We start from the raw sequence: 128,932 nt of genomic DNA on the forward strand, positions 1-128,932 counted from the left end.
TTCTTGTTAATCCAGCCACTGTGTCAGATTTCAAAAAGGCTTTACGGTGAAAGCACACCATGCGATTATCTGAGGACAGCGCCCCGCATACAAAAGCATGAAAAACATATTTCAACCAGGCAGGTGCGCCACGAAAGTCAGAAATAGCGATATAATAAATGCCTTACCTTTGATGATCTTCTTCTGTTGGCACTCCAAAAGGTCCCAGATACATCACAAATGGTCCTTTTGTTCGATAATGTCCTTCTTTATATCCATAAAAACTCAGTTCAGCTGAGAAAAACTTCAGTCAATAATCCACCCAGTTTCCCTCCATCAAAATGCATCAAACTTTTACAAACAAGTCAAACAACGTTTATAATCAAACCTTAGGTACCCTAATACGTAAATAAACAATCAAATTTAAGACGGAGAATCGTTATTGTCTTTAACGAAAAAAATACCAAAGAACGCACTCTCTTCCACGCGCTTGGAAACACTACAGCCAAAATGGGAGCCACCTAGAATAACTACAGTTTCTGGCTCATTTTTTCCTAAAACCAGCATGAAACTCTTTCTAAAGACTGTTGACATTTAGTGGAAGCCCTAGGAACTGCAATCTGGGAGGATTTCGCCTTGTAATAAAAGTGACAACCATTGAAAACAGTGGTAGGCTGGATTATTTTTTGGAGGGATGGTTTGTTCTTGGGGTTTCGCCTGCCATATCAGTTCTGTTATACTCACAGACATAATTTTAACAGTTTTAGAAACTTCAGAGTTTTCTATCCAAATCTACCAATTATATGCATATCCTAGCTTCTGGGCCTGAGTAACAGGCAGTTTACTTTGGTCACGATTTTCATCCGGACGTGAGAATACTGCCCCCTACCCAAGAGAGAATAACAAAGAAAATCACTGAGGTTTGGCTCGGTCCTTCTTCACTCCTTTCACTTGGTGTCGGTCTCTCCCCATTCTCTCTCGCGGTGTGCCACTGTGCTCCTTTTATTTGGCCTCCACGGCTGGTTGGCACTTTCCTCTAATTACCTCCACTTAGAGCTGTCTGTGTCGGGGTGCCCAGCTCCCGTCTTCCCAGCAGAGGGAGCCAACGTCGCCTCACGTACCTCCCCTCTATTACCATCCCCCGGTGTAGACCTCCTGGGATACCACAACGTGTTGCTACTGTTTGGTGTCTTTGTGTGTGTGTTTGTGTATCACACTGTGTGTGTTTGTGTGTCAGGCAGGGCTCAGGTCACTGCAGGCACTGGCCCCAGAGTTGCATCTGGCCTTGGCAATGGAGGGAGAGGATGAGGAGGGTGTGGAGGGAGAGTTGGATGAAGAGTTCTTCAAGGTAAGTGATAGACTGTCATTAGTATCAAAACAGTATATACTAAAGTGATTGGTCTGTTCTCTGTGTTTGACTTTGCTCAAATAAGCAAATATCACATACAATAGGTAAGCATAATAAATGTTTATAATATTTACAACAAAAAACTGTTGACTGTATATTAAAGCAAATCTCTTTGTTTCCCCCTCCCTCCAGAATGACAACGTTTTCGAAGATCCTGGCACCTCTGCCACAAGTACTCCATCCACCACTCACATGCCAGCTGACATAGAGGAGGGCACCACCACTATCTTCATGGAGCCCTTCGTCGAGCCCACAATATCCAGCAACGTGGTCACAGAACAGCCATTGACAGTCAGCGAGAAACCAGAATCAGCTCTCTCATCCTTTGATGTAGTGATGGAACAGCCCACGAGATCTGAGGCCATCCCTCCACCAGAAGACACACCAGCCCCGCCCCAACCAGCCCCAGCCGCATCACCACCAAAAGATCCATCTCCTCCCCAACCAGCACCAGCCGCAAACCCACCAAATGCCACATCCCAGCCTCAACCAGCCCCAGTTGCATCCTCACCAAATGTTGCTTCTCCACCACAGGTGGTTACTCAATCCCCACCTCAAATAGTGTTAGCCCCACCAGAACCAGAGGCACCTCAAATAGTTTTAGAGGCAGCCCCTGCCCCACCTCAACCAGAGCCATTGATGGAGGGAAGAGGAGGTGAAACGTCCACTACACAGCAGGTGTACTACCCACAGTACCCAGTGGACATGCCAATAAACAACGGGTGAGTGGAAAAGGGAGAGAAGAGGATCTGGGTGAAAGGGGTTGAAGAGTCAGAGTGTGTGTGTGTATTCATAAGTGTTCCCTTTCCCTCAACTTCACAGGCATGTGTATCAAGAGCAACCTGTAGCATCCCCTATCCCGTCAGAGTACATGCAGAGTCCTACTCCTAACTTCACCAATGGGAGAGCTGCAGGAGTGCCCTACGCCAATGGAAACGGCATGAATGGGAATGTCTACAATGGCGGTACGAATGGAGGTAGTGTGAATGGAGGTAGCATCACCGGAAGTAGCATGAGTGGCTACACTGGCAACGGTTACAACGGAAATGGATACAATGGAAACGGCTACAACGGAAATGGCAGCAATGGAAACGTCTACAATGGAAACGGTAACGGATTGGAGCAGTATGTCCGGAGACGTGTTCTTCCTCCCACTCCTGCAGGTAATCATCACACGGTCTCAGTCTTTCTCCTCAACACCAGTAGAATCAGTAGAACTAGAAACACCCAGTGATCGTCTTAGTACATTTCCATGTATTTTCCCTTCCAGGTCGCAAGCCGCCCTCCTTTAACATCCAGTGTCTGAGGGCACAGCATAGCGCGGATGACATCCCCATCCCTGGCACGTACGAGAGTAACTCGCCCCCATGCAGATCCAGACTGGTAAGACACAGACACATGCAAAAGAATAGTCAACCAATGCTCACATGAATCAGAGACACATTTTGATTTGGTGCCAAATTTGGAATTGAAAGCATTTGAATGTAATAATAGAAATCAAGATTTTAATCATTGTCCTCCATCCTCCTCCAGACCCTTGACTCCCGCCGCAGCAGTGCCTCCTCTATGTCCTCTGCCTCCTGGGCCAACAACGGAGGAGGACATGCAGGGTTGACGCCAGGAGCAGGGGTGTCGGCAGCATCAGCAGCAGCAGCGAAGAGAGGGCGTCTGCTCTACGCCCCTCTGATGCTGGTGGATGAAGCCAGGGGCACCAAGCAGGTGTGGGGAGACAGGACCCAGGCCACCTCCAGCCTCCCTGCTATTGCAACCAGGCCCAGTGGCTGGTACCCTGGAGCCCCGACACTCCCTGTGCCCACCCCCCAGAACAGGAGCTACACCAATGGCAGGGTGCCCTCCCAGATCAGCCAGAGCCTCATAGAGAAGGGCAGTGCAGACAGCCTGGTGGAGTCGGTAAGTGATGGATGAAATAGTATGTCCTGATGAGAGTAAGATAAAAGTCCCAAGGCTACATACTGCTTAGGATATGCGGTACTTATCAGGGTAATAGTGCATGGAAAAGTCAAGAGCACTCCAAGCCTCAGTAATTCACCTCAAAAATAGCTTTGCTATGAATTTCAATTTACCTACAGTGTAAGTTAGTCTATTTATTTAATAAACACTTGTATGCTGTAGGTAGGAGAGAGAAAGAAAGAGAGAGGGAGATATTTGTGTTCACTGTTTCGCAACTCTCCTTACTCTCTCACAGATCCTGATATCGGAAGGCTTGGGCCTCTATGCAAGAGACCCAAAGTTTGTGAACTTCGCCAAGCGGGAGATCGCGGACGCATGTAACATGACCATTGATGAGATGGAGAACGCAGCCACAGACCTGCTGACCCGTTCGGCGGGCCAGCCAATAGGACGCTTCGAGGAGGAGCTGGCTGACGAGATGAACTGTGTGATTTCCTACTGAGACTAGAGAGAGGAAACAGAGAGGAAGGGAGGGGAGTGGGAGGGAGAGGGAGGGTGGGAGAGTTGGAGGGCAATGAGATAGAGCCTTACCTCTTTGTCTCCATCAACATAGGGGTTAAGAATGGTGAGGCAAGCTATTGATCTTAGCAAACTGTCAATGTCTCTTTGATCAGGGTATTTTTATTTTCCAGATCTTCTCAGGTAATTTGGCTTTGTTGAAAGCATCAGTGTGTCTTGAACAAAAGCCTGAAATAACCATACTACATTTGACAGCATATACATAGAGCAACTATTGAGGTTTGGCCACAATACTCTTAAAAAGTTATTTCCAATGTAAGAGTGCACAGTACTATAGCCTTCCAAACCTGATTACAATTCTTATTCTACTATGTAAGTATTTATCGCTATTTCAAAAGCGGCATTTTTGCCTTGCATTTCCATTTTGTACTGAGCTTGATTTGCTGTCCCTTTACGTAACCCCAAATCATACAATCACCCTGCTAAGACCATAGAAATATATTAAAAGCAGGCATAAATGCAACAACTAAATAGACACCTTGTCTGTTGTGCAAGTGAGCTCCAGTTGTAACTATAGATCATGAAACAGGGTTTGTGTGTGTCATGTCAGTTGCCCAATGAAGCATTAGCTTAGCATTAGACGTTTGAACCATGTCATGTATAATTATATCGACAGAAATGCCACAGAAGATTCTGACAGTCATCTAGTCTTCCTCAGTGAGAAACTTTGAAATAGCATTTATGTACATATATGGTCAAGAGGAAATCAGCTTGTCACCGTAATAATAACAATTGTTCGTTTTGTTTTATTGTGACTGCTAATACTTTGAAATGTCAGGTATTTCTGTGTGTACATGAATAAAGTGTCATGTCTTTTTCTCAAAGTTGTAACGCAGATCCTTTAGTGACACTGGAATTCCGTCATTAAAGATAGTGGAGACAGGACTTGTATTGAATAACTGGTAAGCATGTAGTTATTTGTATTGTGGTAAGCGCTGTATATATCTAAACAACTATAGAGAGTGATCTTAAGGAACAAAACGCACAAAAGGAACACATGAATTCCATAATGACTCATTAGAGCATTGGCAGATGGAGAACATCTGTGTTTCTTTGGCCCACTCCATTCTACATTTAGAAACTCCTCTTTAATTACCATGGCAACACTTGGCTTAGTGGGTGATTTTCAGGTGTTATTGTTTTTCAGAAAGGAAGATAAATAAAGACTTACAAGGCTGGTCATAGTCAGTGCCCACTTAAACTAGGCTACTGGAGATCTTGATTTCTCACATCATGAGCAGCCTGAAAGGTGATAAAAAATACTGTGTTATAAGATCCGTTGTCTGTCATGTTGGTGTATGTGACAATAAAACAAAATGTTAGTAGGTTTAATAGTATCAAACTGTGTGAAATGGTTTACAGATGTATGAGCGTCAAACTGAAGCCCTGAAGCGTAGACTTGTTGGCAGTGCAGCTCGATTTTCTTCTACAATATAATGTTGAAATGTTAAATCTGCCCAGTGCCCACCTCCTAACCAACGTAGTAAAATACGTCATGCACACATTGGTGTAGTCTCTCTGTTATCCCTGTGGCAATCTCTGTAGTCCCCTAGAATAATGCAGCCATATGATTGGCCAGGCTGTCGAGCTCGTCATTACTCTATGTCCAATGACTTCTCTGACGTCTTTACGCTCCAGATGTCCCTGACGAGTTTGTGACGTATTACAGCTATTCCCATCTCTTTACCCTTGTCCCCCGGTGGGCTGTTCAGGATGTAACGCCTCCCTCCCCCCACCCTTCTGATCCTCTTATCTACAAGCAGGCGGCCAAGATGGATGTTGTGAACCAGGTAGGGCTCCGGGATGAAAATCAGCAATATCAAACATTGTTTAAATTTAATTTAAATATCTGATGAAACATCGTTTGGCACTCCTGCAGAATGCGCACTTTGACACTGTAGCGGTTGGTGGTGGTGGGGGGGGGGGGGGGGGACAATAGACCATCATTATAACAGCGCGCTGTAATTGTAAAGCCACGGACCGTTAGTCTGAAATGCAGTGCTTTTAGTGGTCGTCTCATGTGAACGAATTGCCGAGCACTGACCGCAAAACACCGCAATACAGGCGTGATAGATTGCATGTGGTTTAGCCAATTTTGCACCAGCAGTGGACTGGTGCAGTGGAGCGGTTGGCTCATAAATAGACCATGGTCCAAAAGTCCAAAGAATTAAACAAGATACTCTGCGCAATTATTATTTTTAACAGCATTTCAAAACACGCAGACAAATAGGCTCAACACATCCAGGTTATTATTTGAGCTGACAGCTATTGGTAGTAGGATATGCAGAGATAATTGCTCTGCACTACACACAGTCACTGCTATTTAACTAATATAATCGTTGACTGAATGTGTTGTGAGGGGGTTATTTGTCTCGTAGTCTATCTATTAAGCCTATGTGTTGTGTGCAGGGGAGCCTATGTCAGAGGGTGGAAAGGAGAGTGAAAATCAAGAGGAATAGCGACTGACCCTATTTTGTCAATACCGCAATATAAGACGTGATGCGTCTCTAAATGTAGCAAGGTTTATAATAGGCCTATCAATTTATTAGGGGCGGCAGACCGACCGGGGGTTAAAAGTAAAATATTGCGAGGTGAATCGATAGGCTATGGCTTCGGCGTGGCGCTCACAGACGGACACACCGCCTTAATTTGCGACTGATGGGGCGCATTCACCCGCACATGGCAAAGGTTTACAAATTATAGCAAAAACTAAGGGCCCACCCCGGTGACTTGAGCTTTTAGTTCTGTCTCAATTCCTAGTAGAGTGCTTGTCAGTCAAGCATTGGGGAACAGAAAAACGTGTGTGATAAGCAGCTTTGTCTAATTCTAATACTGGCAGTCTATCGCTCTCCCCCCCTCTCTCGCTCTGTCTCTCCTTCCCTCTCCCTCGTCTCCCCTAAACGATGTGTGCTTTGTCACCCGGCCTGTCGCGCCCCAAGTAAAACAATACAATTACTGTAGCGTACTAGCCTTTTGTGATGGCCATGCGAACAAGTGACAGCATGAGAAAGATTATCGTATCACCGCTCCCGAAAGATAAATTGAAAATAATTGACAGGTGCAAACTGTGGGTTAACAACATATATGCTGACAATTCATGTAGGCGACAGTAGGAATACACACTGCAAGCATCCAAACGATCATTCGAGTCTCTCAGATAACCTATGTGTCCTGTTGCTTGATTGTGCGCACGGCTTATGATTGTGAGCACTCATTCGAGTGTTTTATTTTGTATAAAATCTAAGCTTTTCGACAAATTCTGAAGACAATGTTGATTTCTGTGTTGATAGTTGGTGGCCACCGGGCAGTTCACCATAATCAAACAGCCTTTGGGATTTATGAAAATCCTACAATGGGTAAGTTATCCTTTTCATACGTTTCATTATTTGGTTTATGATGGGAGTGAGCGTGTGAGATGTCAAAGTGCGCGCACGTATCCTTTCTGCGTGCATGCGTGGGTATGGAAGTCTACGGAGAGTATTACGTAGGACTATTGCATGCATAAAATCTCACTGTGATGGTTTCAACCAATACACCTAAAAGCTATAAATGATAGGCCAATATATTATACTATAGGTAGGCTCTGTTATAGTGATGTTGTGTCTCTGTACCGTGTCAGAACGTGTCCTTCTGTCACGCAGAGGTCAGAAAAAGCTACGTGAAGCTTTGTGCTCGTGACGACACACAGGCAGCGCGAGGCGGATGACACTGCCCATCCTCCCACTCGCTGCTGCTACTCGGTCACCACCGGCAAGCAGGTCTCTTGAAAGCTCGATGTCGTTTCAGTTATACCATGTTACTGTAATTTGATCATGGTAACTGTTACAAATCTCTGTTCAAATCATCCAGCCCACTGTTTCTGTCTCCTCTCCTGTGGAGTTTGTTGTGTAGGCCTATCTGATCCACCATATGGTTCTCACAGCACCTTAACCTTTTGACCTGTAATCTATCTTGTGACCATATTTCATGCATTTAGGTGTAGTTACTATAGTTGCTTCTTTACGAGTTGTGTAGTTGCTCACTCCTAGGGCTAATCACATAGTGTTACCTTTTATTTTTAAATACAATTTCATGTTTTGGAAGTGGCACATAAAGATTAAGTATAGGCCTACACCTAACTTAAACCTGGGGAGTAGTGGCCATTGACGTTGCTGCAGCATCGCCTGAAACAGGCTCTGTCCACTGTCAGGGGTTCTGAAATGTCAAATCGCAGGTTTTAATTGACCGCTATCCATGGTGCTGAATCTGAATCTCCGCTGTAAGTGCTATTTGCTTACCTTTACAAGTCTGTTTACCTTTACAATTCTTCATGTTACAAAAACACCACAATGCTCTATATTATACATTTTGACTATTCGTTGTATTGTGCTGCAGCATGACAATCTTTGATGGACAATTCATGATGAATCTGTGATAAAAGCATTCCACAGGCCAATATCACAAAATGTACTTCGCATGGACATCAATTCTTGATGTTCTCTTTTTTTTCTTTATTCATTAACACTGGAGGCACAGTGTGCCCCCTCTGCCAAAGTGTTTTGTGCCAAGGGCTAGATGTATTGCTCTATGAAGATAGGCTCTCTCAATTCTACAAAGAAGAGTCTCATTGAATCTCACCGAGTCTCCCTCTCAGAATAATGATGTAAAGCAGGAATTACTGTAATAAGTTGGACAAAATATGAATGTACTGTGTACTATGTACGCAATTTGTAATTAGGAACACCTCTCCAGCACTTTACCACTTCTTTCTCAACTATTTGTAATTACAGCATAAGAACTAGCACACACACGCTAACTCAAAGACATACATGCACACACACACACACACACACACACACACGCTGACGATACACAGCTATTACTCACCACTTACTCACACACACTGTCGCTAAACAGAACAAGTCAATGTATGCCCTCATTGAGGAAGGTAAAAGTAATGACATCGCTTCCTTCCATGTTCCATTTTGACTCACTTTGGTAGAACGCCATGACAATTGGTTGATTGAAAGAATAGGAGAATAAAAGACACATAGACCTACATACACAAAGCAACATCAGGTTATCAGCAGAAGATACCCAAACAATGTTCTACTCTAATTCACAGCAGGACAGAATAACACAGGGCAGCAGAGACTGAGAGGACAAATCTGACAGCATGACTTTGTCTGTAGTCCTTCCCCGGGGGACTGCTAGTGCTTGAACATCACATCGCTGCTTCTCTGGGTCACATGATTAACAATCCTCCATGGATGCAGCAGCACACAGGCAGAAGACCAGAGCATTCTCCCATTTACAAGTCACATGTAGCTCCTAGGTTGCATTACATTCATTTACGATAGGTCTAGCTAAAATCTCGGAAACCCGGAACTAAAATCTTGCGTAGGTGCATCAGATGCTTGATTATGTTCTGGGGGTAGATGTATAGGAAAAGATAAGTTTCCACAACCCCCTAAATTCTCAGCCAACCCCCCCCCCCCCCCCCACACCTTCCAAATACGTTCAAATCATTGCTTGAAATCCCGCCCCACTTTCAGCACCACTGTCACCGAATCCTGACACGTCCAGCTAACCAGTGCCGGAAAACCAAAGCACCGGAACTACTGTGACCTTACCATACTATATATTACGTAGTCTATCCATGACAGATTAGCCTACCTATAATCATGTGTCATGTCAGTTCATTCATATGGCAATACAGTACCTGTACAGTACACACACACCTTGCTGTTCCTGATTTTCTGTGTGTGATGGGATTTGAAGGTCACATGGGTGTTTTTGGTTTGAATTATTAATCTTCTGAAAGCAGACATCCTAGGGTGTTGCCCTCTGTAGTACAGCGAGATAAATGGACTGTCACATTTGCCTAGATTCTTCTTATGTGTAGTACGGAAAATATATGTTTGTGCTTTAGGATCCTCAACCCTGTTTTTGTGTTTCTTTGAGAATGAATCAATGATGAAACATGCCTATGCTTGTAATCAGCTATGTGTGTATGTATGTATGTGTGTATGTGTGTATGTATGTATGTATGTATGTATGTATGTATGTATATGTATGTATGTATGTATGTATGTATGTATGTATGTATGTACTGTAGTTGTATGTATGTAGTATGTATGTATGTAGTGTTGTGTGTGTGTGTGTGTGTGTTGTGTGTGTGTGTGTGTGTTGTGTGTGTGTGTGTGTGTGTGTGTGTGTGTGTGTGTGTGTGTGTGTGTGTGGTGTGTGAGATGAGACAGCGAGTGTGTGTATGGGAGAGAGTGTATGTGTATGTGTGTATTAGTGTGTGTGCGTGTGTATGACTCATTGCTGTTGTACTCTCTCTTGGGAGCTGTGTGCTGACGAAGTCTAGTTTTGATGGATGATGGGAGACACATCGAAATCTCCCCAAACAAACTAAAATCTGTATAGAGAGTGGTTAACCATTGTGTCTACCATAACAACACCCTGCCCCAGGTTATGCTTGTGAAAGAGGGTTATTGTGTCTTAACCTGGGATTTACAGTTAACTGCTCAATTTACATATTTGCTTTAGTGATTCACTCAATGCATCATGTACTGTAAGAACAGTTTTCATACTGTGTGGTCAATACTTTGACAGAGCTGGACTTCAGTTGAACTATCCATTGAATTGATAATAATGTATCCCTCAGATCTGTAACACTCTAGCCAGTATAGAGGAACAGTTCATCAAATGGCTACCTGGACTATTTGCTTTGACCCCCATTTTTTTACACTGCTGCTACTCACTGTTTATTATCTATGTATAGTCACTTTACCCCTACCTATATGTACATATGACCTCAATTACTTAGACTAACCTGAATCCCTGCACATTGACTTGGTATTGGTACCCCCTGTATATAGCTTCGTTATTGTTGTTTTATTGTGTTATTTTATTTTTTTACTTTGGTTTATTTAGCAAATATTTTCTCACTCTGCACTGTTCGTTAAGGGCTTGTAAGTAAGCATTTCATGATAAGGTCTACACCTGTTATATTATGCGCATGTGAGAAATATAATGTGATTTGATTCAAGTATTCTATAAGTGGTTACAGGTGTTGCTCATCAAAGCTGCTGATTGTAGGAGTGTATAGTGTGAGGAGTTTATATGTTAAAGCTTAGCAGACTTATTGCCAGGGCTTTCTGCCCACTCCACTGCCCCTTGCTTAGAGGAGGTGTGATTGGTTGAAGCTGTTAGTTCCATCACACTTTGGGTTCCTGCCAAACTCTGCAGCAGAAATAAGCTTGAGAGCATACATACAGTACTTACATGTTGATGGCTAGACTTGTGGTCCTACAACTTCCATTTATACTCATGTATCAATCAATGTATTAACTTCAGTTATCCATTTACCCATGTTTATTTAGGAATATCTGTGGTTTCAGTCTTGTCTGACTCAGCTATAAAATCTGATGAGCAGGTATTTATAAACGTTGCTGATTCTAACTCAGAGAGTGTGTGTACTCGTGCTTTTTTTTGGGGGGGGGGTCAAATCAAATCAAATTGTATTAGTCACATGCGCCGAATACAACAGGTGTAGATCTTACAATGAAATGCTTACTTACAAGCCCTTAACCAACAATGCAGTTTGAATAAAAAATAAAAAAAATACATAAGATTAAGAAATAAAAGTAACAAGTAATTAAAGAGCAGCAGTAAAATAACAATAGCGAGACTATAAACAGGGGGGTACCGGTACAGAGTCAATGTGCGGGGGCACCGGTTAGTCGAGGTAATTGAGGTAATATGTACATGTAGGTAGAGTTATTAAAGTGACTATGCATAGATGATAACAACAGAGAGTAGCAACAGAGTAGTAGTGTAAATGAGGGGGGGGGCAATGCAAATAGTCTGGGCAGCCATTTGATTAGATGTTCAGGAGTCTTATGGCTTGAGGGTAGAAGCTGTTTAGAAGCCTCTTGGACCTCGACTTGGCGCTCTGGTACTGCTTGCCGTGCGGTAGCAGAGAGAACAGTCTATGACTAGGGTGGCTGGAGTCTTTGACAATCTTTAGGGCCTTCCTCTGACATCGCCTGGTATAGAGGCCCTGGATGGCAGGAAGCTTTGCCCCAGTGATGTACTGGGCCGTATGCACTACCCTCTGTAGGGCCTTGCAGTCAGAGGCGAGCAGTTGCCATACCAGGCAGTGATGCATCCAGTCAGGATGCTCTCGATGGTGCAGCTGAAGAACCTTTTGAGGATCTGAGGACCCATGCCAAATCTTTTCAGTTTCCTGAGGGAGAATAGGTTTTGTCGTGCCCTCCACGACTGTCTTGGTGTGCTTGGACCATGTTAGTTTGTTGGTGATGTGGACACCAAGGAACTTGAAGCTCTCAACCTGCTCCTCTAGAGCCCCATCGATGAGAATGGGGGCGTGCTCGGTCGTCTTTTTCCTGTAGTCCACAATCATCTCCTATGTCTTGATCATGTTGAGGGAGAGGTTGTCCTGGCAGCACACAGCCAGCTCTCTCACCTACCACCTCAGTGGTAGGCAGTCCCGTCGTTGTCGGTGATCAGGCCTACCACTGTTGTGTCATTGGCAAACTTAATGATGGTGTTGGAGTCGTGCCTGGCCGTGCAGTCATAAGTGAACAGGGAGTACAGGAGGGGACCTAGCACGCACCCCTGAGGGGCCCCTGTGTTGAGGATCAGCGTGGTGGATGTGTTGTTACCTTCCCTTACCACCTGGGGGCGGCCCATCAGGAAGTCCAGGATCCAGTTGCAGAGGGAGGTGTTCAGTCCCAGGGTCCTTAGCTTATTAATGAGCTTTGAGGGCACTATGGTGTTGAATGCTGAGCTGTAGTCAATGAATAGCATTCTCACATAGGTGTTCCTTTTGTCCAGGTGGGAAAGGGCAGTGTGGAGTGCAATAGAGATAGCATCATCTGTGGATCTGTTAGGGCGGTAAGCAAATTGGAGTGGGTCTAGAGTTTCTGGGATAATGGTGTTGATGTGAGCCATGACCAGCCTTTCAAAGCACTTCATGGATACAGACGTGAGTGCTATGGGTCGGTAGTCATTTAGTCAGGTTTCCTTAGTGTACTTGGGCACATGGACTATGGTGTTCTGCTTGAAACATGTTGGTATTACAGACTCGGACAGGGAGAGGTTGACCATTTCAGTGAAGACACTTGCATGTTGGTCAGCGCATGCTCGCAGTACACGTCCTGGTCATCCATCTGGCCCTGCGGCCTTGTGAATGTCGACCTTACTCACATCGGCTGCGGACAGCGTGATCACACAGTTTTCCCGGAACCGCTGGTGCTCTCATGCATGTTTCAGTGTTATTTGCCTCGAAGCGAGCATAGAAGTAGTTTAGCTCGTCTGATAGGCTTGTGTCACTGGGCAGCTCTCTGCTGTGCTTCACTTTGTAGTCTGTAATGGTTTGCAAGCCCTGCCACATCCGACAAGCGTTAGAGCCGGTGTAGTACGATTCGATCTTAATTCTGTATTGACGCTTTGCATGTTTGATGGTTTGTCGGAGGGCATAGTGGGATATTATCAGCTTTAATATTGCAGATAGATTGTGGCTTCCATCAATATAATTGTCTGCATAACTTCCAATCCCCCATATATACAGTACCTATAAGGGCACAAGGCGAGACCCATATGCACACACAGGAGGCAGATGGTTGAGCTCTGATATTTATTATAACATAAGGGGTAGGCAAAAGGCAGGTCGGGTACAGGCGAGAGTTCAAAATCCAGGTCAGAGTCCAAACAGTACAGGGCGTTAGACAGGCTCGAGGTCAGGGCAGGAAGAATGGTCGGGCAGGCAGGTTCACTGTCAGGACAGGCAAGGGTCAAAACCAAGAGGACTAAGAAAAACAGACACTGGGAAAAATAGGAGCTAGGAGATAAACGCTGGTTGACTTGGCAAAGAAGACGAACTGGCACAGAGAGACAGAAAACACCGGGATAAATACACTGGGGAGGATGAACGACACCTGGAGGGGGTGGAGACAAGCACAAGGACAGGTGAAACAGATCAGGGCGTGACAGTACCAGTCAAAAGTTTGGACACACCAACTCATTCAAGGGTTTTTCTTTATTTTCACTATTTTCTACATTGTAGAATACTAGCGAAGACATCAAAACTATGAAATAACATACGGAATCATTTAGTAACCAAAAAAGTGTTAAACAAATCAAAATATTTTAGATTTAATTTTAGATTTTAGATTCTTCAAAGTAGCCACCCTTTACATTGATGACAGCTTTGCACACTCTTGACATGCTCTCAACCAGCTTCACCTGGAATGCTTTTCCAACAGTCTTGAAGAAGTTCCCACATATGCTGAGTACTTGTTGACTGATTTTTCATCACTCTGTGGTCCAACTCAAACCTAACCATCTCAATCGGGTTGAGGTCGGGTGGTTGTGGAGGCCAGGTCAACTGATGCAGCACTCCAGCACGCTCCTTCTTGGTCAAATAGCGCTTACACAGCCTGTAGGTGTGTTGGGTCATTGTCCTGTTGAAAAACAAATGATAGTCCCACGAAGTGCAAACCAGATGGGATGGCGTATCGCTGCAGAATGCTGTGGTAGCCATGCTGGTTAAGTGTGTCTTGAATTCTAAATAAATCATAGACAGTGTCCCCAGCAATGCACCCTCACACCATCATACCTCCTCCTCCATGCTTCATGGTGGGAATCCCACTTGCGGAGATCATCCGTTCACCTACTCTGTATCTCACAAAGACACGGCGGTTGGAACCCAAAATCTCAAATTTAGACTCATCAGACCAAAGGACAGATTTCCACCAGTCTAATGTCCATTGATTGTGTTTCTTGGCCCAAGCAAGTCTCTCCTTCTTATTGGTGTCCTTTAGTAGTGGTTTCTTTGCAGCAATTTCACCATGAAGGCCTGATTCACACAATATCCTCTGAACAGTTGATGTTGAGATGTCTGTTACTTGAACTCTGTGAAACATTTATTTGGGGCTGCAATTTTTGAGGCTGGTAACTCTAATGAACTTATCCGCTGCAGCAGAGGTAACTCTGGGTCTTCCTTTCCTGTGGTGGTCCTCATGAGAGCCAGTTTAATCATAGCGCTTGATGGTTTCTGCGACTGCACTTGAAGAAAGTTTAGACATTTTATGGATTGACTGACCTTCATGTCTTAAAGTAATGATAGACTGTAATATGGACTTGGTCTTTTACTAAATGGCCAGCAGCATACCACCCTGCATACCACTGCTGGCTTGCTTCTGAAGCTAAGCAGGGTTGGTCCTGGTCAGTCCCTGGATGGGAGACCAGGTGCTGCTGGAAGTGGTGTTGGAGGGCCAGTAGGAGGCACTCTTTCCTCTGGTCTAAACAAAAGATCCCAATGCCCCAGGGCAGTGATTGGGGACACTGCTCTGTGTAGGGTGCCGTCTTTCGGATGGGACGTTAAACGGGTGTCCTGACTCTCTGAGGTCATTTAAAGATCCCATGGCACTTATCGTAAGAGTAGGGGTGTTAACCCCGGTGTCCTGGCTAAATTCCCAATCTGGCCCTCAACCATCACGGTCACCTAATAATCCCCAGTTTACAATTGGCTCATTCATCCCCCTCCTCTCCCCTGTAACTATTCCCCAGGTCGTTGCTGCAAATGAGAACGTGTTCTCAGTCAACTTACCTGGTAAAATAACGGTAAAAAAATAAAAAAAAGTAGAGCTATCTACTGTATATCACCCCTACCTTGCCACAACACAACTGATTGGCTCAAACACATTGAGAAGGAAAGAAATTTCACAAATTAACTATTAACAAGGCACACCTGTTAATTTAAATGTATTCCAGGTGACTACCTCATGAAGTTGGTTGAGAGAATGCCAAGAGTGTGCAAAGCTGTCATCAAGATAAAGGGTGGCTACTTTGAAGAATCTCAGATATAAAATATATTTTGATTTGTTTAACACTTTTTTTGGTTACTACATGATTCTATATATGTTATTTCATATTTTTGATGTCTTCCCTATTATTCTACAATGTAGAAAATAGTAAAATAAAGAACCCCCCCCCCAAAAAAAAATACTTTTGACAGGGGATAAGGTCATTAAAGTTACCAGACTCAGAAGTTGCAGCCTCAAATAAATGCTTCACAGAGTTCAAGTAACAGACACATCTCAATATCAACTGTTCAGAGGAGACTGTGTGAATCACTATTAAAGGACACCAATAAAGAGAAGTGACTTGCTTGGTCCAAGAAACATGAGCAATGGTCATTAGACCAAAATCTGCAGAGCTGGGATGGTTGTATCCCCATATATATAACATTATATTGTTTGCAAGAATTTTGTATAATCATTTAAATGTAAAAACTCTTACGTTTTGAATACAGTGTCGTTGTGTGTATCAGTTCATAAACCATATGCCATGGAATCGGTACATTGAAAATCTCTACCCAACTTTTTTGCAATCTATACGGCACAGCTGTACATATTTTGATCCTTAAATGAAACTGGTATACTTTTTTATTTATCACAATTGTCTTTAATTTTGGGTATCGTAGACATTTCCATATATTTTGGTTAGCTGCATGTGTGACATACTCGTATTTGTTTTATGCATGTGTGCGTGTGTTTGTGCATGTTTGAATAGTGGTAGTGAATTTATGTGAGCGCACTGCAGCATGTCAGTGGGAACCTCCCTGTGCCCACTCCACCCTCTATGGTCTATGTTGCCAATAGCGTTACCATAGTATCTGACACTGTGTGGAGCCGCCTCTCCGTCTCTCTTTCTTTAACATCTTTCCATTCATTCCTTTGCCTTTTTTAAAAACCTCAACCTCTTGTTAGTGAAACCGTAGTCAAAATGGTAACACTTAACATTAAAGTGTATGTTATAAAGGATTTATAAAGGGTTTACAAGTAGTTACATTAAACACATAACATATTGGTTGAAATGTTGCGCTGCACCGACAATAATAACAGCAATAACAGTGTGGTAATGCTTGTTGCAACCAGCAAATCAGTGTGAACAGATAAAGCATCTTAATTAACCAGGCCTTGAAGTTCTTGTTTGTTGCAGATCAAGGAAAAGGATGATCATCTATGTTACTGTGTATGCTAGACTACAATCTTACAAGAGGATCATTTGGCAAACGTTGTGAATTTAGAGTAACTATGTTGAAGGATGTGGGAGAGCTAAGTAGCCTGGTGCTAGATCTACATGTTCTTCATACAAAACGTATCATCCTCTCCCCTCACACTCCTCTAAAATCATTATTAAAACCTGTTGATAAGGAGAGGAAGTGGAGGAGGTGTGACTGTGTTAGTGCTGTAGATAAAAATGAGACGAGGAAATAAGTTACGTGTACCATCTGTACAGTTTCTTATCAATAGAGAAGTGTGGATGAATCTGTGTATATTTGAAGGCTCGACGGAGCCATGTTGAAATATATTCGGAGTATTTACAGCAATGTATTCCAGACTATGATAGCAGATTGGTATACAGATATGTGCATTTGTTCGTGTCTGTGTATTTTTGCAGCTGCACACACATGCGTCCATGCCTGTGTGTGAGTGTGTGTACAGTAGCCCTGTGCAGCGTCCTTTAGCGACAGATGGAGGAGCACCTCCGTCAGATTAATAGCCGGATTTTCCATCCAATCGGATCTGGCCTGCAGGGAAGGGAGCGTGTGGTAAAAATAGCTGGCTTTCTAATCTCCTATGTGTGAGAGTGTGTCTATGTGCACGCTCCTGTGTGTGTAAGAGAGTAGATAAGCGTTCACGTGCACAAGCGCTGGGTTACAGTACTCTAGTACTGTAGTAATGTAGCCTGATGCCAAGAGTAGATCATAACTTATTTGGTACAACAGATAGTACATCCATATCAACCAAACATGTTATTTTACATTTCTTGTATTTTTTTAATACCTCAAGTGCACAACTTTAGGTGTCGGAGTAACCATCAGGTGTAGCTCTGTAACCTGGCGATATAGCTACATTGATTTGCACTCTGGGTGCCTTTGTCAACAGCCTGCTGTGATTGGTGGAACATTGGAGTGCAGAAGACACAGCAGGTGGTGAAACCACAGTGTCAGCTTCTTCAGTAACAGTAGACCTTTAGCGGGGGTTGCCATTATAATGCATGGACTTTCCTTTCATCAACACCTATTTCAGACCAAACTAGAGTTATGCTAATTCCTAGAATGAGCACAATCTCCAAAGAATCATTCCAGTATTAGTGCAATTTAATAGATGTATTTTGCTTCCCCCCACATTTCTCATTTAATAGATGTATTTTGCTTCTCCCCACATGTCTCATTCTTACAACCCTATTCTTTCCCATTCCTTTGATCTCACTACCACTGTACATTGTTCGGCCCCTTCTCTTTCACTTCCCTTTTACTTCGACGTCCCGTCTCTAACTCTTCTCATCTTCTCTTCCCCCCTCTGTATCTTTCAGATCTTTGCCATCTTTGCTTTCTCGACATGCGGCAGCTACTCTGGGATGTTCAAGATGAGTGTGGAGTGTAAAAACCGGTCAGAGAGTGACCTGAGCATTGAGGTGGAGTTTGAGTATCCATTCAGGTCAGTATGCCTAATCAGTCACACGTAGCCCCCTGAACCCGCACAAATATGGTTTGTCTGTCATTTTTACAGTACCACTGGGCTGCAAACGTCATGGATGGAATATTAATCTATATTACACTATATTAAGCCAATTTGACGTCTCTCTCTCTCTCTCTCTCTCTCTCTGATTCCCATCTTCTCTGTCTTTCTCGGTCCCTTGTCCTTGCCAGGCTACATCAGGTGTACTTCGATGCCCCAACCTGTAAGGGGGAAAGCCCTGAGCGTCTGTTCCTGATCGGAGACTACTCCTCCTCAGCTGAGTTCTTTGTCACCGTCGGTGTCTTCTCCTTCCTCTACTCCATGGCAGCCCTTTCTGTGTATGTTTTCATTCTGGAGAAATACCGTGAAGGCTGCAAGGGAGCCCAGATTGTGAGTTTGTCTTTCGATCTACTTGTATCTAGTAGGCATCTTCCATACCATATTCCACTACCTCTGCTACTATTGCTAATATCCTAGTGATAATAATGATGTTAATGATGATGAGATTGATTATGTTTCTGTTGAGGATTTGAGATTGATGATGATGTATGTTTGCTAATGATTTATAACTTGATGCTCCTCAGGACTTCGTTGTGACGTCTGTGTTCACCTTCTTCTGGCTGGTGGCTTCTTCTGCCTGGGCTAAAGGTTTGTCGGATGTGAAGGCAGCCACCGACCCAGACAAGGTCCTCTTACTGATCGAGGCATGCGACGAACCGGAGAACCGCTGCCGTGAAGTCCACGACCCTGTCGTCTCTGGTCTCAACACATCCGTGGTAAGTTTTTCAGGAATGGTGTATTTAGTAGAAGTGCTGACTGCTGAGGATATGACAGAAATAACCTGTACTACAACATATAGACTTCTTCTTCTTTTTTCAATTCATCCCCCAGGCGTTTGGCTTCCTGAACCTGATCCTGTGGGGAGGAAACCTGTGGTTTGTGTTCAAAGAGACCGGCTGGATGGCAGCCTTCGGAGGCACATATGCACCTTCCCAGGAAAAGGCGCCTGCTCCAGAGTCCTTTGGCCAGGAAGGCTATGGGCAAGAGGGCTACGCACCGCAGGGGGACGCCTATGCCGGCACCCAGGGAGGCTACCAGCCTGACTATGGCCAGGGCGGCTACACTGAGGGAGGTGGAGACTATCAGCAGGGGGGATACGAACAGCAGCCCACCTCCTTCGCCAATCAGATGTGAGCTGGTCCACCCTACAGCATCTGGAAGCTGGTGAGTGTCAGTACATATGTGGAGCAACACCGAGAATACCGAGGTAAACGACTGAGAAATACTATATTAATGTTACTCTTCCAAAGGGAATACAGACTATGTGGCTTTATGTATACATTAGTTGTAATTTATTTATTTCTCTCTCTCTCTCTTTCTCTCTCCTCTCTCTTTCTCCCTCTCTCTCTCTCATTCTCTCTCTCGCTCCAGGGCCACCCTGTGATTTGGGAGTGTGGTGCCTGACCACCATCCACAATTCCATACTCCTCTGTTTGTCTGTTTGTGCATCTGTGAGTTGACAAGAGGAGGGAGGGATGGAAGAAGGTGAGGTTTTGGGAGGGGAATTTAGCAACACCGTGTCCGTTTGGGTTATTTTCGTGAGGGGGAAATGGGTCCTTACAGTAACATGCTGTTTCTTCTGTTGAAGTATTTAACTGTAGAAGACAACAGGGGATTTTCCATTTGATCATGTGAGGAAAAACTTGAATACAATATTAAAAAAAAACACTAAGATCAATCTTATAAGGGAATAACACTTAAATGGACAATAATGGTAGTAGTATTTAACTTGGGAGAATGTATTTGTCTGTGCTGTGTAAATATCAACATATTAATATATAAATATATGTACACAGTTGAATAATTGTGCACTCCATATTAGTTGTTATACAACAAATGTAGAGCACAGAGTTATTCAATTGTATTTACTTCAGTTCTGTTTAGGTCACATAGTTCAACCCTCATCGTGCTTTAATATTTATGTTGTGTGTTTATTTTATTTCTCCATATTCGTTTTTATTTCTCATTTTGATGTTTTTATTTATTCATTTTCAGAATAGAGTTACCTCTTTTCTATTTTCTCATTGTGCTTTTTTATTTGTTCAACATTACTGAGTGAGTTTGTGACTGTGACAGCAGTGGAGAGGTGTTCGCAGCGATGTATGTGTTTAACATAGGTTACATTCATTACAACTTGTGTTCATTGCCATTTATGTTTTTCCATCGAAATATTACTCAAGCAATGATTTAGCTATGTTTGTTCCAGAGAATCTCTTAAAAGCTGAAATGTAAAAAGTCAAAAATGCATCTAGGATAATGAAAAAGTAGTTAGCATGGTAGCACTTGGTATTTTGCTAATATTATGCTGTTCCTAAAACTGCTGTACGTAGTGTTCTATCAACAGTCTTCTTTAGAGATGATTTGAGGTTGTGAATCAGGGAAGCCAACTGATGTTGAGGGGCATCGCTTTTTTATTTCTTTGGATTGTAATGTAGTTTAGAAATCGGCATTGAAAAATTTGGTCCAGAACCCATTCCTGTTTTAATATAGTCTAGGGATGAGTCATCAGACAGAGTTAGTCATCATGTTTAATCACCATTTCTAATGCTCGTCTGATCATAACGCATGCATATATTTACACAGAGCTAAATCAGTATGGCACAATTTTCAAGACCATACACAAGCCATAGGAAATAATGACAATACTTTTAACAGATTAATATAGCCAACTGAGGTGTTCTGAACAGTATCTCATTTCCATGTAAAAACATAAATCCTGCATCCCCCACCCCCACAACACCCCTTTACTCTCAAAACAAAACAGGTTTTGCATGTCTGACTCCTGGACTTAATGCAGCCTGGAACAAAATTGAGGGGGGAATTTCAAGTGGCATATAAGTGTTAGAGCATATTAAGTAATATGATGTATGTTTGGCTCATCATAAGGTGACAGCACAGAGCAGCTCCGTTATATTTCACACAAATCACACAGAGTACATGTGCTACAATAATCAGGTTGGCCTACCCGCTGTACTGCCAATCCTCTGTTTGGAGAGAAGAAAAACGGTATTGCCAAATGGTAACAGGACAGGTGTGTGTGTGTGTATTGAGCGATAGATTTTGCTTCCACAGTTATCATCACAATGGAAACTGATATTGTTTTTCATTCATATTATTACATTATGCAGTTTTGGATTAATTCATTATTTGTATCATTTTCTTTTTGATCAGGCGGTATAGAGACACCTGACTTTCTATCTCTTGTTCTGTGTTCTCTCTCTATCTCTCTCTCTTTCCCTCGCTCTCTCTTTTTCTCTCTCTTTGTAGTTCTTATAAATATGCTCAATGAAATACATGTACTCTGTTGTTAGTGGTGAATGATGTCTTGTGATACTCTTTACGCCTTTGGATAGTGCTGTGTTTATTGTGTATGATGTATTCTTATTAGTATTTATGATAATGACTATGACAATATATCCATTGTATTCTTATTCTATGGAATCCATGTGAAACAAAATCAAATAAACTTGAAATTATTCTGTTGAAGGTTAAATGTCTTGTCTATGTCTCTAATCTTAGTAATCATGTTTATTGTTTATGCTGTGCTATGTTTATTTTTTATTCATTTTTATTGAACCTTTATTTAACTAGGCGGGTCAGTTAAGTACAAATTCTTATTCACAATGACGGCCAACCAAAAGGCAAAACGCCTCCTGCGGGGACGCGGGCTGGGATTAAAAATGAAATATATTTATAATTATAGGAAAAAACACACATCACGACAAGAGAGACAACACAACACTACATGAAGAGAGACCTTAGAAAACAACATAGCAAGACAGCAACACATGACAACACAGCATGGTAGCAACACAACATGGTAGCAGCACAAAACATTATTGGGCACAGACAGCACAAAAGGCAAGAAGGTAGAGACAACAATACATCACGCAAAGCAGTCACAACTGTCAGTAAGAGTGTCCATGATTGAGTCTTTGAATGTAGAGATTGAGATAAAACTGTCCAGTTTGAGTGTTTGTTGCAGCTTGTTCCAGTCGCTAGCTGCAGTGAACTGAAAAGAGGAGCGACCCAGGGATGTGTGTGCCTTGGGGACCTTTAACAGAATGTGACTGGCAGAACAGGTGTTGTATGTGGAGGATGAGGGCTGCAGTAGATATCTCAGAAAGGAGAGAGTGAGGCCTAAGAGGGTCTCATAAATAAGCATCAACCAGTGGGTCTTGCAACGGGTATACAGAGATGACCAGTTTACAGAGGAGTATAGAGTGCAGTGATGTGTCCTATAAGGAGCATTGGTGGCAAATCTGATGCCAAATGGTAAAGATCATCTAGCCTCTCGAGAGCATCCTTACCTGCCGATCAATAAGTTATGACTCTGTAATCTAGCATGGGTAGGATGGTCATTTGAATCAGGGTTAGTTTGGCAGCTGGGGTGAAAGAGGAGCGATTACGATAGAGGAAACCAAGTCTAGATTTAACTTTAGCCTGCAGCTTTGATATGTGTTGAGAGAAGGACAGTGTACCGTCTAGCCATACTCCCAAGTACTTGTATGAGGTGACTACCTCAAGCTCTAAACCCTCAGAGGTAATAATCACACCTGTGGGGAGAGGGGCATTCTTCTTACCAAACCACATGACCTTTGTTTTGGATGTGTTCAGAACAAGGTTAAGGGTAGAGAAAGCTTGTTGGACACTAAGAAAGCTTTGTTGTAGAGCATTTAACACAAAATCCGGGGAGGGGTCAGCTGAGTATAAGACGGGTATCATCTACATATAAATGGATGAGAGAGCTTCCTACTGCCTGTGCTATGTTGTTGATGTAAATTGAGAAGAGTGTGGGGCCTAGGATCGAGCCTTGCGTTACTCCCTTGGTGACAGGCAGTGGCTGAGACAGCAGATTTTCTGACTTTATACACTGCACCTGTCACGCCCTGGCCATAGAGAGGTTTTTATTCTCTATTTTGGTTAGGCCAGGGTGTGACTAGGGTGGGCATTCTAGTTTCTTTATTTCTATGTTTTATATTTCTTTGTTTTTGTCCCGAGTGTGGTTCCCAATCAGAGACAGCTGTCTATCGTTGTCTCTGATTGGGAATCATACTTAGGCAGTCCTTTTTCCCTCCTTCAGTGTGGGATCTTGTCTTTGTTTTGAGTGCATGTAGTTTGCACGACGAAGCTGTTCGGTCGTTGTATTGTTTATTGTTTTTTGGTGTACATTTAAATTAAAGAAGAATGTACGCCTACGACGCTGCACCTTGGTCTCATTCCGACGACAAATGTTACAGCACCCTTTGAGAGAGGTATTTAGCAAACCAGCCCAAAGACCCTCAGCGACACCACTACTCCTTAGCATGGAGTAAGAATGGAATGGTCTACCGTATCAAAAGCTTTGGCCAAGTCAATAAAAATAGCAGCACAACATTGCTTAGAATCAAGGGCAATGGTGACATCATTGAGGACTTTTAAGGTTGCAGTGATACATCCATAACCTGAGCGGAAACCAGATTGCATACCAGAGAGAATACTATAGACATCAAGAAAGACAGTCAGTTGTTTATTGACAAGTTATTCCAACACTTTTGATAAACAGGGAAAAATAGAAACAGGCATATCAAATCAAACTTTATTTGTCACATCACCGAATACAACAAGTGTAGACTTTACCGTGAAATGCTTACTTACAAGCCCTTAACCAACAGTGCAGTACAAGAAGAGTTAAGAAAATATTTACCAAATAGACTAAAGTAAAAAATAATAATAAAAAGTAACACAATAAGAATAACAATAATGAGGCTATATACAGGGGGTACCGGTACCGAGTCAGTGTCCGGGGGTACAGGTTAGTTGAGGTAATTTGCACATGTAGGTAGGGGTGAAGTGACTATGCATAGATAATAAACAGCGAGTTGCAGCAGTGTACAAAAGGGATTGGGGGGGGGTCAATGGAAATAGTCCAGTGGCGATTTTATTAATTGATCAGTAGTCTTATGGCTTTGGGATAGAAGCTGTTGAGGAGCCTTTTGGACTTGGCGCTCCGGTACCGTTTGCCATGCGGAAGCAGAGAAAACAGTCTATAACTTGGGTGACTGGATTCTCTGACAATTTTATGGGCTTTCCTCTGACACCGCCTATTATATAGGTCATGGATGGCAGGAAACATGGCCCCAGTGATGTACTGGGCCGTACGCACTACCCTCAGAGCCGAGCAGTTGCCATACCAGGCGGGGATGCAACCAGTCAGGATGCTTTCGATGGTGCAGCTGTAGAACCTTTTGAGGATCTGGGGACCCATTCCAAATATTTTCAGTCTCCTGAGGGGGCAAAGGTTTTGTCGTGCCCTCCTCACGACTGTCTTGGTATGTTTGGACCATGATAGTTTGATGGTGATGTGAACACCAAGGAACTTGAAACTCTCGACCCGCTCCACTACAGCCCCATCGATGTTAATGGGGGCCTGTTCAGCCCGCCTTTTCCTGTAGTCCACGATCAGCTACAATGCTCACATTGAGGTAGAGGTTGTTGTCCTGGCACCACACTGCCAGTTCTCTGACCTCCTCCCTATAGGCCATCTCATCGCTGTTTGTGATCAGGCCTACCACTGTTGTGTCGTCTGCAAACAATGATGGTATTGGAGTCGTGTTTGTCCACGCAGTCGTGGGTGAACAGGGAGTACAGGAGGGGACTAAGTACACACCCCTGAGGGGCCCCAGTTTAAGGATCAGCGTGGCAGATGTGCTGTTGCTTACTCTTCTACCTGGGGGCGGACCGTCGGGAAGTCCAGGATCCAGTTGTAGAGGGAGGTGTTTATTCCCAGAGTCCTTAGCTTAGTGATGAGCTTCGTAGGCACTATGATGTTGAATGCTGAGCTGTAGTCAATGAACAGCATTCTCACATAGGTGTTCCTTTTGTCCAGGTGGGAAAGGGCAGTGTGGAGTGCGATTGAGATCGCATCAACTATGGATCTGTTGGGGCGGTATGCGAATTGGAGTGGGTCTAGGGTGTCCTGGAGGATGCTATTGATATTAGCCATGACCAGCCTTTCAAAGCACTTCATGGCTACCGACGTGAGTGCTACGGGGCGGTAATCATTTAGGCAGGTTACCTTCGCTATGGGACTATGGGACTATGCTGGTCTGCTTGAAACATATAGGTATTACAGACTCGGTCAGGGAGAGGTTGAAAATGTCAGTGAACTTGACAGTTGGTCCGCGTATTCTTTGAGTACACGTCCTGGTAATCAGTCTGGCCCAGCGGCTTTGTGAATGTTGACCTGTTTAAAGGTTTGTTCACATCGGCTACCAAGAGCATTATCACAGAGTCATCCAGAACAGCTGGTGCTCTCGTGCATGCTTCAGTGTTGCTTGCCTCGAAGTGAGCATAGAAGGCGTTTAGCTCGTCTGGTAGGCTCGCGTCACTGGGCAGCTCGTGTCTGGGTTTCCCTTTGTAGTCCGTAATAGTTTTCAAGCCCTGCCACATCCGACGAGCGTCAGAGCCGGTGTAGTAGGATTAAATCTTAATCCTTTATTGACGCTTTGCTTGTTTGATGGTCCGTCTGAGGGCATAGCGGGATTTCTTATAAGCATCCGGATTAGTCTCCCGCTCCTTGAAAGCGCCAGCTCTAGCCTTTAGCTCGATGTGGATGTTTCCTGTAACCCATGGCTTCTGGTTGGGATATGTACGTACGGTCATTGTGGGGACGACCTCGTCAATGCACTTATTGATGAAGCCGATGACTGAGGTGGTGTACTCCTCAATGCCATTGGATGAATCCCGGAACATTTTCCAGTCTGTGCTAGCAAAACAGTCCTGTAGTGTAGCATCCGCGTAATCTGACCACTTCCGTATTGAGCGAGTCACTGGTTCTTCCTACTTTAGTTTTTGCTTGTAAGTAGGAATCAGGAGGATAGAATTATGGTCAGATTTGCCAAATGGAGGGTGGGGGAGAGCTTTGTATGCATCTCTGTGTGTGGAGTAAAGGTGGTCTAGGATTGTCTTTCCTCTGGTTGCACATGTAACATGCTGGTAAAAATGTGGTAAAACTGATTTAAGTTTGCCTGCATTAAAGTCCCCGGCCACTTGGATCGCCGCATCTATGTGAGCATTTTCTTCTTTGCTAATGGCCTTATAGAGTTGGTTGAGAGCGGTCTTAGTGCCAGCTTCGTTCTGTGGTGGTAAATAGATGGCTACGAATAATATAGATGAGAACTCTCTTGGTAGATAGTGTGGTCTACAGCTTATCATAAGGTACTCTACCTCAGGCGAGCAATACCTCGCACCAGCTGTTATTGACAAATAGACACACAACCCCACCCCTCGTCTTACCAGACGTAGTTTCTCTGTTCTGCCGGTGCATGGAAAATCCCGCCAGCTCTATATTATCCGTATCGTCGTTCAGCCATGTCTCGGTGAAACATAAGATATTACAGTTTTTAATGTCCCGTTGGTAGGATAATCTTAATCGTAGGTCATCAATTTTATTTTCCAATGATTGCACGCTAGCAAGAAGAATGGATTGCAGTGGGAGTTTACTCATTTGCCTACGGATTCTCAGAAGGCAGCCCGATCTGTGACCCCTTTTCCTGCGTCTTTTCTTCAAGCAAATGACGGGGATCTGGGCCTGTTCCAGTGAAAGCAGTATATCCTTCTCGTTGGACTCGTTAAAGGAAAAAGTTTCTTCCAGTCCGCAGTGAGTAATCGCTGTTCTGATGTCCAGAAGTTATTTTCGGTCATAAGTGACGGTAACAGAAATATTATGTACAAAATAAGTAAAGAAATAAGTTACACAAAACTAAAAAAAAATGAACAAAATAGCACCATTAGTTGGGAGAATGTAAAACGTCAGCCATGTTCTTCGGCATCATTCAAATCTAGCAGTTAGGGAGAAGCATCTGGGATAGTCACATTAGAAGGGGCGGGGGATGAGGAAATGTTGGACGGGCAAGGAGGCATTGCTGAGTCAAATAGGAATCCTGACTTAATGAAGTGGTGATTAATGAGCTCAGCCATGTACTTCTTGTCAGTAACAACCACATCATCAACATTAAGAGACATGGGCAGCTGTGAGGAGGAGGGTTTATTCTCCAGGTCTTTAACCGTTTTCCAGAACTTCTTGGGGTTAAACCCACAGAGAGAGAACTGCTCCTTAAAGTAACTAACTTGAGCCTGAGTGCACTTATTTCTCATTTGCCTGAACGAGAGCCAGTCAGCCTGAGTATGCATGTGCCAAGCTTTTCGCCAAATAAAATTCTTGAGGTGGAGTAACTCTGCAAGAACACGGTCAAACCAGGGGCTGAACCTGTTTTTAATTCTAATTTTCTTTATGGGGGCATGTTTGTTAACAATACCACTGAAAAGATTTAAAAAAGACGGTCCAAGCATCTTCAACAGAGGGGATACCATTTTACAGAGGCCAATTTATGAAGGAAGGCTTGCTCAATCAATTTTTTTAGCAAGCGTCTATGACAAATCACGACAGGTCGTTTCACTGAGCAGCCATTACAAACACAGGCTGTAAAACAATGATCACTAGGGTCATTACAGAAAACACCAGACTGATACCTATCAGGATTATTTGTGAGGATAACATCGAGGAGAGTAGCATTTTCTGGGTGTTTGGAGTCATACCTTGTGGGATTTCTAATAATCTGAGAAAGATTTAGGGAGTCCCATTGCTTTAGGACTTAGTCAGGTGGTTTAAGCATGTCCCAGTTTAGGTCACCTAGCAGGACAAATTCAGACTCAGTGTAAGGGGCCAGGAGAGAGCTTAGGGCAGGTAGGGTACAGGCCGGAGCTGATGGAGGACGATAGCACCCAACAACAGTCAACAAAGAGCTATTCGAAAGTTTAATGCTTAAAACCAGCAAATCCAATTGTTTTGGGACAGACTTGGTGGAGACAACCGAGCACTGAAGGTGATCCTTGGTAAAGATTGCCACTCCCCCACCTTCGGAATATCTGTGTTGCCAAAAAAGGTTATAACCAGAAAGGTTAACATCAGTAGTCAAAACACTCTTCCTTAACCATGTCTCAGTAATGACCAACACATCTGGATTGGAGCTGTGAATCCACACTTTCAATTCATCCATTTTAGGTAATAAGCTTATAGTGGTAACGTGCAGAAAACCCAGGCTTTTACGAGAACAGAAATCAGTGAAGCAGATATCAGAGCACAAGTCAGAATTGGGGCTAATGACAGTAGATGGGCCAGGGTGTGAATGCACATTTCCACATATCATCAACAGTAATACAATCAGGGCACGGCATAGGACAGGGAGAGCTCTGCAGTGCTGATTTATGACATCTCAATGTGCATTAGATGGCAACAAGATCATATTGTACAGCAATTTCATCAGGTAACATGAATACAAAGCTGGCGAGAGGTGGCTAGAAAAGGACGGGAGGCCAAAAGTCTGTGTAACCAATAGAGAGTCAGAGTCCCGAGTGTGGGAACAAACTTAGTCTGTCCCACGGTTTGGTAAAGAAAGTTCGTAGTCAACGAAGAATGCTGGAGTCATGAGGCAAATAGCAAAATAGCAAAATGCACAAGAAAATAAATATATATATAACGACTTGGGGCTAGCCATTGTAAGTTCAGAGTCACTCGCACCAACAGTGTGTGTGTGTTGGAGGCGAGCGAAAGCTCGGGAGAGAGGGGTGAGTGTGGTGGGGGTACCTGTACCAGACAGGGGGAGACAGGCCAGGGCAGACGGTGAACAGAACGCCAGGTGGAATCCAAGCAGCAGTTCAACAGGCAACGGGAGTAGGTGTCACACCCACTTGGGAGAAGCTTTTATTTCTTGAGGCAGATTTCTTGTAGAAAATGCCAGTGGTTGGTCTTTGAACAGCGGGAGGGGGCCTCAAATGGGGCTTCAAAGACTCCTGCCACTTGTTGGGCCCGAAGGCCTCGACACCTCTTACCTCTCATTAATGAACAATCAATAAACAACACAGTTGTACTCTATGTGCTGATGTTCAGCAGTGCCCGGAGCTCATTATGAGGTTCACTGAGGGTGTAAGTTAAGCAGGCCTACTACTAGGCTAGTCTACATCACATGGCACACGTCACCACCTTCCATACACATGCAGTTCTGCTACTTCTAAACACATGCAGTTCCGCTGCATTGCCACATGATGGCATGATCTCTGTTTTCCAGAATTCTACAGTTGAAATGCAATGAATGTTTTTTCATAATCAGTGTTGATAAAATATTCAAAGCTATTTTAATATGGTTTTAAAAAATCTCAAATGTTGGGAATAAATACAGGAATGATTCTAAATCGCCCAATACTTGGGTTTAATGAACAATCAATAAACCCAGTTCTACTCTATTCCAATTCTATACTACTCTATTCTGCATAGAGCAAAGCAGGCCTAAGTGAAATAACACATTTGATAAAAGATCATGTGTCATACATCCCTAAGCATAGCGGCAGCTGTTCCCAGTCTTGTTTGCTCTGAAAACAACTGCTCACATCCCCCTGGGTAAGAAAGGTGCGCGCTATAAAGTGGCTTCTCGTATGTGCCCGACACGTACGGGAAGTGACTTTTTGCCCGCAACTTTCAGGCCTACCAGTAGCTTATCAGTAGGCAGTTCTAGTTGTCAAGAACATAGTCGACGCTGTTGCCAAAGCAGAGACTTGTCACACAAAACCCGCATAGGGTAGATAGGTCTACTGCTTTCCGGTTCTACCCACTAGACTTGAAACCAAGTTCGAATGACACGTACTGTTACTTTCAGAAATCCCAAACTAACAGTGAACCAGAGCAACAGCAAAACCACCTCCTGCGCAAACAGCCCCCCCCCCCCCCCTGCGCAAACAGCCCCCCCCCTTTTCTCTAGAAATATGGGTAGGGTTGGCGAGGGGAGGGTGGTTTGTTGCTCTAATTCACTGTTAGTTTGGGATTTCTGAAACTGTTGCTCTAATTTACTGTTACACTGTGGAATTCCTGAAAGTAACGGTAATAAAAAATCAAATAAAAAGACACGGCCCGGTTTGTCATTACCGTTCTCCTAGCAACAGGATGTTGTGCTGGCAGCCATAGGCGGAAATCCCAGGGGGGACGGGGGGGACACGACCCCCCCATCTTGGGAAAAATATGATTTGTCCCCCCCAATATATCACTGTAAACATAACTATGTAATTTCAATAATATTAATAATACGCAATGAAAGCACTTGTGCTGATTATTGACACTTAATAGCGCGTTTTTAAGTTTCAAAAGATTGCGACCCCCCCCGCCCTTTGCCTCACAATGGTTTGATCCACTGCCAGTTCTTTAGCTGGCAAGGTAATAGAGGGTTCGTATCTACTGTCCGAAAGGGACATGTACGTAACTGACGTGAGGTTTAATCCAGTCAATCCACAGCAGGTCCATAGCAATGTTATKTATTTATTTTTATGTTGGCAGGGTTCACACACTAGCTGAATTTGCAGAGCTAGCRCGCAAACTAAAGCAAACAGGCATTATGTCAGCATTGTAGCTATGGGTTAAAGTCACATAAAAAACATCATTTATTACACTAGCTAGTACCTATTCCATTTATGTGGCGTCGTCAAAGATGGAATCTTTGCTATTGTCAGTTTATTCCAAGATCAGCATGCAGTCATACAGTGTACAGTACCATTGTCACCTACTGACCTTTCTTGATATTGCTGGTTGTAAGTACGAATACCTGCATACATACTGGACTGGTAAGGAGCACTGCTATAACTATTATTAGTAGTAGAATAATGATTTAAACATTTGAACAAGTTGGGAAAACCCTTCAGTTAACTACTGTACCTATCAATTATCCAGTTGTAGGAATTATGGTTCCTCAATATACATTTAACATATAACAACGTATGCTATGTGTTACAGCACTACTTTTGGTGTCCCCCTCAGGAATTGCTCTTGAGAAAATTTTATGTAATTGTCCCCTCCAAGGTTGATATCAGATTTTCGCCCCTGCTGGCAGCACGATCACGGATAAGAGTATCCCTGCAAAGACATGCTAAACTTTGGGAATATCAACATCAAAAAATGGCACTCAAATGCAGTACAACTGTTTTTCACAGCACTGCAACCACCTTTGATGGATCATTTAACTTATTTCACTTTTAATATTGTACTATTTATTTGGAAAGTTTACACAAATACTGGTATGTTGAACGATAGTGTGTAGCCTATATTTAAGGAAAAACTTTTAATGAAATAGAAATATGTGTTATTTGAATTACTCAATAGAGTCTGCAAAAAATGTAATGTATGGGTCTCTTATGCTGGGCAACGTGCTGGTGACTCCTTACTCCACCCACTACATTCACTGCAATGCAATCAAATCAAATGTTATTTGTCACATGCACCGAATACAACAGGTGTGGACCTTACAGTGAAATGCTTACTTACAAGCCCTTAACCAACAATGCAGTTAAGAAAAATAAGTTTAAAGTAAAAAAAATATTAATAAAAGTAACTAATAATTAAAGAGCAGCAGTAAAATAATAGTAGCGGGGCTATATACAGGGGTTACTGGTTCAGAGTCAATGTGTGGGGGCACCGGTTAGTCGGGGTAATTAAGGTAATATTTACATGTACACTACCGTTCAAAAGTTTGGTGTCACTTAGAAATGTCCTTGTTTTTGTAAGAAAAGCCATTTTCTTGTCCATTAAAATAACATCAAATTGATCAGAAATACAGTGTAGACATTGTTCATGTTGTAAATGACTATTGTAGTTGGAAACAGCAGATTTTTTATGGAATATATACATAGGCGTACAGCCCATTATCAGTAACCATCACTCCTGTGTTCCAATGGCACGTTGTGTTAGCTAATCCAAGTTTGTCATTTTAAAAGGCTAATTGATTATTAGAAAACTATTTTGCAATTATGTTAGCACAGTTGAAAACTGTTGTTCTGATTTAAGAAGCAATACAACTGGCCTTTTTTTAGGCTAGTTGAGCATCTGGCGCATCAGCATTTGTGGGTTCAGCATTTGTGGGTTCGATTACTTTCTTCTGAAACTTGTCAGTCTATTCTTGTTCCGAGGAGTGAAGGCTATTCCATGCGAGAAATTGCCAAGAAACTGAAGGTCTCGTACAACGCTGTGTACAACTCATCATAGAACAGCACAAACTGGCTGTAACCAGAATAGAAGGAGTGTGAGGCGACAGTGCACAACTGAGCAAGAGGACAAGTACATTAGAGTGTCTAGTTTGAGAAACAGACACCTCACAAGTCCTCAACTGGCAGTTTCATTAAATAGTACCCTCAAAACACCAGTCTCAACGTCAACATTGAAGAGGCGACTCCGGGATGCTGGTCTTCTAGGTATATGGTTAGTTTTGGAGGGGGACTGTGTAGTCCATACCCAGCAGCACTTCATTCTCCACCCCCTCCATAGACCCCAGTGCAATAAACTTTAATAGACTATACATTAAATCAAATCAATTTTTATTGGCCACATACATATATTTAGCAGATTGTATTGTGGGTCTAGTGAAATGCTTGTGTTTCTAGCTCCAACCTTGGAGTATTGGGGAACGAAGTGCTGCTGGGCATGTACTACACAGCCCCCCTCCAAAACTAACCAATTAACCACTAATGAGTATTTTCCATCCCACTTTAGCTGAGACAGGTAGAAATGTTTTCTCTCTACAAGCCAACATGTATCCCATGTACAGTCTAATACAGTGTATTGCATTGGGGTCTATGGAGGGGCTGGAGAACTAAGTGCTACTGGATATGTACAAGACCATTTTTTTGTACCCTTCCCACAATCCTGTCTTGGAGCTCTACCGACACTTCCTTCAACCTCATGGCTTGGTTTTTGCTCTGACATGCCCTGTCAACTGTGGGACCTTACAGTATACAGACAGATGTATGCCTTTCCAAATCATGTCCAATCAATTGATTTGACCACAGGTGAATGCCAATCAAGTTGTAGGAACATCTCAAGGATGATCAATGGAAACAGGATGCACCTGAGCTCAATTTCGAGTCTCATAGCAAACAATCTGAATACTTATGTAAATATATATTTCAGTTTAAATTTGCTATAAATGTGCAAACATTTCTATAAACCTGTTTTTGCTTTGTTATTATGGGGTATTGTGTGTAGATTGATTAGGGGGAAAACTATTTAATCCATAGAAAAAGGCTGTAACGTAACAAAATGTAGAAGCAAGTCAAGGGGTCTGAATACTTTCCTAATGCAATGTATTTGTTTGGTAGAGACCCTACAGAGTATTCCCCACCCACTTTAGCTGAAACAGGTAGACATGTTCTCTCTACAAGACAATATGTGTCCCATCTATTACAATGTATTGCATTGGGGATTCTATTTTGAAGGTTTCCTCAAAGAATACGAAAGTGACATCACTGCTGGCAGAATACTTTTATTTTGTATTTATTTAACTACCCAAGTCAGTTAAGAACAAATTATTATTTACAATGACGGCCTACCAAAGGGCAAAAGGCCGCCTGCGGGGATGGAGGCTAGGATTAAAAATAAACATATAGGACAAAACACACATCACGACAAGAGAGACACCAACACTACATAAGGAGAGATGTAATACAACAACATAGCATGGCAGCAACACATGACAACACAGCATGGTAGCAACACAACATGACAACATGGTAGCAGCACAACATGGTAGCAGCACAAAACATGGTACAACATTATTGGGCACAGACAACAGCACAAAGGGCAAGAAGGTAGAGACAACAATACATTACATGAAGCAGCCACAACAGTCAATCACAGTGTCCATTAGTCCATGAGTGTCCATGGCATGATTGAGTCGGACACGAATGGAGATAAACTGTCCAGTTTTAGTTTTTTTGCAGCTCGTTCTAACTGAAAAAAGGAGCGACCCAGGCATGTGCTTTGTGGACTTTTAACAGAATGTGACTGGCAGAACAAGTGTTGCATGTGGAGGATGAATGTTGCAGTAGGTATCTCAGATAAGGGGGAGTAAGGCCTAAGAGGGTTTAATAAATAAGAATCAACCAGTGGGTCTTCAAATCAAATCAAATGTTATTGGTACAATTAAATCTACCGTTAAACACTTATGGTTTATTTGTTAAACACACGGTAATGGCGGGGGGGGGGGGGGGGGGGGCTGAGCTGGACCCAAGGAAAGAAATAATAAGTATCCAAAAACCCTAAGCTAGTCTTACTTGCTTCAATAACCGCTAGCTAACTAGCCAATAAAATACAGTGGGTGGTCGCCGCCCAGTTCTAACTGGGGTTCTTAGACATGTTCTTAGACAATGCATGCACTACGGGTAGTGTATGCCCATGGGCGACTTGTCTTGGTATCCCCTTCTCCACCAACAAACAAACAGTCAAATCAAATCAAATCAAATTTTATTTGTCACATACACATGGTTGCAGATGTTAATGCAAGTGTAGCGAAATGCTTGTGCTTCTAGTTCCGACAATGCAGTAATAACCAACGAGTAATCTAACCTAACAATTCCACAACTACTACCTTATACACACAAGTGTAAAGGGATAAAGAATATGTACATAAATATATATGAATGAGTGATGGTACAGAACGGCATAGGCAAGATGCAGTAGATGGTATAAAGTACAGTATATACATATGAGATGAGTAATGTAGGGTGTATAACATAAAAGTGGCATAGTTTAAAGTGGCTAGTGATACATGTATTACATAAAGATGGCAAGACGCAGTAGATGATATAGAGTACAGTATATACATATACATATGAGATGAGTAATGTAGGGTATGTAAACATTATATTAAGTGGCATTGTTTAAGGGGGCTAGTGATACATACACTTTAATAATTCCCATTATTAAAGTGCGGAGTTGAGTCAGTATGTTGGCAGCGGCCACTAAATGTTAGTGGTGGCTGTTTAACAGTCTGATGGCCTTGAGATAGAAGCTGTTTTTCAGTCTCTCGGTCCCTGCTTTGATGCACCGTACTGACCTCGCCTTCTGGATGATAGCGGGGTGAACAGGCAGTGGCTCGGGTGGTTGTTGTCCTTGATCATCTTTATGGCCTTCCTGTGACATCGGGTGGTGTAGGTGTCCTGAAGGGCAGGTAGTTTGCCCCCGGTGATGCGTTGTGCAGACTCACTACCTCTGGAGAGCCTTACGGTTGTGGGCGGAGCAGTTGCCGTACCAGGCGGTGATAACGCCTGACAGGATGCTCTTGATTGTGCATCTGTAGAAGTTTGTGAGTGCTTTTGGTGACAAGCCAAATTTCTTCAGCCTCCTGAGGTTGAAGAGGCGCTGCTGCGCCTTCTTCACCACGCTTTCTGTGTAGGTGATCATTTCAGTTTGCCATGATTTGTACTTAAAACTTTCCACCTTCTCCACTACTGTCCCGTCGATTTGGATAGCGGGGTGCTCCCTCTGCTGTTTCCTGAAGTCTCACGATCATCTCCTTTGTCTTGTTGACATTGAGTGTGAGGTTATTTTCCTGACACCACACTCCGAGGGCCCTCACCTCCTCCTTTAGGCCGCCTCGTCGTTGTTGGTAATCAAGCCTACCACTGTATGTCGTCTGCAAAATTGATGATTGAGTTGGAGGCGTGCATGGCCACGCAGTCATGGGTGAACAGGGAGTACAAGAGAGGGCTGAGAACGCACCCTTGTGGGGCCCCAGTGTTGAGGATCAACGGGGTGGAGATGTTGTTTCCTACCCTCAACACCTGGGGGCGGCCCATCAGAATTCAGGACCCAGTTGCACAGGGTGGGTCGAGACCCAGGGTCTCGAGTTGAGGGTACTATGGTGTTACATGCTGAGCTGTAGTCGATGAACAGCATTCTTACATAGGAATTCCTCTTGTCCAGATGGGTTAGGGCAGTGTGCTGTGTGATTGCGATTGCGTCGTCTGTGGACATATTGGGGCGGTAAGCAAATTGGAGTGGGTTCAGGGTGTCAGGTAGGGTGGAGATGATATGATCCTTGACTAGTCTCTCAAAGCACTTCATGAATGAAGAAGTGAGTGCTACGGGGCGATAGTCGTTTAGCTCAGTTACCTTAGCTTTCTTGAGAACAGGAACAATGGTGGCCCTCTTGAAGCATGTGGGAACAGCAGACTGGGATAGGGATTGATTGAATATGTCCGTAAACACCTCAGCCAGCTGGTCTGCACATGCTCTGAGGACGTGGCTAGGGATGCCGTCTGGGCCGGCAGCATTGCGAGGATTAACACATTTAAATGTTTTACTCACGTTGGCTGTGGTGAAGGAGATCCCGCAGGTTTTGTTCTTGCGACGGGTATACTGAGAGGACCAGTTTACAGAGTAGAGTGCAGTGATATGTCCAATATGGAGCATTGGTGGCAAATCTGATGGCCGAATGGTGAAGTCCGTTTGCTCGTGTTTACTTCCTCCTTCAAGGGAGTCATTTCTTTTTTTTCAGTTTAAAGTTTTATTAAGTTTTCTTGTTTTTCAATCAACCAACAAAACACATTCCACATTCACAGATGTGACAAACTTAAAATAAAAAAATACTAATAACATATTTTAAAAAGTGGAGTCATTTCTAAAAGTGCACTTTCCTATTCTGTTGACCTAGTTTTGCTAAATCCAGGAAGTTGAGGTTGCCATTACTTATTGATTCGAAATAGTTCCAACTTGGTGAAAAGACAACCCCGCAGTTAAGAGAGAACATCAGTCCGCTTTTTTCCTACTGAATTTAATTTAGCTACAAAGTTGTGTCTTCGTTGAGTTCTGCAACCTTGCAAAGGGAAATAGAGCCGTTATAATTAGTTGGTAAACTATAACGTTACATTCAAGTTAGTTATGGCTGATATGGATGCGGGCTGCTTTGAAAATCTGAAGGGTTACGTCAAGACCCTAAAAGGAATTATTCTCATCGCAGAAATAGTAAGTTTGTTCCATATCACTGTTATAGCCAGAGACTCACACAAAGAGTGCTGTAAATTAGCCTACATTTACTGCAATAGGAGGGTTATTCTTGGGCTGCGGTAATATTTTTTTTAAATACACTTTTTTTTACAAGAATAAATATATTTTCTGAACACCTCACAACATTAAGTACATATTAAACCTTCAAGAAAACACATAATTTTCTTTACAACCTTTTTTTGAGTAAACATTCCAGTTCTGATTGATAGAAATACATAACATCTATAAAATGCCATTTAAGGCGATATAAATGTCACGTTCTGACCTTTATCTTCCTTTGTTTTGTCTTTAGTTAGTATGGTCAGGGCGTGAGTTGGGGTGGGCGGTTCTATGTTGTCTGTTTCTATGTGGGGTTTTCTAGTTTGGCCTGATATGGTTCTCAATCAGAGGCAGGTGTTTTGTGTTGTCTCTGATTGGGAACCATATTTAGGTAGTCTGTTTTGTATTGTGGGTTGTTGTCTATGTCTATCTGTAAGTTGTCTGTGTCTGCACTTTTCATATATAGCTTCACGTTCGTTTTGTTGTTTTTGTAAGTTTGTTTAGTGTTCTTCGTCTTCATTATAATAAATAGAGAAGATGTATTCAAACCACGCTGCGCTTTGGTCCGATCCTTACTCCTCCTCAGACGAGGAGGATTACGACGAACATGACAATAAATCAACGTTTTCACTGATTATGACAGAAACAACAAACTAGGTATGATTTATTCTATAAATGTCTAGTATACTTTTACAACCTTTGCTTTGAGTAGAAATTCCAGTTTTGATTTGATAGAAATACATAAAATGTCAAATATTGCATTTAAAGATGACTGATTCAGTGATTGTCGCAGAAAAAAGTGAAAATATGCATTTATTTGCAATAACTGTAAAGAAATGTTAATTCTATTTACAATTTGTTCTATATGAAGTTAGACAATGTTTACAATCTTCCATTGTATGCCAAATCAAAGTTTGCATTTTTAGTGCAACAGTTCCACATTTTAAAGTAGTTACAAGGCACAACAGTCATTTATTTATACGTCTCTAATTTAATAGCAACGAGGCCCCTTCCAATCATTTTGTCACGCCCTGACCATAGTTTGTTTCTATGTTTTGTTTGGTCAGGGTGTGATATGAGTGGGCATTCTATGTTGTATGTCTAGTTTGTCTGTTTCTATGTGTTTGGCCTGATTTGGTTCTCAATCAGAGGCAGGTGTTAGTCGTTGTCTCTGATTGGGAGCCATATTTAGGTAGCCTGTTTTGTATTGTGGGTTGTGGGTGATTGTTCCTGTGTTTGTGGGCATGTTACGGGACTGTTTCGTCTTCATTCGTTTGTCGGTTTATTGTTTTGGTTCTTGTTTCAAGTATTCTTATTAAAATGGATACTCACCACGCTGCATCTTGGTCTTCCTCTCTTTCGTCCGACGAAGAACGTTACACATTTTCTCTTTTGGCTTTGCTGAAGTTTTTCTTTGTCATCCTGATAAGGAAATGTGTTTTAATAAATGATTAGAATATTACACTCCTGAAACCATAAGTCTGAAATTGATTAGCCATATGATTGTATGAAATTAATTTGAATCATTAGATTATTATAATGCATTTATGTAAGTGTTAGAATCATTCGATTATTATAATACTGTGGGATGGTTTTAGTCAGGGGAATAATAATATATCCTGGAGTATAGTTCTTAGTCAGAATCAATGTTTTGGGGACAATGTGTCTAGTATTTTGATAACAGACTGTCTGTCTGAGCCAGATTCGGGGCCAACCTTGGCTGGGACACTGAGAACTTCCCAGGTCTCTCCCTATCTTAGGGGAGGGCAGGAAGACACTATTCTCATGGACTCCCCTAAACTTTTTTTCGCGGGCAGATTTGATGGTTTGTGTGGAAGTATGTGTGTCACTATAAATTTAAGGTCTTTGTACTGTGCACGGCAGAACGTTCCGTGAATAAACGTTTAACTATGGTAGGCTGGGCCTCTGTTTTATTTCTATCAGTATCATACAAATCCTGATAGCGCAGACTGAGTAATTAAATTGAATTGGTTAATGAACAGGAGAACTTCATTCTCATATCACATCCCCAGACAAGCTGAATGGTACCATCTCTGGCACACAGCATTCTATCTACAGTATTAAAATATAAAACAGGGTTACGTTTATTTACATGTGAATTACAGTTTTGGAATTCCCAAATTCTGTTACATGATTTTGCTATTAGGAACATTTTCTAATTTAATTGGATTTTTGTTCAATTGCTAAATTGACTTTAAATGACATGCATTTGACCACAACCCTGACAGAAGCACACATAACTGAGGTGTTAATCATCGTTGAGTATTCAGGCAATATAAATCATGTAGTAATAGAGGCATACATTTGCAAAAAACGTATGTGTTGATTTAAAAGGTATCACACATCAGTGTTGTAATATTAAACATTACAATAATGGCAGTCTTTGAAATCCAAATCAGTTTAATCGTCACTTGTGCCTGTCACGTTCTGACCATAGTTCTTATGTGTTTTGCTTGTTTTAGTGTTGGTCAGGACGTGAGCTGGGTGGGCATTCTATGTTGTGTGTCTAGTTTGTCTGTTTCTATGTTTGGCCTAATATGGTTCTCAATCAGAGGCAGGTGTGTTGTGTTGTCTCTGATTGGGAATCATATAGGTGGCTTGTTTTGTGTTGGGGTTTGTGGGTGGTTATCCCTGTCTCTGTGTTTTCTCTGCACCAGATAGGGCTGTATCGGTAAGCCACGTTTGTTATTTTGTAAGTGTTCACTGTTTAATCGTCATTATTAAATCATGTTGAACACGAGCTACGCTGCGTCTTGGTCCGATCCCTGCTACACCTCTTCAGACGAAGAGGAGTAAGGCTGCCGTTACAGTGCCAGACACAACGTGTGTACCTATTACAGTAAATTGCTGTCATAGTATGTATTTAGTATCTCTCATAGTAGAATAATAAAATTGAGTAAATGGCATTTGATGTATTTCTATAAAGTCAAAACTGGAATTTCTCCTCAAATCAAAGGTTGTAAAAGTATGCCAGACATTTATAGAATAAATCATACCTAGTTTAATGTTTCTGTGACAAATGGGGAATTAGTTATTGATTTATATTGTTTTAAATGGCATTTGATAGATTTTATGTATTTCTGTCAAGTCAAAACTGGAATTTTTCCTCAAAACAAAGGTTGTAGAAGTATGCTAGACATTTATAGAATAAACAATATCTATTTTAATGTATTTGTGACACTCAATTCATTCGTTATTGATTTCTACAATTTGAAATGGCTTTTGGCGAATGTCTGTTGAATGTCCAAACGTGTGAATATAAAACCAACTTTACCTGATTTTAAATAAAAAAATGCTTTCAATTCAGAATTTTAACATAAATCTAATCTTCTTGGGATTGTCCTTAATATTTCAGACTGAGCTCAGAAAACATTACATTTATATTTATTCATCTTTGCCATATTATTTAACAAATATTGTCATGTGACGGGGTTGAAACTAGGGTGACAGGGTTGAATACAGTAACGGTGTTGAAGAGACACATCGGTTTCCATATAAACTAGTTTAGTTTACTATCGAAATCCCTCCAAGACTTACCCCGAAACATTGCATTTCATTGTATGCAATGAAATGTAATAAGGACATTTCAAATATTTAGAATAATCTGCCCTACATTTGATAGGCCTATAGCAGTAAATATTGAAACAAATAAAAACACATCAGGCATTAGAGTAATGAATAACATTCAACAGGTTTCATCAGAAAAGTTTGTGTCATCAAACTGTAGGAACATGTTCCAAGGACATTTAGAATGTTAGAACAGCTGTAACTACAGCACTAGTGTCAGCATGACGATCCTTCTCCTCAGGAGCACCATATTCACTCTTTCATGGTTTTCTTCCTGAGAGTCTGGCCCACACGTCTCTCTCAATCTCTACAGTACGTCGCAGGATGTCACACGCTGTGGGTGTGGAATCATCTCAAGGACTTCATCAAACGGATACCAGTGGATGTCGTCTCGAAGTCCATAAAAATCTGTTTGGTCCAACACGATGCATACATTTCACTTGTACACTCATTTCATCCGTGCCGAAGTTGATGCCTGGATAAAGGTCATCATCGTTTTCCACTACACACCACTGCCCAAGAACACCTGGATTTCCCCACTGGATTTCATCCACGGGTTGTGGATTTCCCCACTGGATTTCATCCACGGGTTGTGGATTTCCCCACTGGATTTCATCCACGGGTTGTGGATTTTCCTCATTGGCTGGCTGTTCTGGAGCAGCCAGGCCCTTCTGCCTGAAACTGAAGTGCTGTGTGTTAAAGCATGTACAGATTACATCCTTTGTTGAACAAATGCAGCTGACATCACCAGACATCAGCTCATCAGGAGCAAGGGTGATGACCTGGTGTATTCTCATGATGGAGAGCACCGCTTTTATCGGGCTTGGCATCACCTCCATCGCACGATCAACATCGGCACTCTTCACAAGGTGTTTGTCTCATGGAGGGTCAACTTCCTCAGTGCTCCTTTCCTCTCCATGCTTCTTTTGTATGCTGTTCTATGTTTACATTTATAACACTGGTCTCTCTCACGTACATCACTGATCTTGTTCTTTTTCTCTGCCTCAACATTTATTTTCCATCTCTGACGCTCTCTCTCAAGGTATTTTCTGGGTCAGCATTTTGACGTGATCGACACTGCGTTTCTCTTTCTGCTGCTGATGTGGGTGCCATCATTCCCTAGATGTTTCAATGGATAACGTTAAATCAAATATTCTTAGAATATATACATGTATACACTATAATCCTTAAGTCATTTAGGATCTAGAGCCACTTACAGGAACAACTGAAGTTAAGAGCATTACCCAACTCTCCTACCACTAGGCTACCTGCCTTAAAATATATTTTGTGTTCACATGGAACACATTACAGCATGTTTTATAAGTAAATATAAACAAGATGCGACCTTGGCGTGATCCTGGACAACACCCTGTCGTTCTCAACTAACATCAAGGCGGTGGCCCGTTCCTGTAGGTTCATGCTCTACAACATYCGCAGAGTACGACCCTGCCTCACACAGGAAGCGGCGCAGGTCCTAATCCAGGCACTTGTCATCTCCCGTCTGGATTACTGCAACTCACTGTTGGCTGGGCTCCCTGCCTGTGCCATTAAACCCCTACAACTCATCCAGAACGCCGCAGCCCGTCTGGTGTTCAACCTTCCCAAGTTCTCTCACGTCACGTCAGTTGAAGCTCGCATCCGCTACAAGACCATGGTGCTTGCCTACGGAGCTGTGAGGGGAACGGCACCTCCGTACCTCCAGGCTCTGATCAGGCCCTACACCCAAACAAGGGCACTGCGTTCATCCACCTCTGGCCTGCTCGCCTCCCTACCTCTGAGGAAGTACAGTTCCCGCTCAGCCCAGTCAAAACTGTTCGCTGCTCTGGCCCCCCAATGGTGGAACAAACTCCCTCACGACGCCAGGACAGCGGAGTCAATCACCACCTTCCGGAGACACCTGAAACCCCACCTCTTTAAGGAATACCTAGGATAGGATAAAGTAATCCTTCTCACCCCCCCCTCCCCCCTTAAAAGATTTAGATGCACTATTGTAAAGTGGCTGTTCCACTGGATGTCATAAGGTGAATGCACCAATTTGTAAGTCGCTCTGGATAAGAGCGTCTGCTAAATGACTTAAATGTAAAATGTAAATGTAAGATATAATGTATAATATATTGAATAATGCAATTGTTTAGATGCAATATTCATAAATAAAGTAAATAACTCAACCCTGTCACAGGTTTACTACCCCTTTACAATGAAACATGTGATGGGGTTGAATTTGACGGGATTTCGTTTTTTTTGGCTCAAAATGGCCTCTGCTCCTCGTGTTGAAGGACAGGAGACCACATGGTGTGCATGAAATTAATAGATTGTATATCTTTATGGGTTAAAGTATAATTTAGATAAGTACTAGTTTTCCAACTTTATTTCAAATTGGTCAGCTTGACGATCCCCAACTGACTTTAAAAAACAACAAAATACAGATATAAAAGAATGTGATTACTTGCCTGTTTCTGTACCATGCAGTTGAAAATTGTTGAATGTCACTTCCTGTTAATGATGGCACATAAGGCTGGAGTGACCATTTTCTTGTCGGGGTTTGGTTGTTGTGACGGGGTTGAGTGTAGACTGAGGGACAGAGCTAAATTGTGTGATTTTAATCAGTAATCATGCATTTTTTAAACAAAATACTTTCTCAACAAAAGAACACAAATATATGTTTGCATTAATGGCAAATGTTATTCATTATATGCACATTTTAATATTAATTTCCCAAGTAAAAAATTAAGTGAAATGCCTGGGGGACATGACACAATTCTGAGTGTCAGTTAAACAATAAAAAAATAAATAATAATAAAGTTTAAATTAATGCTATATTTATTTCAATTCATTATAATGGACATTTCAATGTATATACAAAATCTTAAAAAATGTCATTTTGGTGACCCAATACTTGAAATATAATATAAAAAGTCAGAGGGACTGAAATATTACCCGAGCCCAAGAACGACCCAGGAGCAGCCAAACTATGAATGGAAGGTCTGTTGTAGAAATAGAATATCATTCCCTAGAATAGACCAATATGATGACATATTACTTTGTGTTGATACCTTATTACACTATTTCTGCAACGTATACAGATCTATGAGTATGTCCATGATGCTATACCATTGATTTGTTCATAGTATGATAAAAAAAATTGGGCCATTTTAAATCTTTGAGACAGTTGTGTCTCAAAGGGTTCTACCTGTAATGGGTTCTACCTGTAATGAAAAATGGTTATCCTATGGGGACATCTGCAGAACCCTTTTGGAACCCTTTTTCTAAGAGTGTACTATGTTTGTTGTGGTTTCGTGTGATTTGGGACAGCTTTGAGTGTTTGTTTACTTCGTTGCTTCACCACAGGGTCTTTAACCACACATAGACTGTGTGGGTGTGTTTATTGTGTCCTGTTGTAAGATGTTAATGTGAGTGTGAGTGTGTGATTTGGCAGTTAGGGTGTCTGTCCATTTGACTGTGCTGCCCCTTGGTCTCACTTAGACTGGGCCTTGGAGTAGAAGGCTATCATGGATAGCATATGGGTCAAAAGTCAACCGGCATATTGCCTTCCTTTGATTAATATGACTCTGAGATGACAGTTCCTATCACTGCTGATCTGCGGTCTGGGATGAGTTTTAATCAAGCCATTCAACCAGAACTGCTAATTCAAATGGAAGAGCCGAATTTGGAGCCTAATTGTCAGTTTGTTGTAAACTACAGCGAGACTTCTCAAAGGATTCCTGGATACGTAGTAGTGATTTCCTTAAAAGGAAATGCTGTGAATAACATCCCAAGGTCAAGTAATTAGGCTACAGATGCATTGAGCCAAAAAGCTATTTTTGTGTACCACAGATTTGGCATTTGCTAAGTACCTTTATTAACATTTTGCACCAAATATTTCCACGCAGGCTGTTTTTTCCCTCCTCTTCCTCTCTCTCTCGCACTCTCCTTTCCCCCATATCATTTTTTTATCCTTTTCTTTCAGCTCATCAGTCTCACCATCCTAATCTGCTATACGCTGTCATCTTATGTAGGTTATTATGGAGTGGCCATCTGTGAGATGGTCTCCGCCATCATCTTCTTTGTCGTCTTCATGATGGAAATGGACAAGTCCATTCAGGTGGTCAACTGGGTCTGGAGTGTGAGTACAGTATATGTTCACACACACACACACACACACACACACACACACACACACACACACACACACACACAGAAAGAGAGACACAAAGAGAAAAAGAAACACAGACATAAATTATAGATACATTCATAAAAACAAACAGTAACACAAGGACATTCCAAGTGCATATAGAAGGACAATCATTCACTAATGTTAGTCTCCTCCTACCAGGATCTGTTGCGTGCTTCTACTGGTACAGCCATGTACCTCATCTCCTCTCTGATGGCTCTGATTAGTGGAACAAAGGATGGCGCCCGTATTGCCGGAGGGGTGAGTCAAATGTCTAACCAGCCTGAGATTTTTTAACAGATACAAATGAAAGCATCTCAAATTTCTTACTTCTTCAGCTTTCAAATCCTTCAGCCCAATTCATCACTGAAAAGTAGACTTTGGTGGTTAGATTATGTTTAGATTAAATGTTATTCCATTCCCTTAGGTGTTTGGCCTGCTGGCTGGGATCCTGTTTGCCTATGATGTCTGCACCATCATCCTTGTCATCAAGAGCAGCAGATAGGATACAGCAGTGCCTACTGGTGGGTATTTTGGATAAGGCTGCATGCAGCTTTGCTATGAACTACAGTTTGGACTTTGACATTTTCTCACCTAATTTCCTTTGTTCTATTCCCTGCTTTGTTTCCAGATGACAACGTTTAAGCACTGGAAGATAAACCCCAATTTAGCCAATTAAATAAAATGACATTTGTGCAGGACGAGTTGACAATGAAGAGTGAAAGAAGTGCAGCAGGTTGGAAGGAAGTTTGATGCTCAAATGAAGAGATTAATAGCAGAAATGAACCAATGTTGGGGTCAGAAGAGAGAAACATCTACAGTCCGGCTGACACAGAGAGGATAATGTTATACTGCACTGAGATCAGTATGTTCAAAAAAACCATGTCAATTCCAGGAGGGTTTCCCTTGACAACCGCTGTTCCAGTCTCGGTGTACAATTCTACCGTCCCATTGTTCAATCTTTAGTCTGGTGAAAAAGGGAAAGATGTAAATATTATGCATCATAAGGAGGTGAAAAGCTTTGGTCAGTTCACCCTAGTACATTATTTATTTTCTGATTTAATGAACTATTGTGTAAAAAAGATGTCTCTGTTGAATTCCATCCACTGCTAAAGTATTGGTTTATATTAGAAATTAGATTGTAGAATTACATTTATAGAGGTGCTCAGATTAATATAACATCATAATGTAACATCAATAGTTTTGGTACAAATGGCATTCTATCTCTCTTTGTCGTCATAATTTCACCTCAGCGTCATAGCCCTCTCCATATCCCACTGTAATATATTCAAATTGCGCTGGTTGAATTAAGCTAAATTTTGCCTGCGTTTAGGCCTCGATTCAATCAGATTGAGTGTTAACCTGCGTTGGCAAACACCCGCATAGCAGATGTTTTGGCGGTGTTGGAGGTGTAACTGCTGTATGAGCTGACCAATAGGTGAGCGGCTGCTCTTGTGTGTAACAAACCACTTCCTTCCTTATTAATCCTACTGCGTTAGAATTTCAAAACGGCGATAGAAAGTGTAGGTTAATGCATGTTTACATGTTAATTTGGATGGTGGGGATTTATAGCCTATCACATCGAGGTATAAACAATAGAAACATCACTCATTCGAGTGTTTGAACTTGTAAAGTGGCTGCATGGGATTTGTCGGATTATAAAGTTGGGTGGTTTCGTTGCATCCAATGGCATGGTCCGCGATAAACTAACACAAGGAGCCGCTTGTGGATTTGACAGCTCTAACGCAGTTCCATCCCCGACACCAAAACAACCGCTATGCGGGTGTCTGCTAGCATGGATCTGCTATAGAATCTAGCCCTTAGTCAAGGCACCTTAATTGGGGAGGACGGGCTCTTAGTACTGGCTGGCACGGAATAAAGTAATTGGTATTAAACTGTGGTATTGGTACCATTCCATTCACTCTATTACAGCGATTATTATGAGCCGTCCTCCACTCAGCAGCTTCCTGTGCTGGAAACATTTGTAGTGCCTTAGTTGCATTGGTTGTTTTGCCTCTTTTTCTACTTACCTAGCACTGTAAGGCGTACTGGCCACAATTAACTCTGCACTCATAGTAAGGTTTGATGTTCATTTGCCACCAAAGAACTTCTCATGAGTACTCTTGCCATAGGAAAATAATGGGATAACATGTTTTCATTATCCTGGTTTTGAAATAATCAAATTCAGGTCAAGTGTGTTTCTTAACAGTTTTTCTTTGTGTGTTTTTTAACCAATGGTAGATAAGATATTTTAAAGACATTTAATGTTGTACAAGAGAAATGTTACCTCAGTTAGTGCACCCTTGGAAAAGTATTTTGAATGTTTGTATGCAGTTATATTAGTAAACATTAATATTTTTATTATAGACTCGTAGAAAAACAACTGATTTAGAATGAGCAATTAATTTAATTAGCAAAGAAGGGCATTTGATCATTTATGTGGTTGCATTTCAGGATGCCTATGTTATAATTGTAATATCTTTTGTAAATGTTATCTAAAAAATATAAAGTACATTTCTCAAGGAAGAATTTGGCATTGTTTTATTGTTTTATTTCTAACAGGTTTTTAATGTATTTTTTCATACTTTTGTGTGTATTTGAAATATTGAGGCATACACAATGCTTTGCGCAATAAAAGCAAGTTGTTATACAATTAGGAACTTCTCTAATAACTATGTGTCTACACATTGTATAATCACATTGTTGTTATATACACAGTACTTACTAATAACTGTGTATACTGGTTTGTGACACTCACAAGTTCAAGGATCTGAGTGCTCTCTCATAAGCTACCACTAGATGGAAGCAGCTGCACTCGAATTGGAACTTGGCCAGGGCTCATTCTGTACTTTATTTTTTTTGTTCTCACACAGGCCTAATAGCAATAAAATGGAGTGCTGCAAAATACTATGAATAATTACTAATGTTTGTTTAGAATTTCACTTGACCTAGATAACATGTTTTGTTTCATTTTCAGGGAACTAGGTAAACAAACACCCTTTCATTATGAGTCTTTGGTTGATCTGAACCCCCTCAGTAAAATTAGCAGATTTACAGCTAATTTCCTGCAATTCTAAAAATGTTTTTATAGGATGGAGAGAAATGTTTTCATTTTTGAATATGATATCTGAGTGAGAGTGACTATCAAAATCAATGGGGGCCCCTTGGTCGGTAATTCGACATGTTTACACATTTACCAATCCAACATTTTGTTTTGCTGACATGGGCAAGTTGAGTGACTGTCAGTGACTGACATAACAAGAGAAAAACTGCTGATGCACAACCACATTTTGAAATTTCACCTTGTGTATTCTACTATTCTAACTCTCAACAGTAAGTTGAGACCCCGACTGAGTTCCTTTTTTGTGTTTTTGGAAATTGATCCGTGGGCCCACAAAAGGGCCAGTTGCCCATTCCTCATCTAGAGTCTAGTCTGAGTAACCAGATAGATTTTCCTCTATGTTCACAAAAATATAATTGCAGTCACAATTCCAAATTGTCCTTCAAAAGGCTTCCTCAACCTGTGACCATATAGGAATTGTTTTGGAGTCTGAGTGTACCTGAATGCAGGCGATAGACCAAATGGGATTCAAAACCACAGACCTTTTTGATGATTATATAAGGCCGACATTGGGAAGAGCTTTGATATTCTTGGCCGATTTGAATGTTGAGGTGGTGTACTGTCCATAATGCCACTCGTTTTAATTGATTTCCCATTATTCGTTTAGTGCTCCTATCATTAACAAAGCCTTTTGGGAAACTGGGCCCAGGCAGAATGTGGAGATGAAAAATAAGTCAATACAACCCTATAGTAAAATCAACCATGGAAATGAATGTACTAGTAGTCTAGACATATGGATAATAGCAGGATATCCTTTTAAAGGTGACATAATTGTCTCATTGACATTCCACAGCATTGCAGATTACCTTGCCCTGTGGTTCACTTCACCTTTAAAATGTTGACTCCTAGGAAGTCCGATTGTTTTCTGTGTGGCACATTTGGTAACAATCGATTAGGTTGCGAGGACGCGAAAGCGTAAGAATGGCGCTGCTAAGATCCGAGATTCTTAGCTTCTCCTGTGCATACATCTTTGTTCGAGGAGTACATACCTAAGTCTCCTGATTACAAACCAAGTAATCTTACTTATAGGTCTTCATGCTCTCTTGAGAACCTTGATGATCACGAAATGGAGTCAGTCGGCAATGGTTAGGGCTCTGAAGTTAACCCAGTCCAGGATGTAGAGGGCTTACCTGTGGCAATAGGTGTGGTAGAGTCTTCCAATGTTTGCCCTGAGAATCCTACCAGAGATGATTTTGTTAGGAGTGAGATTTTTGGAAACAGTGAATTCCTGCTTTTTGGCCAATCCATATGTTGTGTCAAAATGGGTAAAGGACAAACTTGTAATGGTTACATCTATGACAGTTTCGAGAAGTGGAATTGTTTTTTTGTGTGTATTCGCCTCTCAGAGGAAGTGGGCGCTTCTAGTGACGCGGCTGGGGGCTCAACCTGTGGTGTGCTTTGCTCTCCGGAGCAGGGCACCGCTAAAAGGTGTGATCAGTGCGGTAGAGGTGGATCAAATGGAAAGGAATATTTCTAGAGTTTATAACACCTGCCATTTGGTGAAACATAGACCCAGTGGCAATGGCGAGACTGAGAATACCCTGTCTGTCTTGTTGAGCTTTGACACAGGTTCTACCTGATAAGGTCAGGTTACCTTGTATTTGCTATTCTGTGAGGGCCTATTTTCCAAACACGCTTCGGTGCTTTAGTTGCCAAGGATTCTGACATGTTACAGCAGGGAGAAGGGAGATCCCACTATATGAGAATGTGCAGGAGGGCACAGTCAGAGGGAGTGTACAGTTGGGATAGAGAAAGCACTGTGTCAACTTTGGGGGTGCCCATGCAGCTGGGGATCTGAGGTGTCCTGTGAGAGAGAGACAGGTTGAGATTGCCAGAGTTCAAGTGGGGCCAACTGTTTCCTATGCTGAGGCAATGAAGAGAGTAGAGGAAAGCCTAAGGGTGAGTGAGTTGACTCGGAGCACCCCAGTGAGTGATCAACTGCACTGCACTGATGGAGTGGAAATCACAGAAGATATATGTGGTAGTTGCAGCAGCAGAGAAATACTTGGTAATGAACGATTTTAATGAGAGAAGGGGTTCCATCCTCCCAGGCCGACTGCCTGGTGTTGGATTATTTATGGCCAAAGTAGTGGGATGGCATTTAATTGCGGTGACCAATATGTGCAATCCGCACTCCGACCTGTAAAAGGCAGCAATAGGCAACACAGCCTCTAGTCTGCCAGGAAACCACATGAAGAAGAACATGGTAACAAATGGGAAATTATGAACCTTTGAGGAGCGCACCGTCTGGGCCCGGGACAAGAGCGACAGGAGGACGTGTGTAGCGTAGGTAAAACTATCGTACAGCGCAGTGGGCTTCCACTCAATGAGTGCGGTCAATAGACATTGAAAACCGGTGCAGTCATCTAGGTGTAGGGTGTTTACGTATGCGTCAGTGATTTTCAGACAACTCCAGCAAATCGACTGTGCGTAAAACTTCAAGAAGAGGAGGTTTGTACAAGTTCGTACTGTATGTAGGACACGATTTATTGGAACATATTTTTACTTTGTCCTGTGAATTCAGATGCCTCATGTATCTATCAACCTATTTTTGAAAAAAAACTCTGACTATTTGGAAACAACCAAGCCGCTTTTTCTTGAACCATCGACATGTTCACGCGCGGATCTAAAAAACGACGGTCGAATCGCTCGGTAAGTAGATCCGCCAGAACTACAGTATGTTATGACATTGTTTTTTAGAGTCCAGGGTATCTTGTTATCTGGAAAGTACTTGCATCATTTAGAATACCTTTTATTGACAATGAATAGCGTTCATAAAGTTTATCGAGTAGGTTGCAAGTAAATATATAACGTTAGGCTAATCAATGTTGTCCGAACAAAATAGCCTATGCATTTGTTTTACTGTTTGTTATCGGCTTGATTATAGGCCTGTCTATGCTCTTTGCATGTTATAATTTGACAAGTTGCTTTGCTTCCCTTGATTTAGTTTACAGAAATTCCATTCTTTGTTTTATGACTCGAGTTGAATCGTGGTTGCGTGGGAGGGGCGTAAGGTCACTTCGTCAATGGCATTTACCTGCACAGGTTAGGGTTAGACAACTTCGGAGTATAGCCCACCCCTCACTGAACCCAGGCCACACACTTGCGGGAGCTCTGTGACACTCGTATGTGTGTGTGTGTGTGTGTGTGTGTGTGTGTGTGTGTGTGTGTGTGTGTGTGTGTGTGTACGGACACTTATTTCACAAAGACAATGTAGTCTTTATTTATTTAAGAACATTTACATGCCAAAGCATTTGAGTTTACACGTGTGGATGGTGCCAGGGAGGCCATGTTTTAGTTGAACCATGCAGTCAAGGAGGACTAGTGTAGCTGTTGATATACGCGACATCTGGCTCCTATCAGACTTGGAGCATTTCCAATGTCTTTAAAAGTGAATCTCACTGTAATTATATTGGAAGGTTGGCTTGTGAAACTCATCACACACAACTGATCCACACTATGGTCTGCATTCATGACTACTCTGTAACTACAGTATCTGTTCTATAAGAACTTCTGTGGAAGTGTTATTTGGACATTATATCAGACATATATATATTTATTTTTAAAGGCAGTTAATATTGCCATAAGGCACATGCAGGGGAGCATGCGTCTCCTTTCCTCTGCAGGAGCTTAAAACATGTAAATAAAGCTTTTAGTCAGCATCATTTTAATAGCCTGATGCAATCCTCCTATCGCAAGCTAAACATGCAGGTAGTGGAGACATGCAATAGCTGCAACATTATGCCTCTTCAGTTTTGGCATGAATTACTTGAAAGGGTGACTTGAAGTCAAGACACAACACAGTAAGCCAAGTGAGTTTGGTTGGTGTTCGCCTCTCATAGTCAAAGAGAAGATCAACTTTCAGGAAGCAATACAATCATTATTGCCTGAACATTTTATCCCTGTAGTTCTCTTATGAAAATCCCTATTGACAACATAATGAAATACTACACCTGCTGTATAGTACAGTAGAGGGAATTGAGTGTATCGCAAAAGCAAACAAACGTCTGTATGCAGTTGACATACAGTATAGGCTTAGGCAGTATATAGATTGTCATACCGACCTTGTTCCATCCCGAGATATTCGGTAATACTGGCACTGAACACAAGGGGGGTTATTTTCAAACCCCACTGAGCCTCTGTAATACGAAGGTTAGCAATGCTAACAAGTACATGCACAATCCCGTAGCGAATGCTAACAAGGGCATTGAATGGAAAGCGGGATACCTAGTCAGTTGTACAACTGAATGCATTCAACTGAAATGTGTCTACTGCGGGGGGCTGCCTTAATCGACATCCACATCATCGGTGCCCGGGGAACAGTGGGTTAACTGCCTTGCTCAGGGGCAGAACGGCAGATTTTTACCTTGTCAGCTCGGTGATTCAACCCAGCAACCTTTCGGTTACTGACCCAACGCTCCTACCCGCCAAGCTACCTGTTGAAAACATTTGATACAGTCTCAGACATAAACTATTGCAGGACAGACATTAGGCTTACTGGGGTATTTGGCAAAATCCACGGGATGGTTTTTCAATACAGTCAAAGCTATTTATTTTAAGTTTTTCAATACATTTGAATATGTGTGGCTAGTTAATACCTGCAGTCAACTTATGCAATACGCTAGGAGATAAAGCAGATTGCGTTCTTCATTTCACCTGTCATATTATTTTACATTATGAAGCTTAGGGCCTACCATAGTTCCCCAGAACAGTTGAGCCAGTCACATGTTTTTTTTGTAAATAACACAATGGGAGAAAGTGGGAGCTGGTGAGTCCAGCTGTGTATTTGGTTTACCTTGCTAGTCAGCTAAGTAAGTGGCTAAATTTAATAAGGAGACTGGGCATCATATAGTGTTTACTTTCTGCTGTGTTTGAGAAGTCAAAGCGCTTTTTTGATATCCTTGCATAGATTCTTTTTCCTCCTCTCCGTTCTCGGCCGACCTGCTCCTCCCCCCTTTTCTCAGAAGGCAGGCCTGTTGCCCTAGGGACTCCACACAGACACAGCGTGTTCACGTACTGCTCCAGAGCCAGTACTGTTCTTCCTTCAGACAAGCATGCGTCAAAACTTTGTTCATTTGCACAATGTCTCTCGTTCACATTCGCTTGTAAATGTCAAAGCTCACCAAAAATACTACCTATACTTCTGTAACTTTATGAGATGGATTTCCTGTCTTTGCAATTTGTGCGCTCGTTAGCTAGCAGCCTCTATTGAAATTCTCTGTTAGTTAGTGAATTTATTTGCATTCTGGTAATAGACACCCAATTGGCTTTTTTAGTGCCTCCTTGTGTATGAAGACCGTTATACTGTAAATCCGAGGATGAGAGAAGGATGGTATGATGATATGAACATCTGGATACCGCCAAACCATAACAGACATCCCAGCTCATAAAGTTATACAAGTAACTCAAAAATGCTACTCAGCTTGCTGCACACACAAAACAAATATTGGACTGCAAGGCTATTGATCCAGGAGGGGATTCTCTGCTGTTACCAAGAGAATCTTGATTTTGCAAGAAGCTAACCACTTAGCTAGATAACTTGCTACTAAATTAGCCTACCAAATGCACAACTGCAGAGCATTTAGCACATTTTAGAAAGTTCACTTAGTACACTGAACAAAAATATGATTGCAACATGTAAAGTGTTGGCCCCATGTTTCATGAGCTGAAATAAAATATCCCAGAAATGTTCCATATGCAGAAAGCTTATTTTTTCTCAAATTCTGTGCACAAATTTGTTTACGTCCCTGTTAGTGCACATTTTTCTTTGCCAAGATAATCCATCTACCTATGGTATATCAAGAAGCTGATTAAACAGCATGATCATTACACAGGTGAACCTTGTGCTGGGGACAATGAAAGGCCACTCTAACATGTGCAGTTTTGTCACACAACACAATGCCACAGATGTTTTGAGGAAGCGTGCAGTTCAAAGTTGTTTCAGAGAATTTGGCAGTACGTCCAACCGGCCTTACAATCGCAGAACACGTGTATGGCGTTGTGTGGGCGAACGATTTGTTGATGTCAATGTTGTGAACAGAGTGCTCCATGGTGCGGTAATGGTATGGTACCGACAACAAACACAATTGCATTTTATCAATGGCAATTTGAATGTTTGAATGCACAAAAATACATTGACGAGATCCTTAGGCCCATTGTGAGGCTCATTTTTGTTTAAGCTATCTATGACTAACAGATGCATATCTGTATTCCCAGTCATGTGAAATCCATAGATTAGGGCCTCATTTATTCATTTCAATTGACTGATTTCCTCATATGAATTATAACTCAGTAAAATCAAGGAAATTGTTTCATGTTGCATTTATATTTATATTTTTGTTCAGTATGGTTATAAGATATCAAGCTTGCAAAATAAAATAAAATACTGTAACTAGATCACCTGGTGCGTGCTGCACAATAGTCAGTGACTCACAAAGCTCCGGTCTCTTGTGCTTGTAAACAAACACTATGTGTCTGGGGACTACAAGTAAGCTTCAAAATAAAAAATAATGAGACAGGTGAAATGAAGAATGGAATCTTCTTTATCTCCTAACGTATTGCACAAGTTGACTGCAGATATTCAAATGTATTAAACAAACTGCAAATAAATAGTTTCGACAGTATTGAAAAACCATCCCATAGCTATTTCCAAATACCCCGGTATATGATATATGGTATACAACTCAAGCCTAATACAGTGCGATAGCCTATTGTAGGGAACGGGGATGTGTTCCTGACATTCCAGAGAGAAGAGCAAGATAGGCCTATGTGTGTTGTGGTTAGTGAAGCTTTCCCTGCAGGCTGTGTGTTTGATGTATTGAGTCCAGCCCAGTGTGTAGTGTAACTAACATGTCTCAGTGAGTTAGGCTGCACAGGCCTGTGACCTCTGACCACTCCCCTGAGTTAATGTTTAACTCTTCAAACACTGAACACATCCTGCTGTCTCCATTCCAGCATCTGTTATTCTATGCATTGCAACAACGTTACTATGTAAATTGTTATAACATGGGTATAAGAGCAACAAAGTGTTACTTAACATTACCATTGTATGACTATGATGGCATTGGTCAGCTTTTAGGTAAAGGGTCTAACAGCTAACTTTCTGCAGCCTCATAATCTAGCTGACTGCTGTGTCCACCTGGCCATAACACGCATGAGCCTGAGAACAAACGCACAATATCTCACCCCCGCCTTGTAATTTAAAAAAAGCTTGTTGGATAAAGCGGATTATCAAGGTCAAAAGCAGTAACTAAAGTATGGTCTATGTATGTGTGTTGGCGAGCGTTCATGTGTACGCTCTCCTATACAGATGTGCAATCTTAATTTGATCACTGTTGTCGCAGATAATCTTCCTGTGCAGGATGAAATGCAACCTTGTAGCGTATTCTAGGTTTAAAAAGGCTTCTAAAGTTTGTAATTTCCACTTTAAAATATCAGACTTGATTTTCTCTAATGAAAAATGTATCAACGCCTACAAAAATGTCCATTCATAATAATCAAAATTTCCTGTTGCTGCAGAATTTATTTTCCTGCTGTGAGAAACTGTTCAAATTTGCTTTTAATGGAGAGAATAAGAGTTTTTTTTCTTGTGTGATACTACAAACAAACCTATTGTCAATTCAAATGTTCTATTTACTCCTCACATATAGTTTATAAACTCACTTCCTACCTCTGCAGTCCCCACCCATCACATCCCCTACTTCAGATAGCAAAGTAGGCTAACCCACTGCAGGGACAGAAACGTGATGTATATTTTCTCTTGCTGAGAGATGTGAAGGAAACACATGAAACCCACATTACCTTGACTTATGTTACACTGTCTGAGAGTGTCTTCTTGACACTTGATCATCTCCTTCCCATGTTGTCTTGCACATGATGAATTTCGACTCGCTGCTCTTGTCTTCATTCAAGGAAAAATCATCCTAAAGGAACAAAAGTTGTATGATGGATCTGAAGTTTTCCATTACAAACTTTATTTGTCATGGTAATGATATGGAGCTAACATCCCCTCTCTCTCTGTGAACACGATAGTGTTAATTAGAACCAGCTTGGCGGGTATTGATGCATTTCTTTCTGGATCAGTTTACAGATGGGACCATTTTAATGCCAGCTTTTTCTCCGTGAGCAGAATGGATCAGCTTTATGACGGGGATGAAGTTTGACCTTGTGTTTCACATTTATTCACTGTTATGAAGTACATGAATGTAATGCCTACATAACGATCATCATCTGCCTTCTAGCATTGATCAACTCCCATAAATGTTTTAAATTGATTGTAAAGTCAGAGAGCAGTGTGCTATTATCTACAATATGTGTGTTTACGGACATATTCAATCAATCCTTATCCCAGTCTGCTGTTCCCACATGCTTCAAGAGGGCCACCATTGTTCCTGTTCCCAAGAAAGCTAAGGTAACTGAGCTAAACGACTACCGCCCCGTAGCACTCTTCCGTCATCATGAAGTGCTTTGAGAGACTAGTCAAGGACCATATCACCTCCACCCTACCTGACACCTTAGACCCACTCCAATTTGCTTACCGTCCCAATAGGTCCACAGACGATGCAATCGCAACCACACTGCACAGAGGAATACCTATGTGAGAATGCTGTTCATCGACTACAGCTCAGCATTTAACACCATAGTACCCTCCAAACTCGTCATCAAGCACGAGACTCTGGGTCTCGACCCCGCCCTGTGCAACTGGGTACTGGACTTCCTGATGGGCCGCCCCCAGGTGGTGAGGGTAGGTAACAACATCTCCACCCCGCTGATCCTCAACACTGGGGCCCCACAAGGGTGCGTTCTGAGCCCTCTCCTGTACTCCCTGTTCACCCACGACTACGTGGCCATGCACGCCTCCAACTCAATCATCAAGTTTGCGGACGACACTACAGTGGTAGGCTTGATTACCAACAACGACGAGACGGCCTACAGGGAGGAGGTGAGGGCCCTCGGAGTGTGGTGTCAGGAAAATAACCTCACACTCAATGTCAACAAGACAAAAGAGATGATTGTGGACTTCAGGAAACAGCAGAGGGAGCAGCCCCCTATCCACATTGACGGTACAGTGGTGGAGAGGGTAGTAAGTTTTAAGTTGCTCGGCGTACACATCACGGACAAACTGAATTGGTCCACCCACACAGACAGCGTTGTGAAGAAGGCGCAGCAGCGCCTCTTCAACCTCAGGAGGCTGAAGAAATTCGGCTTGTCACCAAAAGCACTCACAAACTTCTAACAGGATGCCAATCGAGAGCATCCTGTCGGGCTGTATCACCGCCTGGTACGGCAACTGCTCCGCCCACAACCGTAAGGCTCTCCAGAGGGTAGTGAGGTCTGCACGCATCACCGGGGCAAACTACCTGCCCTCCAGGACACCTACACCACCCGATGTCACAGGAAGGCCAAAAAATCATCAAGGACAACAACCACCCGAGTCCCTGCCTGTTCACCCCGCTATCATCCAGAAGGCGAGGTCAGTACAGGTGCATCAAAGCAGGGACCGAGAGACTGAAAAACAGCTTCTATCTCAAGGCCATCAGACTGTTAAACAGCCACCACTAACATCGAGTGGCTGCTGCCAACATACTGACTCAACTCCAGCTCACTTTAATAATGGAAATTGATTAATAATGGAAATTGATCAAAAATGTTCACTAGCCACTTTAAATAATGGCACTTAATATAATGTAGTTATAACTGTACTCTATCATCTACTGCATCTTGCATCTTTATGTAATACATGTATCACTAGCCATTTAAACTATGCCACTTTGTTACATACCCTACATTACTCATCTCATATGTACAGTGGGGCAAAAAAGTATTTAGTCAGCCACCAATTGTGTAAGTTCTCCCCCTTAGAAAGATAGAGAGGCCTGTAATTCATCATAGGTACACTTCAACTAGACAACAAATGAGAAAAAAAATCCAGAAATCACATTGTAGGATTTTTAATGAATTTATTTGCAAACTATGATGGAAAATAAGTATTTGGTCAATAACAAAAGTTTATCTCAATACTTTGTTATATACCCTTTGTTGGTAATGACAAGAGTCAAACGTTTTCTGTAAGTCTTCACAAGGTTTTCACACACTGTTGCTGGTATTTTGGCCATTCCTCCATGCAGATCTCCTCTAGAGCAGTGATGTTTTGGGGCTGTTGCTGGGCAACACGCACTTTCAACTCCTCCAAAGATTTTCTATGGGGTTGAGATCTGGAGACTGGCTAGGCCACTCCAGGACTCTTGAAATGCTTCTTACGAAGCCACTCCTTCGTTGCCCGGGCGGTGTTTGGGATCATTGTCATGCTGAAAGACCAGCCATGTTTCATCTTCAATGCCTTGCGGGGAAGGAGGTTTTCACTCAAAATCTCACGATACATGGCCCCATTCATTCTTCCTTTACACGGATCAGTCGTCTGGTCCCTTTGCAGAAAAAAGCCAACCAAAGCATGATGTTCCACCCCATGCTTCACAGTAGGTATGGTGTTCTTTGGATGCACACAGCATTACTTGATCCAAACACAACGAGTAGAGTTTTTACCAAAAAGTTATTTGGTTTCATCTGACCATATGACATTCTCCAATCTTCTTCGGATCATCCAAATGCTCTCTAGCAAACTTCAGACGGGCCTGGACTGTACTGGCTTAAGCAGGGGGACACGTCTGGCACTGCAGGATTTGAGTCCCTGGCGGCGTAGTGTTTTACTGATGGTAGGCTTTGTTACTTTGGTCCCAGCTCTCTGCAGGTCATTCACTAGGTCCCCCATGTGGATCTGGATTTTTGCTCACCGTTCTTGTGATCATTTTGACCCCACGGGGTAGATCTTGCGTGGAGCCCCAGATCGAGGGAGATTATCAGTGTCTTGTATGTTCTCCATTTCCTAATAATTGCTCCCACAGTTGATTTCTTCAAACCAAGCTGCTTACCTATTGCAGATTCAGTCTTCCCAGCCTGGTACAGGTCTACAATTTTGTTTCTGGTGTCCTTTGACAGCTCTTTGGTCTTGGCCATAGTGGAGTTTGGAGTGTGACTGTTTGAGGTTGTGGACAGGTGTCTTTTATACTGATCAAGTTCAAACAGGTGCCATTAATACAGGTAACGGAGTGGGAGACAGAGGAGCCTCTTAAAGAAGAAGTTACAGGTCTGTGAGAGCCAGAAATCTTGCTTGTTTGTAGGTGACCAAATACTTATTTTCCACCATAACTTGCAAATAAATTCATTAAAAATCCTACAATGTGATTTTCTGGATTTTTTTTTCTCATTTTGTCTGTCATAGTTGAAGTGTACCTATTATGAAAATTACAGGCCTCTCATCTTTTTAATCTTTTTTTGCCCCACTGTATATACTGTACTCGATACCATCTACTGCATTTTGCCTATGCCGTTCTGTACCATCACTCATTCATATATCTTTATGTACATATTCTTTATCCCTTTACACTTGTGTGTATAAGGTAGTAGTTGTGGAATTGTTAGGTTAGATTACTCGTTGGTTATTACTGCATTGTCGGAACTAGAAGCACAAGCATTTCGCTACACTCGCATTAACATCTGCTAACCATGTGTATGTGACAAATAAAATTTTATTTGATTTCACTGCTGAGTATGCTGATTCAACCACACGTGTACTGAACCGAACAGTACTTTACTGGCCTAACAATTGTTAGGTAATATTTTATGTATCTTTATTGCAAATACTAATGCTCCTCCGCAAGCTTTTTTTGTAGTTCCTCTGTTATTTGCTCTACCCACAATCCCAAATGCACTGCATGGTTTGCAGGCCCTCTAACTTCTCTCCCCAGGACTCTAATCCTCCATTTGTCAATACAACATGATTGTGCTACTCCTCCCATCTTTCTCTCTGTATTTATTGCACACTTTGCTGGGCTTTCCCAGGGAGTCCCGTGCTCTGCTGGAGAGTTACACAAGTCAGGGATCAGTAGGCATGACAGAGGGCAATGTGGCTTCACAAAATGTTTGTTTTTAGCACACGTGTTACCATGGATCGCATTCCCCAGAGACAAAAGAGTCTGCTCTCTGACTGTGAAAGATTGCGTAAGCATGTGTGTTCAGGACACGGTATGACGTACAAAAAAATATATATATGTGTGTTTGTATTCTTAATGGATGTCAACTTGGAGGGGAACGTTTGAAGAAGACTTACTTCCTCAGTACTCCGGACCGTTTGGTTTGTGTGACTAGAGTTGGGGATTGTTTATACATCCTACTGATTTAATGTAGATATCTTACAATACATACATGTCTGAGCGTGCACGTACGTGTCTCTGTGTAGTTATTCAATCCCACAACAGTTGCAATACAACTATGTGGAACCATTCAATGTTATTTTCCATAGCGTGTTCTTTCCTAACCTGTTGATGCTGTTCATAGATTGGGCGTTTTGAGCTAAGGGGTGTGTGATGGCGCCATTGGTAGATTGATGTTGAAGTGCATCGGGTTGAGCCGTTAAACTCTTTCTCAACGACCTGCAAACATATCAACATCTGGACTCCGTTAACGAACAGGCACATTTATACAGTGATGACTAGAGCAAAATGCAGAGGTGTTTTCTCTGTTCAACGACATCCAAAATATTGGTCTACTGCATCTCTGTTGACACTGACTGCAGCCCCATCATAATAACCTTCAGTACACAAGCCATAAAAGGCCTATCTCAAATGGTATAACTGGCTTGACATGAATATTAACGTTTCATTCACCCTATGTACTGAGATGTTAAACAACAGATCAAGATAAAGTTGCACACAGGTGCTTTCCCAAATGGATTTGCTTTATTGGCATGTGTATGTCTGTGAGAGACGGATAAGTAGCCTGCATGCGTGTGTCTGTACAGTTTTTAAGATTGTTCAAGGGAGTCTATTTTTTTGGCAACATCCTGTGTTTTTGTCTCGTGGCAGTGACTCTCCGTCTCTCTCACTTATCTGAGAAATATAGTTTTGCTAACCATCCCATCCTTCCCTTCCTATTGTTTGGAAGGGCTGGTTAATTATGCTTTGCATAATAAAACAAGAGGACTGACATTTTCATGGTGTGAAGCAACTTTTTATCCTATACTGTATATCAACATCGAATGTAAGGAAAGAGCCAATTATTGAGAGGAGGGTCGGTTTAGAAAGTGGGAGAAGGGAGGCAGGATGACAGCGCTAGAGCAAAGTGGAGACAGTGACTACATGGAGAGGGAAAGCAAAAGGTGGCACACTTCCTCTCATCTGTTTCCTTCCTCTCATCTGTTTCCTTCCTCTTATCTTTAAAAAGAGACTCCACGGAAGAGCAGTAGTCACACACTCTCTCAAAGACTACTTAACTGAATAGAGACACACACACACCAATACTAATCCACAAGTCAATATTTAGCTTTTTCATGTAGGTCATCTGTTTATGGTTTGTTGAATGTGCTTTGAGAACTTCTGAATTTGCCAAATGACTTGTGATCGTGTGTGGCTAGAGTCCCACTCCCAACAGGAGCTGTAGTACGGGGGTTGGACCCAGTTACTGGGCTGTTTCTTCTGGACTTGACAAGAGCTTAGCCCGTTCCTCTAACCCCTTGCCACATAGCAGCGAGCACTCGGCACGTAATCCGCTCACCCACCCGCTCCACACACACAAAGCTGGGTAATGGACAAGCCGTCTGTGCAAGCATACACACAGACCTTTCACATGCATATGAATCAGGGGCTGGAAACAATTATTTCCCAATCATTAAGTTCTGAACAGAACCATCCTTTTTTTGTTTCGTTCTACTGTTCCAGACAGAGAAATAAAGTTCTGAACTGTTTAGAACCCCCCAAAAATGACGGTTTCGATGGTTCCTTTTTAAGCCTCTGATATCGACATTTAGCTCGTCATTAAATTAGGCCCACAGAATTATACCTATGGAGGAGCAGCTTCCTTAAAGGAACTTTGAATGTCTTTGAACTTCAGAGAGTTGGCTTAACGTTGGACTAGCTAGCTAGCTAACAAGCTTGTGTGTGCAGAGCGGCACCAGAATTAAAATAAAACGTCTTAGCTTTTTTCTAGTTAATCCAAATGTGAAAACTATAGTATCCTTAACTAGCACTGAAAAGGTTAATCAATTTTTCTCTCATTAAAAATCTCTCACTAATTTCTGAATCACGCTTGTAACGTCAGTAGGCTACTAGACTATGCTTCGGAGGGGCAGGTTGCCTACACACACACACTTGCAAAGATTTTCAGCTGACAGGCAGACACTGGAATAAGTTTCTGAGTGACAGACTTTGCATAGGCGATTTGTTGTGTTTTTGTGGGACTGGGGAAAAATGCCCTGAATGTAAAATAATGTTATTAACCGGTTCCCATACTTTTAAAAATAACTATTCTGTTCCAGAACAGTGTAGATCACTTTCGTTCTGATTCTGTTCCTCGACAAATGTCCTTATTTGTCGGCTCAGTACCCTGAACCTGTTCCAACCCGTGATAGGAATACAGTCACAACATAATGTGTGTACACATAAACATGCACAACCCTACCCTATTAACATAGACCATTTTACACATTATTTACACGCATATACTCACAGATGACATCACACACATGGAATATGAGCAACCACTCTGGCATAAAGTACACTGATGTGTATTTGAACCAATGCAATCCTACTTCTCTGTCAATCACAATGCTTTGCAGTACTATACATTTTATGATGTAGATTAGTGAGAGAATGAGTCCTGTGTGATCGTAAAGTCTTGTCCGAACAAGCAATCATCATATATTATGCAATCAAACTGCAATTGTGCAAATTGAGGGTGTAAAGGATTTTTCCATGCATTTCCCTGGATCTCAGTGAATTTACTTTGCTTCCTGGAGAATAATCTATTGAGAAAGATCATTCCTCTCAAATACTATGCAGCAAATGACAGTAGGGATAGACCTCTCTAAGTCCGTCCGTACTGCCTTTTGATTTAAAGTGGAATGACAACTTTACTTGTGTGACCGTTTCTCCTCCCATTCACTCACTGTCAAGTGAAATAAATAAATGCTGTATTTGTTCATCATTTTATCGTCATTGTTTGTGATGCATGATTGGTGTTATCGTACTTGGTATCTAATGTCATGTTGTGGTTTCAGGAGGAGGAAAACCCAGACCAGGGACAACCATGTATGAGATGTGGAGACCAGTGTCCAGGCTTTCACATGCATGGCTGGAGGTAGGCCTCTCATACTCCCGTCACATACTCTAAATACTCCCTCCTCGCCTCCTCACAGGATCATAGACATTGTTCTCAAGATATTTCATGTGATTATATTTCACGTCATAGGTTTCTTTACTTTCATTTCGGATTCATAACTCATATGTATTATAGATCTGATCCGTTTAGTGCAGGCAGTGCCTTCTTGTGTGTCGCCTGTCGCTATTTGGTTGTCACTTCATTATTGAGGAAGAGTCACATGGCTAACTTAGTATAATTTGCATAATTAGAGGTGATTTCTGACAACAATTGGGTCTGTGTGTTTGTATATCAGAGTGGACTGGGCCCTTGGAGAGATTAACACAACTGTGTCCATGTTGAGAGCAGGCCTAGATATTGACTCAAACAAACATTATCCACACACAACACATTTACCACATCCAGAGCAGATAAAGCGCCCAGCAGTGTATATGGAAAGGTCATAGAGAATCTAGGCTATAGACACAAAAGCATATTAAGCAAATGTGAGAGCAGCTGCACTTTGTGTGTGTGTGGACGTTATCCACACACAACACGCACAACCTCTGAGGGCAAGGGATTACCACTAGACATGCATGTGGTTTAGCTTGTTTTTTTGGGTACTTTTCAAAGGGTTAATATATATATTTTTTAATGATTTAACCTTTATTTAACTAGGAAGGTCCGTTAAGAACAAATTCTTATTTACAATGACGGCCTACCCCGGCCAAACCCTAACCCGGAAGATGCTGGGCCAATTGTGCGCCGCCCTATGGGACCAACCAATCACGGCCAGTTGTGATACAGCGTGGAATCGAACCAGGGTCTGTAGGGACTCCTATAGCACGGAGGTGCAGTGCCTTAGACCGCTGCGCCACTCGGTAGAGCCATAATATGCTATGGATGGATGTAGCCCTATTTTACATGACACTGTAGGCATTCTACATACTGTATCTCAATTAATAAATGAAGAAGAGGTGTTTTAAATAAATGCAAGATGACAAATTTGAAATCTTGGAATGGAAATGGCAGAGATCATAAGAGAAGCTTTGCTAAACTAAATTGCGTCTTGACTTGGTCTTACTACCAGAGAGTATGAAATAGCTGAGCGTTGAACTGGAACAAACTCTAGTGGACACAAGGGGAATTCCACCAGGCTTAGAGGTGAGTCTTTGTCTACCGGTGCATTAAAAACATTTTAACATAATCTATACAGCTAACTGTACCCCTGGAATTAGTATCTGTCAGTTGGAATGTTTTTCAACCATCTATGGTCATATAGCAGTCCAGTCAGTGTCCCCAATGTCTTTCCGAGCAGCAACTAGTTTTCCGCTCCTCTTTCTTCTGTGTTGTACAGTCCCCCTGTATGAACTCCCTCTCCCCTCCTCACTGTGTCAGCCAGCTGGGTCTCTTGGTTAGTCCTAATCCTGTCCGTCACCCTAATAAGATTAGCCCGTTCAGCCCATGCTACTGCCGCCACCGCTGTGATGGAAGCCCCTAACCCCCCCCCCCCCCCCCTCCTGAATCTCTCCCCCCCTCCCCTTTCCCTTCTCCTCATCCCTTTCTTTCAGCTCCTGCCTCTGCCACCACCGCTGTGATAGAGCCGTAACCCCCCCCCCCCCTTCATCCCTCGTTCACTTTCCCTCCCTCTCCCATCCCTCTCTGGCTTTTCACTGTCCTTGCTCAGTTAATAAGCACTTTATGAGGAAGGGCAGTTTTGATTTAGGACCAGTAATCTTTTGAAAGACATATTTTTTTTTTTTTACCTTTATTTAAGCGGGGATCTCATTGAGACCATTATATATTTGGAAGGGAGCCCTGCATGACAAGACCAGCAGCAATTACACTTTAAAAGTTAGAAACACAAATACTTCAATCAAGGCGGGAGCATAGGAAACACAGAAAAATACAAAAACACAATTATAAAATAAAAAAAACACATTCCTCTGTGAAGAGATCCTCCACCATCAATCTGAACTGTCGAAAGGCACCAAATCATCCAACTGTAGGGTATTCTGAAGATTGTTCCATAAGTGTGGTGCGAAGAAACTAAAAGCTGTTTTACCTAAATCGGTAGTGACAGAAGGAATTTCAAGAGTTAGCCAACACTGTGAGCGGGAATGGTATCTCGTACTTCATATAGGTTAGGAACGGTGTTAGGTAATGGGGTAATTTTTGCTTAAGAGCATTATGAACAAACAGAATGCAATGTTTCGACCACCACAACACTGAGGGCCAGCCCACTTTCTGATAGAGAATGCAGTGATGAGTGCAAAATCGCGCAAGGCTTGAGGTTAACACAGATTGCAATTCTGACTATTTTCTTAAGTGCTCCCTTAGTTGTTTTAGTGAAACACTGTTACCACCGATAAATCCACTATAATTGAGAATTTCAATAAGCATTTCTCTACGGCTGGCCATGCTTTCACCTGGCTACCCCTACCCCGGTCAACTGCCCGGCACCCTCCACGGCAACCCGCCCAAGTCCCCACCATTTCTCCTTCTCCCAAATCCAGATAGCTGATGTTCTGAAAGAGCTGCAAAATCTGGAACCCTACAAATCAGCAGGGCTAGACAATCTGGACCCTCTCTTTCTAAAACTATCTGCCGAAATTGTTGCGACCCCTATTACTAGCCTGTTCAACCTCTTTCGTATCGTCTGAGATTCCCAAAGATTGGAAAGCTGCTGCGGTCATCCCCCTCTTCAAAGGGGTTGACACTCTAGACCCAAACTGCTGCAGACCTATATCTATCCTACCCTGTCTTTCTAAGGTCTTCGAAAGCCAAGTTAACAAACAGATTACTGACCATTTCGAATCCCACCGTACCTTCTCCGCTATGCAATCTGGATTCAGAGCTGGTCATGGGTGCACCTCAGCCACACTCATGGTCCTAAACTATATCTTAACCGCCATCGATAAGAGACATTACTGTGCAGCCGTATTCATGGACCTGGCCAAGGCTTTCGACTCTGTCAATCACAACATTCTTATTGGCAGACTCGACAGCCTTGGTTTCTCAAATGATTGCCTCGCCTGGTTTACCAACTACTTCTCWGATAGAGTTCAGTGTGTCAAATCGGAGGGCCTGTTGTCCGGACCTCTGGCAGTCTCTATGGGGGTGCCACAGGGTTCAATTCTCGGGCCGACTCTCTTCTCTGTATACATCAATGATGTCGTTCTTGCTGCTGGTGATTCTCTGATCCACCTCTACGCAGACGACACCATTCTGTAGACTTCTGGCCCCTCTTTGGACACTCTGTTAACTAACCTCCAGACGAGCTTCAATGCCATACAACTCTCCTTCCGTGGCCTCCAATTGCTCTTAAATGCAAGTAAAACTAAATGCATGCTATTCAATCGATCACTGCCCTCACCTGCCCGCCTGTCCAGCATCACTACTCAGGACGGCTTTGACTTAGAATACATGGACAACTACAAATACCTAGGTGTCTGGTTAGACTGTAAACTCTCCTTCCAGACTCACATTAAGCATCTCCAATCCAAAATTAAATCTAGAATCGGCTTCCTATATCGCAACAAAGCATCCTTCACTCATGCTGCCAAACATACCCTCGTAAAACTGACCATCCTACCAATCCTCGACCTCGGCGATGTCATTTACAAAATAGCCTCCAAGACTGCATCCAATTTGTTTGTTGAGTAGAGTGTATCACAGTGCCATCAGTTTTATCACCAAAGCCCCATATACTACCCACCACTGCGACCTGTACGCTCTTGTTGGCTGGCCCTCGCTTCATACTCGTCGCCAAACCCACTGGCTACAGGTTATCTACAAGTCTTTGCTAGGTAAAGCCCCGCCTTATCTCAGCTCACTGGTCATCATAGCAGCACCCACTCGTAGCACGTGCTCCAGCAGGTATATCTCACTGGTCACCCCCAAAGCCAATTCCTCCTTTGGCCGCCTCTCCTTACAGTTCTCTGCTGCCAATGACTGGAACGAACTGCAAAAATCACTGAAGCTGGAGACTCATATCTCCCTCACTAGCTTTAAGCACCAGCTGTCAGAGCAGCTCACAGATCACTGCACCTGTACATAGCCCATCTGTAAACAGCCCATCCAATCTACCTCATCCCCATACTGTATTTATTTATTTATTTATTTATTTATCTTGCTACTTTGCACCCCAGTAGCTCTACTTGCACATTCATCTTCTGCACATCTACCATTCCAGTGTTTAATTGCTATATTGTAATTACTTCGCCACCATGGCCTATTTATTGCCTAAACTCTCGTATCTTACCTCATTTGCACTCACTGTATATAGACTTTTTGTTTTCTTTTTTCTACTGTATTATTGACTGTATGTTTTGTTTATTCCATGTGTAACTCTGTTGCTGTATGTGTCTAATTGCTATGCTTTATCTTGGCCAGGTCGCTGTTGCAAATGAGAACTTGTTCTCTACTAGCCTACCTGGTTAAATAAAGGTGAAATATATATATTTTTAAAGATATACTGTAAGTTTAACAACTTTGAGTCACAGATTAACAGTCTGTTATAGTCCGTTTCGTTATGGTGAAGTTATTGAATGTAGGAAAGACATTGGGCCAAATTGAGAGTTTACTTGGTTGGTGACATGGATTTTTTTGTTTTGTTTAACGTTCCAGTCTGGTATCGGAAGAATGAGAGGTGTTTAATTGTTTTAAGTCGGAGGTGTCAGAACCACAGTTAAGAGGGCAGAATTAATAAATGATTGAGATGTATGGGGGTCACTGCTTAACATCTTAAAGACTCCAGAGCCCAGGACAAATAACCTCTCCTTTAATAACCCATTCACAGTAATACCTGACCCCATTACCCCCATGGAGGACAAACAGGCAAGTGACCAAAGAGCTCTGCTGTTTAACCACACTGTCAGGGCAGTGATCCATCTTCAGCACTCTCTCTCCCAGACAGGGCTGAGGCCTCAGAGGCAGATGTCTGTATCCACCAGAGGAGGAATTAAGTTACTTGTGACCCCCACAGGTCCCAGTTAGTGTCACTGACATACAGAGTACTCAAAACCAAATCATTGGGGAGGGCAGGCAGGCAGGCGGGTGGCATGGCGATTACTCTGGCACTAATTGGTGGCCACAGAGCGAGCGTTCTGGGACCGTGTCCATCTGTTTCTTGATGGATCTGTCTAATCTGGACTCAGAGTACCATCATGACACAGTAACAGAGAGAAGCTATACTGTAGCTACTCAGTTTCAATCACAGCTAATCACACCAAGAGCACACGCATTCATGCCAATGGGATAATTTATCACTGTACTGTACACACTGTTTGGCACATTACACTACCCATTTAATCTATTTGACAATTGAGTGGCCAAACTGATGGGACTGGGTGGCTTTAAGATGTACATATCTAAAAGGTCTGACAATTTGACTTAGTTCAGAGTGGATGATGAAGTTGTGATTTTATGGAAGATTTTGTAGCTAAATATTCTAACTGTTCATTATGTTTGGATTGATGGCACACTTTACAGATGTTTGAACTGAGAGTGATGCTAGTATTGGTTGGTGAGTGACAGAGACCAGAAAAGGGACAATACCAGAGATGTACAGAGGAATAAAAGAGAGATTTGACAGGCGAGGCGAATTATCACAGATCTAAGGGCAAAGGGCCTTTTTGGTGAGATCATCTGACTGACAGGTCATCGTGGAGTGATTCAAAGTGAGGTTAGATGAGCTGTTATGATGTTGTACTTCTTTGAGGCCTGTAGCCAATCCAAGAGCTGCTCTGAATGTCATCCTTTTTAATTGGTCAAAACAGAAGTACTTGATAACCCACCAGAGGTGTTTTTCATCAATTATGCTTGTCTTGATTTGACTTGTCAGAACTAAGAATGATTCATTCACAAATGGGTGGAGGTAGGGGCTTGGATTTCTTTGTGACATTATTGACAAAAGCTAAAGTGGCTTTATTTCTTCCTTTACTCATTTGTTTTGTTGAATGTAGCCACTAATTGGAAGGCTACTCGCTCATAGAACATACAAGTGAAAGTTCTTGTGTTAATGTCTTAGCTCACAGTGGGAAGTGGATAGTGGGAACACATGGGCCCCTATTTTCCAGAGGTAGAGGGTTTAGAATTTAGATTGAGTCTGTTAACACTGCTAGCAAATTTATAAACAGGATGGTTAATGATTGTAATTAGGATTGTGGCATTCTAAAAGTGAAAATGAGCAGTCTGCTCTCCCACAAGAGGGCCAGCAGGGAAAATGTTATTCATGATTACTATATGTCAGGATTATTTGGCCCTGCTGTGTATACTAATGGAAGTTACTGAGGCTCCATGGTGGCCTAGTTCACACTGTTTTACTTTATAATGTCACAGAAGTTATCCACTGAACATAATGAATAAGACTAGGTAAGAGTACCACAAGCTAATGGATAGTGTTTTGTAGGGATGTAATAATTCACCGATACGCATCGGTCCCTGATTCAAAGATACGAATGCATCGGTCCGCGGACCCCAAACCAATCCAAATGTAGCATGCATCAGTCAGAAAATTGATTTAAAATGTTATAAATCACAAATGAAATGTTTTTTGTTGTTGCTCATATTACTTTCAACCTTCTGAAAATAACATGTTTTGTAACAACTGATGCGTCCTAAGTGTTGAACTAAGCATGTAACTGTGTTGACAGTCACTAGGCAGGTTTCCATTGACCCAGGTTTATTTGACAAAAGCAATATCTACAAAAATATATATATATACACTGCTCAAAAAAATAAAGGGAACACTTAAACAAAACAATGTAACTCCAAGTCAATCACACTTCTGTGAAATCAAACTGTCCACTTAGGAAGCAACACTGATTGACAATAAATTTCACATGCTGTTGTGCAAATGGAATAGACAAAAGGTGGAAATTATAGGCAATTAGCAAGACACCCCCAATAAAGGAGTGATTCTGCAGGTGGTGACCACAGACCACTTCTCAGTTCCTATGCTTCCTGGCTGATGTTTTGGTCACTTTTGAATGCTGGCGGTGCTCTCACTCTAGTGGTAGCATGAGACGGAGTCTACAACCCACACAAGTGGCTCAGGTAGTGCAGCTCATCCAGGATGGCACATCAATGCGAGCTGTGGCAAGGTGGTTTGCTGTGTCTGTCAGCGTAGTGTCCAGAGCATGGAGGCGCTACCAGGAGACAGGCCAGTACATCAGGAGACGTGGAGGAGGCCGTAGGAGGGCAACAACCCAGCAGTAGGACCGCTACCTCCGCCTTTGTGCAAGGAGGAGCACTGCCAGAGCCCTGCAAAATGACCTCCAGCAGGTCAATTCGTTCTCCAGTCAAACCGAAACTCATCGTTTCAACCCCCCCCCCAAAAAAATCCTGTATTGTAGTTTAATCTCATCTTGATTATTGTCCAGTCATATGACGCTGCATAGAAAGACCTAGTTAAGCTGCAGCTGGCCCAGAACAGAGCGGCAAGTCTTGCTCTTAATTGTAATCAGAGGGCTAATATTAATACTATGCATGCCAGTCACTCTTGGCTAAGAGTTGAGGAAAGACTGATTACATCACTTCTTGTTTTTATAAGAAACATGAATGTGCTGGAAATTCCAAATAGTTTGCATAGTCAATTTACACACAGCACTGACACACACTCTTACCCCACCAGACATGGAACCAGGGGTCTTTTCATAGTCCCCAGGTCCAGAACAAATTCAAGGAAACATGCAGTATTCTACAGAGCCATGATTGCATGGAACTCCCTTCCGTCTCATATAGCGCAAGTGAACAGCAAACCTGGTTTCAAAAAAACAAATAAAGCAACATGTCGCGGCACAACGGCCTCTCCCCATGTGACCTACTTGTTGTGTGTACTGTATGTGCTGACATCTATGTGTAACTGATAGATGCACACTACATGTTGATGTTTATACATTTATGTCAATTGTAAAGTCTTTTGTCTGTAATGTATTTTTCTTACCATGTACGACTCCAGTAAGACTAGCTGTCGACAATAAATATATATATATATATCTTTTTTAAATCAAGTATCGGAGCCCATGTATCGAATCGTCTTGAAAGATGCACATCCCTGACATGGATTCTTCACACGCTGTTTTTGTAGAGGATATAAGAAGTGTATATACTGTATTGTTTATCTAAATGTATCGTACTAGTTTGTGATGTGCCTCAGGAGCACAATAGAAAAGCAGCCTACACTGCTTTACTTGTATCCTACTGCCCATCAGTCAATCATGTATGGGATTATCCACTACCAGTCTCACTGTTTACACATCAACACAAAGAAAGATGCCTCAACAACTGTTACAGCCACAGTGCGCTGACGCAGAGGCGTAACACGGATTACAAGCTAAACAGATAAAATCAGCATCTGCTCATGCTCTGTAACTGCGGTAACGATGCTGGTCATTTCTGAGGCCCTCTTGGTGGCAGTAGCTGGGTGTGGCTGTGGAGGCTGTGTGCCGTCCTGGCATTCCATCTGAGCGTAGCTAAATATACTCTTAATGGCCAGCTAGATGTCTTTCCAGGCTGGCAAGAAGATACAACTAGGTTAATAACACTCAAGCCCATTTGCACACAGTCCACATCATTTAAAATAAATTGGTTTAGAAACTGCTCTCTAGCTCTGGCTGATGTAATTAGGTTTAATGTTGGATTTGGCAACTATACTCTGAACAACTCTTTGCTGATTATTTTACTGATAAACCTCCCTGTCATTTTGAGTAGTTGGTGGGTGGCTGGATAACATTTCCTGGTACTTCTGTAGTGGTTTTCCTGCTGCCTGCATGCTGGAAGTCGTCTGTACTACACACACACGTACACACGTGGTGTCTCGCTGTGCCTCTTACATGAACGCATGTACAGTGTACACAGGCTCTGAGAACAAACAGCTGGGGCCAGATTGTGGCTAGTGAGTCTTGCCAGAATGGCTTACCCTGAGGTGACCTGCTATGTTTACCATGATTTATACTGGACCTGCTGCACTACAACCTGGCCTTATAAGGAGCTATGGTAGCCAGTGATGAAAGCAATCTGTTAAGGAACAAAAGTAAATGTACAGCAAAGGCATAGATATCATAGTATCAGCAGAATGGATAGCAGCAGAATAAAGATTGGACAGGAAAGCCCAACAGTTTAATATTTTAATAGGAAGGTAATAGTAGGAAGGATGGGGTACTGACTGGTGAATGATGTTTATCCACATGAAAGGATTGGCCTCTGGTCGGAGAGAGAGTGGGTGTGTTTAGAGCTGGTGTTTTGGTTATGGCTGGGTTAAGGGGTGGGGGGGCTGGGGGTGTGTGTGTCTAAGCAAAGCGGCTTTGTCCTCCATCTGTGCCTGAGGAACAGGCCTTGAGCCGCAAATACCAGCTGAGGGCCTGTTATGCAATCACACAAGAGCCAGAGATACTGTATATGCAGCAGCCATCACACTGATGCATCCACACAAATGTAATGCTAGCACATACATTAGCACGTACTGTACAAAACCTTTCTCCCATGATCAATCCCACATACAGACAGGCCCAATTACAGATTGATTCTGAGGAAAGATATGACATCCCAGAGCGGGTGTCTTCCTCCTCCTCCTGCTATAGATGTAGGATCTTAATTCAATCAACCTGTTGCAGGATAAACTTTCCTGCAATGCAGGTCATTTAAAACTTGTGGTGTATTTGAGGTTTAAAAAGGCTTCTGAAATGTGTAATTTTTCACTAAGAAATTTCAGACTTTAGGGCCTCCCGGGTGAGACTCTCACCAGAGACTCTGGGTTCGCGCCCAGGCTCTGTCGCAGCCGGCCGCGACCGGGAGGTCCGTGGGGCGACGCACAATTGGCCTAGCGTCGTCCGGGTTAGGGAGGGTTTGGCCGGTAGGGATATCCTTGTCTCATCACGCACCAGCGGCGACTCCTGTGGCGGGCCGGGCGCAGTGCGCGCTAACCAAGGTAGCCAGGTGCACGGTGTTTCCTCCGACACATTGGTGCGGCTGGCTTCCGGGTTGGAGGCGCGCTGTGTTAAGAAGCAGTGTGGCTTGGTTGGGTTGTGTTTCAGAGGACGCATGGCTTTCGACCTTCGTCTCTCCCGAGCCCGTACTGGAGACAAGATAGTAATTACTAACAATTGGATACCATGAATTTGGGGAGAAAAGGGGGTAAAATTTAAAAAAGAAAAGAAGAAATTTCAGACTTTAGTTTACCTTACAAAAAACCTTTCCTGTTGCTGCAAGATCATTTTTCTGCTGTAGCAGACTGACTCAAATTAAGATTCTACATCTGTATTAACCACTGTAGGACGGCCAGGCCCAGGCTTACATCAGTGACCTCATTTCCTGCTAGCTCAGTCGGGTGATAGAGCAATGGTGGGAATCTTAAAGGAAAAATCCACTCAAAACCGATATTTGTGTTAGTCCTCTGATACAGTCCCAAAATGTTTTGCATGTCAGCAGTCAGGTTTTCAAGATATTGTAAAACGCGTCATCATGATGCCTCATGGAAGTCATGATATCAAGATAGTTTTTGAGTGGAGTTTCCTTTTGATATGCAGGGTCTGATTCAAGAAGAGATGAGACTTACCAGTATGTTTACCATAGGTGACAAGGTGTTAAATATGACCCCTTCACGGGCAGGGGTCAGTCTCTTTCATCAGGTAATCGGAGAATGGTCAGCTACCTCATTCAGTTGTGTGTGTCCGACAGTGTCACTGTTACACTGAATGCGGGTGTGCATGTCAGTTTGCAGTTTGACTACATGCTCGTTTTAGCTTCTGGGCAGTGAGTATTTGACTGGGTCTGTGTGTCTGAGTTTGTGATGTGCCTCTCCTTGGATGAACACCTGCTTGTTGTCTTAGTAATGCGTGACTGTGATGCAGGGAGTCATATTGAGTCACGCTCAAAAATGTTTGTGGGCTTGCTAATTACATCATGTATCCAACGCAAAGTATGTTCATGCCATGGAATACTTGACTACAGACAGTGGATGTGTGGGCATGTGTATGAGTCTATTGGAGCGGTTGGCAAATGTTGGCAATCAATGGCATGTTTTTATGATTAGATAATAGGATATGTTAAAAAATCTTTGTTTGGTGGGTGTTGCATGTAGTGGACCTGTTGTCCTCTCTTTCCATCCACAGGAAGATCTGTGTAGTATTCTGGTTGCCATGTATTGTTCCCACCATCACTCTTTCCAACCACAGGAAGATCTGTGTAGTATTCTGGTTGCCATGTATTGTTCCCACCATCACTCTTTCCAACCACAGGAAGATCTGTGTGCACTGTAAGTGTGTGCGTGAGGAGCATGCAGTGCGGGCGGTGCCGGGCCAGCTGGAGAGGATGATGGTGAAGCTGGTCTCAGACTTCCAGAGACACTCCATCTCCGACGACGACTCAGGCTGCGCCTCCGAGGAGTACGCCTGGGTCCCGCCTGGACTCAAGCCCGAACAGGTCAGAACCAGCTTTCAATATACTTGGCATCGCTCATTTACTCATGTGTTTCCTTTATTTTGACAGTTACCTGTATGTTCAAACTTCAACGCTCATTCTTATTTGCATACAGACAGGGTAAAAAAGAAATGGCCTCGCAGCCCCTCTCAAAGAAGTGTGTGTCTGAACATGCTTGTTTTAATGCAGGTGTATCAGTATTTCAGCTGTATCCCGGAGGACAGAGTGCCCTATGCTAACAGCTCAGGAGAGAGGTATCGCATTAAACAGCTCCTCCACCAGCTACCAGCTCACGACAGTGAGGTAACAGTCGCTAATACTGTAACTCTGCGTGGGGTTTTGGTTGTTCTAAAGCCCCTGGGCTGTAATATGATTGTTTTCTGTGATGCTTGTCTGACTCAGCATTATAACTATTCTTTAATACTGTACTGCACGTCTGTGTGAGATTTTGGTTTCCCTAGCCTCTGGGCTGTAATGTACAGTAACAGTCACAAGTTTGGACACACCTCCTCATTCCAGTTAAAAAAAAAAATGATATTTATTATTTTTGACTTTTCTACATTGTAGAATAATAGTGAAGACATCAAAACTATGAAATAGCACATGGAATCATGTAGTAACCAAAAAAGTGTTAAACATTTCTTCAAAGTAGCCACCCTTTGCCTTGATGACAGCATTGCACTATCTTGGCATTCTCTCAACCAGCTTCATGAGGTAGTCACCTGCAATGCATTTCAATTAACTTGTTTGGGATAGGGGGCAGCATTTTCACGTTTGGATGAAAAGCGTGCCCAGAGTAAACTGCCTGCTACTCAGTCCCAGCTGCTAATATATGCATATTATTAGTATATTTGGATAGAAAACACTCTGAAGTTTCTAAAACTGTTTGAATGATGTCTGTGAGTATAACAGAACTCATATGGCAGGTGAAAACCTGAGAAAAATCCAACCAGGAAGTGGGAAATCTGAGGTTTGTAGTTTTTCAACTCTTTGCCAATCGTTTAGTTTATTTAGTTTATTTTTACAGGGACAGTGCACATTAATCAACGTTTCAGTAAAAGTGCCGGTTTTAGCCAGCCGGCTAATTTTCAACCGCAGTCCCTGGGCAGGTTATTAAAAACAATTACAATATAGACAATCATTGAGCAGTGAGCACACGCAGAGCAACATAGCATACAGACAGAGCAAAATAGGACAAGCAAGACGTAGCATACAGACAGAGCAACATAGAACAAAAAGCAGCAAGACAAAATTCATAAAAGCAGCAAAGTGTTTCCACACCTCACAAGCTACAGACAACAGACAACATGGAAAGCGGCAATACACAGCTAGGGAATATGTTCACAAATCTGATTCACCTTTAGCCATGTCTTCATTCATTTTGTGAAAGTGTGATATGTGGTGCAGTTATGTGTCTGATGGCAATGTATTCCAGACATAGGAAGCTCTCACAGAGAAAGCGGATTTACTAAAGGTGTTGTTTTTCCTTAAGGGAACTATACAGTCACCTCATGGCAGACCTTGTGGATCTGCTGCCATATGTTTGGGTTTTCTGTTTAACAAAAATACTGAGTGGAGGGGGAGCCAGGCCATTTAGGATCTTGAATAAAAGACATGCGTCAGTGTATTGCACAAGATTTTCCCAACTCAGAAGCTCATGCTTTCTGAGGATGTAACAGTGATGATGGCTATTGAGCTTCCTATCAAGCACTTTGAGAGCCTGTAGACACTGAATATACAGTGTCTATGGGGTCAAATTGCACTTCTTAAGGCTTCCACTAGATGTCAACAGTCTTCAGAACCTTGTTTGATGCTTCTACTGGGAAGTGGGGGCGAATGAGAGGGGATTGAGTAAGGTCTCTCCCAGAGTGCCATGAGCTGACCATGCGCGTTCACGTGAGAGTTAGCTTGAGTTCCATTGCATTTCTGAAGACAAAGGAATTCTCCGGTTGGAACATTATTGAAGATTTATGATAAAAACATCCTAAAGATTGATTCTGTACTTCGTTTGACATGTTTCTACGAACTGTAATATTACTTTTTTGACTTTTCGTCTGAACAAAGCGATCGCATTGAGCATTTGGATTACTGGGCTAAACGCGCAAACAAAAAGGAGGTATTTGGACATAAATTATGGTCGTTATTGAACAAATCAAACATTTATTGTGGAACTGTCATTCCTGGGAGTGCATTCTGATGAAGATCATCAAAGGTAAGTGAATATTTATAGTGTTATTTCTGACTTCTGTTGACTCCGCAACATGGCGGGTATATGTTTGGCTTGTTTTGGTCTCTGAGCGCCGTATTCGGATTATTGCATGGTTTGCTTTTTAAGTAAAGCTTTTTTGAAATCTGACAAAGCGGTTGCATTAAGGAGAAGTATATCTATAATTCTGTGCATAATACTTGTATCTTTTATCAAAGTTTATTATGAGTATTTCTGTAAATTGATGTGGCTCTGTGCAAATTTACGGGATGTTTTGGAGGTAAAGCCAAATGTAAACTGAGGTTTTTGGATATAAATATGAACTTGATCGAACAAAACATACATGTATTGTGTAACATGTTGTCCTGGGAGTGTCATCTGATGAAGAATATCAAAGGTTAGTGATTCATTTTATCTCTATTTCTGCTTTTTGTGACTCCTCATTTTGGTTGGAAAATGGTTGTATGCTTTCTGTGACTAGTTGCTGACCTAACATAATGATATGTTCTGCTTTCACCGAAAAGCCTTTTTGAAATCGGACACTGTGGTTGGATTAACGAGAAGTTTATCTTTAAAATGTTGTCTCATACTTGTATGTTTGAGAAATTTAAATAATGAGATTCCTGTTGATTGAATTTGGCGCCCTGCAATTTCATTGGCTGTTGGCGAAACAGCTAGCGGAACCCCGTTCCCAGACAGGTTAACAGGTGTGTCTTTAAAAGTTAATTTGTGGAATTTCTTTCCTTTAATGTGTTTGAGCCAATCAGTTGTGTAGTGACAAGGTAGGGTTGGTATACAGAAGATAGCCCTATTTTGTAAAAGACCAAGTCCATATTATGGCAAGAAAGCTCAAATAAGCAAAGAGAAACAACAGTCCATCATCTGGAAACTTTCAAGAACTTCTTCAAGTACAGTCACAGAAACCATCAAGCGCTATGATGAAACTGGCTCTCATGAGGACCGCCACAGGAAAGGAAGAATCAGAGTTACCTCTGCTGCAGAGGACATGTTCATTAGAGTTACCAGCCTCAGAAATTGCAGCCCAAATAAATGCTTCACAGAGTTCAAGTAACAGACACATTTCAACATCAACTATTCAGAGGAGATCTTGTGAATCAGGCCTTCATGGTCGAATTGCTGCAAAGAAACCACTACTAAAGGACATTTATAACATTCAGATGTCATAAATCAGCAATGCAGAGCTCTCCCTGTCCTCTGCCGTGCCTTGATTGTATTACTGTTGATGATATCTGGAAATGTGCATGTACAACCTGGCCCATCTACTGTTGCTAGCCCCAATTCTGACTTGTGCTCTGATCAATTGAAAGTGTGGGTTCACAGCTCCAATCCAGATGTGTTGGTCAATACTGAGACGTGGTTAAGGAAGAGTGTTTTGAATACTGATGTTAACCTTGCTGGTTATAACTTCTAATTGGTCCCAATCCCGGATCCGGGAGCACCCCCATCAGTAAAAAAGCTGACTAGCATAGCCTAGCATAGCGTCACAAGGTAAATACTAGCATCTAAATATCATTTAAATCACAAGTCCAAGACACCAGATGAAAGATACACATCTTGTGAATCCAGCCATCATTTCTGATTTTTAAAATGTTTTACAGGGAAGACACAATATGTAAATCTATTAGCTAACCACGATAGCAAAAGACAACTTTTTTTTCCCACAATTTTTTCCTGCATAGGTAGCTATCACAATTTCGACCAAATAAAGATATAAATAGCCACTAACAAGAAACAACTTCATCAGATGACAGTCTGATAACATATTTATGTGTATAGCTAATGTTTTGTTAGAAAAATGTGCATATTTCAGGTATAAATCACAGTTCTACATTGGCAGCTGCAATCTGAAATAGTGCCGAAGCAGCCAGAATAATTACAGAGACCAACGTCAAATACCTTAATACTCATCATAAAACTTTTCTGAAAAATAACACAAGCGTACAGCAAATGAAAGACCAACATCATTTTGAATCCCAGCCAATATTTTCAGATTTTTTAAGATGTTTTACAGCGAAAACACAATATAGCATTATATTAGCTTACCACAATAGCCAGGAAACACAAGCCGTTTACCAGCAGCAAAGGTTAGCGATCCTAACAAACCAGCAAAAGATATATAATTTTTGACTAACCTTCATATACTTCATCAGATGACAGTCCTGTAACATCTATTACACATGATATTAGGATTTTGTTCGAAATTTGCATATTTAGTGGCACAAATCGTGGTTATACAATGTGATTAGTAGCAACATTTCAGGCAATCTGCCCCGGCGCCATCTTGGAGAGGCACCTAATCTAATCGATAACTAATCGTAAACTTGAATAAAAAATACAGGTTGGACAGCAAATGAAAAGAGTGCATTATTCTTAATGCAACCGCTGTGTTAGATTTTTTAAATTAACGTTACGCCGACATACAGCGTGCGTTAACAGCGAGACCATGCCAAAATTTAATGGCGGACAATAATTTTACATTCTTCCACAGAAATACGAATTAACTCATAAAATAGCTCTTACCTCTTTGATGGAGTTTCCATCAGAATCTTGGGCAAGTGGTCCTTGTGTCCAGAACAATTTGTCTTTTGTTGAAATATGTTCCTCTACTCCGTGTAGAATTAGCTGCTAACCGCCAACAATGTTACCGGAGAGGTTCCCAACTCGCGATAAGCCTGAACAAGAAAACTCCAGAAAAATCCCAATAAACTGATATAAACTGCTATAAGCGGTTTAAATTAACTACCTTATGAAGTTAAGACAAAAACAAATTAAATCAGTAGCCGGAGATGTATAGAACTGCTAAACCGAAAGCTTTTCAGGACGCCATGCTGGTGTGTCCCTGCTGCGGTCAGCCCCCGCGTCAAAAGGTCGGTCCTTCCGTTCCAGAGGATTATAACTCCCCCAGATGGTGCTACTCCACTCCATTCAAGGTCTCACCGCTTACTGACATCTAGGGAAGCGTATGCAGTGCATGTAGCCCCAAGCTTACAAGGGAATTTATAAACCGACCCTGGAACAGAGACCTCGATTTCAGACTTCTCACTTCCTCACAGGAAAATTGCTCCAACTCGAGTTCTGTTTAACTCACAGATATAATTCAAACGGTTTTAGAAAACTAGAGAGTGTTTTCTATCCAATAGTAATAATAATATGCATATTGTACGAGCAAGAATTGAGTACGAGGCAGTTTAATTTGGGAACGAAATTCCTACAAAGTGTAAACAGCACCCCCTATTGAGAAAAGGAAAACCTTTTTCGGCAAGACAGATCTTCCAAAGGTAGGGGAGTGGCAATCTTTCCCAAGGATCACCTTCAGTGCTCGGTTGTCTCCACCAAGTCTGTCCAAACAATTTGATTTCCTGGTTTTAAGCATTAAACTTTCAAATAGCTCTTTGTTGACTGTTGCTGGGTGCTATCGTCCTCCATCAGCACCGGCCTGTACCCTACCTGCCCCAAGCTCTCTCCTGGTCCCTTACACTGAGTCTGAATTTGTCCTGCTAGGTGACCTAAACTGGGACATGCTTAAACCACCTGACCAAGTCCTAAAGCAATGGGACTCCCTAAATCTTTCTCAGATTATTAGCAATCCCACAAGGTATGACTCCAAACACCCAGAAAATGCTACTCTCCTCGATGTTATCCTCACAAATAATCCTGATAGGTATCAGTCTGGTGTTTTCTGTAATGACCTTAGTGATCACTGTTTTACAGCCTGTGTTCATAATGACTGCTCAGTGAAACGACCTGTCGTGATTTGTCATAGACGCTTGCTAAAAAACTTTAATGAGCAAGCCTTCCTTCATGAACTGGCCTCTGTAAAATGGTAAAGAATCAGTTTGATCCCCTCTGTTGAAGACGCTTGGACCTTCTTTTTTGATATTTTCAGTGGTATTGTTAACAAATACGCCCCCATAAAGAAAATTTGAATTAAAAACAGGTTCAGCCCCTGGTTTGACCTTGTTCTTGCAGAGTTACCCCACCTCAAGAATTGCATTTGGCGTGAGGCTCGGCACACGCATACTCAGGCTGACTGGCTCTCGTTCAGGCAAATGAGGAATAAGTGCACTCAGGCTATCCAGGAGGCAAGTTAGTAACTTTAAGGAGCAGTACTCTCTCTGTGGATCTAACCCCAAGATGTTCTGGAAAACGGTTAAAGACCTGGAGAATAAACCCTCCTCCTCACAGCTGCCCATGTCCCTTAATGTTGATGATATGGTTGATGATGTGGCAGTCACTGAGTCCGAGGTCCTAAAGGAGCTCCTTAAACTTGACCCCATAAAAACATCTGAGTCAGATGGTTTAGACCCTTTCTTCTTTAAGGTTGCTGCCCCTATCATCGCCAAGCCTATTGCCATCTTTTTAACCTGTCTCTCCTTTCTGGGGAGGTTCCCATTGCTTGGAAGGCAGCCACGGTTTGTCCTTTATTTAATGGGGGAGATCAAGCTGATCCTAACTGTTATAGGCCTATTTCTAATTTGCCCTGTTTAACAAAAGTGTTGGAAAAACATGTCAATAATTAACTGACTGGCTTTCTTGATGTCTATAGTATTCTCTCTGGTATGCAATCTGGTTTCCGTTCAGGTTATGGATGTGTCACTGCAACCTTAAAGGTCCTCAATGATGTCGCCATTGCCCTTGGTTCTAAGCAATATTGTGTTGCTATTTTTATTGACTTGGCCAAAGCTTTTGATACGATAGACCATTCCATTCTTGTGGGCCGGCTAAGGAGTATTGGAGTCTCTGGTCTTTGGCCTGGTTTGCTAACTACCTCGAGTGCAGTGTATAAAGTCAGAAAATCTGCTGTCTCAGCCTCTGCCTGTCACCAAGGGAGTATCCCAAGGCTTAATTCTAGGCCCCACACTCTTCTCAATTTACATTAACAACATAGCTCAGGCAGTAGGAAACTCTCTCATCCATTTATATGCAGATGATACAGTCTTATACTCAGCTGGCCCCTCCCCGGATGTTGTGTTAAATGCTCTACAACAAAGCTGTCTTAGTGTCCAACAAGCTTTCTCTACCCTTAACCTTGTTCTGAACACCTCCAAAACAAAGGTCATGTGGTTTGGTAAGAAGAATGCCCCTCTCCCTACAGGTGTGATTAATACCTCCTGAGGGTTTAGAGCTTGAGGTAGTCAACACATACAGGTATTTGGGAGTATGGCTAGACAGTACACTCTCAGCACATATCAAAGCTGCAGGCTAAAGTTAAATCTAGACTTGGTTTCCTCTTGTAGTCACTCTTTCACCCCAGCTGCCAAACTAAACCTGATTTCAGATGACCATCCTACCCATGCTAGATTACGGAGACGTAGTTTATAGATCGGCAGGTAAGGGTGCTCTCGAGCGGCTAGATGTTCTTTACCATTCGGCCATCAGATTTGCCACCAATGCTCCTTATAGGACACATCACTGCACTCTATACTCCTCTGTAAACTGGTCGTCTCTGTATACCCGTCTCAAGACCCACTGGTTGATGCTTATTTATAAAATCCTCTTAGGCCTCACTCTCTCCTTTCTGAGATATCTACCGCAGCCCTCATCCTCCACATACAACACCCGTTCTGCCAGTCACATTCTGTTAAAGGTCCCCAAAGCACACACATCCCTGGGTCGCTCCTCTTTTCAGTTCGCTGCAGCTAGCGACTGGAACGAGCTGCAACAAACACAAAACTGTCCAGTTTGAATCTCAATCTCTTCATTCAAAGACTCAATCATGGACACTCTTACTGACAGTTGTGGCTGCTTTGTGATGTATTGTTGTCTCTACCTTGCCCTTTGTGCTGTTGTCTGTGCCCAATAATGTTTGTACCATTTTTTGTGCTGCTACCATGTTATGTTGCTATTATGCAGTGTTGTCATGTTGCTGCCTTGCTATGTTGTTGTCTTAGGTCTCTCTTTATGTAGTGTTGTCTCTCTTGTTGTGACACGTGTTTTGTCCTATGTTTATATTATATTTATTTTTTATTTTTAATCCCAGGTCCCATCCCCGCAGGAGGCCTTTTGGTAGGCCGTCATTGTAAATAAGAATGTGTTCTTAACTGACTTGCCTAGTTAACAAAGGTGAAATATAAAATAAAAAATAAGGAGATAATTTCTTGGGCCAAGAAACTCGAGCAATTAGACCGGTGGAGTCCAAATTTGAGATTTTTGATTCCAACCGCTGTGTCTTTGTGAGACGCAGAGTAGGTGAACGGATTATCTTTGCATGTGTGGTTCGCACAGTGAAGCATGGAGGAGGAGGTGTGACAGTGTAGGGGTGCTTTGCTGGTGACACTGTCAGTTATTTATTTAGAATTCAAGGCACACTTAACCAGCATGGCTACCACAGCATTCTGCAGCGATACGCCATCCCATCTGGTTTGCGCTTAGTGAGTATCGTTTGTTTTTCAACAGGACAATGACCTAACACACCTCCAGGCTGTGTAAGGGCTATTTGACCAAGAAGGAGAGTGATGGAGTGCTGCATCAGATGAAATGGCCTCCACAATCACCTGACCTCAACCCAATTAAGATGGTTTGGGATGAGTTGGAGCGCAGAGCGAAGGAAAAGCAGCCAACAAGTGCTCAGCATATGTGGGAACTTCTTCAAGACTGTTGGAAAAGCATTCCTCCTGAAGCTGGTTGAGAGAAGCTGTGGCTACTTTGAAGAATCTCAAATCTCAAATATGTTTTGATTTGTTTAATACTTTTTTGGGGGTTACTACATGATTCCGTATGTGTTATTTCATAGTTTTTGATGTCTTCACTATTATTCTACAATGTAGAAAATAGTAAAAAAAAAAAAAAAAACTTGAATGAGTAGGTGTCCAAACTTTTGACTGGTACTGGTGTTTTTGTTTTGTTCCTCACTAGTTTGTTCTGCTTGAGTCAGCATTATAACTTCTGTATGTGTTTTGTGTTTCCAGCCTCAATACTGTAACCATCTGGATGAGGAGGAAAAGAAGGAGCTGTGTATGTTCAGTCAGCAGAGGAAACGAGAGAACCTGGGCAGAGGCATGGTCAGACTGTTCCCTGTCACCATGACCGGAGCCATCTGCCAACAGGTAGATACTGCTGAGGGAGGGGGGGGTGGGAGATCAGGGTGGGATGGATACAGTGAGAGTGAGGAACCAGGGAGATGGAGACAGGAGGAATTAGGGAATTCTCTGGTTTTTGGTGTATGTATCAGACCTGGGTTCAAATATCTCAATTATTTTCACATTTGAAGTAAATATTCACATTATATTTGAAAATACAAGTGGTTTAATATTTTTATGTATTTGGAAATTAACTTGGAAAGTATTTTAAAATACTCAAATACACTCCCATGCATTTAACCCAGGTATTTAAAAATAGTATTTGAATTAAGTATTTTAAAATACTCTCAAATAAAATTTGTTAGACTTTGGTTTTTACAAATAACCATTCAAATACTCAAATAAAGATACTTATTTTGGGCTCTTTTGAAAAGGCTCAAATACACAGAAAAAAAGCATTTTAAATACCAGATACTGAAATACACACCAAGCCAGGCACATGAAGTTGAAAGTTTACATACACCTTAGCCAAATACATTTAAACTCAATTTTTCACAATTCCTGACATTTAATCCCAGTAAAAATTCCGTTTTAGGTCAGTTAGGATCACCACTTTATTTTAAGAATGTGAATGTCAGAATAATAGTAGAGAGAATGATTTATTTCAGCTTTTATTTCTTTAATCACATTCCCAGTGGCTCGCACACGCTTTTTCAGTTCTGCCCACACATTTTCTATGGGATGGAGGTCAGGGCTTTGTGATGGCCACTCCAATATCTTGACTTTGTTGTCCTTAAGCCATTTTGCCACAACTTGGGAAGTATGCTTGGAGTCATTGTCCATTTGCGACCAAGCTTTAACTTCCTGACTGATGTCTTGAGATGTTGCTTCAATATATCCACATAATTTCCCTCCCTCATGATGCCATCTATTTTGTGAAGTGCACCAGTCCCTCCTGCAGCAAAGCACCCCCACACCATGATGCTGCCACCCCCGTGCTTCACGGTTGGGATGGTGTTCTTCGGTTTGCAAGCCTCCCCCCTTTTCCTCCAAACATAACGATGGTCATTATGGCCAAACAGTTCTATTTTTGTTTCATCAGACCAGAGGACATTTCTCCAAAAAGTATGATCTTTGTCCTCATGTGCAGTTCCAACCCGTAGTCTGGCTTTTTTATTGCTGTTTTGGAACAGTGGCTTCTTCCTTGCTGAGCGGCCTTTCAGGTTATGTCGATATAGGACTCGTTTAACTGTGGATGTAGATACTTTTGTACCTGTTTCCACCAGCATCTTCACAAGGTCCTTTACTGTTCTGGGATTGATTTGCACTTTTCGCACCAAAGTACGTTCATCTCTAGGAGACAGAACGCGTCTCCTTCCTGAGGGTATGACGGCTGTGTGGTCCCATGGTGTTTATACTTACGTACTATTGTTTGTACAGATGAACGTGGTACCTTCAGGCATTTGGAAATTGCTCCCAAGGATGAACCAGACTTGTGGAGGTCTACAATTGTTTTTCTGAGGTCTTGGCTGATTTTTGATTTTCACATGATGTCAAGCAAAGAGGCACTGAGTTTGAATGTAAGCATTGAAATACATCCACAAGTACACCTCCAATTGACTCAAATGATGTCAATTAGCCTATCAGAAGCTTCTAAAGCCATGACAATTTTCTGGAATTTTCCAAGCTGTTTAAAGGCACAGTCAGCTTAGTGTATGTAAACTTCTGACCCACTGGAATTGTGATTAAGCGAAATAATCTGTCTGTAAACGATTGTTGGAAAAATTACTTCTCATGCACAAAGTAGATGTCCTAACCGACTTGCCAAAACTATAGTTTGTTAACAAGAAATTTGTGGAGTGTTTGAAATGCTTAGGTTGGAGTCAATAAAACTTTATGTAAACTTGAATTAATCATGATGTACTGTTTTACGTAGGACCGCCCCAGCCCTTCCGTAATAAACAAACACACACACACAGTAGCTAGCTCGCATAAACCGTTGGACTTCAGACATCGTTTGCCACTAACATCATGAATAGGGCGCATAAATCATCACACACATTTTCAAAACGTTATAATAAACCTTCTATACTAAAACAAGTGACATATTAGACAACTGCAACCTGTTAAATGTTACTATCGTGTGGCTAGCAAGTAGCAACTGTTAGCTTGCATTGTTCAGCACATAGAAAGTCAGCCAGCTAAAAGTTTAGCTTGCTTGCTATCAACTCAAAATCGTCTAGCTAATCAAATGTATGTTTTGTTATAAATTAACTAGTTAGTTAATTAATTTTAGACTGAACATTTCCTTACCCCACTGAAGTTATTCATTTTCCATCTTGGATGTCCTCTGTTTACGTAGTAGGGCAATGATTGTGAATTAACCATGCGTGCTAGCATTACTTTAACAGAACTTTCCCTAAAAGTTCAAACATGGTTACATTTTAATACAATTTTGGTAATGTTCTAGGAACGTTCTCCAAATGGTTTTACATCGGGAATGGTCTCAAATAGTTCAGAGAACTTCAAGAAACAACATTCTTCTGTGGGAATTTCAGTACTTCTGCATAATGTTTCCTTATGGTTATATTTAGTCATGTTCTCAAATTGTTCCAAGAACGCTAAGAGAACTTTCCATAAAAAAACAAGAACATGTTTAATGTTCAGAGAACGTTCCAAGAATGTTATTTAAAAACATGTACATTACGTTCTCAGCATCAACAAAACACTCTCTATCCTCTCTTGTTAAGTGTGTTCAGGTATGTTGGTCTCGCCCACTATTTGGCCACACCTGATCTTAATGAGTGCTTGTTTCCTTTGAAATGGGGTATTTTTGAATAGACTAAAAACATGTCAGGCTTGCTCCATCCTGGTGGCGCAGTGAACTAATTCCATGGATAGAGAACAGAGGATTATACATTCGAATCTCACTGATGCCGTGTCACAATAAAAAATACATGTGTTTCCATGATTAATGCATATCTGTTCTTGGAGTTCAAAAAAGTTAACCCAAAATAAGCTAGCAGCGTTATTAAAGGTCTTATAGAAACATTCAGTGATTCTTTTTTTTTTTTTTTTTACCTACAAATAACCTATCATTTTAGTTCTCTGAGTTAATTAAACCTCCCAGGAAAACTGTCAAGGAACCAGAGCAAAACGTTCTCAGAACCTCCCTGCAACCTAAAAATAAACATTCACAGAACAGGCAAAATGTTTAGTTCTGTTCTCGGAGCGTTTAAAAAAAAAAAGTTCAGTTTTACTAGTCAGGAAGCGTATGGCTTCGTTCCCAGAACAAATGGGAAACCAAAAATGTACGTTCCCACAACTTCCAAGGAATCAAATGTGCGAGCTGGGATGTATTTGAACCGAGGTCTGTTATGTATACACTTGTGTTCTCACATGCTCATTTACATTTTGTTTACCTATTGTTTTGTCTCTCTGTCATTCTCTGTGTTTCAGTGTGGCAGACAGATCTGTGGTGGGGATATAGCGGTGTTTGCCAGCCGGGCTGGTCACGGGAGCTGCTGGCACCCTCAATGTTTCCAGTGTGCCTCTTGTACTGAGCTGCTGGTGGACCTCATCTACTTCTACCAGGATGGACAGATCTACTGTGGCAGGCACCACGCTGAGAGGATCAAACCGCGCTGCCAAGCCTGTGATGAGGTGATTGACTCTGCCCTGTCCTGTCATGACTCTGCCCCGTTCAACAAATGATATGCTTACTGTGTATCCAGTCCACTGTCTGGTCATGCACTCTGTCGGCCCTGTCCTGTCAACAAATCTCTCCATACTATGTACGCTGTCTGCTCATATACTGTGCTGTCCACAAAGCTCTCCAAACTGTGTATCCACTCTCTGCTTATACACTCTCTGCCCTGTCTACAAATCTAAATTTTTCAAATCGCCACTCTCCAGTTCTAACACTGACTCTTATGAGGAGATTTGTATCTTTGGCAGACTTGTACTCGGGGCTGGGAGAGTGTGTCTTTATTTGATTTACATGCCTGTAGACCCTAGAGGAACATCTAGTCCCTCAATGAGACAGCCATATGTTGTTGTTCCACAAACCCCTTTTAAATCGCTCTTCCACGCACGCACACACCCACACAGACTCTTGTTTAGACCCTTGGTATTTCTGACTTAAGAGATTAGATGAAGTAGACTAATAGGTCTGTCATGACTGACCTTCACAAGTCCTTAGAGCATGTACCCTGTCACACTGTAAAGACAAGTCTTAGAGAAAAACAGAGCTGTCATTCCTCATGAACCAGAAATGTTCAATAGTGACGTGATTTGCTGAGCCTCTTACCCTTTTTTCCACCCACTCTCTTGCTCTCTCTCTCTCTCCTCCTCTCTTTCTGAAATGCAGATAATTCTAGCTGATGAGTGTACGGAGGCAGAGGGCCGACACTGGCATATGAAGCACTTCTGTTGTTTTGAGTGTGAAGCAGCGTTGGGAGGACAGCGGTACATCATGAGAGAGTGCCGGCCGTACTGCTGCTCCTGCTATGAGTCCCTCTATGCAGAGTACTGTGACACCTGTGGGGAACACATAGGTACTGGAACAACACAGGTCCATGTTTGCACAAAAGGAAACATATATATATATATATATATACAACCACTCACACAGAGAGAAGTATACAGCCACTCACACAGAGAGAAGTATACAACCACTCACACAGAGAGAAATCCATACACACTCAGACAATTTTCTTAGACCCGCTTTGTCTTCCAGGTATAGACCAGGGGCAAATGACCTATGAGGGCCAGCACTGGCATGCTGCCAAGTCGTGTTTCTGCTGTGCCCGCTGTCGGCTCCCCTTGCTGGGGCGGCCCTTCCTCCCACGTGGGGGCCTCATCTTTTGCTCCAGGCCCTGCTCTCTGGGAGAGGACCCAGATAATTCAGACTCGTGTGACTCAGCCCTCCAGAGCCGGCATCCGCAGCACAGACGCTGTGAGACAGATGAGAAGATCCAGCAGCCGCAGCACTGCTCCCCACAGCAACCACCAGAGGGAGCCAACATCCCTGTTGTCCCAGGAGAAGTCTGCATTCATGCTGCACTGGAAAATAGACGTAGGGGCTTACTGTACATACATAGATGCAGATGGCATTTACATGTTATGTAGGTCATGCCTCAGCCTTTTTATTTTCCCAGCATGTAACAGCTTTGTAATACTCACATAGATTATTTTACTTATTTAGCAGGCTCTTTTATCCAAAGTAACTTTGATCACATGCTCAAAACAATAGATTTTAGAAATTGTCAAAGATTACATAGCATTTTCTATTTAAGCAAGGTGTGTTTTATCTTCATTTCATCTGTCTCACAGGTGTTCACATCTCTACTAATGTTCCGAATGGAGTCCCCCCACCACTCAACGGTCATCCTAACCTCAGAGGGTCCTACTCTCCCCTTCCTCATTGTCACTTAGCCAATAACTGGGGACCATCTTGTCCTGTCGACCAATCACTCAGCAGTTTGTACCCTGGAGATTGTGGCAAGCATCCAGGCAGTAGTCTGGAGTTTTTAGGAGAGCCCAATGGCTATGCGGGACACCCCCTCACCAGTTTCAGTAGAGGAACGTCTACTGCAAAGGACTGTGGGAACTGTGTGGAGAGAAGTAGTCAAGTTATGCAAGGTATTACACAAGGCAATAACATGCATCATAAGTTAAAGTGGGACTGTTCGTAATGAAAAAGTTAACTGTGGTGCTCTGTTAGATACAGTTGGCCACAAGCAAGAGTTTAGTTATATTCTATAAATCTGTAACCAAGTCTTACTCACCTCCTGTTATTGTGAGTTGATTCAACAGAAATTGTATCTCTTGCTTTTTTAAATTTATAAATGGAAGTATTTTATTTGTTTTCTCTCCCTCTTCCCAGTGTTTCCTCCCCCGAGGAACTCCTCCTTACCTGCATCACTAAACCATCCCAGTCCTGCTGACCCTCTGCCCCTCCCGCCCCCTCAACCCAAGTCTTGTGATTTGATAATCAGGCCAAATCTGCACCAACCAGAGCCATGCCCCCCTAACCCTAGCCACCAATCAAGTCGAAGTGGGACAGCCAGGGTCAGTTTCCGAGAGCCAATCAGCTGCAGCTACTCTGTGGATGAGGAGGAGGAGGAGGAAGAAGAGGAGGAGGATAAGGAGAGAAGAGAGGGGGATGAAGAACAGGCAGAGGAAGAGGATGGAGGTTTTGGGAGCAGGTTACATATGCAGAGGGGCATTCCACCTCAAATGGACCTTCTGGGTAAGAGACAGACAACTTCTTTTCCCTTTTCGTTCTCTTTTTTTCTTTTCATCACAAATGCCAACCGTCTTTCATTTTTTGCGTCTCCTCACAGATGGTTCATACCAACATCGTCGTTTACGGCGGAGGTGGAACCGTGGCCGTGTGGCTTCCGACTCTACTCTCCACCTAGGCACAGCGACACGTTTCCGTCACTCTCAGCCGGACAGGCCCCGTCTGGATGCTCTAGAAAGGAGACGAGAGAGGGAGAGTGTTTCCCTCTCTTCCCCTGGCATCACAGAGCCCCCATTACTCAACCTCCAGCCAACCCAGTACAACAAACATGAGGATTCCTGCTCCACCTGCTCCTCCTCCTCAGACTCAGAGGAAGATGGTTACTTCCTGGGGCAGCCTATCCCCCTGCCCCCCCAGCTAACCCACAGGCCCCAGTCTGTGGATGGAGAGAGGGAAGGAGAGAGGGATGGAAAGACAGAAGGAGAGAAGGACAGGGGGTTGAGAAACAGCCTGAGCAGGAAGAGAAGGGCCAATGGCCTTGGTGCAAAGGACAAAGACAAGAACTGTGCCATCTCCTAAGTTTGACCCTCACAGTGAAAGTTCTGTTTTTCAACGATCAAGCCAATGTCCAGTTTCACAATAAATTATAAATATGAATCTGTAACATGTTGGGGATACTTTGAATACAATACTCCTATCCAGCAGACTCATTCAAAGATTAAACCACTGTACTATAAGAAGGCAAGAGGAAACAGAGAGAGTGACTGACTGTAAGATGTATTAGAGGGATCAGATATAAAATAGAAATGTTGTGTTTGTATGTTGTTTCGGGCACTTTTTTGCACAGTAGAGTGAATCTGACATCCATCTAGGAAGTTCTGTAAGAAAATGTCACTGTGTTCCCGCAGTGCATGTTATAGGATTTACTCAAACGTGAAGAAATTCACTTGACATTATATTCAAGTGAATTTGTGGAAAGAGAACATTCCAGTATAAACATGTAAGCATTTATTGTGGGAAGCTATTCTTATATCTATTTTTGTATAGGACCATCTAATTAATGTACATTAAAGATTTGAGGATTCCTTCTCAGATTCTACATTTCTTTGAGGGTCTTCATGGGCATTTGTCTCTCTCACTCACGCTCTGCTTCCAAACATGCACATTAGAGAGTTCTTCAGAAAAGAATGTGCTGGCAGTGTTCAGTCACATTATTTCACCAAGGCCGATATAAACTAAGATTCCGCCTTTAATGTTTTTGTAGCATAGCATTTTTTTTCTACTCTGAGTGTTAAATGCAATGTTACACATTTTATGAGAATAATGATTGGAAATGTTTGTTCAACAAAATAGTTGGCTAAATATTCTGTGAGAACCAAAATAGAGTGTTGGTCCCACACAGTGAGATTGAAAGACTAAATGTGCAAACCTGGACTGTGAATGTTGGTGTGTATGTTTTGACAACCTATCATATCAAAATGTATTTGTCACATGCGCTGAATATAGCAGGTGTAGACTTTGCCGTGAAATGCTTACTTATGAGCCCTTTCCCAACAATGCAGAGTTAAAAAGGAAGAAAAATGTGCAAAAAAGGAAATAGTAACACAATAGAATAAGACTATATACAAGGTTCTCACTTTGACGTAAAGCCTCCCTAATGTGAGCATATGATATTCAAAAAAAGAAATTGTGTACATTCATTGATTTTTAGATCAAAAATACATTTACTTCAAGTCTAGTTATTTTTATACTCTTGGGTGCTGGTTCCTGTTTTCAATGTTTTTTGTTGAAATGTAAAACACTTTTTAAACTTTCACTTTTCAGAGTTTGTGGAAACTACAGTTTCTGAAAGTTTTGTACTAGGAGAAATAAATTCATTGAAAACTACAATTTCTCATTTCATATCTGAATATACACAGTGTACAAAACATTAGGAACACCTTCCGAATATTGAGTTGCACCCTCTTTTGCCCTCAGAACAGCCTCAATTCATTGGGGCACTGACTCTACAAGGCGTCGAAAGCGCTCCACAGGGTTGCTGGCTGATGTTGATTCCAATGCTTCCCACAGTTGTCAAGTTGGCTGGTTGTGGTGGTGGACCATTCTTGAGACACAGGAAACTGTTGAGTGTGGAAAAACCCAGCAGCGTTGCAGTTGTTGACACTCAAACCGGTGAGCCTGGCACCTACTACCATACCCTGTTCAAAGGCACTTAAATATTTTGTCTTGCCCATTCACCCTCTGAATGGCACACACACACAATCCATGTCTCAATTGTCTCAAGGCTTAAAAATCCTTCTTTAACCTGTCTCCTCCCCTTCATTAACAGATGACATCGATAAGGGATCATAGCTTTCACCTGGTTAATCTATCATGGAAAAAGCATGTTTTGTACACTCAATGTATGTTTCATTCATTTCAATATTATGTTTCATTTTGACAATTAACTCCAACGGTCCTCTTTTTACAGTCTATGGTCCACACACTGACCTTCTTCAGAGGAAGGCTTCTGATCAGAGATGGGTCTGTTATTTTGTAACAGGTTCATTATTACAAACACCAGCATGCTTTAAAGAATAAATCATTAGAGGAAAAGAAACTGTCATGTGACAGAAGAACCCGGTCTACTTCCTTATGTAGGAGTGATTGGTCAGAGTAGTCAGGTGGGGGAGGGAGTAGAACAAGGAGGAGGAGCAGCACATGAGTCGTCTGACAGGTTTGGCTGGTCTGTTGCTCCCTTCCATTCTGGAACACATTTACACGCTACAGTAGAATTCTACAGTTGTTACCCTTTGTGGCGTGATGAGCTGTAGAGAGGCCTAGAGTTCCGTTGGGGACCTGTAAGATTCTACTTCCACTCTAAAGGTGAGTTTTCATTGGATTGTAAAGCCTGAGTAAGTGTGCGTGTGTCCTAGGAACCAACGCCTTCAAACAAACAGGATCAAAGAACACTAGGACAAGACCGTCTATAAGGCCTTGACTGTGTTTTTGTGAGAGGTCCTTTCAGTTTCATGTATATACCTGGCTTGTAAGTTTCTACTAGTCTTTTCTCATTAACCTCCTGGGTCATCCCATGGTGTTAGGTGTTTTTTCTTCCTAAATGGAACAAGCTGAGACTTGAGCCTGGGTTGAATGAGAAGGATCGGTATGTTCATTTTACATACTGAACACAAAGTTCTGTACAGTGGTATTACTGTACTTGGAGAACTTAGCCTAATAAAATAGAATGTCCTCTGCCCTCATTGACATGCATTGCACTGTGTGTACAGTAGGAGTGTGAGAGGAGAAGCAACATTGAGATAAAGAGATAAGGACATGCAGGTGAGAGTGCAGTGAGACAGTTGTTGCTCGAGGTGGAATGAGAAACATGTTGAGAATGTGTCTGTCACACAGACTATTAGAGTGGTGTATTTTAAACTCACTCTTCCTCTTTCATAAAGCAATGAATACTGGTTTGTCATTGATATCTTTGCACTTTATCTACCAACGGTGCATGACACCACACAATAGGAACGTCTTTAGAAGTTAATAACAGGCCTACACTCTTAACTTCTTGTTCCCCAGTAGGGTCAGATACATGGAATCATTTCCCTGACCCAACCCACTTGTATCCAGCTACTGAAGTTAATGTTTATGTTGCTGTGGTCACTGATCTTCAGCAGATTTACTGGTGTAGAAAAATCTATATAATGTGTGTTCTTCTAAGCAAAACAAATATTCAGATAACGAATTGATGAGGACTGACTACAGTCAACTCCTAGATGGGTGGGTCAAGTGTTACGGTTTCAGAAATACAAACCAGACAACCCTGGGGTCTGCAGTCTAGAGGAAGCCCAAGCCCAGCACAACCCCCTAGCAACTGGGAGCTTTATTTAAAGATGGCGTGGCATTGTTCCCCTCTAACAGCTGTTGGGGTGTGTGTCTGGGTATTCCTCCAAACAATAGTTTGTTGACAGCTGGTGAGCCCCCCCCCACACTTTTCTTCAGTCCTCTCTCAAGCTCAGGCTTTTCACTGGCCTTACAATGAATGAAAATGAAGTGTGGAGGTTTATTATGTTATGTTCTTGAGATCGATGGGTGCTAGGTGTAATTGTTAAATGTTTGGACCCGCAGCCAATGGCCTGCATCCGACCCGTTCCTTTTCTATTCAGATGTATAACATTCTGTGTTGTGATTGGCTGCATCCTGGGGTTTTGTGGGTGCAGGGGGAGGAGCCATTATACTGTTGACTTACAATATCCCTGAATCAACCACAGCACTTTATAGTGCTTAGTGTGAGTTGCTGTATCAGTTACATTGGGGCAGTATCTCTGTATCTCTCCCTCTGTCTTTGAGGTAACTGTGAATTTATATTGATTGCTTGCCTGTATGTTTTGTCTCTTTCCTCTGACACATATATCTGATGGTGTGTAAGTTGATGTGTGATGGTGTTTCTCCTTTTTCTACAGAACATAGAGACTTTAGGGCACCAGGGTTCAAGTGAGATCCCGTGGGAACTGGACGAAGACGGAATCATATCAGCCAAGAGCAAAATCCTGTCAACTTTCAGGGGACAGTAGGATCCTGGACTGATGGCATCCAAAGAAGTTTGACTTTGGGTGGCCAAAAACAGCAGGAGAAAGACGGGAGTCAAGGACAACCCACCCATGTTACCTCCTACTCCCATCTCCAGCATGCCTGTGGAGACCCCCCAGCCTGTCCTGACACAGCCGGTGAGGGCTGCTGGGACGCCCAACCCCAACCGCATCCTCATGCCAAACCGCCTCCTCCTCCAACCAAGAACAGCGGCAGCAGCTGAGCCCAGGCAGAGCGCAGTGGAGAGGCTGGCGGCAGACAAGGCTAAATACGTCAAGAGTCAGGTGGCCCCCTCCAAGCAGCAGCCAATAAAAGTGCCTCCGCCTGTCATGCGCAAACCTCTGATGTCCCCGGCTACCGGACTGCGGCCAACCCGTAAGACCCAACCGCCTCGCTCTAACTACACCCAGCAAGGGAGTGCCCCATTGGACCTGGAGCACCTGAGTAACCTGATCAATGGGATGGGTGAGGCTGAAACTCCCCCTACCGCCCCCACCATGGACCCAGTGGAGAGTAGTCAGGCCCCTGATTGCCCCAGCACCACTACCATCTCTCCTTGTCCCTCTCCGTTCTCTGCTGGGGCTGCTGAGGGGATCCCGACCCCCTGCCCTGAATGGTCCACCCCAGTCAAATTAAGGATAAATGCCTCTGGCCCACTAAGTCCTTCTGGATGTTCTGCTGCAGTAACCATACGTAGAGTGGACGTAATACCCCAACACCACCATACCATGCCAGTGAGGAAGCCCTTCAGAGCACGGCAGCAGATGCATCTCCCATTGCAGCCCATGGCTCTGCATCCACACACCCAGATCCACAACGCTATGTCACCTCTTCGTCTCTTCCACCCCCGAACTACCTATGCACCAGGCCCTGCATCTCCTAAACCAGTCCCAGCCCCTCCACCACAAGACCACACCCCAACCCCCAACTCCCCGTCTACCCCCGTTCAGTTCCCAGCCAACTACTCTGTACTTCCGCCCTCCCCGTCGGTCACTCGCCCGTCCTCCGGTAGCTCCAGGAAACGGCCCTCTCTGACCCGCTCCAAATCAGACATGAGTGACCGTTACTCCCGGGCCAGTACTGACCTGGAGCGCTTCTTCAACCTGTGTGGTTTGGACCCTTCGGAGATGCAGGTGCTGAAGGGGCCGGGCTCGGATATTGTGTCCCTTGCACAGTTCCGCAGTGCCAGTGCTCCTGGGTCAGAGTGTGCAGGCCATGAGGGTGAAGAGGAAGAAGAGAACGGTGGCCCTGCAGAGCCAGCTCCCTATGGTGTCTCGGTCATTGAGAGGAACGCCAGAGTGATCAAGTGGCTTTATGGTATCCGCCAATCCAAGGATACTGCCAGGAGCACCAACATGTAGGGCCATGAGACTGATGTAAATAGAGGCAGGGGAGAAAAATATGGAGGTACACTTTAAACATAATTCCTGTACAGAGAAAAGAAACTGGAGAAGTCTGACTGCCGTATAAACCAACCAATGAAAATGAAAGGAAGGGACTGATGTGTACTAATAATGAAAGAAAATGTATGTTAAAGCAGTATGATAAGAGTGTTGGACATCATTTGTGCAAGATATTTGGTACTTTGTACTACCACCCGTTTCACCTTTATTGACAAAAAAAGATAGCCAGTCAGATTACAAGTAAGTTATCAGAATTGTGTTCTCTTTTTTTTTAAATGAGAAATACATCAACATATTTGTTTTTGTCTCATACTGGGGCTTACAAGTCTTTCTTGGTTGTTGGTTGTGCTGCTGTTTGATTGCTTTGTTACTGTATGTTCAGATAATCTGTTTCTAAATAAATACCATTAACAATGTTAAAGTAAACTGATCTGAAGTGTGTGAGTTCATCATTCATGTTCTCTGTTTTCTAGGGGTGTAGCTGAGGCAGGAAAAGGTAGGGACTGACTGGGTGAAATTCCAGGAGAGTTTCACGAGGTCATGGGAGTCCAATTCAATATGAAGTTTCTGTTGAACATTTGGCTTAGTGTGTTTTTACTCCATTTGAACTTGAGCAACTCATGATTAATGACGATGTGAAACAATGATTTGATTTATCAGAAGCATTTATTTGGTTCTCCATCCTCTTGCAATGGACTACCATTTCCCCTAACACCTTTTTGTGTTATAACACTTTAGTGCTTCATGGGTGGGTTCACTGGGTTGATGTACTTTGGCAGGAGTTTCTCACTTTCAAAGGGCCAGGGTTGTTCTGTGGGATTGTCAACGATTAAGACGTGTGCACGCACAAGTGTGTGCATGTGTCCATGGTTACCAGATACTAGTAGTACTTAGCTTGTTCTCATGTCAGAAGCAGAGAATTATGCTGAAGTTGTAGGACAGAGATATACCTTACAGAGGAGGCAAAGGTGACCTGGAGTGGTCTGTAACCACCGGGGAAGCCTAGTTCCAAAGGATGAGCTGCTTCAAGACTTTTACAGATCTTGAGGAGTCATTTACTCGCCCAAACCATTGATGGAAACACATGCAAGGACAGTCATCAATGCAAGACTATTGTAAGCTTTAATTTAAAGTTTGAATTTCTTAAATATAAAACTGTTAATTACCTTTTATTGTGCTTAGTAAACCAAAAATGGGTATAAAATGTTGATTTTCTCTTTAAAGAAGACTTCACTTCATATTTTCAACTTGTTACTGAGACAGGTAGCTGGGCTGTGGAATAGGACAGGAAAAACACGAGATCCTATTCACACCCTTTATTTTACTCTCTCTCGCTCTCTGTTTTTCTATCTCACAAGCATGTATGTCCAGTGTGTGTGTGTGTGTGTCTCTGTAATATATCCGGTCACTGTAGAGGCCCGGGGGCTTCTTCTGTCCAGGAAGCTGTGCTATGCCATGCGAGGCGTGCCATATCAGATTACTACTGTTGACATGGGCTTGGCTTTACAGATGTTCCTGCTGGATGTTCTACAGGTCAGTAATGTTACTCATTGCCTGCATGCCAGTCAGTCAGTCAACTCCACTGTCTCATGTCTGTCTGTCTGTAATCTCTCTGGCCTGGAGTCCTTTCTGTCCCTGGCTCTTTTGCAGATTGAGTCCTTCTATGTTTCTCTGATCCTTCAAGAGGAACTGACCCATCCCTACCTTCAGGCTAGTGAGCCTCAGCGGTTTGACACCCATTGGCAAACTCATGCCATGGTTAGTGGATCTCAGTAATGCCTTCAATTTTTATATTGAAATTGAGCAGTGCTATCCATTCGGGCTGTCCTTCTCAGAGCATCCCTTTCTGTATTTTGTGTTTTTCAGGGTGGTTGTCTCCATGCCTTTTGAGGTCTTCTCCTATGTCCTGCTGTAGTTCATGTCTCAAGCCTTCAGTGTTCCCTGGTACCTCACAGCAAACTGCCTGTTTGAGACCCTCATGACATCCAGCCTGTTATCTACTCTTCCTTCACATATAGTATGTCCCGCCAACCCTATCTCTAAGTCTTTACCCTCTACATCCTCAACCACTGTTTGCCTTGCTCCATTTCTGTATCATCATGACTACTGTATGTATCCCAAACAAATCACTTGGCTGTAGCCTGATCTCTGCAGGGCTATTGCCGTTGCTTCTTGAGAATTACCTGACTGTATGAAACAAGAAGTACAATTTACATTCCTTAGGGCATCAGTATGGTTACTGCCTTCCATACTCTTCCTGTGTCAGTGTGACCATGGTTACAAGGTACAATTCTTGACTGACTTTATAGTTAGTATCACAAACCCCTTTTTTTCACCATGGTTTCTGTCTCTTTCCTGACACAGTGTATTAATGTGCCTACCCGCTGAACATGAGACAGAGACTCTGCACAGCCTACAGTAAGAGCTTGATATCCACTGTCTCGTTTTTCATATTGTATTGATGAATTGCATACAGTAACAATTGATAAAATTATACATTTCAGGTTTTCAGCCTCACCTGTCCCTTGGTCTGTCTGTTTCTCCTTCTCTCTCTCTCTTGCTTTCTCTCTCTGATAGGGATGAGTGTGGAGAAGCTGGCAATGCTGGTGGACTCTGTGATTCAGGGTCAGGTTGAGGCTGTATTCTACACAGAGAAGGCTGGGGCATGTCAGCAGTTGGACCAGAGCCAGGAGCTGCCTCACAACACCCCTTCACCACAAACCGGTACTACAGACCATGGTTCTACTTCCCCTCTGAAACACACTGCAGGCAGGGCATGGTGCAAGTAACTGTTTCCCAGTCTCAAACCCTAGCCTAACCCAGCACTGAAGGATATACCGCTCTCCTACTATGTTGGTTTAGCAGCATTTCTTTGTCTGTGGAAGTGAACTTACCTATAATTCCAGGGATATCATATTACACTAATTAACTGTCCTTAGCACAACTAACAAAGGCCATTCTTGTGTGTGTGTGCACGTGGGAGCATGCATTTCAAGGACATGAGTTTGTCTTGTTTGTTTACCCATAGGCCTGTGCGTTTTATGCATACATGTGAAGGACTTGTGTTTGTGTAGCCTTGTTTATCTGTGAGGTTTTGTGTATTTTTCCCTGTTGTAAGGGTTTCCTGACCTCAGTGCTGGTCATGGGTGGGCTGTTCTTCCTCTGCTGCCTTGTCCTTTTCCTGGGGGTGAAAGAGCAGCGGAGTGAGTCAACGGTCAGAACAATGGAATTAGGGTTAGAGTGTGGTCAGTTTAGAACTGCTAGAGCAAAGCACATGGGAGGTCAAGGTTCAGTAGAACGTGTTCAAGAATCTAGAGCTGGGAGGTGGCTAAATAATGGATAGGCTTGGAACTAAAGTAACTTAGTCACGGTAAGTAAGTATTTTCTTCAGTTTTCTACAATACCAAACACCTCTCTCTGATTTTGACTCCAGCTCCCCTCTCTAGTGTGGATAGCGTGTGTGTGTCCTATCTCTCCACTCTAAAGATGCTAGTGTGCCATGTTCCTAACCAACAACTGGTCCTTGGCTTCCTCTTTGCTGCACTTGCCTTCTAGATAAATCCTTGCCTGGACTGCATTCAAATTGATCAACAAAAAATTCATAAATCTTGAATCAACTAATGCACATTTGTCCCTTAGATGTCTTTGGGGAACTTTGCACTGTTCTGTACCTATGCAGCTGGGCTTGGGTCCCAGTTCCAGCCCCTTCTGTCTCTGCTGGTAAGACATTGCTTGTTGCTACACACAGTTCTGTCAATGTCACACATAGTTGTATCACACACCCCACACCCTCTTGGCCACAAAAGGACGGTCTGATTGGCTCAATACACAGATGACAGAACACATTTCTTATCCAATCTGGCATATCATACTCTTTATGATTTGATATATTTATGTGTAGCTGGTATTCGTCTCTGCAAGCTAACCACTTATTCCTTATTAAAGGGCAAAAACTATAGCCACAAGACATTCTCTTGTTAGTGTTTAATATCTGGGATGGTTGTTTGTTTGTCCTAACAGATTGCAGCAACTATAGCTGTTTCACTGTTACAGGCATCTCTGGTATGGGCTTGGAAATAGATTACAATCTCCATTGGTCTGTGAGCACAACATTGTTTCTCCCTTTATGACAAGTTTATGCTCACAGTAATAATAGTCTTCACTTACTGTGTGTGTGATGTTTTTTTTCTTCGTATTTACTGCCAGTCTTCGTGGCCATGTGTGTGATGCTAGGATTCAGCTTGGCAACCGTGTCCCTGCTGCCTTGGCGAGTCTGCAGTTAGAAGGCCACGACTCTGGCTTTGGGCTGTGTCTCTGCTCTCTACTCTACTCTGCTCCAGTTCTGTCTCTGCCTCTGTCACTCTGAATGACACTCAACACACACAAAATGCTGACTTGATGATTCATTAATAAACCCCCATGACAGCCTGTCAAGTGTTGAATATTCTAATATGCTGATATATGCTGATTTGACACTTGGCCAGTTTACACTTCAATCGAATTCACCAGACAGTGCTTGTTGCATAATCTGCGTGTGGTCTGATTTGCGAACCAGTCTCTTATTATTCATGTAGGTCCATGCTCCCGGATGTGGTAGATGACTTAGCTGTGAAAAAAACCCTGCTGCAAGGACCTGGAGCAACTGTTTTTTTCTACTGCTATGCCTTCTGCAGTAAGCTAGGGGAGGCCTGTCTGTTGGAATCTCAACCATGACTAACATTGAGTCATACATCCACCTACTCCTCCTCTCCCTTTCTCTCCTCATTATGTCAAATCTGATTTCATGTTTCTATCACTCAATTTATGTTACGTGTTCATGCATGCGTGTGTATATTTTCTGTAAGTATTTATGCTTGTTTGTACTGCAGCTTTGTGGGGTACACTATTAGGAAAAAAAGGGTTTCAAAAAGGTTCTTCAACTGTCCCCATAGGAAAACACTGTTTTGGTTCGGGGTACAACCCCTTTATGGTTTCTATTAGAACCCTTTTGGGGAAAGGGTTCTTCATGGAACCCAAAAGGGTTCTACCTGGAACCAGAAAGGGTTCTTTAAAGGGTTCTCTTATGGGGACAGCTGAAGAACCATTTTAGGTTAAAGAGTGTACTGTGCAGTTGCCTGTAGACAAAGTGAGGACATGATGACTGCCCTGATTGTACTGTTTGCCCCTGTGCCCATCACCTTGCTGCAGGTAGGGCTGGTCTTCTTCCACCTGTACCCCATCAACAAGGAACAACGCCTCCAGCTCCAGAGAGAGCAAGGCAGAGAGTGAGTCATGCACACTCTTGGCTCTCCTAAGAGGCTGCTTTAGTGCTCCTACTCTGACAATAGCTTCCTGTCTAAATCCAACATACTGCCTCACACCTTCACTTACACATACCTGAGTTTATGCTTCTTCTCAAACATCCTGCCGCACACTTCCTCTCTTATTGATGTTTTGTATTTGCATGACATTAAATATGTGTAACCCTAGGCCACTAACTGTTCTTGTTTTCCCTTCAACTGATAGAGGAGATAGGATCAACACGCAGTCGTCAGTCAAGACGCCAACCACCTTTTTATTTAATTTAGCCTTTACTTATCTAGGCAAGTCAGTTAAGAACAAATTCTTATTTACAATGCCGGCCAAACCCGGATGACGCTGGGCCAATTGTGTGCCACCCTATGGGACGCCCAATCACGGACGGATGTGATACAGACTGGATTCGAACCAGGGACTGTAAAATATATTTTGATATTGGTTACTTCATGATTCCATGTGTTATTTCATAGTTTTGATGTCTTCACTATTATTCTACAATGTAGCAAATAGTACAAATAAAGAAAAACCCTTGAATGAGTAGGTGTCCCAACTTTTGTCTGGCACTGTGTGTGTGTATATATATATATGTGTGTATATATGTATACACGTGTATATATATGTGTGTGTGTACATGTATGTATGTATATATATATATATATATATATATATATATATATATAACACATATTCAACCCCTTATTTTGGGGGGCACAAAACTACCTCCATACTTCCATTCGTTTGAATGGGTTACCTTCAGATATCCCATGACACTTGTGCTCTTGAGAGTCTCCCCTTTCCATAGTGTGGTCATAATACTGTACTTATCAGTTCAAAACTGATATCTCTAGTTTAAATTGACTGATTTTGATGGGGATTTTTTTATTATGTTACTTAGATTGACGAACTGGTTAATGTGAAAGAATTATTGCACAGTCCTGACAACTCACATAACTTTTCCTGAGATATATACTTACTAGAAACAATTGGAACACCAAGCTCACAAAAAGAATTAATACATACACACTTATTTTAAAATGTCCATAAATGTGCTAAATGATGGCAGCCATTTTTTTTTAAGATCCAGGAAGATGAAGTTGTCAAGGTCACACCCCACACATGATAGAATTGAAAAGCCCAGACTGTCCACTCAGGAGGACAACAGCACTTAATACAGTAGCTTGTATGAGATACGGACCAAAAACTGATGTCCACTAGCGAAGGACAAAAAGGAATTGTCTCAGGAGGATATGAACGATTAGGCATTACTTCTCATCATAACTGGCATTGGCCCATTAATTGCGGTTGCCCTCCCCCTTGTCTTCAATGCAATGGGGCATATTCATTACATTAATTCTGTTGCAAAACGTTTCTGAAACACAGAACAAAAGGGGGCGGGATCTACCTGAATATATCGAATAGAAACTCCCGTTTTAGTTGCAAAACTGAACGTTTTGAAACTGTTTGGACTAATGATTACACCCTTGGACTTCCAGTTCCGCTTGCATTTTTGTGCGTCGGAGAGCGAAAATGGGAGTAGAAATCGAGACCATAACCCCGGGTGATGGTATGGAACAAACAGCAAATATGATTAAATTGGTTTAGTGGATATAACTAAATTCTAAATATAAATATGTTTACATACTGCCTGGCTAATTCTCACCCTTTCTTCAATCTTTTAGGCCAGACATTTCCCAAAAAAGGGCAGACATGCGTTGTGCATTATGTCGGTAAGTCAGCGAGCTAGCTAGCTGGATAGCTTAGCTAGCTAATGTCAGTTGTCTACTTGCGTCGGCAACAATATAAGTGTTGTGGTATTTGTTGGAAAATCTCATCTGCAAAGCTGATATAGTCTGATAAACTACGTAACAATTGCCACACCATTTTCTTATCTAATTAAAAGTAAGTCGTTTTTCTACGACGGGTAGCTAGTTAGTTAGCTATAATGGCTACCTACACACCCTAACTAAACTAGCTAGCTAACACTAGCTCATAGCTTGCCAGTTTTCTGCTGAAAACCAGTGATAATTCATCATTAAGACGGGTGTTAGCCAACTTTCCATTGTTCAATAGCTTTATTAGTTTACTGTGGATGTTTATTTATCCAGGGGATTTTTATATGGATGCTATCAAACGGTAACTAGCTACAGTATTTGTGAGGGGACAAAAATGCAGGTAACGTTAACTACACAGATCTATGACTTTCTCGCAATAATCTATTGCACGCAGGCTCACTGACTGATGGAACCAAGTTTGACTCATCCCGGGACAGAGGCAAGCCTTTCAAGTTCAAGATAGGCAAGCAGGAGGTGATCCGTGGCTGGGAGGAGGGGGTTGGCCAGGTAAGGTTCTCCTGGGTGTGTGGCCCAGTTGGTAGAGCATGGCGTTTGTAATGCAGGGTTCAATACCACGGGGGACCAGTACGAAAAATGTATGGCTCACTGTAAGTCGTGAGCCACTCTGGATAAGAGTGTCTGCTTAAATGACTTAAATATAATGATTAAACCATTTGTTTCATTCATTTAGGAAATAAAAAAAAATGGGTTTAGGAGTGATTTGTCAGGACACAATGGGAGGGTTATGTTATTGAATGACATCTTCCAAATCGGACATATTTTGTTTCAGATGAGCGTGGGCCAGAGGGCGACCCTGACCTGCACGCCGGACTTTGCTTATGGCAGCAAAGGGCACCCTGGCATCATCCCACCCAACTCTACACTCATCTTTGATGTGGAGCTGATGGGCCTGGAGTGAAGCCTGTGTGCGTGCACTTGTTACGTGTTTAATTCCACTCAGATTTTCAGGGTGAGAGAATTCTACAAAAAATCGTCTACAATAATTGCGCTCCACTGTTGGTGTTTAACTACAGAGTAGATTACAGTGGTAAGAGCTTAAGAGCTCATTAGAATGTGTGTAACAAGCTTTGGTGCTCATCTCCCATAATCCCCTCTGTCGCATCTCTCCTGTTAACCACAGAACTATCCCTGTCCCTCTCTGCAGGTTGACTCCTATCTCGGGAACATGGAGGAAAAGGCTAAAGGAAGATTAATGCACTTGACTCCTGTAAAAGACTGTCTAATAGCTTCAGCACTTCACTCTCCTTTCCATTTAGATTCAAATGTGTTTTTGTCGCTTGCTTAATACCTTATCCTTGATCTAGCTTGTCGTAGAACACCCTAACAAGTCATAGGCCATACCTTTCAGATATCATGTCATTTTATTCTGTTATGTATGTTTATGGTATTGTTTTTTTCTTTTTACTTCAAATAAGTAAGTCATGCCTGCCATCAGGGGTAAGTACTGACACAATTTGGGATAAAGTATCATTACACATATTAAATTTGATCTCATTCTTGTGGCTCCGTGAGTGGCCTTGCTTTAGCAACTTTTTTGAAAATGTGGACATAAGTGATTTAAAAAAAAATATATATGACTCTTTACCTAAACGGATCGGGTAATGTAATTTGGATTACAGAAGTTGACTTAAATTAATATTAGTGATGTTTTGATATAGATTTTTTTCAGTTGCATCAACTTTCTGTATGAAACACTGAATAGCATGGCACACACTGTTTGCAAGACCATATATATATACAAATGTGTAATTAAAGGTCATTATTATAGTACAGAACTCGGAGTATGCTGACAAGTATAGTTTCCTCTCAAGCAACAAAATGGGTCAATTTCCTATGGGTGTGTTTGAATAAAAATATCATCCTTTAACACGCATGATATTGTGTTTTTTAAAATAGGATAGAAAAAATGTCTACATTAAATGTTACTTGCATCACTGTTTTTATTCTGTTGCACAGTATCTGAGAAATGGTTCTCCACTGTAGACCAATTCTAGTGATGCTCTGAGAAGTGCTTAGGACATGTTTGAAATCCATTAGTAATCACAAGGGAATGCAAAATTGAAAACCTTTGTGGGCCGAAAACATTTGCATTCACAGTACTGTTTCATTATACCATTGCGTAAGATTTGTGAAGGTGCATGATTTTGTTTGAGGTTTAGTAAAGTTCTAAAAGCAAAACTTGACAAAGGCAACTTTCAGTTTATTTTCAAAGGGAAGAAGAAATACATCCAGATCTATTTACACTTTGTATTCTACAGCTTTTTGTGCAATTTTATCAACACTTGTAAAGACTTCATCATAGCTTTTTCTTATTGCTTTTGACTTCTGAATTTGAATAATTGAGAAAAATCTATCACTGTAGCATTAGCGGCATAATGTGGCTCAAAAGTAGACTTGCATGGTTAATGTTTGATGAAATGTAAAGCCACGACAAACTTCAAGTAGTATAGTCCTAAAAGTGGAAAAAATGTGCAATATTTGAAAGAAATATCTAGCCTTTTGAAAATAATTTCCTAATATTGTAAGTGTTGAAATTCAACAAATGTATTTCCAACAAATACATACATAGCTGGCATTGTACTTGCTTTCAGCATTTGGACATGGACAGTGCTAGTCTTATTCAGAATTTTACTCTTATCCTTGGACTATAAATACAATTAATGAAACCAGAAGATAAATGTTTGATCCCTGAAAAGTAATAGATACTCAAACATATCTACTTTTCTCATCTATTTTCTTGAGAAAATAATTTTTTAGAAGACATTCAACTAGAACTCCCACTCAGGTCCCTCATTCACTTAGCTCTAAAATAAAATGTTACTGATGTTTAACAAGGTGAACCATGTTCACCCCAATTTCAAAGACAACGAGAAGATTCATGGAGAATCATCAAAGTGTTCAAGGTTCAAATATAGCAGGTGTGTATTTGAAGGTTCTGTTTAAGGTGAGTTAATAGCAAAGGGTTGAACATTTCTCAGGGTTACATGCAATGAGATGTGCAGTCATGGGAGCCACTGTAGATCAGTGGCAAAAAGTTTACACAGGCTCACGCATTCCCCATCAAATCACTATTGCATTTGATTTCCTAGATAGTTAGGCATGATTACAAATCTAACAGAAACAGATCATGTAAATCTCAATGTCATCCTCAAATCAGACACGTGGGTGGAGAATAAAAAGCAATATAAGTCAAAATCAAAGTCTGATTGCTGTTCTGGCTGTGACTCGTTAGAGGTTGGGGTTGCATGGTTGCTGTGAGGGAAGTCAGGGGGCTAAGGAGTAAAGTTGTCAGATATTGGTCGCCCCATTCATGCTTGTGGGGCCACGGCCACGTCCCCCGCGTCGCAGAGAGTGAAGGGCCACAGCGCAGCAACCCCGTAGCAGAGAACCGATGTGGTACACAGGCATGACCTCCCGCGGGGCCCCATGACACAGCCAGGCCACCGTCGGCACCACCGGCATGGCCACTGCCAACAGGTCCACCAGGAAGTATCGGCTCCAGAAGTTCCGCTGGGGAGCACCGTCCTCCCCCTCTTCCCCTCCCACAACGTTGTCAACTTCAACAGCTTCACCCTTCTCTTCATCCTCCACCCCTGTCACGCCTCCTTGCCTCTCTGGTGACAACATTGGCCTAGGCTTGGGCTGGCAAGTTTGGGCCACTGTTGGCATCATTGTCATCTCCACATGGCCATCTGGAGACAGTGGCTCTAGGTTGTAGGAGAACTGGGGAGGAGGGGAGGAAGACAAGGAGGGAGGGAACAGCTGTTGCTCTGAGTAGGCTGGGGTGATGTTGGTTGTTGCCAGGGAGATGATGCTCAGCTCCTCTCCCCCTCCTTCCTCTGAGACCCAGGTCATGGTGGGGCTGCAGGCCTGGGATCGGACCTCCGGTTTTGCCTCCCTCACGGGGATAGCAGCAGCCACCGCCACTGCAGCCGGGGGTTCCTCCTGGGGGAGGTGAAGGAAGAGGTGGTGATGAGGGAGGTAGGTGTGGCCACTGCACCTGCAGCTGTTACTCAGGGAGTGGCAGGAGTGGGAGACGGGCAGCACAGCCCCTCCACTGCACAGCCTCTCGTAGGTGGAGGAGCGTGGCATGGTAGAGGAGGAGGGGCCGTGGACCAGGGCGGGGCCAGACGGGGTTTGCTGCTCTGACAGAAGGGCCGCCTCCAGAAGCAGGTGGGTCCGCCGCCTTTCTACCTGTGCCGCTGCACGCAGGTCAGGCCCTGGGGCGTTTCCATTGCGGTCCACATAGAGGGCCTCACTGCTCAGCCGGGTGTAGGCGGTGCTGCGGCTCAGGGTGCTGGCTGGGGAGCACCCACAGGAGCGGGACTTTGTAGGCCGTGGTCTCTGCGGTGAGAGGTATGGCTTTTTGTCATAGGGGGCTTTTTCTGGGGTGCCGAGGTTTGATCGTACTGTCTCCACGACCTCGTGCAGGTGCTGGATCTCCCTGCGCGCCTGCTTCAGAGCCAGCTGGGCCTCGACACGGTGACACTCTTCCACTATCCAGTCCTCCTGCATCCGACACAGCTGGGTCTTCATCTCAGCTATCTCACTGTCCCTGATAGAGAGAAAGAGAGAAAAAGAGAGGTTGAGAATATGAGGGCTACATAGGGAAGAGAATCAATGTGTGGTACGCCTTAAAGATGGAATCTGCATTAGGGGAAACAGCACCACTGTCCACCCCAGCTACTACAGCGACTGAAATGACTGCAACACTTGACAAAGAGTTGCAGTTAGTTTCAGAGTGGCTGGCAAGGAATAAGTTAGTCCTAAAACTGAAAGCATTGTATTTGGGACAAATCATTCACTAAACCCTAAACCTCAACTAAATATTGTAATAAATAATGTGGACATTGAGAAAGTTGAGGTGACTAAACTGCTTGGAGTAACCCTGGATTGTAAACTGTCATAGTCAAAACATTTTGATTCAACAGTAGCTAAGATGGGGAGAAGTATGTCCATAAAAAAGCACTGCTCTACCTTCTTAGCAGCACTATCAACAAGGCAGGTCCTACAGGCCCTAGTTTTGTCGCACCTGGACTTCTGTTCAGTCGTGTGGTCAGGTGCCACAAAAAGGGACTTAAGAAAATTGCAATTGGCTCAGAACAGTGCAGCACGGCTGGCCCTTGGATGTACACAGAGAGATAATATTAATAATATGCATGTTAATCTCTCCTGGCTCAAAGGGGAGGAGAGATTGACATCATCACTACTTGTATTTATGAGAGGTATTGAAATGTTCAATCCACCAAGCTGTCTGTTTGAACTACTGGCGCACAGCTCGGACACCCATGCATACCCCACAAGACAGGCCACAAGATGTCTCTTCACAGTCCCCAAGTCCAGAACAGACTAAGGGAGGCACACAGTACTACATAGAGCCATGACTACATCGAACTCTATTCCACATCAAGTAACTGATACAAGCAGTAAAATTAGATTTAAACAACTGATAAAAATACACCTTATGGAACAGCGGGGACTGTGAAGCAACACAAACATAGGCACAGACATACACACACACACGATAACATACGCACTATTTTTCTTTTCTTATTTAACCTTTATTTAACCAGGCAAGTCAGTTAAGAACAAATTCTTATTTACAATGATGGCCTACTTTTGCTGGACCTCAGAAAGAGTAATGGGGATCCATAATAAATACAGTAGTCCATGAAGGATTCCAGATTTAAAAGGTGATAGAGGCAATAGAGAAGTCTTCGAAATACTATCCCAGGCCAGTTTCAGTAGTGAAATGCTAGACCGTTATTGATGTTGCTATTTTTGTAATCATAATGTGGTTGAATGCAACCAGAAAGCTGGGTTGTGGAAGAGCCACTTCTATGATATCTACAATATTCTATTTTTAAACAAGTTAGCCACTATTCTGCTTCTTTGTCACGACGCATCCCTTCAGACTCACCTGTGCTGCAGCCTCTGGACATTCTCCCTCAGCCTGGCTCGCAGGTGTCTGATACACACCTCCTTCTGCTGCAGCGGGGTGAGGTACTGCTCTGGTGTGGGGGGCCGAATCCCATGGTTATCACTGCAGGTTTCATGCTTCACCTGATGCCTGGGTTTGCATAGGGGTGTGAAGGAGAGTTTGTAGTGATTATCAGTTATGCATCAGATGGTCAGATAATGAACTGTAAAGAACTGTCATCATAAGAGGTTGAGGAAGAGGAATTAGTTTTCACTGAGGTGAGCAGCCTGCTTTATATCTTATGAGAAGATGTCAGTGGGGTTTTTATGCAAGCTCGGCACCTTTCGATTTTCATAAATTCTGAATCTCAAGACTACATTACATTTTTTATTTGTCCTTTTATTGCAGGGCAGATGCTGCACCTTATTCTAAAAACATGTGCTGTTTTCTTCTGAATCATCTTTATTGCATGATATTTTGGCCTCGACCTAAAAAAACAATTCTTAAAACAAAATGATGTTTGCATGTGTCTTGCATATGATGTACAGATGCTCTGTTTTACTTAGGTGTGCCAGGATATGTCCGGGCTGTAGGACTACCCTCACTAGCCCTGCCGAGGTAAGTGTTGGTATTGGAGGCATCGCTATAGGAATGGCGCCCACTGCTAGTGGCCACTGGCCGCCTGTAACAGAGAGCCAATGTTAATGTTACATATTGATTGGACTTATCTTCAGTCACTAACATTAAGAAAACAAACAAAATCAATGCATTGTTTCCAACAATTCACACACTATACATGTGGCACTAAATTACCCTAGTATGCGTGTGCTTCTTGGTGCCATCATTTTCATACATCATCACTTTCACACATTAGCAAAAATACCATATAGGGAGAGAAGGGAGCAGCATTACCTGCGCTGACCTGCAGAGGGCTTCCGACTTTGAGGAAGTGACATGGGTGTGGACCACCTGCTGCTGGCGCTAAGAGGAAAACTAGGAAGATGGCTCAAAGATGGACTGCATAATACATAATGTACAAACATAGAGAAAACAGAATGGACGTAGTCAGGAGTTAATCTGTTAAAAACTTCATTTTGTAGACATTTCCTCTACCTACCAGATACCACTTTTAATCTCAGGGCAAGGACATAGTCCTATGTCATCGCACAGGGCACATACTGCTTGAATCACTTATATTTTTGGTTGAGATGAAGACGTGAATGCAACATATACATTATTAATTTGTTGTCAACGCAACCAAATGAGCATTTTAAGTAGATGTATCTTCTGTGTGGACAGTTCCATTTGTGCCACTTAGTCTGGCTTTAATTCCAGTTTGTCTACAAATTGATCATTGATATGTTGGATTCACATCTCCAGCTCAACCAAAAATATAAGTTAAAGAACAGGACTAAATCAAATAAAACTATAAATGCACTTTAAATAAAGTTTGATTTGATTTAGTCCTGTTCTTTAAATTTGATTACTGGTTGAGATGGAGAAGTGAATCCTACATTAACGTTTTCATTTGTAGACAAACTGGAATTTGTTGACAACCAAACACAACTCAATGTCACTTTTTCAATACAGTAAATAGCCTATCAACTTGTCGACAAGTAAAAAAAAGGATATGTTGGTTTCACGTCTACAACTAAACCCAAAATAAAAGTTAAAGAATAGGATTAAGCCAGTGGCTCAGATGGAACTATTCTGCATCAACCAAAAACAATTCAATGATCTTTTTGTAATACAGTAAATAGCCTAAAGTTAAGGCCATTTTACAAACGAATGTAACAGTATTTATTCAACCTTAAAATGAGTAACACATCCTTGGCCACATTTTTAGGTTAGCCTACTGTAACTATAAATGACTTCGTATGTAATCATAGAAAGCGTACATGTTCAAGATAGCATGCAAAGGTCACAGGTCGGTGGAGATCTTCACAATTGCTGTAATAATCTGCACAGAATCTTGAACAAATTATTGTATAAATTCAAAATATCTGACATTGTATTCCCATTTGAACTTTGTTGTGCTTTTAGATGGTTGAAAGCATAGTGATAACACATTGGGATATCAACAAACTTCTGGCAGCCTTTTTGAGTGGGTGAATAAAGGTTGAAATCTCATTGATCAACGTCTCAACCAAATATTACCCACATTTACACATTAAAATGATGTGGTGTGCCCAGTGGGATGGACTCGAATGGTGCATTAAAGAAACACATTCAACATAAAACAATTAAGTATTTTGACGGTTTGTTGTGGCTCTGCCTGCCCTGCCTGTTAGGAGACCATTGATGAGTAAACCAGTCTGGCTATCAGGAGCTCTTCAACAGATAAAGAAGCCTTTCACAAGACAGACCAGGAAAGGCACAGGGCATTCTGTGAGTTCATCGCCATCTTACTGCTGCACACGCCATCCCTGGTAACCACACAGATAGGACTAAACATATATCAAAATCCCATGAAGAGACGCAAACAACAAAGGAAATAACAAAACTATGACAGCCCAACTGGGACAGGGACATATTTTAAAAAGTGCTGTGCAAAACAGGATTGCCTCATCAGCACTTCTGTGGCTGTGACTGAACTGAGCAGCCTTGCTTTGCTGTACTATCATAGATTAAAAACAATCTCAAACAATAATGGAGCAAAAAAAGTATGATCAAAGCGAAAAACCCTGCTGAGCACAAAGCAGCGAATATACAAAAACAGCATACCTATGATAAGTCATGTTATATCGGTATCTGTAGTCACTGTGTCAATGGGACAGTTGAGGACACAGTGCACTTGAGCAACACAGGAAAGTGGTAGAGCCTACCCTACAGTACCCTTGGATAATGATTGAGGGGCCCCTGTGCAACAGGTGGTGGGGACACGCAATGTACTTCTTACGTAATAGTGAGCATCAGGCGGCATAACTGTAGGATGGTGAATTAACAGGTTGCATGTACGCCGTTTACGATCATTTGATTGACATGCAGTAATAGGCCTATGTCCGTAGTAGGCTACCTAGTTTTCGTGAAATTACTGAATAAAGTTGAGCATGGTGCTTTACATCATATATAGAATGCGAAAGGGCAAAGAGCGCTGTGGTTTCGTCCTTGAACAAACTGAAAATTGCCTTCCCAATATTTTTTTCGTTAATAAAGCAGCGCGCAATGTTGACGAATTGTTAAGGAGCAGAAAGACATGCGAAATATCAGTTGCAGCTCCGTGCAACAGACATGGAAATGATAGACAACAAATACTAGTCTACTATAGATTATATGCCAGTATAAATCTAAAAACAACATCCTACCAGCCAACATCATTTTCCGGTGAACCTAAACATCCCATCCAATGTTTAGAATCTTGGGGATGAGGAAGGAATAGCTGACAAACTAATTACGTCCAGGCTGTGTCCTACATAGGCAATTGATAGGGGATATAATAAAAGCCTCCTCTCATGCAGCGATTACCCGACTGTGATCTCTGACATAACAGTACAGATGACACGATTCCCAACATTTATGGTACCATATTTGCCAGGCCGATAAATAGTCCTACATCCTGGAGTAGAATTGGTCCCCGCAGGACTTCTGGTGGAATGCGTGTGAACGGTCACTAGTGGCATGTATCTGTACATGGATGCGGTGCTGCTGATGAGAATCCATGCCGAGCCGGCCATGAAGTGAACAGAGGCAATTGCGTAGGACTACACTGCAACGGATTCTCTTAAAGAGACAGTGGATCATGCCGCATCATTCGGCAATTATCTAACACCTACCATTGCTGGGGATGGTCTGAGATAAAAGCTTGTTAGGCAGTCTATTTACAAGTGGCAAGGGCATAAGAAACAAGGACATGATCAGAGCAGTGATGTAGGCACGTAAAATTCAACACACAGACTCATTAAAATCCTTGCCATTGTATCAGCATTACACATAAAAGTATTAGTTCATCCTATGGTGAATTTGTACTTCTTTTAATTGAGACTTTACACATTAAGGCTCTTATCATTAAATAAGATTCACTGGGTATATTTACATACCTTTAAGAATAAAAACACAGTAACAAGTAAAAAAAAATAGCTTAGTTAAAAACACTACCAAAACCACCCTTATTACTGAAATTGGTCAATCTAAAAAATCTTAGTCTGTCAGCATAATAAATAACAAACCATATTACTCAAACAAGTAAAGCACCTGAACAAAATAACAGAACATTCATAAACTTTTACTGTGACCCAAATCAGATGATAACTCTGTCCAAATAATGTCTTGTAGCAAGCCTTGTTTTCTCATAAAAGGGAGTGAGTGACTAACTTGGGTTTGGACCCTGGGAGATAGTTATGGTACCTCAATGTATCTCAGTAGTGCTGGTAAGTGCTTTATGTCACAACCCAGTTTGGTCACTTTTATAAAAATTATATTTATTGGTGTATTCAGTTCTCAATCAGCGTCCATCCTCCGAGACGCTACCCTCCTATGGTCCACATCTGACGAGGGTGTCAAGACCACTACAAAGTTTGTGCAGTTGTTGACAGAGCAGTGAGTCTATGAACAAGGTGTCTTCATATCGAAACCTCCTCCTTCCTCCACTACAAGTCCTCCTCTACGTCTCATAGAACCTGGGTCCAGGAGTGGCTATAATGTCAGCGTAAGGCTCGCTCTGGTGCAGGTCAAGGGCCTGTTGTTTCTTCAGCACCAGAAGGCAGAAGAAGGTGGCTGCGGCCTGGGAGCGACTGTTCCTCTCACACAGCGTCTTCAGGCTGAACATGCCGTTGCTGCTCTGAATCTGTTCAGGGATGTCAGGACAACATAGAACATGAACATTTTGTCTCAGGGATAGGTCAGTTTCTGTTTTATATGAAGGATAAATGTCAGATAAGGGAAAATCCCATCTCTGTTTGTTATAACACACAATCGCAGCAATTTAATTTCCACTGATTGTCCCCTAATCCTGCCCAATCCTCTTTAATATCCCTGTCCTCAGTGACTGAGGATTTCTGGGTCAGATCGTAATCGAGCTAACTAAGTGTAAGAATGGATGCCCTGCTGCATAGGGGTATCAGGTTCTTACTTTGAGAGCATTTAGTAGTTTCTGTGCTCGGCTGGTCATCCTCTTCTCTTCAAAGTCATCCTGGCTGTCCACCATAGACTGTAGTTTGAGATAGCAACACATTACAGAGTGTACCGTACGTCACACCGCACTCATGATGACCGTGTGTTTGTATGTGTGTGTAAGTGCGCGCAAGTGTGTGTGTGTATATACAGTCAGGTCCAAAAGTATTTTGACAGTAACACAATCTGCATAATTTGGACTCTGTACACTACCACAATGGATTTGAAAGGAAACAATCAAGATGTGCTTCAAGTGTAGACTTTCATCTTTAATTTAAGGGTTTTGTCAAAATTATTGTATGAACCGTGTAGGAATTACAACCATTTTAATACATCATTTTCGGGTCTCAAAAGTAATTGTACAAACTAACAATCATAAATTAAATTGTAAATTGTAATACTTGGTTGCAAATCTTTTGCAGTCAATGACTGCCTGAAGTCTAGAACCCATAGACATCACCAGATGCTGGGTTTCTTCCCTGGTGATGCTCTGCCAGGTCTTTACTGCAGCGGTCTTCAGTTCCTGCTTGTTCTTGGGGCCCTTTGCCTTCAGTTTTGCCTTCAGCAAGTGAAATGCATGCTCAATTGGATTCAGGTCAGGTGATTGACTTGGCCATTGCAGAACATTCCAAAAAGGTATTGGGTTGCTTTCACAGTATGCTTCAGTCTTGAAGGAGTTCCCACATATACTGAGCACTTGTTGGCTGCTTTTCCTAACTCATCCCAAACCATCTCAATTGGGTTGAGGTAGGGTGATTGTGGAGGCCAGCAAAGCACGCTCACACCTACACACCTCCTCCTCCACGCTTCACGGTGGGAACCACACATGCGGAGATCATCCGTTCGCCTACTCACAAAGACACTGCGGTTAGAATCAAAAATCTCAAATTTGGATTCATCAGACCAAAGGACAGATTTCCACCGGTCTAATGTCCATTGCTCGTGTTTCTTGGCCCAAGCAGGTCTCTTCTTATTGGTGTCCTTTAGTAGTGGTTTCTTTGCAGCAATTCGACCATGAAGGCCTGATTCACACAGTCTCCTCTGAACAGTTGATGTTGAGATGTGTCTGTTACTTGAACTCTGAAGCATTTATTTGGGCTGCAATTTCTGAGGCTGGTAACTCTAATGAACTTATCCGCTGCAGCAGAGGTAACTCTGGGTCTTCCTTTCCTGTGGCGGTCCTCATAAGAGCCAGTTTCATCATAGCATTTGATGGTTTTTGCAACTGCACTTGAAGAAACTTTCAAAGTTCTTGACATTTTCAATATTGACTGACCTTCATGTCAAATGAACTTTTAAGAAGGCACACTTGCTAATTGAAATGCATTCCAGGTGACTACCTCCTGAAGCTGGTTGAGAGAATTCCAAGCGTGTGCAAAGCTGTCATCAAGACAAAGGGTGGCTATTTGAAAAATCTCAAATATAAAATATTTTGATTTGTTTCACACTTTTTTGGTTACTACAGGATTCATGATTCCATACAATGTAGAAAATAGTAAAAATAAAGAAACCTTTGAATGAGTAGGTGTTCTAAAACTTTTGACTGGTAGTGTATATGCGTGTCTGTGGATGTATTCAAAGCATGTGAAATCACCTGTGTGTTCCGTGTCACAGTCGATGGAGTTTCCCTTTCCATTCCAGAAGGATGAACATAAATGGAATCCTCAGACGGGAGCTCAGGGTGAGAGACCTCCAACCTGCTCCCATCCTGAGAGACAAGAAAAAGAGGGGGAAATGAGAAAGAGGGATCAAGGAAAGTTGTCAGACAAAGTTAGACAATAGGATAACCTTGTTGAATAAAGGTTATATTAAGTATTTTGTATGGTGAAAAGGCATATTTTGTGTTCATGTTGAGCTCTTTACATGTACTGCGTCCCAGAGGTATTCAGGTGAGTTGTCATTCCCATAGTGGTGCAGAGGAGTGATCTCCACATTGTGTTCAATTCTCTCAGGATCCATGGTCTCATGCAGGACACTGAGCAAGGCGCTCGCATCCGTTTCCACTGTACAGACACATAAAATGTATAAACCCAAATAGGAAACATAACAGTTCAAAGGTAACGGGGTCCGGGGGCACTTTAATTCTCCCAATTTCATATATTGTGATGGCTAGTGTAACGTTCTCAGACGATAATTTCTATAACATGGTGTTGCTCTCTGTAAATATGACCTCCTACCCTCATGTCTCTCCTCTCTCATCTCTTCATGGTCGTCTTCATTGACCACTCCATCTGTTTTCCCACGAAACACATCCCTGGAATAGAGCTGCAGAGACAGAATGGGGGCAGTTGTTGAACAAAAATGCACCGCTGCTATACATCACTGGATACAGATGTGAATTAAATTTCCTCACTTAAGTGTGGAATACAATATGTATCTATTGTGGGTATGAATTAGGTGGAACAACATTCTTAAGCTGAACCTGTATTTTTTTATGGAACAGATGAGAAACATTACAGGTAAATATGTCAACCTACATTTGATTGATGGGACAGATGTTAATTTCACACCCTGCTTACCTGTTGCAGGTGTGGATGAATGACAGGGGCACAGAGGTGACTGAAGAGCCTGTCCACCCCGCCACTCTCTTTCCATTGCATGAGTTGGCGGGTAGGCGGGGCGATGTCCAGTGGGGCAGTGAGATCTGAATAGTCAGAGAGTTGCTCCCTGATGGCCTGATTGGACAACTCCTTGGCCTGGTCCACCACCAGTCTCCTTCTCCTCTTCCCCTTCTTCCTCTCTAAGGTTGCTAAGGAAGTGGAAGGCAAACAGAAGGTTTAACTCCAATGGCGTACCTATGCTTCTCACACAAGTTTCCACCGCAGGTAATAAGTAACAGGATAATGTGTTACTTATGGCTTTGATGTGTGACATAGGTTGTGCCCAGTAAGATAATTGTGTGTTTGAAGGACAGTAAATGTGTTTATGAGAATGGCCATGTTGGGGTGTAAAGATGTTGCGTGTCAGGCAGCTAAATAGTTACGCGTAACAGTAACAGGCTCCAGAGCGAAGCCCTCCTCCTCATTGCCCAACAGAGTTGTCTCATTCAGGACAGGGTGATCCTCCTCCATGGGTACAGATGTAGTAGAGCTGTCTGGACGACCTGCAAGGTTTTGGAATGAAGGGCATGCTGTCTCAGTCTACTAATGTGATACCATAAAGTAGACATGGACAGCATACAATGGATTAATATTATACTGTATAATGTAATAATGATGAAGCACCACATTTTGGGAAAAGTTCCAGCACCAGAAAAATCTAATTTACTTGCTGCAAAGTTAACACCAAACTAAAAATGGCACCTGAATAATGAAAGGATAATTTTCCATTATGCACTGCCACTTGCTGCCAGAGAGGGCACTTCAACACTTGCACAAAGTAGAACCAATTTTTTAAATAATTAAACCAAGAAAGATCACAGCCTGTCATTTCAAGTGGGAATAAAAAAGCCATAGCGGGCAGAACAAGCAAGGAGGTGGACAGAGCCAAGCATGAGCTAGCGAGATCCTGATGGCGCGTTCTAGCCTGCATTTGCATATTTACGTTGGGGAACGCCTACTCTGTGAAGTGCGTGTGTGCAATAATTCAATTCGCCTTTGCACTCCGAAACAACACTTTTTTCTTTAAAAAAAACTTTGGCAAAGGGTAAAGTCTACAAAACTTAGTCCACTCTGTTCATAACAGATTGTAGTTTTGGGAACAGAAAACTGTATTGAGATCAAATGTTTCATTGGCAAGTAAATTAACAGAATGTCGACCAAAATCCTCGTTCCATCTTCTCCCACTGCCGGCCACTGGGCTTCCTCTCACTACCATATTTGGTAGTGAGTGGAAACACCAAGTGGATGCTTCACATTTATGCATGCGGTGAAATATCTGTCTTGTTGTTCTATCTGTGGTAGAACTGTGGTCTCATACAGATGGAGAAACGTTCATACCAATATCTACAGTTACACTGAATATTTAGACAGGGTTAGAAGTTTCCTAAAAGACAGAAGAAAAATAAACACAAAATTACCTTCTTGGTTAACATCCATCAGAGCAGTCTCCGGCAACATATTTTGTTGTTCGGCTTCGAAAAAATCTGTCAAAACAGCATGCTCACTGGAACTGGCTATAAAGTCCACACAGGATTTGGAAAGAAATTTGAGACGTTGTCTAGGTTTGCATTTGAACATTGTTGATGTGTTCAGATGTGGAACCGATATGTTATCTTAAAGTGAATCTGCTCCTGAGAGTCCAAGTCAGAATGCAGGGTTGGGGAGTAACAGATTACATTTAGAAAGTAACCTACCTAACCCTGTCAGGACGTCCCCCAGGATGTCCAAGCCTGTGTCCTCATCGCCAAAAGCATCTCCTTGCTGGGCCAGGCTTAGGAAACTCACGTCTAACATGCCCCCTTGGTGAGACTGGGTCTCATCACCTAAAATGTTTTGATACAGAGTAAGTCAGAGAAAGTTACTGAGAGCAATGTGAGTGAAGGAGAGAAAGGTGGGCTATGGAGAGAAGGCAAGATAAAGCTATGGTTTTGAAAGTGAGGGTAAACTAACTTTGAGGGAGACACAGGCAGGTACTGTGGAGTAGCAACCCTAACACTTACCAAAGTCCTCAAATGTGAGAAAGCTATTTCCAAAATCCTCTTTGAGGGTGATGTCCTCTGTTCGGCACTGATTCAGTGAAAAATGATCCACAACACCTATGGCACTAGGATCAGAGAGAGGAGAGAACATAACAAATTACTTTTTGATACAAATACTGTGATGTGAAGCATCCACACCCCCATGATCTACTGAAACTAGCCTAAATGGAGTATTGGGTGAATATCTTTTTGCTTTGAATGTGAGCGGGTGAAATGAGGAGAGAGAGAAAGAAAAACAAAAGTACTTTGCGTCTGGTAGCTGGGAATCGAAGTCAGTGAAATCCTCCATTAACGTGATTGCTTTAAGTGTGGCCTCCAGTGCCTCAACAGGCATGTCAGTCTGTCCTGATTGTGACACAACAGAAATAAACAGGCATGTCAGTCTGTCCTGATGGTGACACAACATAAATAAATGTATCATTTGATACAAGACTTCTTCAGCTGATATATTCTTCCAATGATCAGAATAACATGGAGTTACTGTCGTTAAAATGTTGACATTGACAACACAAAAAGGATACCTGGCTAACCTGGTCTGAAGGCCACTTTGATTTTGACAAAAGCGTCATTGCAGTCAGCAAGGAGATATTTGGCTTTTCTGAAGTATATCCTCACTATTCCCAGAAGTAGGTGGCCCGAAGTTCGTAAGCCAATCTTTATCTGAAAATGATTGCACACAAGCAGAGACAGACAAGCAGAGGCAGATCTAAGTTATATCAGTCATTTCATAGGTGATGTGCTCATTGTGTGGCTACCGGAATCAGATATTTTTTCACAGACATTGAGACAAAAAAAGCATTGAAGGAGACAACAAGAGTACATGATGGTGAGCTAACATCTGCCTAACAAACGTTAAAACAGTGGCAAACACATTTCATCCCATTGTTTGTACACTTTTGAGGACAGAACAAAGTTTAGCTTACCTGTGGGGCGATTATGTCTTTGATGGTGCTCTCCAAATTGCATTCAAACACATGAGTTTTTGTGATTTTCCGCTCCCAATGAGCTGCTAACCAAATTTTGGCCAGAGGCCCGCGCTTGGATGTGAAGAGCTGAGTATAGAACATCATGGTGAAAGCCTTGGCTTGGTGGTCTATCACGTAACTTAACTTAGTCCTCGACCTGTTGATAACTGCGGGGGTTGTTTGATAAGAACATAAAGTTGGTTAATTTGATATGGCACAATTCACTTGCAAATTATTTTTTTCAACAAGCATTCGCTAGCTAGCTTCAAGCTTGCTAGCTGACTATGAAAACGCGCCACTTTCTCGAAAGCGTCGTTGACAACGAGCTACAGCTAACCTTTGACGTTACTACATGGTCAGCTAGCAAATTAATTAACTAGCTAGTTACTGTAGCTGAAGAAAAAAAGTTCAATTTCTGAACAACATTAGCCCTGTTTTCACATAAAATACAATACCTTGATACTCACACGTTTAAGTCCAAAGTAAGCCTGTTTGACGGTGGTAACACGTTGAAAAGCTAGGTAGCGATGGCGCGAGATAACAATATTAGCCCGCTTATTTGGCACCAGCATGTCACGAGAGTGGCGCAACCTGTCTCAAGCAGAGTGATAGCTATCAATTTAGCTACAACATGGTTCGGTGAGGTTTTTTATCAAATACAGTACCTTTGTGTTTTAATCCTTGATTGTATGGAGGGTGACCAGTGCCAATTCGAAAATGCAATGCTTAACCGTTAAATAGGAATGTGAAAATGATACATGCGTTTATGTTTTCATATCAGTGCGCATGATTCATGCCACAATGAAATTGTGATATTCAAATAAAAAACAAATATGGCATCTGACATTCGAAATGAAAATGATAAACAGAAAATGGCAAATGGTTAAACAGAAAATGTAATATGGGAATGTGCTGTTTTCATTTCCCAACTACCCAATTTAGCGTTTTCTCTTTTAATTTACCTTTTCAAAGTGTATATTGTTCCTAGAGGCTAGAACCAGGAGAGCAACACCACCATGCAGTGATACATCCTTGCCATGTCACTCTCTCTGTGCATTGATTTTAGAATAACATCTTAGCCTACTAAGCCAAAGCCTAGGCAGTTTAGCTTGGAGAGCCAATGCAAGTTCTTGGGTCTCAGGCAAAATTACTCAACACTAGGCAAAGTTACTCATCACATGTGCATGGTCATCAAACCACTTCTTCCTGGTTTATTGTTCATATGATGAGTAACCTTGCCTGATATCTGAAGAGTTGCATTGGCTATAGGCTTTGGTTTAGTGGGCTAATGTGCTCTTCTGATGTGCAGACAACCCTTATTTGAACCCTGTCAGTCATATTTGTGCCATGGCTCAGATGGGTATCTGTGAGGAGGAGGAGGTCAAAGGATGGTGAATTGTAACTGAGGTGGTTCAGTTACCACACATGTATGATGAGTAGGCCTAACCTTGCCTGTGACATGAAGAGTAGCATTGGCTCCCTGAGTCAATGCCTAAGCTTCAGCTTTGCAGGGCTATGCTTTTCTGGTGCGTAGACCTGGGTTAGCACCCTGTGTGTTGGTTACACTAGTCAAATCAATGTACAGAGAGCCCGACATGGCTAAGATGTACCACTATCTCTCTCCTGGCTCACACCTCAAAGAAGCTATTTGCATGCACTATGAAAATGGAAATTGAAAAGAGAAAATGCCTAATCGGGTAGTGGTAAAATGAAAACAGAAACTTTCAAATTCTCTTTGCACATTACATTTTTGATTTTCTGTTTACCATTTTAAATGAACCATTTTCGATTTTAATTGTAATTTTGCAATTTAATTGTGGCATGAATCATGCACACTGATATGAACAGTGCTTGACTTGGGTTTAAAGAAGTGCAGGTGCTTTCTTTTTCGAAGTCGGTCCATTAGACTATGTTCACCAAAATTCACAAATCTCATTATGCTATAGAGACCTCTAATTCACTGTTAATGGTTTATATGCATTTTCCATGACTTCTCCATGACTTTTAACCACATTTTCATGACTATTATTATAGCCTGCATGAAAAAGTAAGCATTATTGACACTGGAAATCTGCTGTGTCTGATCCCATGTAGACCTGCCACCTCCTGCCACTGTGCCCTTAATCAAGGCACTTAGCCCCCCACATATAATTGCACTGTTAGTCACATCTTGTCAACATGTGGTAAACCTTCCACCTGGAGAGCTCCTGGTTGTGCAGGCTTGTCTTTAACATTACTACCAATTAATTTTGTCTTTCTAAAATTATTCCCTCATTCAATAAATCAGGGATCAAATGGATAAGGTAGGAATCGCATCTTTCCTATGATGCAGATTTATTTAGTCTCTACAGTGCCGGTGGAATGTTAACAACAAAATGAACGCTTAGTTAGCTGTAGTTAACTAGCGAGATAACTGCTACAAGTTATGTTTTGAATTGGTTATCTAGTTACTCTGTCATTATTTTATACCTGCTGCTGAAATGTTGTGATCTCTCCTCGGGCAACGGCCCACTCACACTGGCACGCAGCACCACAGACATGCACTGAAGGGTCATTCCGATAATGGCTGAAATGTATTTTTTTTAATTGATTGATCATATTTAAAAGTGTGCTTTCATGAATTACATTAATAACAATTATGAAACTAATTTCTATTACTTTTCATGACCTTATAAACCCTCATTTGACAACTTGGAACAGCGCATCATGCCATTCCTCCAGGTCATCTACAAGTCTCTGCTAGGTAAAGCCCCGCCTTATCTCAGCTCACTGGTCACCATAGCAGCACCAACCCGTAGCATATGCTCCAGCAGGTGTATCTCACTGGTCACCCCCAAAGCCAATTCTTCCTTTGGCCGCATCTCCTTCTAGTTCTCTGCTGTCAATGACTGGAACGAACTGCAAAAATCACTAAAGCTGGAGACTCTTACCTCCCTCACTAGCTTTAAGCATCAGCTGTCAGAGCAGCTCACAGATCACTGCACCTGTACATAGCTCATCTGTAAATAGCCCATCCAATCTACCTCATCCCCATACTGTATTTATTTATTTATCTTGTTCCTTTGCACCCCAGTATCTCTACTTGCACATTCATCTTCTGCACATTCTACCAGTCCAGTGTTTAATTGCTATATTGTAATTACTTCGCCACCATGGCCTATTTATTGCCTTACCGCTCTTATCCTACCTCATTTGCACATGCTGTAAATAGATTTTTCTACTGTATTATTGATTGTATGTTTGTTTATTCCATGTGTAACTCTGTGTTGTTGTATGTGTCGAACTGCTTTGCATTATCTTGGCCAGGTCGCAGTTTCAAATGAGAACTTGTTCTCAACTAGCCTACCTTGTTAAATAAAGGTTAAATAAATAAATAAATAAAAATTCATGTTGACACATTTTCAATCTGTGCAATCTCGAACAGCATACTGTCACTCACTGATTCACAGACTAGCTGCAAATCAAATTTAACAAAGCGGAATCAGGAAATGAATGCCCACTCACCATTGCTATTCAATGAAAATTCCACATTCATGCTTTGATCAACCTTTTTTGCCTCTGTGTGTGAATCTGGGCAAGCGATAGGCTACTTTATTTTTATAGAGGAGCTGGTACATACCCCCAAAATTAGAAGTGCCGGTACTGCGTTCTGCACAGCTCCGACCCAAGTCAAGCACTGGATATTAAAATAAAAATGTATTTATTATTTTCACATTCCTATTTAGCATTTAAGCATTGCATTTTTGAACTGTTACTGATCACCCTCCATATAATTGGAAGTATTAGCTAATCCAAAAATGTATTACCCTGATGTACAGGAAATCTTATGAACTTGAACAGATCATGTTTTGTAATGTCAAAATTGTGTGTTGGTGTGCCAGCGCCAACTAAAAAGTTGACAGTGGCTCAACTCTAAAACAAATAGAAACTATTTGATCATCAAATCCAAAGTTTGATGCTGTTTATTAAATAATTTATAATAGCTAAATTGATTTAATTTAACTAGTTTTGTTTTGGCATGTGATGTTTATTTAATTTCTTCACTCCCTGTTATAACCAGCTGGGGGAAGTGTTACTCTCTTGCCTGAACTAAAACCCAAACTGTTTTAGTCTTTTTCCATTCTCTTTTATAATAACTCTAGTTGTGTTTTGTGTTCTCCTCAGGGCCATAGAAACTCTGTATTGTTTCTTAGTTTGCCAAAATTGGAAGATGTTTCCCTCTACTATTTCCGCTCTGAAATACAGTATCCCAAAAGCAAACGAAATAGCATCACCCACTGAGGTACTCAAATAATCCCCTAAAATATAATACTACCTGAAGGAGTCTAGGCTACCCGTAATGTGAGCAGGACAGCCCTTACTGTCATACTGATTACATAATTTACAGCTACATAAATCCCAGTGGAAATGGAATTACTAATTTGCACACACACACTCTAACTCCCAAAAGCACACACACACCAGAGCAGAAATGCCACCCAGTATCTGCTGAGGCGGGGACAGCAGGATTAGAAATAAACACACCAAAATAAATGTGTGTTGTGTGCTAACTGGGTGCCTGGAGCCGTGGCGAAGCTCTATAACAGCTGGTGAAGCAAGTCTTTGAAGATGCCCCAAACCAAACTACCCACTATATTGACCAGAGGGTTTCATCAAAGAAAGAGGGAGAGAGATAGATCGGGAGAGAGTAGAGAGGGTGATGATAAAGGGGGAAAAGAAAGAGCAGTTGTGAGAGGGAGGGAGTGAACAGTGATGAGGGCAGGGAGTGAGAGGGATTAAAGCCTTGTATAGTGCACTGCTGCAGTTCCAGTAGAAACGAATGTAAATTAGTCAGATTAATCTTCAGCTGTGAATATAATAAGTAACAAGGCATTTTACAGAAACTAGTGTGACTGTCTGTTCTGTTATGTGCACCCCTCTTGGATTAAGTCTGTTTCACCTGGATTTAATTTCCACCATGTTCATGACTCTTTCCTGTACTAATGTGAGAATTTTAACAATGGTAAAGCTTGTGCAGCATGTAGGCATGAAAAAATACAAAATCATGTAAAAGTACCCAATCAAATGTTGAGCATCACATTGTGTTCGTTACATCTGTTTGTTGTGCAATTGCATCACTGTGAACCACTCATTATTATTATTATTATTATTATTATTAGCCTGTCAGTATCACGGCTCAAGGTAAGACCCAAGTGCAGACTGTGTGAATGTTTACAATGTTAATTGTAACAACAGGATCAGGCAAACGACAGGTCAAGGCAGGCAGGGGTCGATAATCCAGAGTAGGAGCAAAGGTACAGGACTGCAGGCTCAGGCAGAGTTATCAGAGTCGGTACAGCCACCTGGTTTCTTCATGCATCGCGCCGACAGAAACAAACATCTCTCTGGTAAGAAGAAGGGCGGGGGTGTATGCCTTATGATTAACGAGACGTGGTGTGATCATAACAACATACAGGAACTCAAGTCCTTTTGTTCACCTGACCTAGAATTCCTTACAATCAAATGCCGACCGCATTGTCTACCAAGAGAATTCTCTTCGATTATAATCACAGTCGTGTATAACCCCCCCCCCCCAAGCAGACACATCGACGGCCCTGAAAGAACTTCATTGGATTCTATGAAACTAGAAACAACATATCCTGAGGCTGCATTTATTGTAGCTGGGGATTTTAACAAGGCTAATCTGAAAACAAGGCTCCCTAAATTTTATCAGCATATCGAATGCGCGATCTGGGCTGGCAAAACCCTGGCTCATTGTTATTCTAACTTCCGCGACGCATACAAAGCCCTCCCCTGCCCTCTTTTCGGAAAATCTGACCACGACTCCATTTTCTTGCTCCCAGCCTATAGACAGAAACTTAAACAAGAAACGCCCGTGCTCAGGTCAGTTCAACGCTGGTCCAACCAATCGGATTCCACGCTTCAAGATTGCTTCGATCACGTGGACTGGGATATGTCCGCATAGCGTCGGACAACAACATTGATGAGTACGCTATTCGGTGAGGGAGTTTATAGCAAGTGCATCGGTATGTTGTACCCACAGGACTATTAAAACCTCCCCAACCAGAAACCGTGGATTGATGGCAGCATTCGCGCAAAACTGAAAGCGCGAACCACGGCTTTTAATCAGGGCAAGGCAACCGGGAACATGACCGAATACAAACAGTGTAGCTATTCCCTCCGCAAGGCAATCAAACAAGCTAAGCGTCAGTATAGAGACAAAGTAGAGTCTCAATTCAACGGCTCAGACACGAGAGGTATGTGGCAGGGTCTACAGTCAATCACGGACTACAAAAAGAAAACCAGACCAGTCTCGGACCACGATGTCTTGCTCCCAGACAAACTAAACAACGTCTTTGCTTGCTTTGAGAACAATACAGTGCCACCGACACGGCCCGCTACCAAAACCTGCGGGCTCTCCTTCACTGCAGCCAACATGAGTAAAACATTTAAACGTGTTAACCCTCGCAAGGCTGCCGGCCCAGACGGCATCCCTAGCCGCGTCCTCAGAGCATGCGCAGACCAGCTGGCTGGTATGTTTACGGACATATTCAATGAATCCTTATCCCAGTCTGCCGTTCCCACATGCTTCAAGAGGGCCACCATTGTTCCTGTTCCCAAGAAAGCTAAGGTAACTGAGCTAAATGACTATCGCCCCGTAGCACTCACTTCTGTCGTCATGAAGTGCTTTGAGAGACTAGTCAAGGACCATATCACCTCCACCATCTGACACACTAGACTCATTCCAATTTGCTTACCGCACCAATAGGTCCACAGACGACGCAATCGCAATCGCAATCGCAATCACACTGCACACTGCCCTAACCCATCTGGACAAGAGGAATACCTATGTAGGAATGCTGTTCATCGACTACAGCTCCAAAATCGTCATTAAGCTCGAGACCCTGGGTCTCGACCCCGCCCTGTGCAACTGGGTCCTGGACTTCCTGACGGGCCGCCCCCAGGTGGTGAGGGTAGGAAACAACATCTCCACCCCGCTGATCCTCAACACTGGGGCCCCACAAGGGGCCCTCTCCTGTACTCCCTGTTCACCCATGACTGCGTGGCCATGCACGCCTCCAACTCAATCATCAAGTTTGCAGACGACACTACAGTGGTAGGCTTGATTACCAACAACGACGAGACGGCCTACAGGGAGGAGGTGAGGGCCCTCGGAGTGTGGTGTCAGGAAAATAACCTCATACTCAATGTCAACAAAACAAATGAGATAATCGTGGACTTCAGGAAACAGCAGAGGGAGCAGCCCCCTATCCACATCGACGGGACAGTAGTGGAGAAGGTGGAAAGTTTTAAGTTCCTCGGCGTACACAGCACGGACAAACTGAACTGGTCCACCCACACAGACAGCGTTGTGAAGAAGGCGCAGCAGCGCCTCTTCAACCTCAGGAGGCTGAAGAAATTCGGCTTGTCACCAAAAACATTCACAAACTTCTACAGATGCACAATCGAGAGCATCCTGTCGGGCTGTATCACCGCCTTGTACGGCAACTGCTCTGCCCACAACCGTAAGGCTCTCTGGAGGGTAGTGAGGTCTGCACAACGCATCACCGGGGGCAAACTACCTGCCCTCCAGGACACCTACACCACCCGATGTCACAGGAAGGCCAAGAAGATCATCAAGGACAACAACCACCCGAGTCCCTGCCTGTTCACCCCACTATCATCCAGAAGGTAAGGTCAGTACAGGTGCATCAAAGCAGGGACCGAGAGACTGAAAAACAGCTTCTATCTCAAGGCCATCAGACTGTTAAACAGCCACAGCTAACATTGAGTGTCTGCTGCCAACTTACTGACTCAACTCCAGCCACTTTAATAATGGAAATTGATGTAAAAAATGTATCACTAGCCACTTTAAACAATGCCACTTAATATAATGTTTACATACCCTACATTACTCATCTCATATGTATATGTATATACTGTACTCTATATCATCTACTGCATCTTTATGTAATACATGTATCACTAGCTACTTTAAACTATGCCACTTTGTTTACATACCCTACATTACTCATCTCATATGTATATACTGTACTCGATACCATCTACTGCATCTTGCCTATCCCATTCTGTACCATCACTCATTCATATATCTTTATGTACATATTCTTTATCCCTCGTCTGCCTCCCTGCAGTTAAGCATTTTTTGACACGGGACAAACAAGTGTTTTATATCTGTTCAGCCTTCTCGATGGCAGCTGAAACTCTGTGTTCAGTGCATGAGTGGGGTCCGATATGACCTTTCTGGGCTGCCTGATGATGGTCTCCTGGAAAATGTCCTGGAGAGAGGAGGGAAGTGTCATGCCTATAATCTTCCCTGCTGTCTTGGTCAGTCTCAAGATTTGGGCTTTGAGCTGCACTGTAAGGTTATCAAACCATGTTACATTGCCGTAACGTAAGATTTCCTCAATGGTTGATCTTTGCAAGAGGAGCATGATCTTCTGGTTGACTCCATAGACCCTGAGCCGACACAGGAAGTGCAAGCACTGTTGGATATCCCTCTAGTGGGTGCGAAGATATATGAGATATCCCTCTAGTGGTGCGGGGGCTGTGCTTTGGCAAAGTGGGTGGGGTTATATCCTTCCTGTTTGGCCCTGTCCGGGGTATCATCGGATGGGGCCACAGTGTCTCCTGACCCCTCCTGTCTCAGCCTCCAGTATTTATGCTGCAGTAGTTTATGTGTCGGGGGGCTAGGTCAGTTTGTTATATCTGGAGTACTTCTCCTGTCTTATCCGGTGTCCTGTGTGAACTTAAGTATGCTCTCTCAATCTCTCCTCTTTCTCTTTTC

At 42.5% G+C, this 128,932-nt stretch overlaps 8 protein-coding genes across 12 annotated transcripts in view; 6 read left to right on the plus strand and 2 right to left on the minus strand.

Annotated features, from left to right (window-relative positions):
- The window catches only part of LOC111976296 (voltage-dependent L-type calcium channel subunit alpha-1D-like), a 27,235-nt gene extending 23,418 nt beyond the window's left edge, over window positions 1-3,817 (plus strand). The window contains 6 exon segments of the mRNA XM_070447954.1: window positions 1,217-1,327; window positions 1,520-2,109; window positions 2,210-2,550; window positions 2,658-2,770; window positions 2,921-3,298; window positions 3,594-3,817. Coding sequence (XP_070304055.1) covers window positions 1,217-1,327; window positions 1,520-2,109; window positions 2,210-2,550; window positions 2,658-2,770; window positions 2,921-3,298; window positions 3,594-3,800 — 1,740 coding nt within the window. The 3' untranslated portion in view covers window positions 3,801-3,817.
- Window positions 3,818-5,560: 1,743 nt separating this feature from the next.
- Window positions 5,561-21,973, plus strand: sypb (synaptophysin b). The gene is made up of 7 exons (XM_024006267.2): window positions 5,561-5,667; window positions 7,168-7,233; window positions 18,275-18,399; window positions 18,612-18,810; window positions 19,005-19,196; window positions 19,312-19,644; window positions 19,852-21,973. Exons 1-6 carry the CDS (start codon window positions 5,650-5,652, stop codon window positions 19,612-19,614), a joined length of 903 nt encoding a protein of 300 aa, XP_023862035.1. The 5' UTR covers window positions 5,561-5,649; the 3' UTR covers window positions 19,615-19,644; window positions 19,852-21,973.
- Window positions 21,974-37,213: 15,240 nt separating this feature from the next.
- LOC111976297 (proteolipid protein 2-like) lies at window positions 37,214-45,642 on the plus strand. Its single transcript, XM_024005089.2, has 4 exons — window positions 37,214-37,297; window positions 44,934-45,089; window positions 45,300-45,398; window positions 45,565-45,642. The coding sequence occupies exons 1-4, from the start codon at window positions 37,214-37,216 to the stop codon at window positions 45,640-45,642; spliced, it is 417 nt and encodes a 138-aa protein (XP_023860857.1).
- Window positions 45,643-50,451: 4,809 nt separating this feature from the next.
- LOC111977127 (prickle-like protein 2) lies at window positions 50,452-92,251 on the plus strand. Of its 2 annotated transcripts, none has more exons than XM_024006444.2 (11): window positions 50,452-50,910; window positions 63,368-63,447; window positions 74,688-74,871; window positions 75,058-75,171; window positions 84,004-84,141; window positions 87,574-87,777; window positions 88,484-88,670; window positions 88,853-89,191; window positions 89,449-89,757; window positions 90,002-90,367; window positions 90,462-92,251. In XM_024006444.2, exons 1-11 carry the CDS (start codon window positions 50,869-50,871, stop codon window positions 90,938-90,940), a joined length of 2,442 nt encoding a protein of 813 aa, XP_023862212.1. In that variant the 5' UTR covers window positions 50,452-50,868; the 3' UTR covers window positions 90,941-92,251. The 2 variants fall into 2 exon arrangements, with proteins under 2 accessions (XP_023862212.1, XP_023862213.1); XM_024006445.2 differs by having other exon boundaries at window positions 50,452-50,709.
- A 778-nt stretch (window positions 92,252-93,029) lies between these two features.
- LOC111977031 (protein FAM110A) lies at window positions 93,030-96,769 on the plus strand. 2 transcript variants are annotated; one of them, XM_024006289.2, is made up of 2 exons: window positions 93,030-93,226; window positions 94,810-96,769. In XM_024006289.2, exon 2 carries the CDS (start codon window positions 95,008-95,010, stop codon window positions 96,295-96,297), a length of 1,290 nt encoding a protein of 429 aa, XP_023862057.1. In that variant the 5' UTR covers window positions 93,030-93,226; window positions 94,810-95,007; the 3' UTR covers window positions 96,298-96,769. The 2 variants fall into 2 exon arrangements, with proteins under 2 accessions (XP_023862057.1, XP_023862058.1); XM_024006290.2 differs by lacking the exon at window positions 93,030-93,226 and adding an exon at window positions 94,605-94,696 and having other exon boundaries at window positions 94,810-96,426.
- Window positions 96,770-103,097: 6,328 nt separating this feature from the next.
- On the plus strand, window positions 103,098-105,357 carry fkbp1aa (FKBP prolyl isomerase 1Aa). 2 transcript variants are annotated; one of them, XM_024005985.2, is made up of 5 exons: window positions 103,098-103,201; window positions 103,317-103,364; window positions 103,864-103,976; window positions 104,260-104,395; window positions 104,635-105,357. In XM_024005985.2, the coding sequence occupies exons 1-4, from the start codon at window positions 103,165-103,167 to the stop codon at window positions 104,386-104,388; spliced, it is 327 nt and encodes a 108-aa protein (XP_023861753.1). In that variant the 5' UTR covers window positions 103,098-103,164; the 3' UTR covers window positions 104,389-104,395; window positions 104,635-105,357. The 2 variants fall into 2 exon arrangements, 1 of the variants encoding a protein (XP_023861753.1); XR_002878970.2 differs by having other exon boundaries at window positions 103,099-103,201; window positions 104,260-104,439.
- Window positions 105,358-105,673: 316 nt separating this feature from the next.
- LOC111976829 (syntaphilin-like) lies at window positions 105,674-113,287 on the minus strand. The gene is made up of 5 exons (XM_024005982.1): window positions 112,716-113,287; window positions 110,323-110,427; window positions 109,973-110,092; window positions 109,411-109,560; window positions 105,674-108,045 (listed from the first exon to the last, which is right to left on the minus strand). The coding sequence occupies exons 1-5, from the start codon at window positions 112,751-112,753 to the stop codon at window positions 106,779-106,781; spliced, it is 1,680 nt and encodes a 559-aa protein (XP_023861750.1). The 5' UTR covers window positions 112,754-113,287; the 3' UTR covers window positions 105,674-106,778.
- Window positions 113,288-113,417: 130 nt separating this feature from the next.
- rad21l1 (RAD21 cohesin complex component like 1) lies at window positions 113,418-120,887 on the minus strand. Of its 2 annotated transcripts, none has more exons than XM_070447950.1 (14): window positions 120,591-120,887; window positions 120,082-120,290; window positions 119,689-119,818; window positions 119,404-119,503; window positions 119,120-119,223; window positions 118,814-118,942; window positions 118,538-118,603; window positions 117,503-117,622; window positions 117,039-117,268; window positions 116,697-116,784; window positions 116,383-116,522; window positions 116,114-116,227; window positions 114,479-114,556; window positions 113,418-114,193 (listed from the first exon to the last, which is right to left on the minus strand). In XM_070447950.1, exons 2-14 carry the CDS (start codon window positions 120,226-120,228, stop codon window positions 114,011-114,013), a joined length of 1,629 nt encoding a protein of 542 aa, XP_070304051.1. In that variant the 5' UTR covers window positions 120,229-120,290; window positions 120,591-120,887; the 3' UTR covers window positions 113,418-114,010. The 2 variants fall into 2 exon arrangements, with proteins under 2 accessions (XP_070304051.1, XP_023861752.1); XM_024005984.2 differs by having other exon boundaries at window positions 118,538-118,633.
- Window positions 120,888-128,932: the final 8,045 nt, after the last annotated feature.

The sequence above is a fragment of the Salvelinus sp. IW2-2015 genome, linkage group LG17 (assembly GCF_002910315.2).
Source record: "Salvelinus sp. IW2-2015 linkage group LG17, ASM291031v2, whole genome shotgun sequence".
NCBI lineage: Eukaryota > Metazoa > Chordata > Actinopteri > Salmoniformes > Salmonidae > Salvelinus > Salvelinus sp. IW2-2015.

Bases quoted from the DNA above. Each gene is read 5' to 3' on its own strand.
- sypb (XM_024006267.2), top strand. The intron at 7,234-18,274 runs GTAAGTTATCCT...TGTATCTTTCAG, and splicing joins TTATGAAAATCCTACAATGG to ATCTTTGCCATCTTTGCTTT. The intron at 18,400-18,611 runs GTCAGTATGCCT...TGTCCTTGCCAG, and splicing joins GAGTTTGAGTATCCATTCAG to GCTACATCAGGTGTACTTCG.
- LOC111976297 (XM_024005089.2), top strand. From the start codon at position 37,214: ATGGCTGATATGGATGCGGGCTGCTTTGAAAATCTGAAGGGTTACGTC. The intron at 37,298-44,933 runs GTAAGTTTGTTC...CTTTTCTTTCAG, and splicing joins TTATTCTCATCGCAGAAATA to CTCATCAGTCTCACCATCCT. The intron at 45,090-45,299 runs GTGAGTACAGTA...TCCTCCTACCAG, and splicing joins TGGTCAACTGGGTCTGGAGT to GATCTGTTGCGTGCTTCTAC.
- LOC111977127 (XM_024006444.2), top strand. From the start codon at position 50,869: ATGTTCACGCGCGGATCTAAAAAACGACGGTCGAATCGCTCG. The intron at 89,758-90,001 runs GTATTACACAAG...CCCTCTTCCCAG, and splicing joins AAGTAGTCAAGTTATGCAAG to TGTTTCCTCCCCCGAGGAAC. The intron at 90,368-90,461 runs GTAAGAGACAGA...GTCTCCTCACAG, and splicing joins ACCTCAAATGGACCTTCTGG to ATGGTTCATACCAACATCGT.
- LOC111977031 (XM_024006289.2), top strand. From the start codon at position 95,008: ATGTTACCTCCTACTCCCATCTCCAGCATGCCTGTGGAGACCCCCCAG.
- fkbp1aa (XM_024005985.2), top strand. From the start codon at position 103,165: ATGGGAGTAGAAATCGAGACCATAACCCCGGGTGATG. The intron at 103,365-103,863 runs GTAAGTCAGCGA...TATTGCACGCAG, and splicing joins ATGCGTTGTGCATTATGTCG to GCTCACTGACTGATGGAACC. The intron at 103,977-104,259 runs GTAAGGTTCTCC...ATTTTGTTTCAG, and splicing joins GGGAGGAGGGGGTTGGCCAG to ATGAGCGTGGGCCAGAGGGC.
- LOC111976829 (XM_024005982.1), bottom strand. From the start codon at position 112,753: ATGGGATGTTTAGGTTCACCGGAAAATGATGTTGGCTG. The intron at 110,428-112,715 runs GTAGGATGTTGT...TGTATTATGCAG, and splicing joins CCGGAAAATGATGTTGGCTG to TCCATCTTTGAGCCATCTTC. The intron at 108,046-109,410 runs GTGAGTCTGAAG...TCTCTCTATCAG, and splicing joins GTCCAGAGGCTGCAGCACAG to GGACAGTGAGATAGCTGAGA.
- rad21l1 (XM_024005984.2), bottom strand. From the start codon at position 120,228: ATGATGTTCTATACTCAGCTCTTCACATCCAAGCGCGGGCCTCTGGCC. The intron at 118,634-118,813 runs GTAGGTTACTTT...TGGACTTTATAG, and splicing joins GGACGTCCTGACAGGGTTAG to CCAGTTCCAGTGAGCATGCT. The intron at 116,523-116,696 runs GTAGGAGGTCAT...GTGTCTGTACAG, and splicing joins GAGAGAGGAGAGACATGAGG to TGGAAACGGATGCGAGCGCC.